Raw genomic sequence first — 144,179 nt, 5'->3', positions numbered from 1 at the left:
TAATAAAACAATAATCATACACTCTAATATTCCTTCAAGCTTGTACCACACTTGGATTTTCAGCGCTTACAGTGGTTATTCTGAATCCTCTGTTACATCTCTTTTGCATTTTGAATCAGCACTTTTTTTTACCAACAGACACAAAGCACAGACTGTAGAATTTATTGGAAGCACACATCACCTATATTCTGGGCCTTCCACTGTGAATGCTGATCTCTGCATCCTGGCTGCTACACTGCTGCCTGCAGCAGGAAATTAGCATTTAGTTTAGCCATAAATTTTACAGTCATTGCTGTGTTTTGAGAACTCATAAATCTTTAACTTCATAATTAAAGATTTACAGCTTCTAAGAAAACAAAACTTTAATACGTTTGAAGATATTTGTATCGGTTTGGGCAACTATTTCATTTGCTTGCAGATAAAGTCCTCAAGAAGTTTCTGATTGCTGTGATCAGTTGCAGGAGAGGAATCAGTTGACAGATAAATGAAAAAGCTACAGCCGGTATATTCTGTAATCCTTTAATAAATCAGCACACTGTGATTGTGCGATAAAGAAATCTCTGCTTTGGATGATTTTCATCCCCCCTAATCTTTCTAATTATCATCACTGTCAGTATACTCATCTCAACTTTAAGGGAACAAACTCAACATAAGCTGTTAATTTTTAATCTGATTCAGATTCTCTGTACACTAGAACTGTGCCTGTTTGGCACATTTCAGAGGCAGCAAGCGCCTAAAGGGGCAGAATTTTAAGGAATTTATGCGCCCTCTAGTGTTAATACTCAAACTGCTTGAAGCACCCTTAAGTGCTCCATACTTACATTTCATCATATGGGGCTTAAATAAGACAAGGCTCGAATATAAAGGTGTTATATCATAATGCAATGCAATATTCTTTTTCTTCATTGTACAAACAGGCCATTTTATAATAATAATAATAATAACACTCAATTTAAGGTTTATCAGATTCATGATTTGAACCACACACACACTCATGCGCAAACTCCCATCTCAGACGTCTCAGTGCTCCGCTGAAGGCTAAAGCAGTCATGTAGGATAGATTGAGTGCATTCACGTCACTCATTTCCACTCGCTCCATGAATATTGCAGTGGTGGAGACAGCTGATGAGGCACATTTGGTTGTCAAGCTGAGAGGCAGGCACATGGTTACATAAGAGCGCTGTGGATGAGGATGTCTGACAAGCCTGCCTTTGAAGAAAGTACTCTATCCCCATCGGCAGCTTCACCCACTGCTCGAGTTAATTGACATCCTCAGGGGGACCTGAATTCATCACCTTGGCAGAGCCCCGCTATAAAGATGATGTGCAGGTATAATGGAAAAAACAGTACGTTAAAGATCTTTCTGGGGCCCCAAGGTTTAATATTGTAAGTGTTGTAACCTGCATGCATTTTACATGTTTATTTTTTATGTAAAGTTTGTGCAGCTTTGCAACAGTTTCAGCCAACTAAAAGATCACATGGTTATTTGCAGCAGTGATTTCCAACCATGGGAGGTCCAAAGGGCTTGGGTAGCTTAGCTCAACTAATCTGAAAATAATAATAATAATAAAAATAAAGAACAGAATTTTGTTTTTCTATTTTGCTCTTTATTCTGATCTTTTCTCCTATTTTCTCTGCCTTTCTCTTTTCTCCCTGCCTGTCAGCTCTGTTATCGCTAAATTGTACATGTGCTCACGTAAATAATAATAGAAATGAATGAAGAAAGAACATTAAAGAAAAAACACTTATATAAGGAGCTACAGAGAGTTTATACGGCTCCTTGTGGAAAAGCAAAGACAGTTGGCACAACAGTGGTTGCATTCAGATGGACAAAAGAGACTAAAAATAAAAAACAACTGAATGGACCTCTGTAAGTTTCAGTAAAACGTTATTGTTAAACACATGAAGCTGTATAAAATGATAAAAACATAATGGATTGATGTGTGATGATACAAGGATGGATGAAAATGTTCAAAACCACTGATTTATGGGAAGATAAAAGTTAACATTGTTGAGATACTGGCTCTTCCTTTAATTTCTGTTTTTGCATTTACATGTCACCCTCTTTTTTCTGATATTTCTACAGCTAATATATGTGCCTTTTCTATATTTAATAGGATTGGTGTGCCCCGAGAAGTGGTCCTGACCGAGGCCGACATGTGCCTCCTTAATCATTTATGAGAGTTAATGCAGAGAGTGAGCGTGAGCAGACCTGCGGGCACAAGGAAATTACAAATCAGCCGTACTATAAACCACGCTGCCAGCAGGGACGAACGGTGGACTGCACCGGCGTGCCTGCCTGCCTGCCTGCTTCCTCTTGTGCGTGCATTAAAGAAATGCTGTTAAACCTTGATAGGCTGAACCTCCTGTTTGTGCGCTAACAGGCCTACAGCGGGCTTTCCAGGTGCTAATGACTTGCATTTCTGATTACAGAACACCGGCTGAAAGTTCTCTGTAAACAACCCGACTTCCCCTTGGAGTTGTTTTTTTATTCCACGTCTCTCAGTGTTACTTTTATTTATGTAAGACGAGTTAAAACAGCAAATAAGTTTCAAGAAGTCCTTCAACATCATTCAGCCAAGTTCATTTTTTTCTCCATATCAGATCACAGTCACACATCCATAACATCCACCTTCACAGTGAAAGTACATCCCTGACAAAACCTGAGCCGCTCTTCCTGGTGAGAGCAGTAGTGGATAATAGGCTCACACTCATATTTAGGTGGTAAATTGTCATATTATCACCCACCATTTTCCTAAAAATCCTTAACTTTGGGGAAAACAGAGGAAGCCCCTTATTCTCCTTTCCCATCTCACATACCTCGCCTCCTGCTCTCGCTCTCTGAGAAGTAATTTAATGCTGCTGCCAGTTTATTCTGCGAATAAAAGAGACGAGGAGGAGGACAGGAAGAGCTCGAGGGGGGCTCATGATTGTGTTAACTTTGTCCTTCCTTTTTATTTTTTAAGCATCTTTTGTGCTACATTACAAAGGCCCAGAGCTATTGAGGACATCGTGATCACAGCTCCGGGTGCTGCCAAACAACAAATCCACATTACTCTTGACCTTCAGCGGCCAAAATGGAACTCATCTCAGAAACCCTTAAAAGATCCTTAAAATTACACCAAATAAAACGGACAGACAAGGACAGAGGATGTAAAACGCTCTGTATCAGTCATCACTCCCTGACCTTAGCCTGAGTCTGTCTGGGGCTGTCTGAACACAGCCTGACAGAAAAGGTAAGTTACTGATTAATGATATTTCTCAGCCTCAGTGGAATATTCATCTGTGTACAATCTTGTGCTTCCATCAGCACTCTCGCCCTGGCTCAGCAATGTCCCCATGACTTTGCAGAACCCTTCCAGACTTCAGGATCATCTATTTTATGGTGCGTTTTGGCTGAGCAAACATTACACACAGTTTCATTGACCTCAAGGAAGAAGGACCAGAGGGAGGTGGAGATATTTTACTGGAGCAGCCGTAGCTTGTGTGCGTTTTTTGTGCATGTGTTTTGCGCATGTGCATGCCCGGTTTACATGCACACTCATTCCAGGCTTTTGTAGTGCAATAAAACACAAGGCTCCTGTGAAATGTCTCCCCTGTATTATCCACAGTTACTGCCAGGGGGAGCTGTGGCTCTCCAATCCAAGACAGTATGAGCAGCATGTGGTACTGTGAGCAGATCAAGCATCAGCATCAACCCTGCAGAGTTACATCCTTTTCTGTGTACTTTACATTCAAGCAACAATCAAGTATTTGATTACAGCATGGATAATTCTCATTTCTTACTGCGTTAATTGGTAGGATGACAGAGAAGTGCATGGAGAGCGAGAGAGAGGAAGCTTCCAAATCAAGTATGTCTCTGTGGGAGAGTTAAATGCCTGAAAAACACCCAGTGGTGCAGCAAAGCCACGGGGCGTCCCTAGAGACCGTTTAACCTGCAGTGTGTGTAGAAGGAAGTTGTCAACATACCTATGAGAACAAAATAAAGTGTTTCACAAATTCATCACGACATCTGTCAGAAAGTTGTTAAAAACTAACATATATATATATATATATACACACATGTGTGTGTGCGTGTGTGTTTGCGTGCGTGCTTGTGTGTGTGTGCGCGCGTGTGTTTATTTGTAAGGCAAATAACAAGCTGGATATGTGTTTTTATACCCACATTTGGGCCGGCACACTGGACTTCTCTGAGTAGTCAGAAATGAATCAGGCATAACATTCAACCACGTCTTTATCAAGAAAAAAAAAACAATGTGCTTTAATTTTTTCTGTTTTTCTGTAAAGCAGTACATTTGAATATTTATGGACAACAAAATGATATTTTAGCATTAAAAATCTAATTTTAATTTTTAAAAAACATAAACATATTGATGGATTAACAATTACAGAAACAGAAAAAATCATCTTGGAAATTTATTTAGAGCAGCTGTGGCATAAACCTCACGCTAGACCGCATGGGTCGTGCTATAAAACCTTTGTAGTTTTACAAAACGATTATGAAAGAAAAAAGAAATGGGAAAATGTTACAAGGTATAATTAATTCCTTGGGGAAATTAAATTTGGGGAAAATTACCAAATAAAAGAGACAACAGATTTTGCATTTTATTTATTTATTTAATTTTTTTCCCTCTTTTCTTTCTTTCTTCTTTTTTTTCCACTACAGTATTTTGTGTACACTAACACAGGGTTGGACATGTTACCATAAAGACTTTTTCCAAATCATCTCCACTCACTAATTAACATGTGTTTTTTAGATGTCTGCATGTGTAAAGGAGACAAGTCCAGCTTTGATTGACAGCGATGTCATCTGCATGGTGGAGGCTTTTATAGCCAGACGTCTTCTGCATGGACAGTTTGTGCACAGCAAAAGACACCAGGGCTGGCTAAAGAAACGCTCCAAAGACTCGGTCAATGCCGACGTCCACTGGTGCATTATCCATCCAAAGCAGTTAGAGAAGTATCCCAGGGATAGACCATGCTGGGAACTGCAGTTCAACAAGCTACCACCCACTGTGAGACGAACCTGTGCCAAACACACCACAGTGCAGCACAGGCAGCCACACAATCACAACCACTGACTTCCAATGGTCTTACTCTTCCAGACTACGTGCTGCGAGACTGAAGCTGCAGAGCCACGTCACAGCTCACAGACAAACCATATAAATGACCGAAAGGAGAACTGCATCCATACGAATGAATAATATTGCATGGTTTTATAGGAGTCAACAGTTTTTCTACACACCCAGTGGATTTCATCAATAATGAATGAGGATGTATTTTGCTCCCTTTCTATAATTTCTTCTACTTCTTGGTTATTATTTCAGATCCTCCACTTCCTGCTCTTTTTTGTTTCCCATCAGTGTCGTTTCTTGCTTAAGGGGTCTCACCATGAAAACATTTATACTGGATCTACACTGAACAAAAATATAAACGCAACACCTTTGTTACTGCTCCCATTCCCCATGGGATGGACGTAGAGACCTAAAATTCATTCCAGATACACAATATAACCATCCCTCCCAAACAGTGGTCACAAATCAGTCCAAATGTGTGGTAGTGGGCACATCTGCTATATTGAGATAATCCATCCCACCTCACAGGTGTGCCACATCAGGATGCTGATCTGACATCATGAGTAGTGCACAGGTGTACCTCAGACTGCCCACAACAAAAGGCCACCCTGGAATGTGCAGTTTTGTCTCACAGCAAAATGCCACAGATGCCACAAGCAATGACGGAGCGTGCAATTGGCATGCTGACAGCAGGAATGTCAACCAGATCTGTCGCCCGTGCATTGAATGTTCATTTCTCAACCATAAGCCGTTTCCACAGGCGTTTCAGAGAATATGGCAGCACATCCAACCGGCCTCACAACCGCAGACCTCGTGTAACCACACCAGCCCAGGACCTCCACATCCAGCAGGTTCACCTCCAAGATCGTCTGAGACCAGCCACCCAGACAGCTGCTGGAACAATTGGTTTGCACAACCAAACAATTTCTGCACAAACTGTCAGAAACCGTCTCAGGGACGCTTGACTGCATGCCCGTCGTCCTCATCGGGGTCTTGACCTGACTCCAGCTCGTCGCCGTAACAGACTTGTGTGGGCAAATGCTCACATTCGATGGCGTCTGGCACGTTGGAGAGGTGTGCGCTTCACGGATGAATCATGGTTCACATTGTTCAGGGCAGATGGCAGCTGAGAATGTCCCAGTTCTTGCATGGCCAGCATACTCACCGGACATGTCACCCATTGAGCATGTTCGGGATGTGCTTGACCGGCGTATACGACAGCGTGTACCAGTTCCCACGAATATCCAACAACCTCGCACAGCCATTGAAGTGGAGTGGACCAACATTCCACAGGCCACAATTGACAGTCTGATAGACTCCATGCGACGATGTGTTGCACTGCATGAGGCAAATGGTGGTCACACCAGATACTGACCGGTTCTGGGTCCCCAGACCCCCAATAGCGCAAAAAACTGCACATTCCAGGGTGGCCTTTTGTTGTGGGCAGTCTGAGGTACACCTGTGCACTACTCATGATGTCAGATCAGCATCCTGATGTGGCACACCTGTGAGGTGGGATGGATTATCTCAATATAGCAGATGTGCCCACTACCACACATTTGGACTGATTTGTGACCACTGTTTGGGAGGGATGGTTATATTGTGTATCTGGAATGAATTTTAGGTCTCTACGTCCATCCCATGGGGAATGGGAGCAAAAACAAAAGTGTTGCGTTTATATTTTTGTTCAGTGTAATAGCATAGCAAGTCATCAAAGATGGCCAGTACCAGAGCTAGCCATGAGCGTCCCTTCGCCCCTCAGGGATGAGTTTGCCACAGTTACTGTAATCTAAGATAGGTCTCAGAGAGATTGTGTGTAAGATGAAGCTGCCTTGATTCTTTTTCTTCTTCTCTTACACCAGAAGACCAAAAATGCACAAAAACACAATGAACCAGAAACATGTGATCCTGTGCAGCTAAGAAATCGTCCTACTACTGTGTGTATTTAGTGCCGGAGCATTTTTGTATCACAAATCGAACGTTCCAGCATCTTTTCCCTTCCTGTGCGCATGACCCTGACCTTTGACTCTGCTGCCTGATGAGCAGTTCACTGAAATCTTTTGCTGCAAACACACTTTGGATTTCTGAATTTGCACCTTGTCTCTGAAATTGTGCATTTGAGTTCTCTGGATGCAGGTTGATGCCCATCTGCTGTATGGTTTTCCAGACATCAACACATGTAGTCCGTGACCACAGGTGGTTGTTACAAAGGGCAGGTGTTGACTAAGAACATCCAACATATTGAAATATGAGTCTGGAAGTACTGCTTGGGATATTAGCTCAGTTACCCATTACCCCAGATTCCTGTCTTTGTGTAATGAGTCTGTTTTCGACAGTTTGGGGTTACAGGCTTAAAAAGATTTGCAGTCCCCAAAGTAGAAACGATTCATATGAATGAGCGTAGATAAAATTATTTATAACTGTATGACACTAAAAGAAGAGTCTTATAGTTATGGGAAGAAGATAAATAAGGCCCCCTGTACACAACTTTTCCACTTTTATACAAGTTTAATGTGTCACACGGTGAGCTTTACAGAAGCTGGCAGGCAGATCAGATCTGTGTGTTTATATTTAGACAGCAACAGAGTGAATAAGCTTATTTCCCAAAATGTAAAATGAGTTTAAAACTGTACTCTCATACAGCAGAAGGACAGATGTATTGCACAGCTGTTGTGTTAGATCACATTACTTGTAGGCAGTAGGAGATTTTCTAGCCTGCACAGCTTTTGGTCAAAGCAGTGTATACGTTTATTAAAGTTTCTGTGGCTCTGAAGCGCAGCACAGATATCTCTTTGGGGATTAAACAGATTCAGCTCCCTTGGCGTGAGCTGCTTTCAGTGTCTGCAGTGGCTCTTGGCATTGATCTGTATGTTCCCCAGCTTTACACGGGGCCGCTCGCGCCTCATAAAAATCCTCCTCACGCTCTCGTAATGTAACCAGCCCACTACGCTGTAGCTCTGTTTTTATGAGCCTGTTAAAGAGAGGGCTTTTACGCCTTCCCTGCACCAGCTCTTCACATTCACTGAAAGACAACAAAGAGCAGATTTTGGAGGGTAAATTGAATCACAGTTTAATGGAAGCATTTTTATTTAAGGTTGAAAACAGCAGGGCAGGAGCTGAGGGAATCAAGAGAGGGTTTGTAGATTGTCAAAAGATTAATGTATTCAAAGCCTGTTTAACATTTCATGTATCACAGATATCTAGTCAAAAATTCAATTTCATATATTCGTAAAAGCATTCTTCCGACAACAGGCATGCATGGCATTCCTGATTACAGATGTCCACAGTTATGTTGGAGATATCGGCAATGTGAGTTGTGCCTTGTTTCAATTCCACTTCCAGATATAATTATTTCCTCACTGCTCAAAATTCCAATTCACAGTATCTTTATTCACCCCAGTTCAAGATTGCATTGCCTATCTGAGACATCTTAAATGAGCTTTAAATAGTCTGAATGTTTTCGATAGCAGCTTATGGCAATTTGTTTTTGCATTTTCACCAATTGGAACATTTCTGTTACATCTGTGTATTAATGTTCAACATTACATCGTATTCACAAAGCAAAACAAACTCAGTTGTAACATTTTTGTAGGTTCCCACGCGGAGAAGAAGTCAAAAACTAAGCTCTCCTTCACCCCAAATTCCTTGATGATGAGCTTTTTCTCAATATTTTGAGGTGAAATTGGGCTATGGAGCCGTCTGCGCACAAAAGAGGGGATCCTGTCGATAACCGGATTACTCACATGTGTTCCTCTTGGTATCAGCTCTATAGTGCAGTGTGAGCAGTGGTTTCAGCAAAGACAGAAGTATACTGGGCATCTGATCTTATCGGGATTCTTTCTTTTTAGGCACCCCTGCAGCAGGCGTTGATCAACAGCTCCAAAAACTTGCCAACAATGCCAGAACTTCTACCAGATGTAAGGGTGACTGCGGCTCAGGATGTAGAGCAGGTCCGCTATTAATCCTCGGCATGCAGAATGGGTTTGAGCATGATACTAAACTTTGAGTTGCTCTTGATGTGTTCAGTGGAGTGTGAATGTGAGACTGTGATATACAAAGCACTTAGACATAAAAAAGTGCTTCTATGAATGTATGTATGAACGGGTGAATGATGTTTAAAGCACGAGTGCTTAAGCAGAAAAGCGCTATATAAGGCCCAGTCCATTTATGGTAAATGGTAAATGGCCTGTATTTATATAGCACTTTACTAGTCCCTAAGGACCCCAAAGCGCTTTACATATCCAGTCATCCACCCATTCACACACACATTCACACACTGGTGATGGCAAGCTACAGTGTAGCCACAGCCACCCTGGGGCGCACTGACAGAGGCGATTACCTCGTTATTACTGTGCTCAGTTGGCCAACCAACTCCTCCAACCTGAACATTGCAGATAATAAACATCCACCCCAAAATACAGATGAGCTGAAGGCCTCCATCAGTAACACCTCTGTGCCGCATTGATGCAGTGATTCATGTCAAACAAGCCCCAACAAACTACTGAGTATATAAGTAATCTGTTTTTAGAAGTGCATCTTTTTTTGAGTGATCTTAAATACTCTAATAATTTAATATACTGAATTTCTTGTTTTCATGAACTATCATAATCACAATTAAAGTAAAACAAAGGCTTGAAAATTTTCACTTCACATACACTAAAAAAAACAAACCAACTGTTCGCCCTTAAAAACAGGAAGCAATCATTTTAAAATGCAACTGGAAAAAAAATTAAAGGTTTATTTATTAAATTATTCATTATTCAAGGAAATGCTGGAAAGAAACAGATCAAATTCTATTAAATATCAAGTTTTACATTGTACTTTTGTAATAAAATTACAGGGAAAATTGACATCAAATTACTTAGATGTAAATAGTTTTTGAGTGTAGAGTAAATACAGAATATACAAATGTTTCCCTTTTGAATTATATTTTTAAAAAAAAACAATTCTTCATCATATTTTATGTTTTTGAGATGCACTAACAGATGCACCAGAACTTTATGGATTTTAGGACTCATTCCTTCAATTGTGTCAGGGTCTGTGTGCGGAGAGGAGGATCCAAACACAGGACTCGAACACTGAATTGTAACTCAAATAACCTCAGCTTTATTTGCTGGCAGAAAACAAACATAAACTGAGCAATGGTACTGAACACGAAAATACTGAACACGAAAACACACAGGCATAATCCGAAGGCACGACGCGACACCGAGCACAGGAAAACACAGGGCTAATATACACAGGGTGGTAATCAGGGAATGGGCAACAGGAGGGAGACACAGCTGGGAGAAATTGGACTAACGAGACAGGGGAGCAGTAGGACTGAACACACTCACATGAGACGCAGACAGAGAGGCAGACAGACTATAACACATGCAACTCAAACAATTCATGAAACAACAAATCCTTAAACACGGATAAACAGAAAGATGAAACTCATCATCATCATCACCACCACCACCACAAGCACTACAAGAGAATAAGAAAACAATCCATAATGCAAAAACACACCAAAATAACTGAAACACAGATTCATCATAAAACCCAACAAAGCACCAGAGAAACATAAAGAACAATCCATCATTCAAAAATAAACCAAAACATAACAACTCAAATACTGGGTCAAACTGACACATGCTGTGCTAAGCTAGTATCAATTATGATATTCATGAGAAATAATTAAAAACCAATCAAGATGTTGTTTATCTGATTTTACCAGGACTGTACGGTGTTTCTCCAACAACAAACCTTGGATTACCCCAGAAATTAAAGCTGTCCTCAAGCAGAAGAGGAGGGCCTTCAAATCCAAAGACAAAGAGGAGTTGAAAAGGGTGCAGAGAGAGTTGAGGGGACTGATAAGGAATGGGAAGGACAGCTACAGGCAGAAGATGGAGAACCAGCTTCAGCAAAACAACGTTGGTGAAGTCTGGAGAGGCCTCAGAACCATCTCAGGCCACAAACAGCAGAACTCTCTGCCTGGGAGGGATGTGAGGTGGGCAAATGAACTGAATCATTTCTTCAACAGATTTGATTCAACCATGAGACAGTCTACAACATCGGCTGCAGACTCACCCACCCCCACTGCTGCTGTTCCACCTCTGACACCTCAGACACTTCACACCTCCTCTATTCACCCTGCTCACTCCCCCCCACCCCCAACAACAGCATCCAATACACACTCAACACAAGGTTCCAGCCTGTCTCTCTCAACCACCCAGGTTAGGAGGGAACTGAGGAGGATTAATGGCAAGAAGGCAGCGGGCCCAGATGGCATCAGCTCGAGGGTCGTCAGGTCCTGCGCGGACCAACTGTGTGGGGTGATGGAGCACCTCTTCAACCTGAGCCTGAGGTTGGGAAGAGTCCCACAGCTCTGGAAAACCTCCTGTGTTGTACCAGTGCCAAAGACTTCACGCCCCAAGGACCTCAACAGCTACAGGCCGGTGGCTCTGACATCCCACCTGATGAAGACCCTGGAGCGGTTGGTCCTGGCTCAGCTTCGGCGCCTAACAAGCTCATCACTGGACCCACTTCAGTTTGCCTACCAGCCTGGCATTGGCGCGGATGATGCCGTCATTCACCTCCTACATCGTTCCCTCGCTCACCTGGAGACCGCTGGAAGCACTGTGAGAATCATGTTCTTTGATTTCTCCAGTGCCTTCAACACCATTCTTCCCTCGGTTCTGAAGGACAAGCTGGAGAACTCTGGAGTGGACCATCACCTCACTACCTGGATTTTGGACTACCTCACCGACCGACCACAGTATGTGAGGACTCAGGGCTGTGTGTCGGACAGGGTCGTCTGCAGTACGGGGGCCCCACAGGGAACGGTTCTGGCTCCGTTCCTCTTCACCATCTACACTGCAGACTTCTCCCACAATTCCACCCAGTGCTTCCTGCAGAAGTTCTCTGATGACTCTGCAATAGTCGGCCTCATCACTGATGGGGACGACAAGGAGTACAGAGGACTGACTCAAGACTTTGTGGACTGGTGCCAGCTGAACTACCTCCAGATCAACGCCAGTAAAACCAAGGAGCTGGTGGTAGACTTCCGCAGGCACAAGCATTCTCCACTGCAACCACTGAACATCCAGGGTATGGACATTGAGACTGTGGACAGCTACAGGTACCTTGGTGTTCATCTGAACAACAGACTGGACTGGACTCATAACTCAGACGCCCTCTACAGGAAAGGGCAGAGCAGGCTGTACCTGCTGCGGAGACTCAGGTCGTTTGGAGTGGAGGGCCCACTCCTGAAGACCTTCTATGACTCTGTGGTGGCTTCTGCTATCTTTTATGGTGTGGTCTGCTGGGGCGGCAGCATCTCTGCTGGGGACAGGAAGAGACTGAACAGGGTGATCCGAAGGGCCAGCTCTGTTCTAGGATTATGCAAACTGTTTTGACTGGTCAAAACTAGATTACAGATATATATAGATATTTAAATAGTCAAAATGATGTTATTATAAATATCCTGAATACAATCTGTGACTGGGCAGAACGTAATTACAGCTGGTGAAAAGGACATTGTTGATATCTATAATGTAAATTACAGATTGACTCATAAACGACTTGCATAAGACAGAGAAGCTGAGCCATTGTAATATTAGGTGGCGAGTTAGTGCAGCCGTGTGTGTCTTGCAGTGGCCTCATGCCAGCCGGCCAGAAAAAGAAACAGTGAGCTCTGCTCTCATCTTCTGTTGTTATGGTTCAGTAATTCTCTGTCGTGCTCCATATGTGCTTGCAGAAGCCTTAAACTATAAATCATGGATGCCTGTACTGCAACTGTTAAAAGGAAAGTGTCTTACGTAATCCATTACAATACAGAAAAACATTTCTCTGCATTAATGTTTTCATGATAAACAGGCATGTGCTCAGATCAGACACCAGCAAATGGGCCCCAAGCTTTGAATGCACTTCAGCTGCTGCGGCTCATATCACAGTCACACTCTGGGCACCTGGGTGGAGTGTAACGTATGAGGTCATCATGGCAGCTTCGGAAAAGTGTCATTTATATCAGAGTGCATGGAAAGCAGACATTAACAGCAAGATTTCTGACTTTGTTTGTCCAAAGTAGATACAGAGGGATTACTCGTGTCATTATTAAGGAATGAGCGATTTGATGAACTGGGAAATATGATAATCCCTTTGCCACCCCAAAGATAGGATAAAATGATTTCCAGCATATTTTTGTCCTCAACATGGTTACATCTATAGAAAAATACAATATGTAGATGGGATGCAGTGTAACTGTTTCAATGTGAACCGAATGAACGGTACTCAAACTGGCGTGAAATCATGAAATGAAAAATGCAGTCCTCCACCAAGGTTAATGCCTAGTCTTTGAATTTTTAAGCCAGTGACCCATGACAATTTCAAGGGGTTCTGCCTTTGACCATGCTTCATTTTTCCACCATGTTTCATGAAATTCATGAAACTAGGCATGGCAGACGGACTGCACTGAACACAAACTTGAAGGGAAGGATTTTTCCTCTGCGATTATTGATTGGAGCTATAAAACATCAGAATCCACTTTAAAACCATTTTATTTATATAACATAGTAGCTATTTCTGATGTTTAAGGGGACCTAATCCACACGAGCCACAAGCTCAGGCTTCAAAGTATTTCTCTTGGATATTTGTATAGTTATACAGAATATAGCCTTAATGTGGTCATTGAAGCCCCACCCACATGCTGTTCAAACAGTCTGTTTATAAGAGAGCAAATCAGAAAAAGCTAAAACATTTAAAAGTTGAGTCCATAATTAAAAATTTGCAGCAGGAACTTCACCAGTTTTCCTTTAGAGACCCTATGAGGGGCATTTACCCCAGACAACATACCCCAGGTTCACTAGAGCACACAAACACCCACGACAGTAAGGTGGTGATTCATGGTGATTCTAAAGTGAGGGGTTTCAGGCATGACCAACTGGGAGCAGACCTCAGGGCAGACTCGGGACATGCTGGTGTCTCTCTGCTTGCTTGGGAACACCTCAGGGTCCCACCAGAAGAGCTGGAGGAGGTGGACGGGGAGGGCAAGGTCTAGACACGTCAGCGTACGTTGTTGTACACGCAGGCAGCTCCAGTGCAGAGAACTGTGACATCTTCAGCTCTGTTTGTGTGAGAGCGAGAGAAGAAGGACAGCAGCACTTGGGGGAAGAGCTCTCGAGCTTATGAGCAAAGTGTCCCAGGAGAAAATTGCTTGTATGTGTAGACATGAGTAGCCCATACAAAATGTTGAAGTTTTGTGGGGTTAAATATTCCTCAGTAGAAGATTACTGAGGCTTAAGGAGAAATACAAGGATTTTGTAGTACAACCGTGACCTTGTGTCTTTGCTAAACGAACTGTTAAAACAGGACTTAATCATTTCAGGGTTTATTTAGAGCAGCTAGCATGCAGGAAAACCCACTTTTTATTTGTACATTACATGCGTTTCCAATAAATATGAAGCCCACGGTGATGCTACAGATTTATAAGGCGGTAGTGGGTGGAGGTGAGAAAACCAATGGAAAATCAGACACAACAGAATGTCCCACAGGTGAGTGGGTTAATTGAACAAGTCTTTTGCAGGCAGCACTGCCTACCAGGATGAGAAAGAAACCTCTAAGTTCTGTTTCAGCAAAGGAGGCAACAAATCCCAGCAAGCCTCAGAGAAAGGTGTCCTTTTTCTTGTAACATTGAACAGTTTGGTTGCTGCAAATATAACAGAAACAAGTATCAAAGCTGAATATATGATCAAACAATACAACCTGCCTCTTTTAAGTTACCAGTAATAGTGGGGAGATTTCAAATGGGATGCTAATTAGGAGGTCGGTAACACTGCAAACCCATGCTCAATAATGATATAAGGCACTAATAAGGTGTGACTAAAAACACTGAACCTGGGAGCCATTCAAGGCTTTTGTCAGTGCAGGGACATATTAGGCGTTCAAAGGAATGTGAAGCAGCTAAATTACTCTATTAGGCAAAGTGATAACAGAGTGTTGTTGGTGGATTCGCTCACTGGACCAATGCCTGCGGGGAGTGAACGCCTTGCTGGGTCTCCACGGTGATGAGAGGAAGAGTTGAGGTATCCATGGGAGACGGCGGGTGTGAAGGGATCCCCGGGGAGTGCGGAGGAGGAGGAGGTGAAGGAGACCTTAATATCTATACTGCTACATTTTCAAAAACCCAAAGGAGAAAACAAAACCATGGGAAGAAAAAAAAACGTCACACCGTTTCTGTTTCACATTTTAATGGAAAGAATACAAACGAGAAATGAATGCTTTGGAGTTCTTCGCAGGCACTGAAAGTCATTAAAACTGTTGAACTTATAATACGTCATGTAAGGTGGCCGTGTCGAGACCTCTGTTGCTTCCCTGAAGCTAAACTTACACATTTGTCTTTTCTGTCAAGCTGAGAGCAACAAATTCAGCGCAAACATTGGAATTTATTTTGGTCCACCTGTAGGAGGTTCAATGAATTGTTAGATCACTCCAATAGCTTACATCATACTATGAAGTTGATATGACCGGAGACCCTGTACAGATAGCCTGGTCACTTCCATTTATTCCACAGGGTCCTCCCCGCCACTAACCTCCTGTGATCAGTGAGATGACTTTGAATGTCCCTCGCAACCGATGTTTCCAAATATTTAATCTGGAAACAAAAATGGGAAAATGCCTTGCATGCTCAGAAGTTAGCAACTTGTCAGTTACCCTAAAGCTTAACATCATTTTAATTCCTATCAGGACCACAGTTTACAAAATGAACTTCATGTTCATGATGTATGTAATCCATTTTCTTCTGCTCATCCAATTCAGGATCACCACAGGATCACAGAACTGTCACGGGCTGAGAGGTGAGGTACTTCCTTGGCAGGTCACCAGCCTGTTACAGGGCTAATGCTGAGAGACAGACAACCATTCAAACTAACATTTCACGTAGGGACAGTTTAGAATCACCAATTAACTTAACATGCATGGATTTGGACAGTTTTAACCCCAAGTACCTGGAGACGACCCACACAGCCACAGGGAGAAAATGCAAACTCTACAAGGCTCCAGCTGGTGGACTCATACCCGGGGCCTTCTTGCTGTGAGGTGGCATTGCTAGTCACCACATGTCTACGCTACCCAACCTCATGCTGTACTCAAGACCATGAACTCATGGTCATAACTCAAAGGAGCCAAGGGCAATTTCCCCTTACATTACCGTTCTTTTACAAACAAAGCACTTCTATCAAACCCAAACCTGCAGTTCCTTGACTGGCCACCTGAGGCTAGTTCCACAAGCAGATCATTTCCCATAGACTCCCATGTTAACTGGCCACATTTACAGCATTAAAAACATATTTACAGGTTGGTACAAAAGTGGTTTTAACATCTGTGGATGGTTTACATGTTCGTAAAAACTTTGAGGGGGGTGAATTTTTTAACCACTCATCTACATCTACAGTATCACCAATGATAAATGAGTTAGGGCTGTGGCTCAACGATCAACAGGTATCTGGACGCAGGAAGCTGGAACTTCTGCTCATCCACATCTTCAAGTCATTAAACTGTCTCAGCTGTCCTACGTCATGCTGGCTATGCCCATGTTCTATACAGAATTGCCCCCTGCTGGCCATTAGAAAGAATCACTTCACTTTTCAGACCAGGATGTAACATCAGTGTTTTATACAGAATCTGTTGCATTAGTAAACTGTTAAAACATTGTCAACATTTTTTGTAATTTCAAATTGGATTTCATTATTTAAGCCTCATTTTGTTCATATCTGCTGTTTAGCACAGGATATGCATTGTGCAGTTTAACAAAGAGTTGTGTTTTGTTTCTAAAAAGCGCTGTCTACAACCTCTTGATGGGAGCAAAGAGAGTAAATGGTAAGGTTTTAGTTAGCTTAATAGACTGAGAGCACTGCAGAGCTTTAAATACTGTCTGTGTTTATTTACATGTTCACATTAAGCTTTATTTATCCTCTGACTCATCACAATACCATCCCTTCTTATAGCACACACACTCATCAGCGGTTTTGTCCCACTCTCCCTTGTAGTCTTGTGTGCGTTGGTAGTGGTTTGGGTATAATTGGCTGCACTGTGTGTTTGTGTGGTTTCTAATGCTCTCCGGAGCACTGAGAGGTCAGCTAAGTCAGGGTTCATTAGTGAAGCAGTGGATCCACCATATTCCCTCAAGCATCTGCAACTTCTACTACTTTGCTCTGTTTCTGTCTTTCCCAGAGTTATTATAGCGTTGTGTTTTTCTTCCACTTTAGTTTTTATTTTGTTGCATTATTTTCATTCGTTTTTTTGATTTTGTAGTTTTGCTTTCAATTGAGTTTGGTTTCATTTGAATATGTTGCCAGAAGTGGGGCTTACTTCAGCTTAGAAGTAATTAACCTTTGAATTCAATCCAGGTCTGGATCCGTGAAGCTTTGTAAGGATTCTTTATCACTGAAAGATACTATAGCACAAAATTCAATTTGAGTCATATCTTCACAAATGCAATACTGTGCAAAAAGCCTTGAGCCAACTCTCAATTCTTTATATTTTCTAGGAAAATGGGAAATAGGTGGAGCTATTCATTGAAATGTGCACATGGAAAAACAGGAAATAAGGCAACAACGGAGGTTTTGCGGTTGTAACAAGCTTGAAAGTCAATATTTGGTATGACCTTTATTGTTCAACACAGCCTGAACTCTGTTGGGCACTTTCTTGTAAAGTCGTCTTTAGGAATAGTTCTCCAGACTCCCTAAAAGATATTCAAAGCTCTTCTTGGGATTTTTCTGCTTTTTGCTTTGTTCCCTGTCAAATTGATCCGATATGAGCTGATCTATGACTGATTGTGTTTTGTTGTGTGCTTTTTTTTATCCAGGTTTGCTTGTAATGTATTGACAGTGTGTTTGGAAAATCAGTTCTCATGTAATTTGGCAAAGCTCAGCAAATTCTCACATTTCCCTTTGTTATTCCCTTTTTTACGACAGCTTATTGACAGTCATCCTTCCATTGAGAACATTTCAGATGAGTCTTCAGCGAACAGTAGATGGATCATCTGAGTTTCCTCACACTCCATAAGGTGTGGATCGAGCCTTGTTTACAGTATTGTAGATTACACACATTCAGATCCAACTGTTTGTGTCCACATTATTCTGACTGGATTCTAAAAACAGTTTCAGTTCGATGTGTGGATTCTGACCTTTTATTAAACCACTTCTGATCCCTTAAACACACCATATCTTGCTCCAGCAGGGCCAAATCAGGGTCATTGCAATTTTTTTCCCCCATCCTACTAAAAGCAGTAAATACTGCTTTCTGTGGTAATGCCCACCTATGTCCTATTACTACTTTCTCATTTTCAGAGATAAGGATGAGATGGAGAGAGTCCCAGAGGCTCCGCTCTTTTCCCACCACCTCTCTGTGATGTGCTCCGGGTGATGGATGAAGTGAGCCTCATCCAAAATCAGAGAAAATGAAGCTTTCATTAGACAACATAACCAAGCAGTTGTGAGCCCTCTCCTGAGTCCTTCTCTCCCAGCCAGCACTCAGACACATTACCTGCACCCAGACAACACAGCCTTTTAGATGAAATCAATGTGTTGTTCTCTCGCAGCCACCTCTGCACTTTCACACACTGAACCTCGACTCAATTTCCAGGACTGTCTGCAAGTGAGAAGGAAGTGACTGTTAAAGTAGCTGCTCACTGGTTTCTCCTGTGAGAGGGGCTTTGATGTCCTTCCGCTGCCTATTTTAGGAAAGAAAAAGATGGAGAGGAGAAAAGACACCAGGGAAATGAAACCTAACTGCATATATGGTCAATGATTATTGATTTATCTCTTGAGATCACTTGAATCAAGAGAAGAATGGGTTGGAGTTTACATAGAAAACAGACACAGCTGGCTGTAAATCTGAAGAGCACAAAAGGCTCAGCTTCTGTGGCTAAAATCTTCTCTCCATGCAGCAATTATGTAACCTGATTTGGAGCATTGGCACAGAAATTTCTGGGGAATCCATCCCCCTGGGCCATTTCTGTAGCTCTGTTTTAGGCACCGACGGTTCCTCTCTTTGAGTCTGAGCAGTTTGGGGTCATGTTGTACCGCCTCCTAACACGTTATAAATGAAATTTTAATGTAATTTTCTTTTGACAGACAGCCACATCGAGCCCTAGTGCGTACATGCCTGCAATCTGTAAGAGCACGGTGAGTTCAAGGTGAATGAAGGGTTGGACTGCATTCCCTAAGAAGTTGGAGGAAAGACCTACCTCTAAATATTGAGTTTACCTCTTTGACGAAGAGAAGAGAAGAAAAGAAAAGAAAAGAAAAGAGGACCCTGAATTGCAGCAGAAGGAAAATTATAGCAGCTTAATTGCTACAGCTGTGATAAAATATTCAGCGTATTATAAAAAGATTGAAACTACATTTAGAGAATCTCGGTACTATTCTGTCTCGCTCGCTCCTCACTCTATCTTCTCACTGCCAGACAGCCAATAAGCCGTGCTTAAATATTGATGGAAATTTTCAGTGATTTTTCCCAGTTTAAAAAACACCTTTGATCTTCATTCATCCGCCCTTTCTTGTGTTTTTCTCTAATTTATTTTTCCTCTAGAGCCCGACATTTCCCAAGCACTCCATCGAAGATGAAGGGTGTATCTCGCTCATGCATGAAAAGCAAAGCATCTGTAGGTCATGATGACATTTTCCACACTTTCCTGTGGGCTATTCTTGTAAAATACTGCTTTGTGTACAGTAGATGTGTGTCTGCATGTGTGTGTGTGTGTTGGGTTAGGTGTTAAATTACGGTGGCTGCTGCAGAAGCAATAAGGCAGTGTGGCCCTCCTGGTTCTTTATGGGTCAAGCCCATTTCAGTCAGCCATTTAATTAGTGGAGACTCACAAGCAAAAACAAATGGAGGAAAGATATCTCACGGCACACTCACTCCACACACAACCGTGGTTTACAACAGCAGGCATGCACAACTGACTCCACAGTCATAAACTTTAGTAGACGCACAGAGAGCAATGCATGCTCCAGTGTAAGGCATCGCACTTAGCAGTAATGAAATTTTTAAAAAAAACAGCCGTAATTCGTGTTTCCGTAATAACGTGTATTTTATGTTGAATTTAGGTCACCTTGTACATGTGCATATAAATGCATCCATTTCAGTAATTGCCTGAGAGAAGATGAAAAACTGGAGGCGGTAAGAAAACACAGACACAGGTGCACTGTTCAAAAAGTGGCTTTGACTGTACCAACATTCAACATATCAAAAAAAGGAATGAAAACAAGACATTTTAAGAGGTAAGTAGGACAATAAAACATGCCAAGAAATATTAAGAAATACTGCTCAACAGATGGGAGATGGAAAACTTAATAAACTGACCCACACAACAAGAATAACTCAGAGCAGACCATTATAAACACATAGGCAGGGAAACCACAATACAGAAAACATTCCCCCTCCTGCTGTCAGTAGATGGTTTGGTCCACCTGTTTAGTCAGGAGTTTTTTACCTAGCTCCACCCTCTGCATCCTCTTCAGTTCAACCAGGAAGGAGCATAGCAGCAAATAGGTAAGCAAAAAAGCCACAGGCATCATCATTTAGAATACATCACAGACAACAACAACACTTTAAAAATACATGAAAAGCACAGTCATTTCGTAATCATTAAAATGTGTTTTAAATGTGCAAACTGATGAGGAGTCATTTCAGAAATCATGACACACTGCTCTCCCTAATATAAGCTGCGTTTATGAGCTAGAAGTGTCGGTATCAGGGCGATAACGCTGCAATAACAACACAGAAGTGTTGCACAGGCTGATTCTGACCAGTCACCAAAGTCTGTTTCACATTGATCAATACCATTTTAAATGTGAGCAAACGCATGGTTCAGAGGTTGCTCGTGGAAAGATGAAGAAACTTTCCTTAACTTTATTTGCAACATACTGCTGTGGATGCCATATGTTGTGACACAGGGAATGACACATTTGATTATAGTGGACACCTGTGCCTTTCTCCTGCTGTTCATGAGACATTTACACCAGAAGTGTCAGTAGAAGTATAAGAAAAAAGAGGGAGAACCTCATTTATCGTGAGAATCGTTAACAAATGGGTCACCTGTAATTAACAGATGTTTTTTCTTGCATTTTTATTTAGGCTTTTAACAAGTTAGTGTGAGGATGAAGTCACTTAATGCAGTCAACAGCTGCCTGGTTTATTTTTCTCTTTGAAAGCACATAGTTTGTCCTGACATAATTTAATTAATCTAAAGCACCGTGCCTCTCGCTCTGCTGGTATGAGTCAATGGACTCACCCCACAGTCTTTCTTTCTCTCATGCCTATAATAGTCTTTGAATAAAATGGTATTTATTTAATTAAACTTTGGATCTTTGTGTTAAATCGGATGGACAGCCTACACTGGTCTTCACAATCCACAGCAAAATAATACTGAGACACTGGGTTTTTGTTTTATACAAAGCCTGTTCTTGTTTGTAACAAATAACAAGTGATAGTATCAAAAACATGAATCCAAAAATAAAAGTTCCACTGGTCCAGCCAAACTGGAAATGCTGGCTCTTCGCCTGCTAAGAAGCAGCAGGTAAACCACTGCTTGCACTTGGGGTGAAGCGTAGCAAAACCTCAGTGGTCATGTGATGTGGGTGTTTTAAAGCACACCGAACTGCCTTCCTATAAGCGTAGACTGTAAAAGATGGCGAAAGCTGCCATGAGATCACCCACTGGTTTCTAAAATCTCATCTTGAAGCCTTGAGATGACAATTTCTATTGTTAAATGAAGTTTTTCATCTACCTTTTACCTTTTCTTTTCTTAGAAGTCTTCTTAGAAGTGTTTTGAAAACCACAGCTAACTTAATTTTTCTCACACAGAAGCTATGTCCATGATGTATACTGTCTCTTGTGGCTGTAGTTGGCTATTGTCTCTGGAAGCAGGATTGATTCTGCTTGACAGTGGGCCTCTGGAAATGTGCATTGTTCTTGCTGACATGTCTGTGTCCAAAACCAACTGTGGGGTTTTTTTTTTATTAGTATTTCGAGTACCCCAGTAGACATTGGCAGTTTACCATGTCACACAGTGCTCAAGTCTTTTAAATCAGCTGTGAACTGAACTCCCATAAGATTAAAAGAAACTAAACCTGGCAAAAAAGCTTTTAATTAACAAAGAAAGTTTTATTAGTGGTTTTGTTAAAAACCTCAAAGGATGAAAAATGATACCACAATAGGAACAACTGTGCCTGTAATGGTTACTTGAGGGTGCTTCCTTAAGAAACCATTAGAGGAACTGAGTTTGAACACAGAATCCTGTGATATTATTAAGAGAGCACTTTAATCACGCTTCAGATCTGGATGAACAAAATGAAAATCTTTATTGACGTGCATGTAACGTGTTCAGAACAAAATGGCGCAACACTGTTCATCAACAATTTCAAAACTGGATTCTCTTAGGCTGATCCATTTTTGTATGGCTCAGTAGTATGTATGGCCACCTTATTGCCTGCATGCACACCCAACAAATTTCATTTTGTGGAGGGGCTGTTCCTGCCCCCGTTTTCATGGCTGACAGGGATCTGGCATATGAAGTCTTTGGGACAGTGCATCAAGTTTTGGATGGTGCTCTGAGTTTTGAATGTCTTCCTACTTTCACAGACTGACAGGCTGTCCCTGAAGGCCTTCATCACACATATCTGAGAGAGAGAGAGAGAGACTGTTAACTCAGATAGACCGTCATGCCCCTAGGTCTTACTTTCAACGGTGTAGATTCAGACATTCAATAGAGACATTGCAGTCAATTGTACCATATCAAGTTTTTGTTTCTGTTTTTGTTTTTTTAATGATCTTGAATATTTTCCATAATGATCAATGATGATGCTGCAGGACCATTAGATCTTCACTATATTTGATGCTGTCTAAAAGAAAATTGCCCTGTGAGGACATAAAAGTCACCTTTTCAGTTCTGACTGTGGACCGAAAAAAGCCCAAACTTAAAGGCCCCCATCACTCACCTAAAATCTGAGGCTAAGGTTTGGACCGTATGTAATATTTAAGACATCCTCACTCTGGATAATAATCCCTGTCCAAAAGGCAACTTGCACCAGTGTAGAAACTTAAAGCTTTGTAAAGTATTCTTAATGAGGTTGTTGAGGGAATTATATTTGAAAAACACGATCGCACACAGATTCATCTTGAAGTCTGAAACTACTGTAAACCTGCACCCTGACATGTCTGATGCCGTAGTACCAGAGCATCTTGCCTGTCTTTGGATCGAGGTCTCCGTGGTCAAGCACACTGTCACTATCGTCACCCTTGTAAGCAAACTTCAGCCATTTAGTGGGGACAGTTGAAACCAAAGGACAAAATTACAGCTATCAGACAACAGCAACACATCGTGTACCTCCACACATCCTTAGCTTGAAGGTGTACTGCGACCACCTGAAGGTTTGTTGTCTTTTGATGATCAGCTGTAAAGAGACCCATGTCATTATTCTTATTTTCCTCAATCAAGTATTTTGGTAGGTATTATTTTCTGATCTGCTGTTCACGGTGTTCTTTATGACTTGCCTGGTTGACTAATAAACCACCGGAAAGCGCAACAAAAGCTATATTTTAGTTTCATAATTTCATATCTCACCTGTGCCCACAGGAGGGTCCCAAAGCCCAAGAGGGTGTGGTTTTCTCTTCAACATTTAAGAGGTTACACTGATCATAAGTCATCTGTCATCTTGCCTGTCTTGAAAAAGATAAAGACTGGAGTCATTTGGCCACTGTTTTCCACTTTACATTAATGATATTGCTTATATTGATATATTCTTTAACCCCATTAATGTATTTTAACATTAGATCGATATCAGTGTAAATGGAGAAATTTATAGGCTATATAATTTATGATCATGTAATTTGTTTTCTTTTGTTGGCAAATCCTTTGAATCTACTATCGAACTCATTGCCAGACAGCAGTAATGGCAGAAACGTTGTCTTCTACTGCTTGGAAACTGTTATCCACACAGCCACAGTGCAGTACAAGACAGCCAATAGGCATAAAGTATTTGTATTAATTTGTCATTTAGAATAAACAAGCCGTACAAAATTCAGAGTGGGTAATGAACTTTACTCTGTTAAAATCCACTGCCATTTTTTGTATTTTATTAAATCCACAAGGAGAGAACTTGATAAATACAAACAGTAACACTTGTTTGTGTAATGCGTTACATATGGCAGTGTTTCCCAACCACTGTGCTGCAGCACATACGTGTGCTGTGGAAGATTATCTGGTTCCACCTGATTAGTACTCTTAGCCAGCGGTCCCCAAACCTTTCTTTCTGTTTACATGAAAACTGCACTTTAGTATGTAGCTGGTTAAATGTACAGCAGCTGTGATTTAAATTTCATACAGACAGTAGAGGCGGTTCTTACCTGGGTGATGCAGGCTCCAGTGAAGGCCACAATGACAGCGACCACGTTGACGGTGAGCTGGAACTGCAAGAATTTAGAGATGCTATCGTAGACGTTTCTGGCCCACATAACAGCCTTGACTATGCTGCTGAAATTGTCATCTGTTAGGATGATGTCAGATGCCTCTTTGGCTACATCTGTGCCTGCGATGCCCTGTACACCATCACATGTAGGTTAGCTTATGAACCTGCCATTATTCTCAGAACTTCTGATGTGCTTAAAATGTTGTAACAAAGTATAAATAATTCCTAATATGCATTTACATCTACTGCAGTTACCATAGCAAAGCCAACATCTGCTTTTTGAGGGCAGGACCATCGTTTGTACCGCGACAACCTGCCTCCACTCAAAAACTGTGCTGTCAGTGATTCCTGGATAGACACGCGATACGTGAGGACCACTAGAAGCTCTAAAATGTCTCCTAAAAGGTACAATTTTAACACCTGAATTTCCGGTGGACCTAATGTTTGGGATGCGTTCAATGTAGGGAGAACTACAACAAGGAAGGATGAGTTCAACTTTTGATGTTTGAGTTCAAAGACCTTTTATAGAACACGTCTTACTCATCTAACGATACCTTGACATCAGACCAGAGCAGCAAGGGATTAAACCACCAAACTACTGATTAGTAGATATCCTGATAATCCTGCTTCCACTCATGTCAGACAAATTAGTCACCAATATATTTGAATTGCCTTGTTGCCTTACAGCAAGAAAGTCCAGAGCAAAGCAGAGAGAAAAATGCGGTATTTACTGGTGCTTTTTAGCTCTTATATCTGAACCTGTCTGTGCTCTACTTTACCAGTGGATCCAGGAGGCAGTGATCAGATAAGTTCTGACCTGCTCTGGCAGTTCTCCAAACTAACCCTACAAATGTTCACCAAGGTCTTTGAATGAATGGCTATTTTTACAGCTCACCATAATCTTAGAGGTGTAGGCACAGTTGACCCCGATGCCCCGGACCAGCAGGTCCAGGATGTTGGCAGGGATATGGTCTGGCTCTGGCACTGCTTTGTAGTGTCTGTTTGCAATGAAGGCTTGCACCACTGTCATACGGTTCATAGTTAGTGTGCCCGTCTTATCGGAGCAGATGGTGGTGGCGCTGCCCATCGTCTCACAGGCGTCCAGATGGTGGACCAAGTTGTTGTCCTTCATCATTTTCTGATCTAAGTGAGAGCGGTGTTACCCAAGTCTTAAGATTTTATTTCATTAACCAAAAACATCAGAGCAGAAATTATGGTTGATCTAATTTTGTTTAACGAGCATCAAAATAGTCTTAGTAGTACTATTTTAGTGGGGGTCATAGTTCCAGCTTAGCAGGAACACAATAAATAAAACTGTAAAAAGCACACCCACACACACTCATGCAGTTTTAAAAATACTAAATAGTGAAAACATTCATCTGGGAGCTTTCAAACATTACACTGCCGTGTAAGTTTCATGTGAAATAAAACATTTAGTCTAACAGACTGAAGAGTTCCCGTTGTCAGACTGTAATGCCACATACAAATACACCTTGACTGAATACGCTAGGGAGATGGTGACTGCCAGAGGGAGACCTTCAGGTACAGCCACCACGAGCATCGTCACACCAATGATGAAGAAGTTGACCAGGAACTGCACATAGATGGGCACACAAGCGTAGGACCAGACAACAACCTGGATCCAGAAGGTATCAATCAGGAAGCGAATGATGAGGATGAAGACGGTGAGAGCCGACATGATCAGACCTGAAGGCAGAGAAAGAGTAGGAAATTCGTCTGTGAACCTGACTGAGGGTACAAAAGGTGTTGTGGGTTTGCTGTGATCTGCACTGGACAAGGTTTAAAACAAACTTATACAGAAGCTATAAAATCCTTCTTACTGAGTCCTATACAGTCATATCTTTGCTATTGCAGATACAGTAGGCAAGTCGAATCCGTGTGTTTGATCAGTTAGTTGGTTAGCGGCTAGTCTTTTTGACCAGTGACTGTGTTTTCACGCCAACAGTTAGGAGTTCACCTCCTAAGGGCAAAACATTTTGTCATCTTAAATAAAAAGTTTAAGAGACAAAAAGGATGAGTTGTTTAGAGAGTCCTCATCCTGCTGTGGTTTGTATATCCCAACTGTGCATCCTTGATTACAGCTCCTCCTGGAGCCTCTTTACTCTCCTCGGTCCTCCACATGAATTTCAGGAATTAAGGCAGACTTCAGCATAGCGTATTAGGTTTGAGTTTTCTCATAGGTAGGAGACAAATCAGACAAAATTACTTGTCTTGTTGTCATCACAGTCATGGTTCGACAGTTCTCTAGTTAGTGTTGCTTATGACTCTGCTGTTCCTGTTTATTTTTCTTCTTGGCCATATTAGTCTTTTTTGTGTGCAACCTTTTTATGTCTTACCTTGTTTTTCTGGTTGAATTAATTATTTAGATTTATTCTGTCCACTGCGTCTGTGTTGCTTCCTGAGTTGTTAGAGTAAGAAGCAAACACAAGAACAAGGGAAGACTGGACCGCGCTCACTCTCCCAATTTGTCCCTCATGTGTATCAGATGTAGACTTTGTGGCTGTTTCAGTTCTATAAAATTTTTAGTTTGGGGTTTTTGTGTGTTTTAAATATTCACAAGCATGATGATGTATAGATGTGTGGTCTATTTCTTAGCAGAGAGGTGGGCCCATGCTCTCATATGCTGTTGACATGTCTGACTCTCAGTCTCCATCATTTATCAAACTCTGGTTGTACCTGCTTGGCCGATGTGCACAGCCAGCCTGGTGAGCTTCCCTTGCAGGATAGATTTCTCTTTTCTCTGTACGGGTTTTTTCTTCTCTGGTTCACTCTCAGTTTCGAGTGGTTGCATCTCCACAGCGGGGCCGTCCTTGTTTTCTGCTACAGTCGACAAAAGAAATGTCAATAAGACATTCAGCTTGTTTGTTTTGTTGTTTTTGTTTTTCCGCGGTTCCTCTTATAAAGGCTCTCCCTTAATTTTTTTTTTTATCCTTGTGTGCCTAAATATACACTGATTCTTGACTTTAAAACCCTACCAGGAAGAGAGATAGGTTGTTACTCTCAGACCCTGAGTTTAACAGAAGTGTTCACTATGATGTGTGTTGACTGACTGCAACCTAAAGATTTTTTTAATCACTGTTAAAGTTTAAATAACTGGTGAGTGAGAACAGCTTGGATGTTAAAGTACTGCTCAGGCATTTTAAGCAAACGAGAATTAAATGACTTATGCTGTGCTTAAAAAAAAATGTGTACATATATATTGCATCATAAAAAACACAAAGCTGTTTTTGGAGGGTGGTGTTTTTGGCTGCTGAATTTTTTTGATGTTGTGCTTTTGCTAAACTTTCAAACATGTGTCTGTTTATCTGAACCAATCATGCTTACATGTGCAATCACTCACTTCTAAGGTCTTATGAGCCAGCCAACTGATATCATGGTTATGTTAAGCTGAGCAACTACATAAATGTTATTAATGCATAATAACATAATCTTAATGTTATTATGCATTTTCTGCATTTTCATGAAATGCAGAAAATGCACTGCACAATGCCACTATTCATTCACTCTCACATTCACACACTGGTGGAGGGAAGCTACAGTTGTAGCCACAGCTGCCCTGGGGCAGACTGACAGAAGCGAGGCTGCCATATCGCACCATCGGCCCCTCTGGCCAACACCAGTAGGCGGTAGGGTAAAGTGTCTTGCCCAAGGACACAACGACCAGGACCGACGGATCAGGAGGATTGAACCGGCGACCTTCCAGTTACAGATGCGCTTCCCAACCCCCTGAACCACGGTCGCCCCAACATGAGGTCTTTGTCAAGTTTCTTCTTGACATGATCCAACTCTCCAGTTATGGAACTCTCGTCGACCTTAAGATCATTGCCCTGGCAATACACCAGACAATTACATCCACGCTCTTTGGTTCTGTCCACCAGTGCAAAAGTTTTGGCGCGAGATATGTGAAGACTTATCAAAGTGTCTGAAATGTAACATTCCAACCTCCCCCTTAGTGTGTTTACTGGGCAGCTTAGATAATGTCACTTCAGAAAAGAATATAGCCCATATGATTTTCACTGCCCTATGCATAGCCAAGAAAACAGTCCTCATGAACTGGAAAAATAAAAATAATCTTAATTCTAACCAATATAGAAATTATCTATTAGATTACATTAGTCTTGATACAGCCTCGGCCACCACATCAGATCAATTGCTCTGGACTCCTTTTATCAGCTCCATCACCTAGTGGGGGTGGGGGGTCATAATTTGGTCCCACCTTCACTGTTGTGATTGGTGTGGGGGTAGGGACAGGCTTAGGGCGTCGGGGGGTTCCCCGGAGGCATCTTCCTTGGGGGGCTCAACCCGGGGTAGCGGTCATGTCCGGTTGGGGGCTCTTTTGGCTCTCGGGTGACTGTTTCCTCGCGGCTGCGTGCAGCGGGGCTAGGGGAGGGTCTGTGCTGACGGACGTGGGTTACTGACCTGGTAGCCTGGCTGGCCCTGGGTGGGTCCGGGATGGGCATGAGGTTCTGGGGGCGCTCCGTCTCTGGGCTGGGGCCCGGGCCGGGCCTCGGGGGCTTGGATCCTGGTTGGTGTGTTGCCGGGGTTGTGGGCGGGTGGGTGCATGGGGGCCCGGCCCTGGAGCAGGGTGCCACCGGTGCGTCGAACCACCTGGGGGGCTCTTCAACTGGTGGGGGAGATGGTCACATCTTGCAGGAGCTTTCCTCTCTTCAGGAACTCTCTCTGCAGGAGGGGGAGATACAGGAGAGGTGGAGGAAGATCTCAGCCTGGGCGTTTACTGTCTTATGTAGTCTGGAAGATGAGTGGATGGTGGGGTGGGTGCAGTTTTCTCTGTGGTGGGGTTGGGTGGACTGTCCCGGGCTCTGTGGGGCCGGGAGGCGCTGCTGCACTGGGCCCCGGTCTGGATGGGCCTGGGCCCCCTTTCCCTGGCGGGTCGCGGAGTGTGGGAGTGCCTACTGGGGTCAGCGGGGGAGCTGGCCCCAGGGAGGGGTTACCTGCCCCTCCCTTCCTTCCCTCCCCATCTCCAGCTGCCTCTCTCTTCCCGCTCCACCACAACCACCCACACATGCAGGGCCTTGGAGTAGGGGTATGTCACCAGGGTGCAGAGGAGGCTACCCCCCCTCTCTGTCCCCTTCTGGCTGCCTCTGCCTCAATTTTATCCCACAACTTAGACATTCACATTATTCACACTCTCATTACACATACATATAGGATCTTGGGGGTGGGCACAATCACGGAGTCCAAATTACCATCAGGGTGTACACCTCACCCCTGGCGTCGTTGCCCACCTCTCAATTTTAAATACACTTAGACATTGAGGGCTATCAGGAGGGACTATGCGCTTACCTGCTGCTCCTTGGCAGGTAGCTCCATGCCCTCCTGGGTTTTAATTGCACCTTAGAACACACATGCATCAACACTACAATGAGCGGGTGGAGGGAGGTTTGGAGTCTTCTCCCACCCCCATTCTCTGCGGCCTGCTGGAGCGGGAGGGCTAGGTGGAGTTGGCCGTCCGACTGCGGTCTGGAGTGTGGGGCCTCCCTGCTGCTACGGAGTCGGGGTGGTCTGCCTCTCCCCACCGCAGGGAAAAGGGTAACACCACCTGGGTCTGGGTGCAGTTCCCCCCTCCAGGGGCAAGGGTACCTAGACCCGGTTTGTAGAGTACGCTTGGGGAGTGTGATCGTGTGTACAGCGTCTCTTTATGTCTGTCTCCACGTTGGTTGAGTGTGGAGTGAGTGCATATGAGAGCATGAGGGGGGGAATGGATGTTTGTGTCTGTGTGTGCCTGTATGTCTGTGTCTATATGTCAGGTTGGGTATCAGACGCCACCTCTCTGGGGACACCTCAGGCCCTCCAAGGTTTGGAGGCCTATCTCCACCTACCACCACTTCCCCTGCCTGTGGCGGACTCCCTCAGGTGTCGGTGCGTTGGTGGTTCTTTGTGTCTGGGGGTGGGCGCCCAGGTACACACCGGCTCACTCCTTGGCGGCCGCTTATCGGGGCCTGGAGCCTGGGGCTCGCTCGGGCCCCTTCGGGGGTAGGGTGCCCCCGGCCTCTCGGCCTGGGGCTCGGTCACTCAGGCACAGCTGGCGGCCGGCGGAGCTCACGGGCGCGTCACTGCAACTCCCCCTGGCTTCTGCTCCGCGGCTGCTGAGTGAACCCTCATCTGAGACTCTCCTCAGCTCTTACTGGAACAGTGGCGCGGCTGCCCCTCTGTTGGTCTTCCATGGTTTCTTGTGTTCTGGGGGCCTCTGGATGTCTGGAGTTTTGATCTCCTCCATACCTGCCTCACACCCTGGAGGACGGGGCTGTGGCCCCCCCACACTCCCTAGCAGATCGTTACATGGAGAAACCTTTGGAATACAAGTGCGCTGATCCACACAGGTATGCACACGGGTGTTCACTGCTCGTAGACCCAAATTACACCTTTCTTGGCTGCTACTTCGAAGCACATCTGTCCTGCGTGCTGCACAACAACATTGAATATTTAGTATTTACTGCTGTTTACACTTAGCTAGATTAATGCGATGGTGTTGTGTTTAGTATGTTGCTTTGTTTCTTTTTTTTTTTTTTTGTCTTTTTTGCTTGTTTTCTATTCTTCTCTCAACAGGTGATCCAGGAGATTTTTTTTTCTCCCCCCCTTTCTCACTGTCCCTCTCCCCTTCTGTTTTTCCTTTCCTTCCTCTTTCTTTCTCCCTTTCCTATCTCTCACTCATGTCTGTCCCGTCTGTAACATCTGAAAATAAAATATAATAAATAATAAAAACAAAGATCGACCAAATGGACCAATACGGCAATGCCACGATGATCCATTTGGCAAAGTAAATCCATTGGGTATCCTTGTTGGTCTTCAGACAACAATTCTGATGGCTAAAGAACCAAATGGGACAGGCGGGAAAGAAAAAAAAAAAAAGATCATTGCCCTGAATCAGGACACCGTCAGCAGGGAGGAGGTCACCTGGAATGCCAACACCTAGAGGTAATAACTGTTTCGCCACGTGATTAACTTTTTGTTTGTTTGGGTTTTGGGTTTTTTTCATTGGTGTCTTTGGCTTGTTTTTTGCCTAAAAAGTTAAAAGGTCCCCATTTGGATCCTGGAAGGAGATATAAATCCCTTCAGGGTTGCATCAGGCACTCGCAGTAAATCAAGCATGAGTTACCCAGGTGAAAACCTCTTGTGAATAAGAAAGCAGCCGAAAGTAGTTTTCTTTGCTGTCTTGCACTTTCTTACATGACATTCTGCACCAACCTAGTCTTTATGATAATGTGTAACCTTTTAGCTGTTATTAATTCAAGCATGAGCAGAATCACTCAGATTGGAGAAATTTAATATAAAGAGATAATTAAATTGCTCAACTAGCTAAGAATCAACCTTCGTCTACAGATGGATGTTAAAACTATCTTGCTGGTACAGACTGACATGTGTTCAAGTAAATAACCTGTAAAAGAGATTTTTATTCTTTCATGTCATATTTTCTGATGGGGTTTGGGGAAATCAAAGTTAATATATATTCTTTAAAGTGAAGCATTAAATAAATAACATCTCTGGTATCATTACTGATGGTCTGATAAGAGAGTGTTGGAGTGAGTGACTCGTAGAAATCATGCTTCGACAACACCAGCTGTGTGAAATCAAATTTCTTACCATATTTGACTTGTGTTATATCACCAACCATGATCTCGGACACTTTGATCTGGATCATCTGCCCCCACCCCCCAGATCACTGTGAACTTCTACGCCTATTCAATGCACTTCTGGAGGCCACGGAACTGCTTTTCCTTACTCCACTCATTGAAGGCCGTCACTAGTGCCACAACCATTACAGACAGGAGAATGGCAGCGCCTTCGATCCATTCAGCCTCTGCTTCACCTTCATTCTCCACAACGGTAGCTCAATGCCACAGTCTGCAGGGTGTATGAATGTGAGAGTGAATGAATAGTGGTATTGTAAAGTGCTTTGGGTGCCTTGAAAAGCGCTATATAAATCCAATCCATTATTATTATTATTATTATTATTATTATTATTATTATTATTATTATTATATACACAGGCTGAAAGTTTACTTTGATGAACAGGCACTTCTGAACACCACACACACACACACACACACACACACCATGAGTGCAGTGTCACACGCCTCTTGCTAAGCCTGCTGGAAAAAACTGCTTTGTGCTTTTCTGTTCGAGACTCTGGCTTACAAAAATCTAAACTCCTTCCTTATTTTGAGTAAATTAAATATACTCACTGTGTCTTTCAGCACTGGGTGGATGGTAAAAAGAAAGGCCAAGCGAAATGATGGCTGCCATAACCAGGATAATGAGAGTGATGTCCTGCAGGGCTGCCCACACCAACTCCAAAAAGTTTTTTTGGCTTCTTAGGGGGGATAACATTTGCTCCAAACATCTCCATCCTCCTTTGTAAGTCTTCTGGGTTTCCATCCAAACCTGCAGCAGGAGTTACAAAAACATTACAACTTCTATTCACTTCTATTCTATTTTCTATCCAGGTATGCTTTTACTGCGTTGGCAGCGTGTTTGGGATCAAACATGCAGCCTGTTTTATTCTTGTCACCATGGGGTATGTTAGTATATCTGAATCAAACTTGTGCAATCTGCATACCTGCCCCCATTTCTCTATTGAAGGAAACCCATTTACCTCCTGGTGACGTGTAGATGCATCTATGGCATCAGTTTCACAATCCTAGATAACTGCCTTATTATCGCATTCACAAACCACACTGCCCACTCGCTCAGCAGGGAATAACAATACCGGAGAGGGATTAAAAAGGTCAAAGCCTCCTTTCTATTCTCATTTGGTATTTTAGTATTTCTTCATCTATTTTTTTTTTGTTTTGTTTTATTGTAATTCTAAGCATTCTGTTGTTCGTATTTATTGTTGTTATACTACTCACATGTCCTGATGTGTAAGTTAAGGAGCAAAGTGCCACATATTTCAGCAACATTTAAAATATGATTGGACTGCTGAAGAATGTAACTCGTGGTTTCAAACAGCCTTTAAATACACACAGTATTTGTAAGGACCTAGTCTCTAAGACTGAGACTGTTTTAAGACAGTGACCTCACATTTTTTTAATCCCCATTAAACAATGATTAAATTAGTCATCAGGAACATCCTGAGAAGTAGACTATTATTTAGAATAAAAATATTTTACTTTCACTAGATTTAAAGAAGTGATCAGACAGATCTGTTGCTTTGTGGGGTTGAGAAATACTTTCTGTTGGTATAAAATATAATATTACAATATTAATTTGTCTAATAAAAAATAGCAGCAACATGGCAGCAGCTAAAAACTACGGTTTCATCTGAAAACAAGTGAGTGATGGATCTGAGGCTATGCTCATCTTTTGTATGCAGCCCATAGTGGAAGTAACATACCTCTGTTAGGTGACGACTTTAGCCTGGCACACAGTACTTTACTACACTCCTGTGTAGTAAAGCCCGCACTTATGTTGTGCTGACTCTACAATACAAAAACTTAGCTGAGTTAAAATACAGCCAATGCTAGAATAAAAACTCTTAAAGCACTTCAGAAGGTCTGGAGAACTGTGGCTTAAAACCACCTGAAAAGAGTTAGGGGGGAAAACAGGTGGCTCCTTGGAACCAAAATATTTTTTAAGGAGTGGTGACTCATTTATTTTCAACCAATTTCAATTTCAATTTTATTTCTATAGCACATTTAAGAGTCACAGGTACAACAAAGTGCTTCACAGACGAGCCATATTTGCAGATTTACAACAAAAGAAAACAGTCAACAACAAAGAAATACAGTTATAGGATGGTAATATTATAACAAGCACGAACCGGGAGGAAATTATACTAAGTAGTTTGAAAGGCGAGCTTAAACAAATGGGTTTTTAACCGTGATTTGAAAGATTGAATAGTTTCCGACGCACGGACATCAACTGGCAAGCTGTTCCAAAGTTTTGGTGCAGCAAAAGCAAAGGCACGATCCCCTTTCGTCTTTAGTCGAGACATTGGTTGCATTAGGAGCCCCTGATTAGAGGATCTGAGTGCCCTTGAGGGGATATATAAATTAAGAAGGTCAATCAGATAACTAGGTGCCAGGTTATTTAAAATTTTAAAAGTGTATAAAAGGATTTTAAAAACAATATGGTATTTGACAGGAAGCCAATGGAGGTTAGCTAGAATAGGAGTGATATGATCCTGTCTTCTAGTGCCGCTTAAAAGGCGTGCAGCGGCATTCTGGACTAATTGTAGGCGTTGGATGAGGGACAGTTGCAGGCCTAGGTAAAGAGAATTACAATAGTCCAGCCTAGAGGTTATAAAAGCATGAATGAGCCTTTCAAGGTCCTTGTGTTGTAAGTAAGGCATTGCCTTCGAAATTTGGCGTAGTTGAAAGAAGCTGGTTTTTACTACTGCAGCCACTTGCTTATCTAATTTGAGGGAACTGTCCAGCACTACTCCAAGATTTCTTACAGTAGACGATAGGTGACTGGCATAAGAACCTAAGGTCTCCGATAGCTGTTTCAACGGCATGTGGCTACCAAAGACTATCATTTCTGTTTTATTTTCGTTGAGGGTGAGCGAATTATGCAGTAGCCAGTCTTTGACGTCACACAGGCAGTTAAGCAACGGCAATAGCGGGGATTGGAGATCCAGGTCTAGAGGGAAGTAGATTTGGATATCATCCGCATAGCAGTGGAAAGAGATATTGTGGTTCCTGAAAATTTTTCCCAGGGGTAACAGATAGAGAGAAAACAGTGTTGGACTTAACACAGACCCCTGGGGCACACCACAGCGGAGAGGTGCAGAGGAAGAAGAGTGATTTCCCATAGAGACAGAGAAAGACCTCTCAGTTAGGTATGATTTAAACCACGAGAGTACTTTGCCTTTAAGACCAACTACATGTTCAAGCCTTGAAAGGAGAATATCATGGTCGACCGTATCAAAAGCAGAGGACAAGTCTAAAAGAACTAAAACCACAGGGCGCCCTGTATGAACAGTTACGAGGAGATCATTAAAAACTCTCAGTAAGGCTGTCTCGGTACTGTGGTGGGGTTTAAAACCAGACTGGAATTTTTCATTGATTCCATTTGCCTCTAAGAAAGATTGCAATTGCTTAAGAACAATTTTCTCTAAAACTTTAGCCATAAAAGGGGAGTTTAGATATCGGCCTATAGTTTGAGAGGACATTTGGGTCAAGATTACTTTTCTTAATAATAGGTTGGATAACTGCATGTTTAAACATAGCGGGGACGCTGCCTGATAGCAGTGATGAATTCATTAAAAGTAAAATCCAGAGTCCTATAGTGTTCAGGGCATTTTTAATAATGCGAGAAGGAAGCACATCATGGCGGGAATTAGAATGTTTCGTTTGGGCTATTATTTCCTTAAGGGTCGAAAAGGAGACAGATTCAAACTGTTCTAGTACCGCCAGGGATTCGAACGTTAAGGATGTGTCTTCAATGGGTAGATATGAGGATCTTAATGCTGTGGTCTTATCTGAAAGATAGTTTAGGAATTTTTTGCATAAAGCTTGGGAGGTCTCGGTCTGGGTGGAGAGTGGATTTATTAACGAGTTAAAAATGCTAAAAAGGACCTGTGGCTTATGGCTATTAATCGCGATGATCTCTGACAGGAAGGAGGCTTTTGCAGTTTTAACAGCCTTCTGATATTTCTTCAGACAATTACGGAGAATGTCAAAGGAGATCTGAAGTTTGTCTTTCTTCCATCTCCTCTCCGCTTGGCGGCATTCACGTCTGAGGGTACGGGTATGATCATTCATCCATGGTTGGCGGGACGGTTTGGGGCGTTTGATCTTTAGGGGAGCTACAGTGTCTAAAATAGAAGTACAGGTGGCGATAAAGGAGTTAGCGAGATCGTTAACCGATGTAGCTGTATCCCAGTTAGCTTCGCAGAAGGCAGAGTCAGTCAGAGCCATAGAAAACTGAATAATAGTCTCCGAATTAATCATGCGTAGGTTTTGCACAGGACCCTCACGTTTCAGCTCCAAATTGCACACATTGACATTAAACAAAACCGGGAAATGGTCCGAAATCCCAGGATTGTAAATGTCTGTGATGCAGATGTCCAGACCGTAGGATAGTACCAGGTCAAGCGTGTGGCCTTTAATGTGGGTTGGTTTGCTGACCCACTGGGTAAGGTTAAAAGCGTCTATGAGGGCTAGAAAGTCCTTGACCAGTGGGTCCGACTCGCAACAAACATGAATATTAAAATCGCCAGTAATGAGAGTATAATCATAGTTAACCAAAAGGTTTCCTAGAAAATCAGCAAACTCGTGGATAAAATCCTTATTGACTTTTGGTGGGCGATATACCACCGCACAGAGGATCGGGGAGGGGCAGATCAGCTCAAGTAACTGCACCTCAAAGCTAGAGAATATGGCAAGGGGAAGCTGTCGCACACGAAATTTGTTTTTAAAAGCCGTGACTAGCCCTCCCCCCCTGCCCGAGGTCCTAGGAGTGCTGACGAAGGTGCATTCTGGTGGGAGAAATTCCGATAGGGGGACAGACTCACCGGGCCGGATCCAGGTTTCTGTCAGGAATAAGAAGTCCCGCTCGGAGGAACGGAAAAAATCATTCAAGATAAAAGATTTGTTCGCCAACGATCTGGTGTTCAGCACAGCCATCTGAATCGTAGTCATCTCATCGTTATTCGGAGCACGCCTCAGCGGACGTAGGTTGCTGTGGTTCACGCCACCACCACGAGCCCGTATCCAGCTTCTAGTGGGGTGGTGGACGACTGGTAGCTCCGGGTTAGCGAGTTGTCCGACTTGGCAGGTCCATCGATGACGGAGTAGTCTGATGGTGTGCTGGTCGTGAGAAGAGAATAAGGGTTGAAGGATATCCGAAATGGTGTGGTAGTTGGTTACACCATGTAGTTTCAAATAGGTTTTGATGCGAGTCCGGATGCCGCTCCGTTTTCCCCGTCGTCTGGGCCGTTTCTTGGCGGGGGGGAAAAAAGGCAAGCAGTGTATGCATGTAGTCGTGTCTTTGGGAGACGGGATGTCGTTTCCCAGCTTCCAATACAGGTATGCTGGTTGATGTTTCAAAGGTCGGAGATCCAGCAGCGTTTGACGATCATAAACAATTAGTGTGGTTCCATCCCGGAAGCATACAAAAAATAGAATAGCTAACAACAGAAAAAGCTCGGAGGAGCGAAGACGGCTTGCCGTACACACTGGTGCCATTTTCCTCCACATATAACCAAATCATGGTCTTTTTCAAAGCCTTTGCCAATATAGCTTTTATACTTATAACTTGTATGTATTAAAGTACATCACCAAAGACAAACTCAGAAATTAAATGTTATGAGTTCGTTTACATTTTAGGACTAATTTGGTTAACATCAGTTGCCAGTGGTAGTTTGTTTAGCTAGCTAGACAGCCTTCAAAAGTCGCTATTGGGTTGTTTTAACTGCACATTTACACTTAAGTCATTTATATTAAACCTATACTTCTGTGTGACAGCTATGTTCTCACTCACCTTAAAATGAATATAATTGCTGTAAACTGAAATAATATGATTATTTCTCTGCCTCGCCAAAAAAAAACTGCATTTACAAACTATGGCAGCAACTGATAAAAGCGAAATGAGAAGCCGTTAGGGTCAATAGATGTGTTTCGGACACAAATTGTCCTTTTTTTCATTTCTTAAAGAAAGGCATTTTTATTTAAAAAAAAAAAAAGTCTTAATAAAGTCAGCAAACATAAAATCCCTCATGACACCTTTTTACGCCTGGGAGCTTTAAGGGTCTCGAAAAATGCCATAAAATTTGAACATGCATACTACACTCTTTGTGGTCATTGAACGCTGCTTTTCCTGCCTTTCGAAGAAAACTACCATGGGTAAAAACTGTAATTTTATTACATTTATTTGGTTTATATGATGTCATTTTTGTAAAATGCTCTTCAGAATCTTCCCTAATTTGACTGGACCTCTGCAGTTATTGAGCAACTAAAGATCTCTAGACTAGAACTATGTGTTGAATGACCCTTTTTTATTTAGTGATGTATACCCAGGTGATATAGGTGAGCATTTCACTCTCCTATGGTGTGGACATCATTTAACTGCAACATAAAATATTTATTTGCAGTTGTCGTAGTGCAATATGTTGCACAGCTCTTGCCTTCTTTCCCTCTGTGAACTTTTGTGTCTGTTAGACGTGCAGCAGCTGGTACAGTGTTAGACTGATGAAAGAAGGGTGACAGCAGGATGGAGGGATGGGAGATGTTACTGGAGTGGAGCGCAAGAGGGTAGGGGGGGAGGTTGTATCAAACACTAGTCTAATGAGCCATCTGTAGTGGCAGCACTGTGGAGGTTACACCTGACCTGCTAACGTCAAACAATGTCACACAAGAAGACACCCATAGGCAGTGTACCATGTTGGATGAGTACATTAAAAACAGCAGGATCAGCTAATGCGAACTTGAATACAGCTCACACATTTGTTTCTAAACAAGAAGTCCAAGCACTTTTACAGTACATTCATACAGCACACACCCCAAAGGAAGCTTGAGGCAGTTTGAGGTTCTTTATTGATATCTTTGATATTCAGCAAAACAATAGACTGATGAGATGTCCACGTGTACGCCAACTTTTGTCCTTTGGCAGCTGGGAGAAGCTTCAGCGCCACACTGCAGAAGAGGATAAATGAATGATCAGGTGTACAGATGCTTGTATGTTACTTAAAATAACGAGGTTCATCTAAACGAACTGATCTTCTTAAGGGCATTCCTCTCTTGATTATGTTTTTCCAAAAAGAAAATTATGTTCTGCATCTTTAAAACAAGCAAAAATAAATAAATAAATAAATAAATAAATAAGGTGGCAGTAATGCCTAAAACAACACTGTCACCTGTAGATAAAATGACCTCCTGTCACTGAGTAATCGTTGTTTGTTATCATTATGACTGAGTGCTCGTTTGGCGAGTGTAACCAATGTTATTTTTAGTACCTGTAACTTACAAATGTCCCCTGAACGCATCACATACAGGCAAAGTTACTGTTACATAACACAGACAGCTGTACAGCGCAGCAGGGATGACATTTTTTCTAAGCATCCCCTGGTCCCCAAGGAATGGAGAAGTAAAAGCCTCAGGCTACAAACAAAACAGAAGTGTTTTTGAGGCATTTAATGGCTTTAAAATTCACAGGACGGGTATTGCGTATTTAAAGCAGCCAAATAAAACTTTAACAAACAAACTGAAATGAGCAAAACCAGCCAGGAAACTAATTGAAGCTTTGATTTGTTTTAAGTATTTTTTTAATCTGTAGAACAACAAATATGACCTTGACGTTTGTGACCTATTAGGTCATCACTGTGTGCAAGTTTCACTAGATTGTTACCTTACTGCAGGAGCATTCTTCTGCAGCACTTTATAAGGAAGCACTCCTTGAATAACGGCGGTTGCACACAGTTTGTTTGTCTACTTAAAATGTAGCTGTGCAGATTGTGCAGAGATCTTCTCATCCAAACAACACGACTGAGTAACATTTGGCTCAGCAAACCAAAAACAGCTAATTACTTGAAAATAAGACGATAAAGGATAGGCTAAAGGTTTGGTGATTAGTTGTGAGAATAACATTTAGGGTTAAGCATGGGAATGCATTAGTGTGGATGGAGACTCCCATTGCGATGGCCAAGAAAACATGCTTGCATATATGTTTGATTTTCCTCACACACACAGTGAAGCAGCCAGCAGTCCCTCTTGAGGAAATGTTGGCAATGGAGACCAAAAACACAAGAACCACTCATCCAATAACTTCAAATTTGGCACTGCACTTATTTGGGTCTTGAGGAATGCATTTGCCAAGTCTGAAATAGATTGAAGAGCTGGTTTTGGAGATGGGTAGAGAACAGACGGAGGGAAATTCAGAGATTTGTTGATCTGCTAGTTGGATTAATTAGGATAATGCACTGATTTCTGTGAGTGTGGTCTCGAATGTTACAATTCTTTTGTTTCTTTGTTAAAGCAAAGCGATACATTGCATTTTGCAGTCAACATGACTTTTCTGTCTAAATTACTTTCATTATTTATCATCATCTCTTCTCCATCTTCTCACTTGGGTCTTCCTACATTATATCCATTATTGTAAACGAAGCTGGGCTGTAAATCACAGCCAAAGCATCACCCCTCCATTAAGGTCCTGCTCATAATCACGCTCCAGAGCATAAACTAACAGAACATGATATAGACGAGTTTTGGGAGTATTGGGAATTGATTCCCAATACACTTCAGGGACTCTCAGAGGTTTCTGATCACCCATAGCAGCATGATCTGCATGATGTGCATCTACATCATTAGTCCATGTGGATGAGGACAATGGGTTAATTCGAAATGGTCCAGTTTGGGCATGAATGATAGAAATACTCTAATGAATGTCCAGAAAATTGGGCAAAGGGAGAAAACCACATAACTGCATTATTTTAGCACTTCACCTCGCATTTCCCAACAAACAAAAGAGGAATCACTGGTGCATCTCCTCAAGTATCCTCTCTGTCGGCTCCACTTTCATGGAAGCATGGTTATCATCCATCCCTGCTGTGCATGTCCACGCAGGCAGAAATAAGCATCTTCTCATGGGGAGATGCAGTGAATTCTGGTAAACTGACGCTGAGGAAGCAAACGCTGGCCTCTGTGCTGATGTGGAGCTAAACACTTAATGGAATTATTGTGCTCGGTGTCCTCAAAGAGCAGCCATCTGCCACATTATCAATGCCTAGGTTAAACAATCCAGTGCTATTTTCTATCCAAAGGCTGAATGCCCCAAAGCCATGGAAATGGGGGCATAATGCGGCACCAAAGGCAGCAGAGTGTTTTCAGCTTTCATGTCGGGCCAGTAACAGAAAGAGAGGGATGAATGGGTGAGCTACAGGCTAAGGAGTCGATTTGTGAACTGGAGCACTGAATAGACGCCTCATCGATTGAAGAATTGTGATGATTACAGGGTTCGCTGCTGTGTAGTAATGCAATAGGCAAAGCCATCACAGCCTGTAGTGTTATCTGGCCAAATGATGTAGACCCTGCCTCGTTAATAGCGGCCATCCATTCTGGGCAAATGGCTGTGAATTTATCTAACGTGGCCCTGCGACGCATGAATAAACAGGAAGATGCACGCGTACACACATCCGTAGGGAAAATACACATGACGGGGGGGGGGGGGGGGGGGGTGTACTCTTTTCCTGAACATCCACTGCAGAGCAGTTCAACCTCTGGGAACATATGAGAGTGAGGACAGAGATAAACAAACCTCTCACACTGTAACTCCATGATTAAGCGCACATCCATTTTTAACAGCCGTCTACAAATGAATTACGCTGGTCGTCAAACACAGTAAGTGCTCCCTGAGGAAAGATGAAGGAGAGAAAAGAGTGGAGGGTGCTCAGAAAATGCCATATTTGCCACATTACTATTCATGTTTTTTTTTTATCCCCCACCCATTAATTATCCTCTAGAGCGGTCCTCAAAAAATGAGCTTGTGTGAAGAGCTTCTTCATGTTTGACAAAAAAGAAAAAAAGTCCTTCTCAGGATAAAAGCATCGACTTACCATGGTCCACAAAGTAATTAAGAGTCAGATGGTAATAACTCTGGTGAGAGAGAGGAATTAATAGAAACACAGAGGATTTCTTTCCCAACTTTTAGAGTGATTATTTAAATTGTTTCATCCCAACTTCTACTTTCAATTCATCTCCCTTTCTTTGTTACTCACTTCCTCCATCATTCTGTAGAACCTTTGAGGAAAGGCCCCAGAACATGCCTGATCAATAATGTGCCAGCAGAAAAAAATAATTTATTCTGTTTTTTCTGTTTTTTGCTTTCAGTTGCTGTTCCTTTCCTCAGATCGATGGATTTCAATTCCAGCAGCAAGGCGTTGTCGTCTGGGCCTGTAACACTCCCGTGAATGGGTGGAAACATGGTGCATGGCTTCAAACGCACTGTACTGTCCAGCATTACTGCAATAAAAGATTAGCTTATAGTTTTGGCGTGAGGGTTAATGACCTAAACTCGGCATCAACACAAATGCCCCCTCATCATTACTAAAGCACCTTTATTGCTGCTGCTGTGATGAGTTTATATCTGTAATAATGCCTGTGGCAGCGCTCTGTTGTTGCTCCTAGAGAACGTGGGAGTCGGTTATTATTTTGGGGAACAGTCAGCTCAGAGTCGTCCCATAACAGGTGCCATTAGCATTCCTGTGCTGATGTTGGCAGTGATTAGAAGCAGGGCGAGAGGGTGGCCGGGGAAAGTGGAAGGGTGGCTCAAAGAGGTAATGGGTGCTGACTTACAGCCAGTGATGAAGGAACGACAACATTAGCTGACAGAAGGTCTGGGACAGAGGCCAGCTCGACCGGATCGGGAACACACATCCCGGTTTTTGCACCAAACACATTTCTGGTTCAGATGAATCAGGCTACGTTTTAAAGAGGGAACTAATTTGACATTATTCTCATTTTAGAATTATAAAATGTATATCCACGTGACCCATACAGAGCCAGAGGGAAAGAAATGGTGTATATGTTGGGATGATGAGTAAGTGGGTCGTTCTCACTATAAAATCTTGCTACTTTATGAATACTAACGGCATCTCACAAAAATTTATAACGTGTCTTTTGGCTTGATTGCAGTGATGGACTGTCCCGCAAAATTGAGTAGACATGGACCTTCCTCATGAAGATTATATCATTGCTGCAGTTTGTTTGAATTATTACTTAAAAGTACATTTTCTAAATGATCCCTCACAGATATTGGTAGGTGCACCTTACTAGTATTGGGTTGGACCCCTTTTGTCTACAGAACTGTCCAATTTCTTTATTGCACATATTCAAACAAGGTGCTGGAGACATTCCTCCGAGACTCTGGTCCATGTTGACATGATAGCATCATACAGGTGCTGCAGATTTCTCAGCCTCAGATCCATGATGTGAATCTCCTGTTGCGTGCTCTTTTGTATTCAGATCTGCTTACTGTGGAGGCTATTTGAGTACAGGGAACTCACTGACATGTCCAAGAAACCAGTTTGAAGTGAAATAAATTTTGTGAATGAGGAGATGAGTACACTGGGATCATAACGGCATGGAAATGGCCAGCAACAATAGGTTAGTGTTTAAACAATGCTCAGTAGGTACTAAGAGGATCAAAGAGTGCCAAGAAAATATATCCCAGAAAGCTGGATGATCCATGCTGGAGTTTCAGTTTGTTGTTCTTAGCTGACACTGAGTGTCACCCAGTGTGGTCTTCGGCTGCTCCACCACATCTGCTTCAAGGTGTGTTGTGCATTCAGAGGTGCTCTTCTACATACTTTGGTAGAAATGAGTGCTTATTTGAGTTACTAATGTCTAATAATTAATCAGATTAAAGCAGACAGCTGCTGCTCATCAGATATGTTCTCTTCGTAAGGTCATTCTTTGTTAATCCTAGAAATGGTTGTGTGTGAAAATCCCAGGATACTCAGAAATACTCAGACCAGCTAGTCTGGCACCAAGTTCCGGTTCTGATGCTTGGTTTGAACTTTAGGAGGTCGTTTTTGACCATTTCAAAATGTGTAAATATAATAATAATTTGGTCGGCTGATTAAATATCTGCATTATCCAGCAGTTAAAGGTGTACATAATGAAGTGGACGGATAAACAAGTGCATGAATACTGAAAGCATGATTTTTAGAGCTGATTAGAAAACATTAAAAAATAAAGCAGCGCTAAGTCACACATCAGGGAAGAGTGGAATGAACAAAAACAGATTTTCCTTTAGGAGAATCTCTGCGGGGTCTTTTCTGTTTAGTTTAAACATTTCAACAACAACTAAAGACTGCATATTGTTCAGTCAATTTAATGACTGCTGCGTGAACATCAATACTGTTTGTGGCTGATAAAGCGCTAAAGCTTCTATAATGCATATTTTTAAATGGATCAGATGACTGAAGGAGATCTTTATCCTGACAACCCTACAGAGAATTCTACTTTTCCACTGACCTTTTGTTTTATAATTCAACAGGAAGCTCATTTCAGCCATCATTAAACAACATACTGACAAAACTAGCAGCTATGGGGTGAACATACTGCAGCATTAGCTACTAAAAGGCCAGCTACATCCCTCAGGAGTTGGAAATGCAAAACAGCCCTATGAGAACGTCGATTATGATCATTTCACTCATTAGGTCACCAGAAACATATTTCATATTTAATGATAACATTGTTCTGTGTATGCTGTGCAAATAGCCTGCTTTAAAAAGGACATCATTTGTAAGATCATTGTTTGTTTTCCATGAGTGTGAGTCACTAAAAGAATCTGTTAGTACATTAATCAGTACATTTTCAGCTCCCCTACACTTTTGAATTGGATTCATCTTCCTATTTCAAGATGATACAGTAAGTTCATCTCTGTGTTAAGAGCATAATTCAGTGAGTGGGATGACTTGCTAATAATCCCCAGCCTCTTTCCCAGGAAATCTTGCTGTGTGGGTAAACAGCTGTTCAGCTGGAAAATTGTTTTAAAATCCGTCCTTTTGGCTTGTGAGAAATGAGATTCCTGGTAGCAAAAACAGCAAAAACAAACGGTAAAAAATAGCATGAACGCTTGAGCTGAGCAACGTTCCTGGTTCAGTGTATGAAAGCCTTCAGTCAGCCCACATGTGTTAAGCTGCTTTTATTCTAGACATTAAATTCTCTCAAACAAAATTAAAGCAAACATTATCTAAGAAGGTGGTGCAGTGTTCAACAGTATGCCCTCAAAGAACGTCCTGAGTTTGACTCCACCAGCCAGCTGGGACCTTTCTGTGTAGAATTTGCATATTCTCCCCATGCATGTATGGATTCACTCCATGCAGTGGATTTTCTATAGCGTGGTATCTACAACTGTAGTGAGACCGTAACCCTTTAAACCTTTGATAACACTGGCCAAGCAGTCCTAAAGTGCAGCCTCCTTTACATTCCAGCAACCGTCACACAGGCATGGAGATCGATTGATAACCACCTGGCAACCACCAGTAAAGAGTAAAAAATGAGTATTCACCACCTGGTTTTGAGTGGTTGCTCCAGTCATGCAGGCCTGGAAACCATGACCCCATGGTAATGACCAGCTGCTAAGGGGAAAAGTGTGTAACTGTGTGGTAGTGAGAGGTTGGTGAAATTGGTTGCAAAGTGGTGTATGGTGCTGCACTGAAAACCTTGTGATTGTTTTAGCTGCTAGACTATTGCTGTGTAGTTTGCAGAGAAGGCACCAACTCATCTACAAACACTCGCCTACTAAGCAGAGGACAACACAAACCAGAAAGAAGTTTGACTTTGAAAGAGAGAAGTCACCTGGTTTGGTTTACATCGCTCTTTTTCAAGTTTCATTACCGCTTTGTGGTTAATTATCAAGTGTTTGCAGACAAATCTGCATCTTCCATGCAAGCTGCAGGCAACCATCAAGCCTGTACAGATTACTCTGATAGTGAACAGTAATTAAGAGATTACAAACAGGTTTTTGATGCAGCATCCTTTTTGCAACTACCTTTACCCAGCAAACCCACACAACCAGGTCAGAGAATACACTTGTTTTTTTCCAGGGTCAGCAACCAGTCCCTTTTCCTCGGAGGTTGAAATAACGAGATACCAAAAAGACATGTCCGTGACGTTAAAGCTCAGGCTTTTTAATGCTCTAAACTCTGTTTTGACAGCTTTTTGTTTGTCTTAGATCTGTATGATGTCAGCAAGAGCTGATTAAAAACAATACCCCGCCCACCAGCTCTCCATAACTTAAACTTGTGAAGGATAGCTGATCAAGAAAAAGTGGCTTTAAGCCCTATTAGCTTAAAGCTTCACTATGTCCCATTATAAGAATTACTTATAGCTTTGTGTGATACTGTAAAACGAACAAAGCTACTCTGGTAAAGTCTGAGAAAGACTATCTGGAGGTTGAAATGATCCATGGCTGAGTTCTTAAAAAAGGACATGCCTTTGCATTTTTTTTAAACAGACATGGTTCATTACATCCAATTTGTCCAGTGCTTCACTGGTTCACAAGATTGCACCGATGATCAATTACTGCTGATTAAATCATGTAAAAATCACCGGAGACACCAAGAATACAGAAGAGTTTTGTTGGGTCTGTGTTTCCACAAGCCCCGCTAATTCTAGAGACTTATTCATCATGAAGAAAACAAGACAGTCGATCGATCGATTATTTGCGCAAGGGAGGCCTCGTCTGTGTCCACCACGAAAATGACCCCCAGATCTGACCTCCTCCTGCTACCATTTATTGAGAGACAGTTCACACAAAACACGTCAGAACAAAGCCACGCCCCCTTGGTTCTAAGACAGACAAAGCATTTTATGTATATGTGTGAACTTCTGTAAGAGTGTGTGTGTGTGTGTGTGTGTGTGTGTGTGTCAGGGTCATAAACCCAGGAAGCTTACATCAAAAGAAACAGATCTTTCAGATAGGATGTATCTACAATAAAACCTCCCCCAGCACAGAGTGGTTGGAGAGGTGGTCAGGATCAAAGGAATGGCTTTGATCCTACTGCTTGAACTAAGACTGTACAAATTTAAGAAACACAATGGCAACATTCAACAATTAGACTTAACCAGTTTAAAGAATAACAGAAACATTTTAAGCATATTAAACACTTTCCTTGAAAACAGAAGCAGTAGAGTGTTTGGTTACTGGTGAGTAGAGCTGGGCGATAGAACGATAACGATATGTATTGCGATATAACTTTTTCTCGATAGAAAAATTGAACTATTGCGATATACCTCGCCGCTCTTGTCCTCTTAAAAAAAAAAAAAAAGTCAGCCAATCCAAATTAAGTAGCGCAGAGCCGAACCAATCACAGCCGCAGCGTCACGTCACGTGACTTGTTACGTACAGCACAAGTGCCAAACCGCACATGTGTATTTGTTTGGGAAGCAGCCAGCCACCGTACCGCCCGGGTAATGGAGGAAATGAGTGTGCCGACTAGAAAAATCAACCGAGCGTGACCGAAGGTTACCGAATAGAAAACAGATGATGGTTCCAATGCCGGAGAGATTGTCGAACAGAAGAGCCACAGAAGTTCCGTAGTGTGAAGGTATTTCGGCTATTTCAAGTCTGACAAAAAACAGAGTAGCGTTCACTGTAAATTGTGCCGAAAGCAAGTCTGGAAATACAATAAACTGGTGCATGCTCAGGCTACGTCCACACGTACCCGGGTATTTTTGAAAACGCAGATTTTTCTATGCGTTTGCACCTTTCGTCCACACGTAAACAGCGTTTTTGGTCACTGAAAACGAAGATTTTTAAAAACTCCGGCCAGAGTGGATATTTTTGAAAACTCTGTTTTTGCATTTACATGTGGACTAGAAAAGCGGAGAAAACGCAGCGTCAAAGGTGTGCGCATTTTTTGACGTCACACTGTGCGCCACGTTATTGTTTCGGTGAAATGAATTTCTACAATACTGTTACTGTTAATTCTACTCTCTGCAGTGTTTAAATGCTTACATATACACACAGTTACTGTCCGTCCACACATACGACTCGGTTCTGCTTCTATGCCCCAGCTTTGTTTACTTTTTCCCACCGAGGCTTCTAGACTTCTGATTGGCCAACATTTCTGCACGGTTAGGAATCTAGCTCCATCTGCTGCTTTGGCATGTTCATAGCAGCGTTTTCCTTCATTTCTGCCTTTATGTGTGGACGGGATTATTTTTTAAAATGAAAACGGAAAATCTCCGTTTTCAAAAATACCCGTGTACGTGTGGACGTAGCCTCAGTCTCTGACTGGAAGCGCTAATTCGTCATTCGGCTTTTGTCAGACTAAAGTAACTGTTAAAAGTGTTTGAAAAGCTCAGCTATACAACAAGGAGAGATTGAGAATTTCCTTTTAGTTCTCAGTTTATTTTATATTGACAAAAGTTAGTCAGTTTTGTCTGTTCTTCTGTAAAACAAACTAAGATTTATTTTTAGAATTAATATTTTGTTTCTAAGTGGAATTGACAATTTAGTCTGTTCCGTTTGTTCTATTTTGAAACTTAAACGCTTTAGCGGCTGCCTTTTGTGTAGTTTGCAATATTTGCCTTTATCTGAAAAAGTCTCATGTTTCTTTAGTACATCTACCCTGTTGAACTTATTATGGGAAATAAATATTTAAATAAAAACAAGCTGCTGATTATTTCACATTTTACTTGTGAGCAACGGCACATTTAAATCTTACAAATATAGTTATTTGGCTTATATCGTGATAGATATCGTTATCGCCTGAAATGAAGAAAACATATCATGATATGAAAAAATCTTATATCGCCCAGCTCTACTGGTGAGTAAAGAGGCTTTTTTCTTCCTGTTTCAACTGAAATCTCACATCAACCCATCATCTAAATGTGTACAGAGAATGACAGCATTACTATTTCCACTCAGTTCCCAAAATAACGTAGCCTGCAGTATATTATGGAGGCTAAAGTGCAAAAGCCTGGTGACTCCATTATATATGAAAGTAGAGATCAGGTGGTATTGAGTACTAAAGGAGGAGGTTGAGTGGATAGCTTAGTGTGTATTGTAGTTACTTTGGGAGACGGCTCTTAAAATCATAACTTGATTAAACACACAAACTAAATGTCAAAATAATAGAAATCATAGAAAAGCAACTTAATTCTTCATGTTGCACATGTATATGTATAAGACGACTAGTACCACGTTATACCGAGAACTCAACCCACAAATAAACAACATCAAAACCCCAACGTTTTTTTGAACACGTTTACATGTTGTAAAAGAAATTGGAAATTATAACACCTCGTTAAAAATGTGACACCCACTTCAATCTTAATCTGACACAACAGAAATGATGCAAAATGCCAACTTTTTATTTTTAATTCAAAAGTTTTCATTACTGTTGTTTTCAAAGTGTAAATATATCTGCTAAAACAGAACAATGTAAAAAGGGGAAAGCTATAAACATATAGGCCAGTGGAAAAAATTAAATTACTTGCTTTGTTTCTCTCCTCTTCCTCTTTTTTCTTCTTTCCTTTTTCACTCCCAGAAGGATTACTCTTCTTCATGTTCGCTGACTTGCCTTCGTTGTTGTCATTTGGTTTGTTTAAACAGAGGCATGAACGGCACGAGGAGGCGTGAGTGAAGTCAGACAGGAAGTCGGGTCTCTCTGTCACTGCAAACTTCGCTCATTACCGCTGCTGTAGTTTCAGATTTGTCAGCCCCTGGGGGGGTCTCACACTGGCCTGGGGCCCAAAGCAGTTGCCTGCCTTTCCTATAATATGCCCAAATGCTGAACTTGTTCTTTAAAATGAGTAAAAAACTATATCATTGTTTTGCATTCAAAAAATTAACAGTGGCAGAGACAATACAATAGCCCCACGGACAAGTTTATTACAGTGCCATTGTTCACTGTAATTAATGTCAGTTTCAGACTTATTCAGACTTTCTGAAGTAGAGGAGAAGTCATTATCTCTTTACAACAGAAGTGAAATAAGGTGCACCTTGATTCAGAATAATGGGATTATAAAGTACCACCACTTGTTTGGTTGCTCATCGATTGTCACTGAACAAATGCAGTTGAATTATTTCTCACAGTAGCACCTTTGTTTATGACTTCCATCAGCAGCATTTTTTTCCTTCAGGCAGTGGCATATTGGCATTGTGTCACCACACCACAGCTTTACTCTGGACTAGGGATGGGTACCGGTATCCGGTGCCATAACGGTAGTAACCAGACCGAAAAGCAGCGCACATTTCGTTGCTTTATTTCCCCTGAGATGTCATACACTTTGAATTCTAGCCAATCATTTTACCTTTCCAAAGATAGTAGGCGGGCCCAGGTACGTACGTTCTTTTAGAGCAGAGCTACAGATTAAAAATGCCCAAGGCGAAGCGGTCAAAAGTCTGGCTGTACTTCACAGTAAAAGATGCAAACTCAGCAGCCTGCAACAAGTGCTTTAAGGTGATACTGTGATACAGTGCAAAGGAGGTAACACCTCGAATCTGATGAAACACCTGGCGACGCATAGCATTTTTTTTTAAAGCTGAGAAATTCACCGTATTTGATAGCTTGCTGCAAGACCTCACACCGAGCACATCTACTGCGGGTGTGGTGCCTGTTATCAGACCCGGAGTTTGCAACATCCCCCAAGAACCCGAAGATTAGAGTCCTGGCCCCTAGCCCTGCCAAGGTAGCAGAAATGATGACTGCGTGAGTAGCTTAACCCTTTAGAGCCGGTCGGAGCGGGCACACTCTGTTTTACGTAACTATTTTTAAATCCCGGTAGCTCTGCAACCACGTAAGCTAGCACAATAATTTTTTTTGCATGTGAAACCGGAGGAGTTGTACTTACATCTTATGCCATCAGCTTGTCCTAGGTCACGGTTTCCTTCCACATAAAGCTTTGCAAAAACTGCATAAAAAGCGCTTGCAGGAACAAAAACATAATATTCCAGAAACACGCTTTGCCGATCCGATCAGCTGTTCATAACACTTCCTACGTTGGAATAGACGTCAGCGCGAACTTTTGCATGTCCGCCATTACCTGCCCGAAACCGGAAGTGACGTCATTTTCGCGGAAATGTAGTCTTTTTTTACCATCAGGGCCTATACTGGTCTTTTTAAAAGTTATGTTTGACTTTATGACTTTCTGTGTCGTTTCTGGGATGCTTAGGACTCATATTGCACTGCTGGAAATAGTTTATTTTGATGCACATGCTGCTTTTTTGCAAATTTGCAGTATAATATTTATTTTCGTTTTTCCTGCAGTGTATAAAAATTGGTGTATTTCAAAAATAAAACTATGAAGACACTCAAAATAAATTTCCTGTGGTAGGAAACTATTTTGTGCAACTTTTTTGTATTTACAGTTTTGAGGGATAAGCCTCTTAAATTTCTCTAACTAGAAATATATGTTAAAAAAGCAAAAACGATTTTCAATTTTTTTGTAGTTTATTGCACTTTTTTGCAATTTATGTAATTACTATGCACTTAATGAATACATATTATTAAAATCTGGGCTATAATTGTTGTATTGATGTATAGCAACTTGAAATGCTCCCAAAAATGGCTCCACACCATGTAAAAATATAATATAAGCTCTGGAGGACTTGGTTTTATGGTAGGTCTTAAAGGGTTAATGTTGTTCGTGTGTAATTTACGTTGAGTAGGCTAACTGTAGCTGTTGCTGTTCTGTGAGTCTATTGTGCAAGTGGTGTGATATGCCCATGTAGAAAGGATGGCACTGCAACGCTGGACTTGCCCTTACTCTGGGCTCCCTCTTTATTCTGGCAACTGGTACAAAGAAAACAGCACACAGTCTTCATTAACAGTGTGCAAAGCAACTGCAACATTCAGTTCTGTTAAAAATAATTTGTAATTGTTCTATCTCATAGAGAAGCATTAGAGCTGAGTGCAAGTCAAAAAGCACCCGACTAGCTAACGAGTATTAGCTTAGCATGCTAACTAAAAATGCTACTCGTGAATAAAGTTACTACCCATGCATCAAAATGCCTGTAACTTTCAGGATACATGCTAATACTGCTTACAATCAAAATACATGTTGACAATTACCACTATAAGAATGTTTTCCTTAATACACATACAAAATTGACAACAGTATCACTCACTAGCACCTACCACCAGCTGGGAGTTTTTTTCCTTTGCTGAGGCATGCGCTGTGCAGCAATTTGGAACCTTAACAGTTGCAGTTGCTGTGTTTGTCCAGCAGGTGGCTCCAACTATTCACAAAGCACATCAATTTTGAGGAAATTCATTAAGCTATTTTCTAACTCTGTTACATAACCACGTTATTACATTAATGCACGTAAGGTGAACTAGCAAACACCATTGTAGTTACATGCGGCTGTCTTCTTGTTTGATGGCAGATACTCTCTTCACCCTGGCCAAAAAGGCTAAAATGACCAAAGAAAAAGTGGAAAAAGCTAAACATGAGAGGTTTTTGGACAAAATTGGTGTTTTCCATTATTTAAGCACTGCTTCCAGCCAAGAGTGATACCATATATCCCCTATAGCTGCAGAAAAGGCTAACATTGTTATCTTTTTACAAAAAACAGCTAAACATAAGAGGTTTTTGGACAAAGTGTGTGTTCTTCATTCTTTAAGCACCGGTTCGAGCACCATTTAAGCACCGGCACCGTTTCAAAAGTACCGGTTTGGTACTGGTATCGGATAAAACCTAAATGACACCCATCCTAACTCTGGACTGCAATGAAATAAAGCTGGGCATGCCGTAGGCCTGATGACATCATCGGACCTGCTCTTCTCTAATTGCTAATGCGTCATTAGCCTCTGCCAGTTAAATGCAGCGGGCATTTCAGCTGGGGCCAGAAAGTCAGTAATGGTTAAACCTGTGAGTATGTGCAAAGCGCAAAATTAGAATTTGCTCATTCATTCACTCATGGCAGCTGATATTTATTCAGATAATGTACATAATAGCCAGCCCTGTGGGTGCCATTTGATTTGTGAAGCCGTACTTTTTCCTCGGCATCGATCCATGAGCCTGACGTGTGGAAACCATCAATAAGAAACCACCCATCAGGACTCCATCTGGCCCAGTGGCCTTTTGACTGGATGAGGAGGAGGCTCGTCTATCAGTGACAAATGTCAGGGAAGAAATGGCACATGTCACTCTTGAGCTTGGGAAACAGGTGGGCTGGTACCACGGGATTAACAAAGCTTCTCTTCTTTTACCTTGCCTGTCCTCATGTGTCAAAGAGCACGAGCGGGGAAATGGGTTGCACCTCAGGTGGACAGCTCTCTTGAGCAAATGCCACTGGAGGCAGCTTTCAGGAGGAATCTGAAGCCTTCTTCTTGCTGTAGTTTTATCCATACTCACGCTGAATTTTCACCTATATCATTTTTATCTTATGTTTAAAGCCTGGCATCCTTTAAAGCACTACAATCAACTACACACCTTCCATCATCTCACTTCTATAAATATGTAGACCATCAACTAAAAACACCAAAGCTGTGAAATGAGGAAGAGAGAGACAGAGTCAGGGAGTAAATGTACAAAATTCCTTCAAAAGCATAAAACACAAATAGCTGCTCATTAGATAGATAAATGTAAATTTAATTTCTGTGTATTGTCCATCAATAGGCACAGAAAAACTGAGTCACCAGCTTTTTGTTCAGGCCCCAAAAGAGCTGAACGAAACGGCAAACGCAGCCTGATGACTCTCTGTTAATGGTGATGAATGGTGGTTAACAAAATAATGACGTTCTTCCAATAAGACAACAAATCAGAGCCATATTAAAAGATATTTTTAGCTCAACAGGGAAAGCTGCAACGGTGTTCATAAATTTTGCAAACGCCAGCTCGTTTGTTCACCACCAGAGCCTCTTTCTAAGGGGATATTACTGAGTTCCCCGACTTCAGAGTATAACCAAATGCTAATCATCATCATCATCTCTCATAACAATTGTTGAGTCTGGCAGCAAAGCCCCTTGTTATCTTCTCCCTACACCCAATCCTACTCTCCCTGCACACCCTCTCTGTCCTTCTCCTCATCATCCTCACTGCTGCCAGCTACCGTCACAGATGTGATTGCCCCAAAAGGCACATTAGCTCATTTGGAAAATACCCAATATGTCAGCATGGCCGCTCCAGCCGAGCCTAGAACTAAACTACTGCTCATTTCTTCTCCTTTACTTTAGCAGTCACCACTCTGGCTCAGACTTTCAGTCAGTATTTTAGTATCCCAACTATCCAATGAAATATCATCACTTTTCTTCTCCTTCCAAAAGATGTGGTGAAATGTAGTGAAATGTCTCACCCGGCTCAAATGTTATCTTCCTCTCAGGATGATTTGTAATGGTGTTAGTGATATCAAAGATCTTTTCCATTAGTACAGCAGTAGGCAATCTTTACTGTCAAAAAAAAAGAATTTTGAGCAATTTTTCACCAAAGGGAGGAAAAAATCCACAAAATACTCATCTGTAACCCCTACAGCACACCTCACTGCTGTCTGCTGTCCTCACACATGTCCTGCCCCTGACATGCCTTCTCCTCTGACGCTCTCACTACATATTCCAGCCTTTTTCTTCCCATAAATCACTTTAAGAATGTGAGAAAGTCTCATCTGCATCACCAAATGATACAGTTCGTGCTGCCTCCTCCATGTAATCCCTCCGGTGAATGGGAACTCGCTAATCCGGCCATTGTGCCGCGAAATGCACGGAGAATCTTCCACATCGTCACATGGGCTGCCCTGTGCTTCTCGCCCTGCTTTTGCTTTCGGTGAAACTGCACCATGCCTCTTATTTCCACAAAGTGCTTTGAGATCTGACACTCCTTGTGGCTTCAGGGCAACTAAGCTGATACACACTTATTAGCCACAACATTAAAACGACTGATAGGTGAAGTAATTAACATTATCTCATTACAGTGCAATGTTCTGCTAAAAAATCTTTGGTGCTGGAATTCATTTCACATTTAAGCAATGTTAGCACGAATGTCTTCAAGCGTCTGTACAGGCTGGATCCACAAGACAAATCGCAGGACTAAAAGGACCCCTGCCAACCTCCCAGTGCCAGACACCCTACATGATGTTGGGCAAATGTTTTTAGTGATGTGGATTGATTCAACTGAATTTTGTATTTTAGAAAAAATGTGGCATTCACATGGATGAGTCGATTCTTCTGGAAATACCTCAGTTAATGGAGGAGAAGGATAGGATTGACAGATCCAAATAATTGTTTGGAAGGTTATCCGGTTTGTCCTTTTCATAGACTTTTCATTTGAGGCAGGTTGCAGTGACGCGCTCGCTGATCTGCAGGTCTCCTTCTCTTTAGCATTCCTGGCTACAGTGCATCATATTTCCCAAGCTCTAAAATGGTTCATTTGCAAGTAAAAAACACTTTAGGAAGCAACTTTTTGTCATTAGCACTTTGGGGGTGGGTGGCTCACCTCTCACTGGGAGCAATTGTGCTGAAAATGCACGCTTTAAAGGTTGTGTGGTGCCATATTATGATCAAACTAAAACTCTCTTCTCTGGGAAAACAGAAGCTTGAACGGAACTGCAAAACAAATGGAAGTTGCTCACGTTGCATTTGCACTAATGTGTCGACACAGACACCCAAATGCAGCTGCTTTTGAGTAAAGAGTCTTGCATTAAAAAATAAGAGTGTGGTTGTTGTTCAAGCGTTACCATCCTACTGCCAAGGTTTCACATTTTTTGAAAGGCACACCCTAAAAAAAAGTTGAAGTTTTGAAATAAGCAAAATTTTATTTTCTAAAAAGTGATTTTTAGAATACAAAACAAAATTAAGGCTTATTAAAGGGTGTGCACCAAAATCATGCTGTCACCTGGAGAACTACATTTCCCAAATATGGTCTAGGCTTTTTAGTATTTCTAGCAGTAGTGAGATATTTAAAGATTTGCTTTGTAATGTCCAACAACCTGAACAAGGCTCTTGCTGTTGTATGCATGTAAATAAGGGGAAATCAGCCAAAACAGTGATCAAGTGGATGAAGTCTGAGTGTATAATAGATAAAGTGCTTAGGCTTAGATAAAAGCATTGTTTAAAAGTGTGTGTCTGTGTGTAAGGATTCGGGGTCACCTGGTCCGGCCCTATCTATAAAACCGGGAGCTGGTTCCATCGAAGAGGGTCCTGGAAGCTGAAGGCTCTGCCTCCCGTTCTTCTTGCAAAATATCCGAGGAACCACCAGAAGTAATCCAGCAGTCTGAGAGTAAAGCACTCTACTGGGGTGATACCCACCCACTGTGCATGTTTGCTGGTCAGAGGCCGTGTGAGCTGCATATTCATATATCCAGGTGTGGCTTATTTCCAATTGGCGTGGATACACTGAGTGCATATCAAGTTGCACGTTCTGCACAGTAGTGGTATTCAGTGTGAGCTTTGTGTTGTTCTGAATCTGGTACAGTGTGTGCTGCTTGGGACTACCAGATGGAGAAAGCCCTGCACCAGTCTGCCTGCTAATGAGAGCAGAGTAGCCAGAAGACCCTGGCAGATGCTAGATGAAGGGGCGCACTTCTAAAAAAGCAGTTTGGGGTATAGACTACATTTGAACCTCCTCTCACAACAGAATAACACTCTGGAAGAAGGTATTTAAAGAGAAGAACGGTTACATAAAAATACAGCTGGTAAAATGATGAGACATTCACCGAGCTGGTGTAGATTCTGATCTGTAATGCATCACACTGTCATGGTAAAGTGTTAATATTCAGCAGACAAAGTCTGTATCTCTTTACATCAGATACTGTTCTCATCTCATTGCTCTATCTGCAATTTGCCAAACTGGCCTCTTACCTCCTGGAATGGAATTGGTGGGTTCCCCCTCCCCGTGCGGGATTAGATTTAGCCTGGCATGTCGCCCCCGCTCATAAATCATTTGCTTTATCATTTCTCCAACCCAGTAAAACTCCTCTAAATGGAAATGCGCCACCATTGTCGCTGGGGCTTACTTTACGAAAATAACCATATAAATCAAGTTTGTTTAAAAATGGAGCCTCATAAAGTTCTGCAGCCTTTAGATGATCAGAGACGCACACTCACGGAGGGAGACAGCTAGTTATCCTGCTCTAACCTGACTGGCTTCCCTCTGGCATGTGTCCATACAAAAGTGAATTATCTACTGGGAGCTCAATCAGAGACGCAACACATGGCTGCAGGGAAAGTCTTACAAGTCTGAGAACATTACTGCATGTGGACAGTGTGTGTGTGTGTGGGGGGGGGGGCAGGAGAAAGGAAGAACAGGAGGGACTATATTTAGACCCACAGTCTGGCATGAGGTGGAGCAGGGTGTGTGTTTGATGGGGTTATATAAATGATTAATGTAGTCGATTATAACATTGAAACTATGCTGTAAGTAATATTCTTCAAGGCCACGTCTCAGTGATTTTTTTCCCTCATATTTAAAGGGAGATACATCCTGTCTGACCACAGTTTCAGAGTAACTCGTTAGTTAAGTGTCTGCTCGTTTTAGGAATCCATATTTATCTGAATCTATGTTTTAAATTGACCGTTACTTCTATCACTTCTCTTGTGCTAAATAAAAGTGACTTTCTCAGGTGATGCAGAGGAGAAAGAGCTGTCTGCAAAAAAAATGTATATTATATATATATACTGCATACATGAAATGAGAGATTGCAAGTGCACCACATGGGCCTCCGAGCACAAAGGAACCAATCAGTTAAAATGAGAGCTTAATACAGTTCTGGCATATGAGAAGAAAGACCTCCCAAAAGGGAGAAATAATTTACCACTTGACCATTTATCACAGAGCTGAATGTTAAAGTGGTCAGATCGCCTTGACCGCTAAGTCCCGTCCTCTGAGTGTGCCCAATATGGAACAAAAGAGCCACTTTCATCAGGGACAGACTTCGTTATTAGTACAAAGAGCCTATGCGCTTGTAGTTTTCTCTCATTTCCCTCTTCCCTCGCTGCCCTCCATCGTCTAGTTCATTAGGTGCTGGGTGTTGATGAAATGACTGATCTGGGCTGAGCCGAGGCTTGGCCTGAACCAGCTGCCGCCAGAGAGGCTGAGGCTTTCAGGGGTTGATTAGGCCAGTGTGGAGGTGGCATCTCCCAGGTCCTCAGAGAAGGACATGCTTCATTAGGGCGATGGAAGCAGATGGCGGAACGGTGATAGGCAGGAAGGACTCAAACGAATCCAAAGCTCCACTTTGTTAGAGGACGTGGCTGATTTGTCTAAATCAAGAGCAGCGTTTTGTTTGCTGTTGCATTTTGTAATGTGTTGGTGAGTCTTCTGTCATCACAGTGGCATGATTTAAAAACACTAACCGATCACATGTGGAGCTTTTACGAGTGAACAACAGTATTCTGTGTTTTTATGATTCAAACACTGTGTTTAGATCTAAAAATATATTTGACCTGGAAAGGCAGCGAATTTTGAAACTGATGACTTCACTTCCCGTGGACCAAACTGGACGCCCTGGTGGGTTTGCTCTGTGCCCTGGGCAACATGTTTGACAGCCCTGCTTCAGATCAAATAAGACAATCAAACCTCTACATAACAGTGGCTTTGATGAGGTTGTGAGAAAACAATGTAACCACACATCAAAAGAAGTGCTTTGTTTTGACAGATATGCTCGTTAAACTCAGCGAGGCACTCAGCCACACGATGCCACCGATCTATTGAAGTTTGGCTTTCCGGTGCTTTAAAGACAACAAAGATGAGCGGGGCGTCGACACTGGCAAGACAACGCTCTGATGTCACAAAGGCGATCATTCCTTGTTCATGATCAGCAGTGCTCAAGAACTCCTTTCGAATGTGTCCTGCACTTGGTTCAATTACAGGAGTGGTCTTTACAGTCGCCAACATTGCTCTCTTTCAGCTTCCAGAGCCAAAAAAAGGAGGTAACACGGGGCTAACCTCATTTGGCTGCCAAGTTCCACTTTGCAATTGGGTTCCTCATCATTCACACAGTAGTCAGAGTGCACCACAGTAAATTTTTATCAGTGACGTTGACAAGCTGACAGCCCGGCACAGTATTTCACCGACGTGCCTTTTAGTCCTCCTCAGTGGTTTGGAATGAATGAAAGATTGATCGCCTGCCTGATAGGTGTCATATCTGTGCTGTACGTTGTTTATGGCTCATAATGGACTAATGTGGTGAGGAACAGCCTTTGTTATCCATCACCTGCTAATGAGCACTTTATTGAGCCTGGATACATTAAATAAGATGTACCTCATATTTGCTCTGAGGAATGTGATCAAACTCAGCACTTTTTCTATTTATTTGCATATTTCTGAAGGAAATGTCTCCACATAATGGAGAAGGTGGGTGGAGATGTTTATGGCTCTTATCAACAGGGTTTAAATATATTGGTGCTGTATTTAGATTAAAGGCTGGCTGCCAAAGATAAAGTTCAATAAGTGAAATAAATTTTAGGGTGAACTGTGCTCCGTGACACCATTTAAAAGTTAAAATGTCTGCAGATATTACTTTTTTCTTCTTCCTCTCATCTCAACTTGGGCTCCATGTGTTGCTTGTCTGTGGAGAGCAAAAGGGTAAACGAGCTGAAAGCAAAAAGAAACACATTAAGATCATATCTGCACGTGTTTATTTATATATACACACAAATGCATTCGCTTGCACATGCACGTACTCATTCCAAACGTAAGAAAGTGAATTTCTGTGTTCCAGTTTATTAAAATATTTCAATTCAAGTTTGAGTATAAGTACTGTTTATCTCTTGGTCTCGTTCAGTACCTGCAACCACAGTCATGGAGAAAAATGCAGACTTTTGCCAGATGACACCTTCATCTTCACTCTGCACAAGAAAGTAGGCCACAGAAGAAAAAGTTGGATGCTTGTGGAGTGCTGTGCAAAAGCACATTAATGGAAAGTTAACTAAAAAAGGAAAAGTGTGGTAGGAAAAGGTCCGGAGGCAACCACCATCAAGCAATTCCTGAACCATCGAAAGTATATTACGTGGAATAAGTAGAAGAAGAACTGGACTGCATGTGTTAAACTCTAGAGAATGAGTGGAAACACAACAGAGCCATGATTTGGGGCACAATGTCACCTGCTGGTGTTGGTGGAGGGTGGCCCGCTATATCAAGTCCACACAGCAACCTACCAGGAGATTTTAGAGCACCTCATGCTTCCATCTGTTCACCAGCTTTATTCAGATGCTGATTTCTTTTTCCAGTGGCACCAAAACTGCTAACAAATGGTCATTTTAATGTGCTTGACCTGAACCCTACAGAGAGAAAGATGTTTCAGGACGAAGATGAGAACGTCTCAAAATCCAGACAAGACGAAGGACACCGTGGAATCACTAACAGCTTTTCGGAAGTTGATGTGTAAATCTGATTTTCATGAGCTACGCACCACAGTCAGTTAAATGAAAACCAAAGGGGCTTGAACTATTTCACTTTACATGTAATGAATATAGAATATATGAAAGTTTACCTTTTAGATTCAGAGGTGAACTTTCTCAGGGAAAAAAGCATTTGATATTCAAATTTCTTTTTTGAGATTCACTAGTATGCAGATGCACTTTCCAACATGTGCGCAGAATTCATGGTTTCATAATGAGGCACATAAAAGTGATCTATTTTAATTTAAAAGGAAACACTAACAGTAAAAGCGAAACTCTCTTCCTCTCAGTAAATGCACCCAGTGACGTGATCTGCTCATCCTGGACATTTTCTTGAAGATTTTTCTATTTATCTGTAGAAAAGGAGGAACATCTCTCACATTCGAGTCAGAAATTAATGGAAGCCTTTCAGCGCTCTCTCTTTTTAGCTTTCGTATCTCTCTTATTAGTCCTTTCAGCGTTGTTCGAGTCGTTGTGTGTTCGTCATACGCAGAACTCACTTCCACTCACCTGACATCTCCGGCTCATCTTACACATTCCGCTCAGTCCTCCTTTTTGTTCGATGCTAGCTCTCATCATCAGTATGTGTCACCTCGAGAACAATTGCCATCCTCTCATTTTTCACTGTCAGCCACCGTCTGTGTGCATCTATCACTGTCTGCGGTCCCTCGTCTGCCGCTGAATGCACGGCTCTCTCCTCCTTTTGGAGAATCAAAATCTGTGTTTGTACCGTTGTCAACTTTCAATCCTTTGTTCTCCGGCCGAGCAAAGAAAATTATTTCGCTTCCATTATTTCTGTTTTTATTCTTCTACACACACACACACACACACACACACACACACACACACACACACACACACACACACACACACACACACACACACACACACACACACACACACACACACACATCATGCTGCTCCAAATATAAAGAGAATTTATTTTGCAAGTGTGCATGTGTGTGCATGGCATAACGTCAGAGAGGAGAGGCTGGAGCAGAGCTCTGTGGCTCTATCAGCACAGAGCAGACAGGTTTTTGTCAGCCTCATGCTGAATAATGTCTAATAGGAATAACCTGGGGGGCACAAAGACAATGGGAGAAAAAGAAAAGGATAGAAAGGGATGGACAAAGGGAAAGAGAGATACAAAGAGAGGATAGTTTGGCCTCACAGTGAACCGGGATGGCATAATTGCATGGCTTAGTTTTTGGGGGGTTTTTTTGGTTTTTACAAACGAGTGTTTATTATGCAATCTGAAAATGTAGTCCAAGATTACTGCCATTAAAAAGTAATCTGTTACACTGAAGTGTTACCTGCAGAGAGATGTAATGCGTTAAGAGTACTTCTGTACTTCTGCATTTAGCCTGCTGGTTATATATCCAGACACGCTGAGGGTTTTGACTTTAACTCGTTTCATACCAAGATTATATTAACAGTAACCCCTCCACCACATAACCATCAAAAAGCTTTGTACTTTTGCTCAGTGCCAGCTTTACTAATAGTTGGCTGCGTTGGTTTCAAATCGGTAGCCCTGTAATATTCTCCTGCCACAGACGGTATACAAGACAAGGAGGGCGTCTATTAAACTGAAGGGTCGTGGTTCAATGCCTGGCTGCTCCAGTCTGCATGCCAAAATATCATTGAGCAAGATACAGTACCCTGCGATGCTCCTAATCTGTTCATTGGTTAAATAGAAGACAAAGTGGAAGAGAATGGAAGGATGAAAGTTACCAAATTTGGTTGATTGTTAATTTATCAGCTAATACTAAGCTTTGTTGCCAAACCGTATCTATCCAGGTTGATTTTGTTCATCTGGACGTAGCGTTTTCAGAGGGAGAAACATTTCGTCACTCATCCTAGTGACTTCTTCAGTCTCAGCTGACTGCAGGTTTCCCCAACTTTATAAACGGTACATTTGCACAATGACTCAAACTAACACATTGAATGAATAATGGGCTGTGAGGTCAGTTCCTGGACACAGACGATCGCTGGTTTAAGGGCGGAGTCAAGGAGGCCGTTTATGTGAAATGGGAAAGACCGTCTCTGAGGAGGGGGCCTAAGGCTACATCTTTCACCATCTTACAATGCTGTGATTGCAGCCATTCCCCAACTCTGTGTGAATGGTACTCATGACCACTGATCATTGATCAGTGGTTGTTGGTCAAAGGTCATGACATTTTGTGTATTAATGATCAAGAAACTGAAACTGAAACCACCAGTTACTGGGGAAAAATGTCAATTCCAATGCATTTGGTGAGTGATTGTAGGAGGTTGCTGTTGCTAGGCGAAAGTGGGTGCAAAAAAAACCAAATGACACTGCACCAGAAACCTCCTCGTCATAGTTTTGGTCACTGGTGGAATGAAATTATCTCCGATAGTTTGCATGAACAAACACATTTGCATGGATAAACACTTACTTGTCTGCAAGCATTCAACAACTGATCGCTACATGGAAAGTCGCACCTGGTTAGTTAGTGTTCCCTGCAAACTGCAGCCGACCACTCAAATCTGCTAGTGACCAAAATAATCACAAAGGTTTTTGATGTAGCACCCTATTTTGGGACTGACAGCAACCTCCAGCAACCACTCACCAACCAGTCAGGGATTACGCAGTTTTCCTCCAGTGACTATGGCGTACCAGTGGGTCGCTGACCAGTTTCTTGTGCTGCAGGACTGGGGCGTAGGTGACCTGACTGATCCAGTTGTAGGGCTGGAGAAGGAAGCATAAAAATATTCCCTGTTCCTTTAGTTGCTCACAGTAAGGATTTCATTGTCTAAGAAAGTAACAGAGAATTACTCAAACTGCAAAGCTAACACATTACATTACGTGACACACCCGAAACTGATTTTAAACAATTTTCCGATGGCAAAGGTACGAAGAACAACAGTGATTTTAGGAAAATTAAGATTGGCTGATAAACTCTGATACTGGCAGAATGAAAGATTTGACACCATGACTAATGATTTTCTGATTGCCTATGAGTGAGTAGTCCTGAAAGTGTTTCCTGTTAATTAATATTAAAAGTAGGACATTATATTAGTCATTATGATAGATGGCAGCATGTTCTTGTCGACTAAAGAAGTTTGTGACAGACGTTTTAGGCAGATACTCATTTTACATTTGCAGAAAAAGAAAGACTGAACATCCTCAAAATCCTGGAATCAGCGAGATCTTACTGGTCTTTATTCAGAGATAATCTGTGATAATCTATATGCTTAGTAACCATGAGAGTGTGCTGTGGCTCAGACTGAAATTCACCTTGCTAATTTCTCTCACTTCTCAGTCACAGTGAGATTTAGATCTGTCGTTAAATTTTAAATCCCTGAACAGCTACACTGCAAACATTTCAAACTGGTTCAGCTTATGAGTTCCACCAATATTAGCGTCACATTCATTATATTCTTTATCTGGGGAGAAACAACAATAAGATAGCTCTGTTTTTATATATGGGAAGTCTGCTGATATTAAGAGTAAAGTCAAGTTTCCGTTCATCACATTCATGGGACAGAAAAAAGTTAAAAGTTAAAGAAATTTTTAAAATTGGTTAATTTGAAAGAGATTAATTTGATCCTGCACATGACAGTGATGGATCTGAATGACAAACTACACACACAAGATAGTGACATCCTAAAGCATAGCCCGATTTGTCTTATGTTTCACTTCAAATGGGACAATGTTTTACAAAATAAACATCATGGATGTACTAAATAAGATATAAAAAGTGTGTTTGAGACCATAAACTCAATAAAAAATGTTACTGAGTGAGATATTAGTTTCATATATTATTTCCATATAATCTGACACCTTTTAAGAAGCACAGCATTCGCCCCTTCTGGCCATAAGATGCAGGCTTAAGGCACTTCCATATTTGCTTTACTTTACTGACTCATAGGATGTAACCAGATCTCTAGCTCTGCCTCCAAGTCTGAAGCCATGATTCTGAGCTGGAAAAAGGTGGAGTTCCAACTTCAAGTTGGGAACAAGTTGCTGCACCAAGAGTTTAAGTTTCAGTTTACTGGAGCGAGGTGGATTGTTGTACAGGTCTGTTATTGTGAAGAGAGCTGAACGTGAAAGCGAAGCTGTCGATTTATAGATCGATCTACGTGACTACCCTCACCTATAGACTCGAGCTCTGAGTAATAACTGAAGGGTGCCTGGACTCGCCCTCAGAGATGGGGTGAGGAGCTCAGTCATTCAGGAGGGATTCAGAGTAGAGCCACTACTCCTCCACGATGGGTGGATGGAGATCCTGTCACCTTGATCTGGGTCCCAACAAGGCGAGGCTACACTGGTGAGGCTCATTTGTGTACAAGGTGCCCCACTGCTGTGAAGAGACACTTTTTATCTCTAAAACAGGGCCGTAAACTCACAGCTTCTTTCTAAAGCAGATATGTGTTCAATGCAGTTTACAATATTTACTGTAGGAAAAGTACATTAAGAAACATTTTACTCTCATATATCTTAATTAAGGACTCCGTGGCACCTAAGTCTGCTGCTACACCTGGTACGAATCAAAGCTATATAATCAAAGATATCTTCCCAATTTGAGTTCAGTTGGATAAACAAGGTACATTTTTCTTATATATTTTCGTCTTCAATTCTGATTTGTACACGAATAGCTCATAGTACTACTACTACTACTGTGCAGCTGTGACCAATTCCAGTTCAATGAAGGATGAACAACAGGCTGTAAAAGAGAGTAGGTGTGTGAAAGTGACCTGTTACATCAGAGGATGGGCTGAGGGGGTGTTCGGAGGCAGAGAGCCTTTCGATTAGAGGCCAGCGTTCAACTCACACTTTGAAGAGAGCACCGGTGCTTTGCCCGCTGCAGCTCCCCAGTGGGATGGCTTCCTTCAGTATCCAAATGCTTCTCCCTCTCTCTGAACACAAAAGCACAAAGACAAACACATGCATGCTGGAGAAGGAAGCTGGAAAGAATGACTAAAATAGATGAGCAGTGTGAGGAAGGGAGAATAAAAGACAGAGGTGCTAATATTAAGAGACAAATTATGCTCAGTCGCTGTGAGGAAGCCATCCAAGATGTGTCATCGGACATGATTTTCATTTCAGCTTCAGCGTGCCTCAGCTCAGCTGTTCGGTTGATTTCACGCAGCTTTAAAGTCCTACTGTTGAAGCCATTGTCACAAATCTGAGTTTTCGCCATGTCCGCCTAAACTGCTCAGTGCTTACACAAGATTGGCCTTTTCTCTGCTTAGACAGCTGAGAAGAGATCAGCGCCGCAAAGGCTTGTAAGTCCGATTTGCTGTTCCGATGTGACAAAAACAAACAATCCAGCCAGCACATATACGTGCATTTGGCATGTGGCTCAGACCTCCAAGTGCACAGCCTCTTTCCTTAAAGAAAATCTCTCCCTGGAGATGAACATCGGTATTTAGTGGTCCATTTAATTGAGAGAGGTACTGAGTGACAGATGAAAAGGATGATGGGGATGCTGCTGCCATAGTACGGTAGGTTTTGTGGCTTTCCAGCACTGCGTAGATGCGCTCAATTTACAGAGCGGGCACAGCTGAAACACAGAGAGGAACGGCAAATGGATATTTAACGGCTGCTTTTCCAGATGCTTTTCTTTGTGGAGTGGGTTTTTTTTTTTTTCATCTGTGAGGATGTTAGCTTTCAGGGTTTCGAATCTCTGAAATGTCATCATGTAAAAACGCCACTTAAATTGCACACTGCAAGTCTGATGAGTGATGTTAAATCTATGTTGTGCATGAAAGTTTGTGTGGAGATCAGAAGCCAGGTAATGTCAGCGTTCGACATTCGTGTGTGTGTGTGTGTGTGTGTGTGTGTGTGTGTGTGTGTGTGTGTGTGTGTGTGTGTGTGTGTGTGTGTGGAGGTCAAATAATGCCACCAGTGAGTGTATTAATGTCCACCATGGGAAAGAGGATGAGGTGAAGTGAAAAGGCCGTCAGAGTGAAAAGGGCGACCGGCAGAACACAGCTGCAGCAGCATCCTCATGGTGTCTTACAGCAATAGGGCACAGAGAGCAGGACACACACACACACACACACACAAAGGGCGTTGCTTTAAGTTCCCAGCCAGCAGAGCAGCTCAGCAGGAAGACCAAGCATGATTTGGAAAGAGGCACTACATAATATAGCAGCCAATGTGCTGTTTCAGGAGGCAAATGAGTGCTGTGGTGTGTCAGTAATTGTGCTCCTCAAACCAGTGAGTCCGCCCCCACAAGCTCAGAGCGACTGAGCTCGGGGAGTGTGTTTCTCTTCTCCTGTTGCTATCATTTGTGTTTATTCCTCCCATGTGAGCCCCTCGGCACTGCTCTGCTAATCCTCGCCTTGTAATATGTGCACATGTGAAGGTGTGGGTGTTCACACACATGTAGGGCTGGAGGGAGCTTTAAAGGAAAATATTATTTCATTATAACTCAGCTCTTATGTTTGTAGTTTAAAGAATTAGCTATTTATCTACATTTTTAAAAATCTAAAGCTATTGCTGAGCCCAAAGCCCGTTTCAGATGGACTCAACCACTTCAGCTTTGTCTTTTGTTCAGGGATTTTATAACAGGGATCCTATTATGTTCATTTCCAACCCCATATTTTCATTCTTGGACTTGAGTAGAGCAGCTTTGCATGAATAACAGTTAATAAATCATCCTTATTTATCTTTTACTTAGCCTCAATGCAGCCCATGAGCTCATCCTCTGTCTAATAAACATTTTTATCTCTGTTTAGTTTTCATTGGTTATGTTTTTGAAGTTTGGACTCTTGTTTAGTTTGTATCAATCAAGTATTGTCTGAAAGAGTGGCTCTGCCTTGTGGGGTACCTCAGGGATCTGTCTTTGATCCGATTCTCCTTTTTTTTGCTTTACATACTCCCTGTAGGCCAAATTATTAAACACTACAATAATATTTCTTATCATCGCTATGCTGATGAAATTCTGCTATTATGTTCTTTCAAAGCCTCTTAGTTATAAATTGTCTTCAATGTCTTCAAATTGCCTCCAAGAAAAAAAGGCAACTAAAGCAACTTCCTCCAGTTAAATACTGATAAAACAGAAACTTTTATTATTGTTTCCAACCATAAGATCTCAGATTCTTAGGCTCTTCTGTTCAATCAAGGCTCAGAAATTTGGGCATAATATTTGACAGTTCAATGTCACTTGAGCATCAACTGTTGTTGTTTTTATCATCGAAGAAACATTTCAGAGTACTGAGGTCAAAGGCTGAGCCTGAGATGATGCTTATTCATTGCTTACTGTTTGGATAATTGTAATTGTCTTTTTCACTTTGGGTCACCATCAGACCGTACACACCAAGATTTTTAACTGGCACCAACAGAAAATCACGTCATTCCAGTTTGGGCCCCTCTTCACTGATTTCCAGTCAATTTTAGGTTCAACTTTAGAGATTTAGCTTTAAATCCTCTCCCACTGTCTTTATGCTGCGCAGACTCCACTGACTCTTTTAAAAAGCAACTGAAGACTTCTTTAAACAGTCAATCTTTGAATGAATTTGTTGTTTTATGATTTAATGTTATTGTTTTACAATGTTCTTTCTGGTTTAATTGGGAAGCACTTTGTAGTTTTTATCTGTGAAAAGTGCTGTTTGTCAGCCAAACTCATCGATTCTTTATCTGTTCCACAGATAAAATTCAGCTGTTAGCCATATTTATAGATAACCATTTCAACTACAAACATCCCTTTTCTGTCATCTTTTGTTTATGTAATGTAATGGTGTCCGATTTTGATAAGGTTTTTGACTTTTATTTTGAAAGTACAATATTTTAAATATCCTCTCTCTGGTGTTTTCATCTTTTTAAGCAGGTTTGTCGAGTTGTTGTTGGGTTAGGACATCATTGTTGCACTGCAGTGCAGCGTGCAACAATTAAAATCTACACTATAGCTATTAGCAGTGGCTCATGGTCAAAGCAGCCATTCATTTTATGTGAATCCTTGAATCTCTCCCTCATCGTCTCCCACCATCTATGTTAATTGCACCTTCCTCCAGCTCTTCACCATGGCTACTGTGGAGCTATTTCTAGTTTCCCTTTCATTTTCTCTCTTAGTTTCTCAGCTTCACGTTATTGCTTTTGTTTGCTCCTTTTTATCAACAACTTCTTCACACTAATCTCTGCTCTCAAGGTGCACGAGTCCACAGGGCAAGTGGGTGAGGAGCAGGTTGCATTAAGAGCGACTGGGCAATCCGGTGTTAGTGTTGAAAATGAACGAATGGGCTGCTCTCTGTGCTTGTAGGGTCGTGCGCAGCTTACACCCTGTATAATTATTTCAACAAAGAAAAAATATACATGTATTATATATAGTCCTAAGAACTGAGGAAGAAAAAAACCTTCCCTTTTTGTGATTTCCTGTGTCTTTGGAGCTACCCAGACACATGAGATATCAATGAAAGGCCCAGGACAGCACTTAGTAGCTCGAATAACTCAAAAGATATAGAGGAGGCGTCAACTCACCAGGCAAATGCCCAGTATGTCAGATTACCAGTCAAGTCCTGACACCTAACATGTGTTGTCCCTTTTCTAATACTTATCCAGTGGCTTTAGTCAGCTGCTAACTACTCTAATGTGTTCTCCACACAGTTGTGAAATTTATTTTCTTTCTTTGAGTTTTTTTGTTTGTTTGTTTGTTTGTTTGTTTTTTAAATTAGTTGAGCTAATCTTTCCATGTATCCCCTGTCTGTTCCAAAGGTACCGCCTGAGGTGCCTTTACCCCTTGTTGGGAATCGCTGATGAGTACTGCAACATTGCACTGGTAAACTCTGTGCAACCCCAACAGGCCTGGCTGCAGCAAATCAAGTCAAACAAAGCAGAACTAATGTTACTGGTCCCAGAGTTGGAGTCACAGCAATGAAACAAGTAAATAAACTGACAACATCAGTGAAGACACAAAGCAACCCCACCACACATTTTTTTCATTATTCATGAGCTGTAAAAGAATAATAATAACAATAATTCTGTTTTAATTTCAGTTTCTTCTACAAAAAGCAGTCATCCAGTCTGCTTCATTTCATATTTTCCCTCCACACCCAACCTGCTGTGACTCTTTATCCCACAGTTTTAGTACTAGTGTAGGAGCAACTACGACTGTGCTGCTTGCTAATTTGTCCTCATAATTAATTTTTTTTAAAAACCACCATTACCATCATCTATTTAAGGAGGATAGCACTGATTTTAACTTTTCTATGTGTTTGGCCGAATTTAATTCAATTAACACACAATTTAAGCTTCTACCACACTAACATAATTTGAACGCACACCACATGGTTTCCTATCTTAGCATAGACTGCACTGATAAATTGCTCTTTTAATTAATTGTTTCTGTGTATGAAGTGCTTACAAGCTTCAACAGTTTCCTTTTAGAGCTGTTGGTTTATCTGTGCGCCAGTTTAGCCTGCTGATTTTATCTCATTTAGAATTCCAGTTAAGCTAACAAACATGTCTTTGGACTCTGGGAGGAAGACTTGAAGAGAACCCTCACAAGTACAAGGCTGCACATGCAGACACACAGAAAGGCCACAGCCAGACAGCAGATGTAAAGCCAGTACCTTCACATCTCCCTACTTGTGCACAATCTTTTCTTTTTCTCAGAAAGAAGGAGTAAATTAAAGATTTTTAATAAAATACAGTAAAACGACTTTCTTTGTGTCTTCGTGCTGGTGGGTGTGCGTGAGCATGTCAGGCGAGAGTCTGTGACGTCAGGAGATGTGACAGCATCAGTGCCGTGGAGGACGCGGTGACCTCCCTCCTGTCACAAACCACCGAGACACTTTCATCACGTCTTCCTCTTTTTTGTATACACTCACAGTCTCGCTCACACATGCACACATCTTTTGATAAAAGACAGCCATGTCCGCCCAATTCTTCGTGACATGTCTGCACTGTCTAACAACCACTACCTTCATCACTCCTCCTGCTTTATTAATATTCATTAAACGGAGGAAGATGATGTCAGCCTTTTCCCCCCCCCTGTTATTCTGCAGCCACAGTCGTTTTCCTGAGTGCTTTCTTGGAGCGGTGGAACTTCAATGACATTGCACATCAAGAGTCAGAGTGGCACAAACCAGATGCAGAAGCAGCTTAGTGGATTTCTCTCAATCAATCTCGCCCGTTTCATCTCAGATGATCTGCTCTCTCTCTCTGAGCTTTTAGAAGTGGTGGATTTTGATGCAGCTTTGATGAAGACTTTTGGGGTGATTGAATTTGCAAATGCCAATTTGTGTTTGAATGTTGGACCACAAGCAGGAGTGCTGGGTGTAAGCAGAACATGGTCTGGCTGACCAAGAAGCCCAGAAAATTAAAGGTTTTGTTCACTGAGGTAGGAACCAGCTTCCCACAGAGAATTATCTAAGCTGCCCTAATTTTCTCTGCTCAACTGATCATTAAGGCCAGCATCTATAACTTTAATTTGTGTACACGACAAAGTTTTACTTCTAAGAGTTATAAAAATCTAAATGTGCATTAAAAAAGGGGGACTCAAGCCACCTGACTGTGTTAAAGACAGTACTTTAACTCATCTGGACTTATGGTGCAGTTAAAATCAATACAAAGTTGAGCACACACCACCGCACAAAGAGAAATGGCTTACTATTCTTGTTTTTCATTCTAATGCACAACAGGCAAGTCATTTCCTTGACTTCACAAAGTAAACATTAACTCGTCCTCATTAAAGATTGCAGTCTTGATGAATAGGTACAGCACTGGAGTCGGAAAGCTTTATTCCAATGAGGCCTGTAACAGCTTCTCATAAAAAATAAAAATAAAAAAAAAACAGCTCGGCAGTTGTGCTCCGTGATGCAAAACGTGGCCAATTAAATTGACTTTTCCACCAAGGAAAGAAATGCTCTCTCTGCACTGTAACTATCCCACCAAATCAAATCACTCAGCCCGGGCTAAACTAAGAGCAGGCATCTGTGACACTCATTTCAACACAAACAGCTTCCACTACACTTTTAACGTCCACTCACAGGGTTAGTTAAAGGCAGAAGTGCTGACCGCAGTGCTGAATGCAATGGCTCCCTCGTTCGCCGGTTGATTCATTGCAGTCGTTATTTGAGGGGAGCACATGATCGCCACCATGAACATCCCTGACCCACAGACCTGCTCTAAATCTCACTGTCTCGTATAGGCAAACACTTAAAGGCCGGGAGATGGTATCAGACAGCCGTTTAAAAAAGATTACAAAACAAAAAATGTAGATTGACTGGAGGGGAAAAGCAGAAGCAGTGCAGAAAACCATTAAACATGACGAAAGGGAATAAAGGAGAGAGCTGAGCTGCAGCAAAAGCCAGGGAGATAAGACATCGTTGTGGTCATGTGGAGAGACTGAATGTCTTTAACGAGCCTGTAATTCCTCAGTCAAACACACAGAAAGTAGAGGTAGAGACAGGAAGGAGACAGACAGGAAGGGAGGTTGTAATTGGATCCCTTACTCGACTTCTTTTATCAGCTCCACAGAGAGCTGGATATGCTCTCTGCTCTCCTTAAGAGATGACTGAGGTCTGCCTCCTACCTTCAGTCATTTTCAGGCTTTCACCTTGTTCAGCCGGCATCTCCCAGAGGAGCGAATCACACAGCAAGTGCATTTACACTTTCTGTATGAAATCTATGCGATAGGGAGTCTTCTTTCAACTATAGAATATTGCAAAAAAAAGGTGATGCATGAGCCAATGCTTTTCTTTGATTTGGTATTTTCACTGTCAGCCTCGCAAAAAGCATCTTCTGGTTTCAGACCTGCTGCTCAGCTGGGGCTTTTCTCTGTGCACTTTGCATTTCCTCCCTGTACCAGTTTGGGTTTCTATTCCCCAGTTCGTTAACCCACCGAGGGGTAGTCAGTAGTCAGTAGTCTTAATTCAAATGTAAAAGACCTCAAATGCCCAAATTTGACATCTAAAAGATCTAAAGACAGTTCAGTCTGTAAAACACCTTTACACACACTTCTGAATGCATCGGCACATGGTTGTTGTTGTTTTTTCTATCATCTTTAGTATGATGTTCTCCCCTCTCATGACTACCCAGCACTGAGTGACTAAACAGACTCAACTGTACCCTGTCCTCTGGTATCGCTCCTCTGATACTTTTTTCCAATTTATTAATAATTAGTTGAGTTTGGAGCTACTCCCAGTCATTTCTGCACGACTGCATGCTGCTTTGCAACCCATTTCCCCTTTGAGCTCTGGGGGCCTTGTCTGCTAAACACAGTCATTTGTACTACAATCTTCTTTTGACTCTGTGGTCCTCACTGAACCATCTGTAAAACTGATTAACACTGTGGTTCCTAAAGCAGTGATTACCAATTATAACAGCAGTTTAAAAATCAGATGAAGGGGTGCTGGGGCTCATCTCAATGTGTTAAAGGATAAATACGGTTTGTTTGAATTTTCCATTCTTGGAATTATCCTTTATTATAGCCTCAGACCTGTTTCACTAGAATATGCTATGATGAGCTACACAATTGCAGATCAGTTAAAACAGATGCTAAAATGAATAGCGTGCACACAGTGGGAATGCCACAGGTCATTATACGCGCATATAATAAATTCAGCCACAGGACTTAATGACACAACCGGAAACAGAAGACAGACTGCACTGCTTCTACTTTTCTGTAAATCCGAAGCCAACGTGCATTCCCACAGCTCAACAAAGCATGTTGACTGATAAATTGGCTTTCAGTTAATAGACTCACTAAGCCAACAAACAAGTAATTTGCTTCAGGAGACACTTTATTTCTTTGCCCGTCAGATGTGGCTTTTCTTTCCTCGACCGTTGAAATTAATTTAGTTAAATTTTCGGTCACTTTAAAAGCTTCATCGGCTGCGTTCTACCATAAGAAGCTTTGAGTTGACAGTCAGCCGCTGTCAGTTCAGATTTACCTCGTTTTCAGACGGGAGCATGTCTTCACACAAAGCTACTGATGAACTGTGAATCTGCAGCAGCGTAATGGGATTATGAGCAGGAAGTCAATCAGCTACAGCTGCAGCCGCTCCACGTGGCTGCAGAACCGATGCATTCGTCTCCCCAGACAGCGCGTGCCAATCACCACTTTTCAAACTAAGACAAAAGAGGGGTCAGGAAAGGTAGAAGCTTTTTTTTAAGCCTATTCCATGTTGGAATTATTTCCCTCTTGGAGTTAAATCGTACCTTCCCCTGCTGTCACAGCTCAGTGTTTGTATCTCCTCTCCTTGGGCTAAAGTCCCAATCCTATCAGGCTGAAACAGGAACAAAGACTGCAGTCCCTCACTTCCTGCCCCCTCTTTCCCTGCTCCCACCCCACACCAATCTCTAAAAAATCCCCTCCTGGTCCTGGTCTGCACCTCTGAGCGACCTGCCAGAGCTCATAATCCAAAATCATATTGAAAGGCAGGAAAGTCACGGTAAGCTCCAGTGTCGTGTCAGAAAATATTGGTGCGTGTAAAATATTCATGGCGCGGTGTCCTGCAGTTGCTGTTTTATTCTGTGTTTAAGAAAAGAAATGCTAAATCAGGGTGTGGATTTTAGCAACTGTTTTGCCTTTTTTTAATAATCCTCCACGGCCGTAATGCCGGGTCAGATGGAGTTCTTACTTCATGACTTCCAGTGATAATCACTGAGTTTCATGCCTCAGCAATTTCAAATGTATGAATTGTCTCAAACATCCGTTGACTAATGCTCCTGGTGTGCAGAATACTCAGGATTGCACATTTAATATTAACTCAAAACTTAATGAATGGACAATTATAGAAGTAATGGATTAAAATAACTTGCTGACACCAAGACATCCAAGATTTTGTCAATCTCAGCCATTCGCTCCAGCTCCTCTTTCACGGTCTTGTTGGCATTCCAGGGTCGGATATCTGAAGCTGTAAAATTTCCTTCCAATCAAAAGTGTCTCAGGCGGAGACGTAAAACTAAAATCATTCAAATAGTTACATCATTGCATTTATTTTTATCTCTTTGTGTTGAAACTTTATCATTTTCTGTAAATAACATTTTAAATTGATAAATAATGATATTCTTTCTATATGTGTTAAATTGTAAGAACCCTGGGAGACGTTACATTGATGTTTACTGAGGAGTGGAAAGATTTTAAAGCTAATGATGATGCTAAATTGTAGCAGAAATGATTATGCTTATCATTCATGAAATAATGGTATTTTTTTTATTCTGGTTATTTATAGTTTTTTAAAACAACAACAACCAAAAAAAACCCAAAAAATGTAATAAATATCAGCTGAAGATGACAATGGCAGTTTTCAGTTTTATATTTTTCACCAACAGTCTTGTCTCCATATGTTTTCTTCAGTCACCGTGTGAAGTTCATGTGTATCAGTCTGGGTCTCACTGTGCGTATTAGTTACTTCCTGTTTTATTTTGATAGTCCCTTGTCTTAATTAGATTCTTTTCAGCTATGATCCCAAGTGTGTGCACTCTGCTCTAATATGGCAGATAAGGGAACCCTTGGTTAACCCACACTCTTCAAGTTTGGCAGAAGGTAATCAACATTTGTGGGATATACAAAATGTTAAGAGTTGCTTTTGACTCAGGTTTGATTCCAAACAGGCATGACTCTAACTTTAAATCATGGATAACTTATGGCCTTAAAACATTCCTCTCTCTTACTCATAGAAACATTGTGCTCAGCTTTGAGACCTTGCGAGACAAACACAACCTGATACAATACAACTTTCACAGATACCTACAGCTGAGATCATATATTGATCATGAGTGCAAATTGACTGACTACAGATGCTAAATCACATTTTTCCCACATCCTGAAAAATGCTCCAACCATGACCCCTGCTAAATCCATTTCCAAACTATACAAAGCTCTCTCTAGTGCCAGTGAGGATAACACTTTATATGTTAAAGATAAATGGGAAAGGGAATCTGGGATTGGTATTTCTGTGGGGGAGTGGGGAAATATTTGGTCCACATCCAGCTCTATGAGCTGGAGAGAACATGGCTGGAAAAATATTATTAGATACTTCAAGACGCCATATCAGGAGAGATAAAAGGTGCTCATATGTCATGCTGGAGACAATGCGGCTCGACTCTTGTTAATCATTTCCATGTCTTTTGGGATCGTCCCAGGTTAAAAGATTTCTGGTCCAGGCCATCTTAAGCGCAGTTTTTAACGCTCAAATACCTCCAGGTTTTAAGGTTCTATACATGGGTCTGGTCCCTTTTCTGGAACGTAGGAGTGAGATTAAGTTGGTTGTTACGGCCCTGGGCCAGCTGTGTACTTTTGTTGTGCTCTGTCTTTAAGACTCCACAGGTCCTTCCCGATTGGAGAGCTGGCGGCGGCTGATTGGTCCCTGATCATGTGGCTCTTTTCAAAATCCCTCACCAGCAGTTGTGCCGGGGCAGCCACTGACAGCAGCAGCAGACCTGGGGTCCGTTCTTCGTACGTCGCTTACTACATCCAAGATCAAATGACACATCCAAGATCAAATGACACATCCAAGACCAAATCATCGCGCTAACTTTGAGCTCGCTATTCCGGTTCTCCGAACACACCTGTTGTTGACGATTAGTATAGCTGGATGAAGTAATGTGAGATCACTGGGTGGCTTAACAGGGGCTACGCATCGATAGTGGAAACATTGATCGGCAACCCTTTGATTGGTCGGCGAAAATGTCGAAGGAGCGCGCTCGGTATTATTCGGCAGCAGAGCAAGAACTCTTGATTGAGGGATTTCAGGAGTTTCAGAGTTTAATTAAAACGCAAGGGAACACTGCAAAGGCTGCAAAAGCAAGGCGAGAGGGCTGGCAGAAAGTTGCTGACAAATTAAACTCGTAAGTAATTTAATAATTATTATTATTATTATTATTATATAATATTATATAATAATATAATATTATATAATAATAATAAAAATAATAATAATAATAATAATAATGGATTGGATTTATATAGCGCTTTTCAAGGCACCCAAAGCGCTTTACAATACCACTATTCATTCACTCTCACATTCACATACTGGTGGAGGCAGCTACGGTTGTAGCCACAGCTGCCCTGCGGCAGACTGACAGAAGCCAGGCTGCCATATCGCGCCATCGGCCCCTCTGGCCAACACCAGTAGGCAGTAGGGTAGATTTATTATATTATATTACATTATATCCTCTTTCACATTAGAGCCACGACAGGGCCCACTAGAACATGGGAACAAGTAAAAGTGAAATATAAGAATATTCTACAGAATGGTAAGATTTATCACTTATATTGCTTTTAGTCTCTTGCAAAGAGACCCTGAAATAATCTGTTTGTTTGTTTATAACAGCAACCAAGAAAAGGGCAGAGCAAAAAAAGACAGGTGGTGGTCCTGCACCCCCTCGTCAACAAGTTGGTTAAGTAAATAATACCCTCACGGGAATATCGATATCTCTCTATGAGCACACTGTCGCGCTGAGCTAAAGGATCCTGTCTATCCCGCAATATACGCGGAATTCTGAAAACTCTCCTTATCAATCTTGCACCTTCCGCAATGGGTGGCTCGCTTATACGGACAGGACATGGCTGCGACAGGCTTCCCAAATCCACCTTCGCTTTTATAGCCGTGGTCTCTCATCAAGATTACACGAAGTAATTTACAATTACTACTCTGAAATATGAATTAAATCTGAAATAATCAAATACATGAAATAGAATGATTAATAGTACATTTCCATTTTTTTAGGAAATGACCTGTATGTATCTGTGTGAAATCAATAAAAGGATCAAGTACTGCATTAACTTTAGTTACATTGATAATATTTATTTATGGTACAACAGTGGTAAAATATCGCTGTTGCTTTCGTATAAATGAAGCGGACATACCTGAGTGGCCGCGATCTAATCCTGTTTACATGAAGTAAACCTGCTCCCGAGCAGGTTTACGCTTACGGATCTGTTGCTATGGCAGCAAGTCCCGGATGAGCTTCGGAGAACCGAACGATCCAAGATCATGCGAAATCGTCAACAATCAAATCCAGCTAACTTACTTAGCGGGGTACGAAGAACGGACCCCTGACCCTGGTCTGCTGCTGTGACATTCGTGCTTGTGATTCTCGTGCCTTACCGAGCTTGTATATAGTGTGTAAATTAGTCTTCACTTGTAAATAGCAAATTGTAAATAGACACTGAGACAAAGGGGGTTATTTACTTTTTTTTCTACTTTTTTTTCCTCCATGACAGCAGCACAGGCAACCCCGAGTTCATGTTTATAGTTCCATATAATGTGTTCTACCTTTATGTAATGTGAGTCCCCTTCTGGAGAACATGTGAAGTTTGTAGAACTTTATTTATCAGGCAGTTCTCCATTAGAGGATAATATGCCGATCACTGTGTTTGTCATTTGCTCTCCTGGACTCTAAAAGCCTGGAAAGACTCTGTTTTCATGTCATTCATATGTTGATGGATTTTTCCTGTCCATTCCAAATAAAGATACAATTTTCTTTTAAAACGTTTACCCTGTCACAGGTATATGTCTTTATGGAAATAACCTTTTCCCCTGACATGCACAAGTATAATTTCAAAGAATATCTGAATAGAGTAGATTTTATACTTTATATATTGTCACCACAGCGACAGTATCAACTAAACAAAATGTTGTGCTGTTTAGTGTTATCATTTTTTTGTTGGTTCATACTAATCCAACTTTTTTCTCACTCTCATAACTTTCTTCTGTACCACATGAAGTACTCTGTCCTTTTTGTTGATGTATTACATTGCTGCATTTTCTCAGATCTTTTCCGTTTTCTTGCTCACCTGCACAGATCATCTGTTTTTACAACTGTTTATTTTTTGCACATATTTCTTTATTGTCGCTGTTTTAGTTTCTGTACGTCTTCCTGTTATGACTTTTCTCTCTCAGAGTTATTCTCTCGTGGATCATTGTTGCCATACTCGTATGTTTTGTTTCAAGTTTACCCGGCCTCACTGGGTTAAACTATAGGCTCAAAATATACAACAACTCAACTCAGCATTTTAAGCAACATGGACACCTGTCCATGGATGGTTAACTGAAATAAAATTTGGAAGCCCTGGTGCTTTATTGTCTGGTGTCACCCTACCACACACCAGGTATCCTCCTCTGTCACACCCACTGTCTGCATAGCCTCCATCCCTACATCCATGAAACTTGTTCTCCACCCATTACAGATCCCAGTGTCATCTGCAGACATCATCATCCACAGAGACTCCAGCCTGACCTCATCTCTCAACCTGTCCATCAGGTGCTCAGAAATATCCCTGAAATAATCCCACCCTCACCCTGCCTCCCTTGCTGCTTTTGGAAAATCTCACAAGTAAGCCTGCAGTCTGAGGGCAAAGTCCATTACTGGGATATTATGGCACTGAACAGAGTCTCTAGATTACAAAAACTGCCACCTAACAGGTCCTCAGCTGACACCTTCATTAAATTGTCCCCATAAAACACCAGCCTGAAGAGTAAAGAGGCCCCTGCAGGGTAGTGGCCTTCAGGGCGGAGTTAGGGTGATGAACCTGCATGCTTGTTGGGTCACTGGTACTGATTTTGAAGTAAATAATGTTCCTCGAGCTTTGAGTGGTCGATAAAACAGGGAAAGTGCCATGTTGCAGTCCTTCGGCCCAATCATTACCCGCTGCATAATTAATGTGTCCGTTGGGACGAATCACTAAACCTCTTCACACGCTTTGCAGTTACCTTTGCAGTCACATAGTTCTCACTAACTTCAGGAAAAAACACTGCTTTTAGTCCCAAGACCCCAACCGCCAGGAACCTTTGATAACTCTTGGTGAGTTTTATTCATGATTACAAACCATTTACTTCACCTGTGCCTGCTTTAAAGAGCCTCTTGCATCTGGATCTTCTATTCTATTCTTAATTATATATGTAGGTACAAAGTTTTGCTCTAATCTCTTTATCGCTTGAATCTTTGGGTCATTTGAAATACTTTACATCACTGTCAGTAAAGTCTAGCTAACTTGTTTGAGACCATTATTTTTATTCTTATATAAGCAGGAGACTCGCGTTAGGCACTGACCATCATAAAATCAGCGTTGGGGGATGGGACACATCAAAGAGCTGGATAAGCTGTGCATAACCTCTATAACTTCATACCAGCGTTCCACTTCATGCCCCCTGCTCTCCATTTTGAAAAATGATTACAGAGACCAAGCAAATCCTTTCCCCCTGACCAAACACAAACACGCACACAGATAAACAACGTCTCCCTCCACTGGGCTGAAGCTCACGGTAGCAAAGATGAACTACAATGTCCATAAAGACGTCAGATTTATTGCTGATTTTCTGCTTGATCTGCGTTTAATGTCGAAGACTGTAAGGTATCAGCGAGGCCAATTTCCAGGAGCAAATTACCCGCCTGGGCTGAGTCCTTTGTGTGTTTGCTGAGTGCTGAATATAAAGACTATTAATGGTTTGTTGGGCCAAGACTTTCAGAGATCCCTGGGAGTTCCCGGGGTTGTGGAAACTGTTGACAGTACAGTCAACGTGCTGCCTGGCCTTCAGATTCATTAAGTCAGTTTGCCTTAGCTGTGTGTGCGTTATGTGTGCTCCATTAAGCAGCACATTTTCTGTCATCAGCCAGAAAGTCATGTTTGTGTGCATTTCACATGCTTGCAGGCTTATATAACCATCCAGTATTATTACACAACGAAGTGCATCAAAGACATGACTCTGGACACCTGAGGCCTGGGGCCCGTTCTTCGTACCTCGCTAAGTAGGTTAGCTGGATTTGATTGTTGACGATTTCGCGTGATCTTGGATCGTTCGGTTCCCCGAAGCTCATCCGGGACTTGCTGTCATAGCAACAGGTTTACTTTATGTAAACAGGATTAGATCGCGGCCACGCAGGTATGTCCGCTTCATTCATACGAAAGCAACAGCGATATTCCACCACTGTTTCACCATAAATAAATAACATCAATGTAACTAAAGACAATGCAGCACCTGATCCATTTATTGATTTCACACAGATACATACAGGTCATTTCCTAAAAAAGGGAAATGAACTATTAACATTCTATCACATGTATGTGATTATTACAGATGTAATTCATATTTCAGAGTAGCAATTGTAAATCACTTCGTGTAATCAAGATGAGAGACCACGGCTATAAAAGCGAAGGTGGATTTGGGAAGCCTGTCGCAGCCATGTCCTGTCCGTATACGCGAGCCACCCATTGCGGAAGGTGCAAGATTGATAAGGAGAGTCCTCAGAACTCAGCGTATATTGCGGGACAGACAGGATCCTTTAGCTCAGCGCGACAGTGTGCTCATAGAGAGATATCGATTTTCCCGTGAGGGTATTATTCACTTAACCAACTTGTTGACGAGGGGGTGCAGGACCACCACCTGTCTTTTTTTCCTCTGCCCTTTTCTTGGTTGCTGTTATAAACAAACAGATTATTCCAGGGTCTCTTTCCAAGAGACTAAAAGCAATATAAGTGATCAATATTACCATTGTGTAGAATATTCTTATATTTCACTTTTACTTGTTCCCATGTTCTAGTGGGTCCTGTTGTGGCTCTAATGTGAAAGGGGATATAATATAACATATTATAATATAATGTAATATAATATTGGATAATATAGTGTAATATAATAAATCTACCCTACCGCCTACTGGTGTTGGCCAGAGGGGCCGATGGCGCGATATGGCAGCCTGGCTTCTGTCAGTCTGCCCCAGGGCAGCTGTGGCTACAACCGTAGCTGCCTCCACCAGTGTGTGAATGTGAGAGTGAATGAATAGTGGCATTGTAAAGCGCTTTGGGTGCCTTGAAAAGCGCTATATCAATCCACTCCATTATTATTGTTATTATTAAATTACTTACTAGTTTAATTTGTCAGCAACTTCCTGCCAGCCCTCGCTCCTTGCTTTTGCAGCCTTTGCAGTGTTCCCTTGCGTTCTGATTAAACTCTGAAACTCCTGAAATCCCTCATTCAAGAGTTCTTGCTCTGCTGCCGAAAAATACCGAGCCGAGCGCGCTCCGTCGACATTTTCGCCGACCAATCAAAGGGTTGCCGATCAATGTTTCTACTATCGATGCGTAGCCCCTTTTAGGACACCCAGTGATGTCACATTACTGCGTCCAGCTGTACTAATCGTCAACAGCAGGTGTGTTCGGAGAACCGGATTAGCGAGCTCACGGTTAGCGCGATGGTTTGATCTTGGATGTAGTGAGCGACGTACGAAGAACGGGCCCCTGTGCTACTACTGAGGTGTCCTATCATTATGGTATAAACAGGTGACCTGTTTTACAGTCTTAACCACCAAATAATTAGCAGAAAATTTACATTATTTGAAAATTTAGTTCTTATTGAACCTTCTGGATCATTTTTGCTACAGTTGACTTTTTTTTTCATTTTATTGTATTTATTTTGCAATTTATTGCTTTAAATTATATTGTGCAATTAATTGGGGTTTTCAGGGAGAAAAAGCAACAGTGATCATGTAGAAAAACATGCATCAAAGATGATGTTAAGGGATATATTAATGCTTACTGAACAATAAAACTGTTTTGGAAAAAAAAAAGGTTTGCAGCCAATATGAGGGGGAAAACTCAGGGAATAGAGTTGTGGCTCATTTGGGAAAAAAACAAAGACTTCACATGCTTCCAACAATGACTGGCTGATCCATCAACAGGTGGTGGTTTTAAACCTGTTGACCTCCAACCTGGAACATTTGCGGTCATCTACCCCAGCAAGAAGTGATCCACCTCTGTAGTACTGAAAACCCGGGATTAAACCTGGAGTTACCTGGATAAGATAAAATCCTGTTTCACAGGACAGGCCTCAAGTGAAAGCCGGCAAACTTTACTCAAACTTCAGGTAAAGCAGAGTTCAGGCCAATTTTGCAAGTAGTGGCAAAAACCAAGATTCTCAACAGAGAGAGGCTCCACCCAGCAATTGGACACAGGTGGAGCAGATTAGGACAGAGCAGGTAATCAGACGGTGGGCTGGACCTGAAAAAGGACATGGGGTGAGTAAACACAAAGAACAAACAACTACACGCAAAAAAACAACTTAAATTGGGTTAGAAATCACTTTAACACAGAAACATCCCAGAAAACATTTCAGCACCAAGTAGCAGTCAGCTGAACCTTTGTTTGTTTGAAAAATTGTTTCAAAATAAAAGTCTGTCTTTGGCATCACCTGGATGACCTTGTTAGACTTGATGGACATGTACATCCATCCATAAGTGGTTCAGTTTTTGCCTTCGTAAAGCAGGAGGTAACGTTGTTGCTTTAGCTATGTTTGCTGGGCTATAATACTTTATAAATAGTACTGTGTCCAGGTGGAAAAATTCACCTGTCATCCAATTTGTGCTTCTGGGTCATAGTGTGTCTTCCTTTCTCCGAGTCCTCTTTCAGTCAGGACATGTCTGTGCCCTGAGGGATCCTTTCACGCTTCAGTTTGACCCCAATTCAGTGGCCTGAGCATGTCTCTGTAAACCCCAAACTTACAGCCAGTGGCCTTTTTGAATCTTACCAACTTTTTCACAATTAAAACAACTGAACACATGTAACTTTGGTGATATTTTATCTTCTAGAAATGAGAAGAACAAGCACAAAACCACCTGACCTGCTTTGTTTCCCCTCTGCTGCTGCTTGCCAAATAAACCATTTCAGGTCATGTGACATATTTGCCACAACAGTGTCTTAATCTGAGTGAGTCTGATGAAAAACTGTTAGAGCAAAATGTTGCTCTGTTAATTTTGATCAATCAGAAGCTGTCAGTGCAGAGTGGTTAATTTTCTGACCTCCAAATGGGAGGACTGGAGCATGTCCAAAACTGGTTCCGGAGGTTGTGAAAAGCTGAAGCCCATTTCTGTTTGCTGCCACCTTATATCTCTGCATTAGAGGAGAAATGACAGCTTTCATTACTGCTTACTTTAGCAGAATGATTGGTATGGGAGCATCCAGATATTGATGGCAACCATAATATATGAAAAAATAAAGTGTAATTAATTCGCAAGCAAAGAGAAAAAGTTCAAGATTATTTTTCTATGCATGCATAATGGGTAGGTTACTATTTTTAGCCCTGATAATAAATGGAAATGTGATATTGTGAGAGCCATGAAACAATTAGTTCCCAGTGATGTACCTTTGCCAGAAGATGGGAACATTCATTATGACCCACAGAAGTGCTTCAGGCTCATCCAGTTGGAGGAGGTCCCAGGTCAGACGCGGTTTAGGGATGTCACAGTGTCTCCCCAGAAGAGCTGAAGGAGGTGCTGAGGAGGAGGTGGTCAGAAATAAGTGACTAAGACCATAAACTCATTAGGAAAGTGTTTACAGAGGTCAGGGCTGAGGGTCATTTTCACTAAGATTTTTAGAGGACCACAAGTCTTTTTGCTGTCACAGGTGTCCTTTAAAAAGAATGCGGCTTTAAAACGCCGGCTTCACTTTTAGGCCCAGAAGCTACATCGGTCTTTTACACCATCTATAGTTCTGCATAATTAATATTTTTACTCTGAATATTGTCACCAGCAACAATACTGAGGGAAAGTCTCCACCAGCTTCTGAGGGGAAAAAAATCTGACTTCTAAACCGCTAAATGAGAACATGCTGTGTTCACAAGCTGTTAGCTGCATCTGTCTGCAGTTAAAGTAGATTTATACCTTTTTTTTTTCCCTTAAAACGCCACTTTTGCATGAAAGCAATGCAAATGCAACACATTCAGACTGAAAAGGAAAAACATCAGGGTGTCAGGGGTGGTGCTCTGCATGGACCCACTACCAAGCTCTACATGGCACAATTAATACCACTTCTAATACTTATGCTGTTAGCAGAGTGTCATTGTTTTCTTCAGTTCCAAACATGACGGCTGCATCTGTCGTAAGGCTGTCTTTCTTTTCTGTTTTTTTGTCTTGACCTGAGGATAATTTCTTGATGTGCATGGTCAAATCTGAAAGCTTGAAGGTGATGAGAGTTAACCAAAACCAAAAGCAGAGTCGCTGCTGACAGCCAAACAGGAGGAATGATTTGATTGATACTTGTGAGCTTTCATATATTAAAGAGCAGTTTTAGTAGCACGTTTAACGCAGTACTTCTACTTGCTCTGGAGTGTTTTCGGTGTATTTGAGAAATGTGAATACCTCTTCCACCACATGCTGTGCAGATACATTATGCTGGTGAGGATGGAGCCTATATTTCCCCTGTCTCCTTACAAACTCTCTTCCTCTCCCTCACTCACATATTAGATGGAGGGGGAGAGCAGTAGCCTACAGGAGTGAAGCATGCATAAAAAGCAGCACAATAACCCCTCCACCTCCACCACCACCAGCAGCAGTGTTGCTGTGAAGCACGTCAGAGGAAGCGGGCTATGAATCGAGGTGCACAGCGGGGTAAAGAAAACATTTCTTGGGGACACAGCTAGGGGACAGTGCCGGTCTCCTGACTCGGGACTGACACTCCCCTCCCCTCCACGCACGCAAACTAACATCCCGGAAAGCTTCAAGTCCACATCGCGCTGCAGGGGAAAACATCTGAGGTAATTATGCAGACTTTTTTCCACTTCTCTGCTCGCTTTGAAACAACGTGAGCCGAATACGGGAGGGAGTGGAGGCGGTGGCGGAGGTAATGGTGGTGAGGATGTCAACTCAGTGGTAAAGTCGAGAGGCACGTGTTTGTTTTTGAAGTGGTGGGGAAAGGATTCAAAGCGGCTCCGCTGAGACTTTGTCTTTGCAACTGTTTGCGTGGGCCAGTGGATGCATATTTAATCGATGAGTGGGCAGCAGTAATTCACAGTACAGGAGTGGGCAACTGAAGCTGTGGATGAGAGAGAGGAGAGGCTTTTGGTGACAAGTCGATCAGCTGTGCTCGCTCTCGGAGGCCTGGGAGAAGTCGGTCTTTAAAGCGTGGTGTTGCTGCTGGGCTCTGAGGCGTGGAGGGTGGGTTACTAGGGGTGGAAGAAGGCGGGTGTTTATTATTTTTAATGTCATAAGGAGGAGAAGCGGTGAGTGAGTGTTACAGAAAAACATCAAAGCTGAACTGTAGTTTTTGGACATTTCTTGACTTTTTCGCTGTTATTGTCGCAGCCGGGGGGTCCTTGGGGGGGGTTGCAGCCTCGCTCTCTCTCGCTGGAGTCAGTGTGGCGGGCAGGGACAGTCCAGGCGCTCATATACAAAGCCAGCACGTTTCACTGTGTCTGCAGCAGCTGAGCGGTGCTGAGCACCACCACCAGCAGCAGCAGCAGAAGCAGATCTGAGAGGATTTGGGAGCACAGTTGGAGGATCGACGACGCATCGATGATGAAGCTCACCTGCTGTTTGCAGGTTGCTGGTCTGAGGTTGGAGGGTGCCGAGTGAGCGGAGGTGTTGCCGAAGCGCTGTCCGAGGTGCTGAAAAGCCCGCGGACAGAGCGCCTTTGTCGCCTTTCCAGTCGAGATGACACGCACGAACTGACGTGAATGCCAAGCAGCACAACGCGGCGGTTAACACGGCTCCCCTGGCCAGAGTGCATGGGACCGCGCGTCCTCTTGGCGTTAGAAACATGGAGAGAATTTTCCTGCTCGTCCTGAGCTGTCTCGGCGTCTCTCTGGTCACAGCGGGTAAGTTTACGATTGTGTGCAATTACAAAGATGTTCCGCGAATTTGAGCGCAGCAGCACCTTCCAGAGTGGCTTTTATCTCTATTTTCTTCCAACTAAACGAACCATGGAATAATTCCTCTATCGGCATCTGTGTGAGAGAAATGCTGCTGGTGCTGGGCTTCAGATTTAATTCAGTGTTGTTGGTGGTGGTGTTGCTATTGTGAGACGCTGCGTAGTCTGGTGTGTTTGTGGGGAAACGCTGTGTTTGCATGCATTTCTGTGCGGTCGTCTAATTAAACATGCTACAGTTAGTGGTGGTGAGGGATCCACATCACCAGACACAGTGGGGCTAAACTATGCTACTGTGTGTGTGTGTGTGTGTGTGTGTGTGTGTGTGTGTGTGTGTGTGTGTGTGTGTGTGTGTGTGTGTGTGTGTGTGATTGATGTGATCCAAGCTGACCTTTGAATCTCATTTCAGGTCAGTACTATAAACTGCTGCATGTCCACACACAGGCAAACTATCCCAGTGTGAAAATTAGACATATGTAGGGACGTTTGTTGACTCCACTGCTCATTACAGACACTTCCCTCTAAGTCTGGCTGTAGTCGACAGCCACTGGCCACTATAAATACATGATTGGACTGCCAGGGCTGTGGAAGTATCCAGCTCACCCTGTGTGTGTGCACATCTCTAAAACAGGCTTTTTAGATCTCAAACTACACACACTTGACCGCTCTCTGTGATGAAGTGCCACACTACACTCCTGCCATCAAAGTGCACCTTTAGTTCACTCAGCACACTCCCACTCCATAGCCTTTCCACTCACGATACATCACTATCCTGCTCCTGTCTCTGCGCGCGCACACACACACACACACACACACACACACACACACACACACACACACACACCCTCAGTCGTGTGTGTTTTTGTCTCCTAAACTTCCAGAAATAGATGTACAGTAAAAGTCAGTTTAGGTCCCTGCAGGCACAGACTACACAAATGTGCCTCTTAGACCTCTGTATTGTCAACAATGTGCACATTTGTAGAGTTTCTTCTTTATTTCTTGGCAACTAAAACAAACCATTTCATGCTTGCAAACCCTCCCAAGTCTTTGGTGTCCGTGTGCCTGGTGGGCTTTTACAAGTGGGTTTCCTCCTGCAGTCCAAAGACAAGTATGTCAGGTTAGTTTGCTTGCTTAAACTGACCACAGGGGGGAATGCATGATGGTTAAAGCTGTGTGAGACAAGCAGGGATCAAAGATCGTGGCTCAAGAGTTGGCAGTTCGTCTTGTAACCGGAAGGTTGCCGATTCGAGCCCCGGCTCGGACAGTCTCGGTTGTTGTGTCCTTGGGCAAGACACTTCACCTACCGCCTACTGGTGTTGGCCAGAGGGGCCGATGGCGCGATATGGCAGCCTCGCTTCTGTCAGTCTGCCCCAGGGTGGCTGTGGCTACAACTGTAGCTGCCTCCACCAGTGTGTGATTGTGAGAGTGAATGAATAGTGGAATTGTAAAGCACTTTGAGGGCCCCGAAAAGCGCTATATAAATGCAATCCATTATTATTATTATTATTATTATAAAACCACTATCTTAATGCCTGTTTCAAAATGCATGAATAAATAAATGGATACCTTGTAAACAATATTATGCTTGAAAAACAAAAAGTGAATTTTTCTATAGTTGCATTAAAGTAGAAAATGCCACCATTGGTTTAAAACTGGTGTAGAAGGATGGAGAATAACAGCAGCACTTAAGATGGAAGCAGCAGCACCTTTAAAGGTGCAATAAGGAACTTTTTTTCCCATCAGTGTGCAGAAATGATGCTGATTGCAGCTTTAACTGCTTTGTTTTATGAGTTTGTTTCTTTGCATTTATATTGGATGAACGTCTGCATTGGCTGATATCAGTCAGTCTGGACTGATATCAGCAGCCAGTGTTGATCTGTTGGGTTGCATCAGTTTTGTGCTAGATGCTGAACGATGATGCGACAAAGAGCCTAAACCCTTCAAACGGTTCAGTGATTATTATTAATATTATTATTATTTTAATGTAGACTTTTATTGTTTCTTTGGCAGAAATAGTGGATGAAAGGAAAATAAAATCTAAATATCAGCCAGAATCGCTCCATCCCTGTTTGTTGTTTCTCTTGTGAAACAGCTATGACTGTTGGATACAATTATTAGTCAAACATGTGCTGGACAGACATTTGATCATAGGTGTGTTTCTCTCTGTGTTAGTCCTCGAATAGACTGAGGCTCTGTAGTCTCTCATCCTGTGACATGTGAAATAGGCTCCAGTCCCTCTGTCACAACTTCACAATGGATGAGCAGTAAAGAAAATGGATGGAAGGACTTCAGCAGAACCTTACTCTGTTATAAAGCCTTTATTAACCCTATAAATACCTCATTCAAAGAGAGACAATTATGCAATTCCAAATGTTATCAAGTGTTTGTTTATGCTTACACCTGTTGTGGGTGCTTCATCACAGCAGTTCAGAGCAGATCTGAGATTTTCATCAGCAATTTTAAACGCACCATTTATCCAACCGGGCATGCAGTGAGGTGGAGGATAGCTGACGCTGGGATGAGGCATCCACCACCGAGCTAACAGAGCTGAAATCACCTTCAGAATTCAGCCAGTAAGATTCTGCTGGATGTTCTTGACGTGCTCTAGAGACACATCGCCTTGTTCCTCTCATTAACTGCCACATACCTGAAACTAGAGATGTCAAGCTCATTTAACATGGCGGGCCACACACAGCTCACTGTGATCTCTGTCAGTGTAACAAAGTTTAACTACACTTCTAACTGAGTCGCCTTAAAATAAGAATAAAATCATTTTAACAGTGTTTTCAATTTTTCTACATGAGAAAGAAATGCTGCTGTCAAAAATAAGAGAAATGTGTCAGCATGATTTAAACATGAAACAAATAAATGTGTCAAATTAGAGAAAAACGTAATTGTTTATCTCTTACTTGATTACTGTGGTGTAGTATGAGGACTTCTTTATCACCAGGGAAAGCTGTAAAACTGAAATACAAGCAAAAAAGACCAAAATTCATGCCTTCCTCATAATTTTCCAAAGCGGTCCAGTGGGCTGGACTGGAGTCTTTGCCGAGCCGATTCTGGCCCACGGGTCTTATGTTTGACACCCGTGCCTCAGATCTTTCACGCACAGTTTTTATAGTGAGTGACAAAGAGATGAAAAATACATAAACTGTCCCGTTTCAGCGGTGGTTAAAAATGGCCAGCTGAGGCAGGGTGTGATTGGCCGTATGCAGGTTCTTCCTCTTTGGATTTAATCTAATGGTTTATGCAAGATCAACATCGCCCACCGGTTTTAGACGCCACATTTTGAAGCTACTAATAAAAGAGCAGACTTTGACTCACCAAAAGTACAAATTACCTGAATGGGCCGCTCCACACAGCAAGCCATGATATTAGTCAGATAATCCATTAAAATGCTTTCAAACGCAGCACCGCAGTTGAGAGCAGACAGTGATTGGCTCTAGCTCCCCGTCACCTGTCAGGGACACCTGTCTATCAATGTGGCCATGCCCCTGACTCCAGCATGCAGATGGACGTAAACAAATTCAACCAACTCAAAGTTACCATGAAGGGGGAAACTATCCATCGAGCCCAACACTGAGTTTAATTTCAGGCTGTAAATAAAGATTTGAACACTTTGATGTTGGGTAGTTTAACACAGGGAGACTGACTCCGTTTTGCAGCCGGCCTCAAGTGGCCACTGGAGGAACTTGAGTTTTTGCCACCTCCCGTAGATTTCTGCTAGTTTTTAACATCTGTCAGCGCCCTCTCCCCTGATCTTATAAAATTGAGTTCATTTAAAATCCTTTTTCCTTTTCAACACTTCTCTGACAACAAAAATAGTTCTTTTCATTTCTGTGTCTCAAAATGTGAGGCACAAAAGCCGATTTTCTATGCAAATGCTAAAAAAATGAGGATTTTTGCATCCTTTCATGAATGAAGACAGAGGTACAAATCCAGCTTGTGCACATGTGCGAGACAGCGTGTAAAACTTACATTCTTTTTATGGCCAGCAGGGGGCAACATAACGACTGTCAGTCGATTCGAGGCCAACCCTCAGCTCCCTCACTCTGTGATCTCTCTCAACACTTGTATATTAAAAGTAATGATTAAGCCCAACAAATAAATAAAGTCTTATTAAAAAGAACATGAAGTTAAATTTGTAAATTCTTGTAATTACAAGAGGAGAATAAATCAGGCCATGCTCGCTGGCTCATGAAGATTCACCTCAGATGATGCTGTTGTTGAAAATGTTTGGCTCAAATCTTCACAATAGCGGCTCTTTCCATCTTTTATATACAGTTAATGGATTGTGATTATTAAAGAGGACCTACAGCTTTATGATTGTGACTCACTGTTTTACTGCAGAGGTTTATGCCTCTGGTCCCTGGACTCAGGCCAGAGTCCTCTGGCCTGAGTCCAGAGGACTGTTGAATCTGTTGAATCTTTCCGCGTCCTTTAAATCCTTTCATCTCCTAAATGTATCTAAAAATAAATAAATAAAAATCCAACAGATCAGGATCATTCAAAATTATGACATCATCACACTCTATTTTTACTTTTTCATATTTGTTTGGCTTACTATTATAAACCTCAGTGAGTCAAAATGCTTGGTGACACTTTTGGATTCCCTCTCCAGCATGAGTCAAGCTTTTGTCTCCCACTTAGTTTAGACATAGTTAGACGCCTGCAGCAGGAAAAGCAGGCCAAACCAGTGCCGAAGCAGAGAGGTGGGTTGGCAGGAGTAAAACTGACACCGTGGTGACGTCTTTAAGGTTGTCTGTGTTTACAGGGACTCATAAACAGTCGGTTGGTCCTGTGAAAGGAAAGGTAATGTTTCCATTTAAAATGTAAATTGACTCTCTTAACACATTCATCTAAATGAGGCCATAAATCCTTGCAGGCAATTTTGCTCACTCCCTAACGGTTCTGTGTTTGAGGAACAAAAAGAAAAGTCAATGAATCAATCAAGAAAGTGAACAGAGATGGAAAAGCTGCAGGCGCTTTTCTGTCTTTGAGGGATGTTTATAATAATGAAAAAGGGAAATCTTTCAAGAGATAACAAGATTTTGATTTTTTTTTTTTTTTTTTTTGAGCTGTAAACCAAAAAGATCCAAGAAAATTATGGCACCCACCTGCCAGGTGATGCATTCTCTGTTAGTACAGTAGATTATGTGTCAGGTGCTAAGCCATTTAGCATCCACAGAGAGGCCAAAGTTTGTAAAAGCCACCCATCTCCCGCGCTCTCTCACACTGTCAAACTCTGAATATTTATGAGACTTCCGATCCATCACAGAAATGCATAAATACTGCAAAATCAAAACAGATGTGACTTTGGAAGAGCTTCTCTGTGCCATTTATCACACGTAGCAGTTTCTCAAATTACAAATGCTTGTTTATGCTTTAAGGGCTGCTCAGCAGACACTGGGCTGCATTATTCATTTAAAAAAGAAAAAACAACCTGCAGCGCTCCGATGTTATTGTTTCAAGACGGCACTTTTTGTCACATGCATGAAATTAGGTGAGTGATTGTACGTGAACAGAGAGGTGGTGTCAGGCTCTCGCGTTCAACAACACGTTTGTAGAAATTAAAATCAGAAGCTGTTTTCTGTAGCTTCAGTCCTGTGGATTCAACCCCTGTGCCCCAATTTTACTCAAATCTGTGTCCCATAGACGTGCTGGGTATCTGGGGCAGCAGGAACCTGATTGGAGGGTTGAATCATCACTGTTCCTTCTGAATAGGCTCATTACGGGGCTTCGGGAAGGATGGCAGGTGTGTGTTTGTGTGTGAGATTCACAGGGGATGTGGATTTTGTCTGTGATTATCTGTTTGTTCGTTAGTCCATTTTACAAGCATGATTAGCTGTTGGCAATTATTCGCTGTTTGCAGCCTTGTTTACAGTTGGAACATTTTCTCTTAAAGCTGCGTTCTTGTTTTGTTTTGTTTTTTCCATACAGTCGCTGCACTTTCTTCTTACAAACATCTTGCATCAGATTTGGGGGCTTGACAGGGATATCTCTTATTATGCTGCAAGTGCATGTAACAGTGGCGTGAATACACAGTGCCAAGCCACCCCTGTTCACCATAAACCTGCATGTGTAGGGAGGAGGCACACCCTGCATCTCACAAAGTGGCAGCTAAATTAAATCCACATTGTATTTCAATGGGGAAACCCAGTGATCACAGCCTCTTTGGAATAAATGAGTTTTTTCTCAACATTACCCGTGAGAAATGCCAGCTCAGTCTGACTGAACATGAACCCAACTTGACAGAAGTTCAGGGGTTCAGCGATCGCATCATGTAACCAGATATATTTCCTGTCGTGCAAACACGACTAAAGAGGAATACTTGGGCGACTGATTTTCCCAAACATGTCTTAGGTTTTCAGATATTAGTTTGCACCAATACAACTTTAAAAGCTTGAGTAATGAGACGTCAGTGCCTCTGAAAGATGGATATAGCCATGCTGAAATCAGCAGCTGCTGAAGTCATGCTTTAGTTTGAATTATACACATCCCTTTTTTTTTTATATTATCTTCTTTATTTTTATTTTTTTTACAATTTCCATGGAAACCATCTTTATGTGTGATGTATGCTGCAATATTAGCACTTCATATAATTTCTTATTGGCAAATAGTTGAGGTGACTTTCCATTGTTTTGTTTCTAGAGTGTGAGTTTGTGTGAAACAGAATATAAAAGATGAAAACGGAACTAATTTATAAGCCTGGTTTGACAGAACTGGTGTATCTCTCCAGCACAGAAGTGAGATAATAGATAATACAATATTTATTTATTTATTAAGGTCCATCCTCCCCTGTTGTGTTACATTTTGTAACTGTCAATAGTCCCCTGATAATCCTTCTTAATCCTTCCTGCGCCCCGTCACATGTTGTCATCTGACAAGGCAAATGAGAGGACGCGTGATGAGAAACCAGTTTCAGAGTGGCAGCACGGCAGAGCGTTTGTATCGACTCCACAATGCTGCTGCTCTTTTCTGCAGCATGGTGTAACCTCCTTAACCCTCTTCTTCCCTTCAAAAAAGCCTGTTTGAGTTCGTCTTTGAGAGCTTGCCTGCAGCTTTGCAAGATGCAGATGAATAGAGTGATGGCCTTGTAGTTAACAGCATACACACTGAAGCTTTTAGAGGTGGCAGCATTTGGAGTGAGACCAAAGGGCAGGAGCTGGAAAACAAATGTCATTTTACTTGGAGGTTTCTCTCAGAGCACATTTGTATTTGTTCAGCACCGTCGCTTTGATCTAATTTATTGAATTACCAGCTTGTGTTTGCTTGCCTTTCAAGTCCACTCATGTCTGTCTGGACTTGTACATATTGTGAAGACTCCCGAGGACATTTAGTACTTTAGGCCGGGAGCAAATTCAGAAATATGGTGACAATCCTTCCGCTCCTGAAACACGGCGTTGAATAGTGAGCATAAAATGTTGTTGCAGTGTTTCTTAGTTTGTTTCTGTGATAATTGAGATCTGCACATGTGAAACCTTGACCCACTAAAATCAGAGCGGGTCTCCCAAGTCATTCTTGTGCCAAATCTGAAGGCTTTGAAGAAAGCTCTTGTTCATGAGAATAGGGTGGACAGTGCCTCCGGCTGTGGCTGCTGCTGGGTCTGAAGTGTAAAACTGAAATGAAACGGGCATCAGAGGACAGATTGGCGCAATCATATGGACCCTGGGCCCGTGGGAGAACAAAGCAGCCGTGCCAAAAAACTGACGCGGCAGTGATAGCTCTCTGACGCAGTCAGTCATCTGCCCAGCATCACGTCTGAATGTGCGCAGGTGGAGGAGGAGGGCTGAACCTGCCATCTGGAGGGAGTTGGTGGCATGAATGTAAAGCTGTGTTACTAACATGTTCACTCGGTGAGCAACGAAGAGATTCATCAGACGTGTATCCATGAAGCTAAACAGAGTAAAAACTTCCATGTCATCTTTGCGCTTTCTTAATCTCTTACCCCATTCTGCTCTTTCTCCGGCTGGTCGCTGTAGGTTTTTTACCCCCTGTAAGTTAAGTTAAGACTCAAAAGCAGAAGAAAATACAGAAGACTTAAAGGGCCAGTTCACCCAAAATCAAACATTTATATTGTTCTGGTCTGTAATGCTGCTGCTGCAGCCACTGTAGTGACTGAATGAATAAATGAATAGAAAAAAGTGAAGAGAAATGTCAGTTTCAGAAATCATGGTTTTAATCTAGGAACTATGTTCTTTCCTACAACCTCTATTACAACAACCTAGATATTTAATATAAGATGTGCTTTGTCTGTCCAAAATATGGAAATATTTCTTAGAGCTATTAAAAATTACAACATGCACAAGTATGTACAGGGAGTGCAGAATTATTAGGCAAGTTGTATTTTTGAGGAATAATTTTATTATTGAACAACAACCATGTTCTCAATGAACCCAAAAAACTCATTAATATCAAAGCTGAATGTTTTTGGAAGTCGTTTTTAGTTTGTTTTTAGTTTTAGCTATTTTAGGGGGATATCTGTGTGTGCAGGTGACTGTTACTGTGCATAATTATTAGGCAACTTAACAAAAAACAAATATATACCCATTTCAATTATTTATTTTTACCAGTGAAACCAATATAACATCTCCACATACACAAATATACATTTCTGACATTCAAAAACAAAAGAAAAACAAATCAGCGACCAATATAGCCACCTTTCTTTGCAAGGACACTCAAAAGCCTGCCATCCATGGATTCTGTCAGTGTTTTGATCTGTTCACCATCAACATTGCGTGCAGCAGCAACCACAGCCTCCCAGACACTGTTCAGAGAGGTGTACTGTTTTCCCTCCTTGTAAATCTCACATTTGATGATGGACCACAGGTTCTCAATGGGGTTCAGATCAGGTGAACAAGGTGGCCATGTCATTAGTTTTTCTTCTTTTATACCCTTTCTTGCCAGCCACGCTGTGGAGTACTTGGACGCGTGTGATGGAGCATTGTCCTGCATGGAAATCATGTTTTTCTTGAAGGATGCAGACTTCTTCCTGTACCACTGCTTGAAGAAGGTGTCTTCCAGAAACTGGCAGTAGGACTGGGAGTTGAGCTTGACTCCATCCTCAACCTGAAAAGGCCCCACAAGCTCATCTTTGATGATACCAGCCCAAACCAGTACTCCACCTCCACCTTGCTGGCGTCTGAGTCGGACTGGAGCCCTTTACCAATCCAGCCACGGGCCCATCCATCTGGCCCATCAAGACTCACTCTCATTTCATCAGTCCATAAAACCTTAGAAAAACCAGTCTTGAGATATTTCTTGGCCCAGTCTTGACGTTTCAGCTTGTGTGTCTTGTTCAGTGGTGGTCGTCTTTCAGCCTTTCTCACCTTGGCCATGTCTCTGAGTATTGCACACCTTGTGCTTTTGGGCACTCCAGTGATGTTGCAGTTCTGAAATATGGCCAAACTGGTGGCAAGTGGCATCTTGGCAGCTGCACGCTTGACTTTTCTCAGTTCATGGGCAGTTATTTTGCACCTTGGTTTTTCCACACGCTTCTTGCGACCCTGTTGACTATTTTGAATGAAACGCTTGATTGTTCGATGATCACGCTTCAGAAGCTTTGCAATTTTGAGACTGCTGCATCCCTCTGTAAGATATCTCACTATTTTTGACTTTTCTGGGCCTGTCAAGTCCTTCTTTTGACCCATTTTGCCAAAGGAAAGGATGTTGCCTAATAATTATGCACAGCTGATATAGGGTGTTGATGTCATTAGACCACACCCCTTCTCATTACAGAGATGCACATCACCTAATATGCTTAATTGGTAGTAGGCTTTCGAGCCTATACAGCTTGGAGTAAGACAACATGCATGAAGAGGACGATGTGGACAAAATACTCATTTGCCTAATAATTCTGCACTCCCTGTAAGAAATATCTTAAATAAGTAGAATGGTGCTTGGTTAATAAAATAGAATATGATTAAATATCTTTATCAATAGGTTTAAATAAGTTTATATTCCTTATTCCCTTTTTAGCATGTACACTATGCGCACTGTGTTACACAGTTCAACCATTTATCTTGTTAATATTTTGAAACCATATCAAAATCTAAAACTTCGTCATCACATTGTGTTGATTTTTAAAATAGTTATTTCCTTGTTCCGAATGAAGACAGACATGCATCCCTTCAGTGATTGCGATGCATAATTTATGCCTACATCCCTGACAGCACATTACGGTCTGTAATCAGTCGCTTAGTACTGTGGTTCCAAATTTCCAATTCAGAACCACAGCGGGACTCGAGCAGCAGAAATCGATCCGCCTGGTTCTGTTTAAATGATGATTTAAGCACAAAACTGCGCGTGGGCCACTTGATTTCTAATTCTCACCCAGCTCTCCTCAGCAGAGCATAAAAATACTATTTTTATTTGCTGCTGTGTTTTGTGGGGAGATTGTTTTTATGTGTGATGGGCCAGATGGTGTATTTTTTACATTTGAATAATCTGAGGCACAGGTGGAACCCACGGGAAGGTACCTGCCCTGCCGTTACCCACACACTTTTGCTCGTTTGTCTGCTGTCCCGAAAGTTTTGCCCCCAGTGTGTCTGACATAAATAAGTCAGGGGATATTTTTGTTCTTTTGCCAGAGTGGCCACAAAGTTTAAGATGCTGTAAATTTCTCAAACTTGAGCAACGAGTCTGGTTCAGGCAGAGGGGGGCCTCGATCCTCCATAAGGCGCCTCAGGGCATGTGCTACTCTTACGGGAATATTTGCGAGAGAGAGAGAAGCACGCACACACGGAGAGTGATGGATGGAAGGAAAGAAAAGGAGTGGATGCAAGAGGGAGATGGCGCTCGAGAGAGAGAAACTCAAAGAGGAACATGGAGAGCGCCAGTGGCAAAGGGAGAGGAACACGGAGGTGCATATTGTTCACGTTGTCTCCACGCCCCCCCGCCCCCTGCACCTGTCTGTGATATGAATCCTCGCAGGCACATACTGTAGCCATTACTTTCCCAGTTGCTTAAAAGGCTGGAAGAAAATCCACAGGGAGAGAGGGGGAGCTACAGTAACTGTGAAGTGAAATACAGAGAAAAGCGGAAAGTATGTTATGAAGCGCTAATATCATATTCATAACGTCGCATCAAGCTGTGAGCCCAGCGTCAGCCCCGTCCCACCGCACGGTTGTTTCACTGCCGGAGGGGTGGCTTGCTCCTGATTTGAGAGTAGATTTCATTAACAGTGGGCTTGTCAAATAATCAGCCTCACGGCACTCCTTTGCCTTTTTGAATCAGCTGCCTGGCTTTCTCTCTGAACACAATGCTGCATTGATTTTCATACGCTGCCTTTTGACATTTAATTAGAGAAATGTGCGTGTTTGCGCACTTAAAGGAAGGAGAGAGATGCAGTTTTACAGCCCACCCTCCCCACCTCCCTGTTCTTGTGGTCCGCTCGGTTGGAAAATTCATTTCCTTGGAGTAAATAACTCATTTCTCTGCAAAGGGACAGAAGGACCCTTAGGTGTGATAATTTGACAGAGCCGCTGTGTACAAATGCAGACTGCACCACGGAGAACGGAGAGGCACACGTGCAGAAAACCCACATGGCCTCGCTTATTGACTGTATATAAAAGACGGACATGGTCTGAAGCCAGTGCTGAAGTGTCTTAACGGCCAGCAAAAAAAAATTAGTCTGCCAGGGAAGAGGAAAACGACCCTCAACTCCACTTCGGCTATGATCTCAGGAAACAATAACAAGTTTATGAGCTTATTTAATAAGACTTTAAAAGAGTTTAAAGTCTTATTAAATAAAACATGATGTTCATTTGCTAAATTGTGGTACCCATCAGTATCCAGTGGGACAACAGAGGAGAATACGCTTTGACAGGTTGGTAGCCTGTAATGTGTATTGTTCCTGTTACATCTGGTTTTAAAAAGGAAAGATGGTGAGAGCAAAAACAGCTCTCAGCCTCACAACGAGGCTCATCGCGGTGCTCAGAACAGGCAGAAACCCTCAGGTTAAAATGAAGCAGTGCCAAAACACAGCAGCCCCTCAAATGATCACATGAAGCTATCCCCGTAGACTCTCATATTAAAATAAATAAAAAGTATATTTACAGCAGGTTTATGACCTGATCTGAAAAGGTTTAAGTCTCTGTAGTTAACTTGTAAAGCTCTAATCTGTGCATTTTTAGGAGCACTGAATACTGAAACTATAGATTGTCACTGCTGTTCAAAACTAGACATCACGATTGTGTTTTGGAGCATTTTTAAAGCTCTTTAATTATATTAATATGCCATTCAAGATGGCTTTGCTTCAGTTTTTTTTAGATTAGCAAGCCTGGTCGCAAATGCAGATTGGCGAGTGGTTGCTAGAGGTGAAAGCTGTGACTGCAGCAATCACCAATAACCAAAGCAATCACGAGTTGTTTTTCTTTGTAGTGCTTTATGCCTCTTTACAACCAGTTTCACGCCAGCAAACCTCCTAGAGCACATTCCCAAGGAACAGGTGTTTACCAGATGGTGACCAATTGGTGTCTAGGCCTGTGTGATGGGGTCTTGGCACTAATTAGCAGGTATTAAGTCACCCTGCATTGTCTCCATAACCTAATTTTGGCTCTTAACAGCCAAGATGGTAACGGCTAACATGCTCAGTTTGAGCCACACAAAGCGGTGGGTTACATCTTACAAACGGGGACGTTTTCCCATGAAGGAAAAACTATACGAGGATTATATTTCACACTGAAAGCTGCTCTTCATTTATAAGCAGCTCATCTGCCTACACAGTAAACCAGCGGATCAGCAGGCAGCGTGTGAGCAGCGTGAGGCTAATCAATAATAGAACAGTGCATGAATGAGTCACAGCAAGGTTACCGTCTCCCCTTTTCACCCACCATCTCCTCTCTGCACCCAGATTCCCACTGAAGTGTTAGTAAGTAGCAGAGAGCTGTACACAGCAGACTATGGAGGAGCTGCCAAAAAGTCCCAATGTAGTAGCTATACAGAAATATGGAGAGGAGCGTTGGAGAGGCAGACAAAAGATAAAAAGAAAGAGACAAAAACACATTGCCGATGCGGGGGTGTGTGTGTGTGAGGGGGAGGCTTAGCGCCAAGTGTCCATTACTGTCAGAAAAATAGGTGTTGAAAGCAAAAGTGAATTAAAGAAGAAATAGAGGAAATGTTTGTGGTGGATTTCCTCTGACACGGAGGTGGTGGATACAGATCCATCAGCGGTGGCAGCTGTTTGAAACAAACGATGGGACAAAGAAGCAGCAGAAAAGAGGAAATCCATAGGGTGAGCTCCTGTTTGTGGCTTACGTAAGATTTAAAGCAGACTTGTGGATGAGAGGTGGATCAGCTGGGAAGCAGCTGTCAGTTATGGAAAAGGAATTATGGCAATCAATTATGAAACGAGAGAGTGTAAAACATGCGTTAGAATAAAGCACTTTTAAATTATTTATCAGCTTCTTCAGCTTCTAAAGGAGACACAGAAACACTTTGTGTTCAGGTCCCTCCACACTCAGTCGCTCTGTTATCCTTCTATAGATGTGTGCATCTGCAAGGACAAGGCCACATGCCAAGGTCTCCTCTGACACATGCAAGGGCAAATTCAAGATCAGCACAAAATCCTGATGGCTCTATCATGGCACATTAAGTATGAATGAGGGCATCGCTGCCAGCTGACCTCTGCGAGCACAGCACGCCTGACGCGCACGCAGCTCGGAGGCCTAATAACACGTTAGCATGGAGGAGCATGCAGCAAGCCACTGCGGCTCCTCCGGTACTGCTGTCAGCTTTGCCCCTGGATAATAAACATGTGCTAATTTAAAACTGTATTATTCTCCTCGCCAAAGTGTTCCTACTGCTTGTTGCACCTTCCATACAAAGTGACTGTTTACATACTATTAGCTGGAAATGAACTAAGTGTTTTAACTTGCTAAATATGAATTAGTAGCAGCGCAGCGAAGCACAAAGTGATTCAAAGAGGAGAACAGGAAGTAAGCAGCACCTGAGGCCTGTACTTGCCTCTTAAGTGCGAGATAACAGTGAAATATGATGTAGCTAACAGGCAGTTTTCATGTTAGTTCAAAAGCATGCAGACTAACTCATTAGCATCCCAGGGAGCAGAACCAGCCCAGAGGCCTAACTCCGAGAGAGGCATTTCTGAGGATTGCAGAGCTGTAATAAGGTGGTACAAATCAATAATATCACACCACAGGGGTGGATGGGAGCTGGAGCACCACCCAGCTTTATGATCTCCCACTCGAAAAAAGCCCCTGCTGTCGGCCCAGGTATCACACTGATGGTGTAGTGCAGAAAGACGGGTTTTACTCATAGACTTCATTTTCAAAGCATGTGTAGAGTACAGGCAGGTCTCACAGCTCATGGTACAGATGTGCTGTATAAAACTAACGATAGGCCTGTGTTGTGATGTGTTGTAATCCTAAAGTCAGCAGATTTTAAACGATTCAGAGATATTAGCCGGTCATTAACCCGTCAGCTCCCTAATGCAAAGTACAAAACAGCTCAACTAACTGTTCAGCGCAAACTTCAGCAGCATCATCAGCAAAAGATGAGATTCAATTAAAAGCATTTTTTCTTTGAAGCAAACTAAAGTATGCAACATTACATAATCTCTACCAGGAGCAGGAGGAGGGAGGATTTTCTTTCTAAGGTCAACAGAGAGACGAGAGTGTTCATTAAGCAATGATGGACTTTATGCATGGAGACTGTGTGTGTGTGTGTGCGTGTTTACACAAGTCTGTGTTGTGAAACAGCAAATTAGCCTCCTCTCTTGACTGTGCGCTCACACATGCACACACATTCTGTCCTGGTGAGTTTTCTAATGAAGGGGGGCATTAAGGAGCTGTCACCCTTTACACTGCACAGTGTGGGGTAGACAACTAGCTGTCACTCTGATCATCATCAGGCTAACAATGACACACACACACACACACACATCCGTCATTGCTCAAAGTCACCCCCATCTCTTGGGGAGATGCAGACTGTGAGCTGCAGAGAGTTTATGAAGACATCTGTCTGGTGTTTCATTAGAGTGGACTCTAATGTCATGTGGATATTTAAGACCTGAAATCACGGCCAGCATCCCCTCTCTTTGTCCCCAAAGTGTAATGCAGTCATATGTGAAAGTGGAGCCAAAGACGGGCACAAAGTGACCAGAAGTTGTGGGATGTGAGGACACTCGAAGAGAGAGTTGAACTTCATGTAGCAGAACTACAAGGACATGTTTTTACCCTTTAATCTTTGGGACTCACGAACAAAGAAGACAGTCTTTTTTTCCCAGACTTGAAACACAATAATTCAAAAATGCAAAGCAACAGTGAGTCATCAGTGTATCCAATAGAAGAGAAAGAAACAAAGTAAGTAAGTCAAGGACATCAATGAAAATGTGCGTTTCATTATTTAAGCTCATCCAGCAGGAAAGACATTCCTGATTTCAAAGGGCTTTGCAGCAGACGGCTTCATTTTAAGGAGCAAGGAGAAAGTTGCTTCACCAAGATCCAAAGTTTAGAGGTTTTATTAAAAACTAATAAGCTCTGTGCGAAATTATATGGTTTAAAAGACATGAGACACCAGGTACAGTTATAGCTTTACAGATCAGACTTTAGTCCGTGATCACTGAGAGGAGACGCAGAGCCACACCAGCCTGATGCTCTTATCACATCTGCAATATTAAATTCTATTCTCTCTACATGATGTTTATTTCACTCCTTTCTTTCTTTTCAGTTATAGTTTTTCCTTTTTAGTAGTCTCTGTCAGCTGACGACTTGTCAGGACTGGCTTCCCCTGAGAAAACAGGAACTGAGACGTGGCTGTATATAAATCATTAACTTTCACCCAGAACACAGTTTGCATCCTGTGTACGGCCATTTTCAACTTTTGTGTCTTTTCGATTGATCTTTGGTTAGGTGTAAGAAAAAACATGACTTCAAACAGACCCTTTTTTTTAAAAAAAAAAAAAAACAGCACTATTAACCACATGTTAGAACGTACGTTTTTCCTCCATTTTTATAACTTCCCATCAGCGACGATAGCAACAGAGAAAATTTCCACCCTGCTCTTTGAAAAATCCCACGTTTAAGTGTGACGATGGGGGTCCTAAGCACATATGTGATGAGCAGCTGCTGTGTTTCTGTCATGTTTAATACTTTCCTCACCCAAGAGTGATTCACTGATGTCCTTGTTCTGATCCTGAGGCGTCATGTAACCCCGTTTTATCGCATGCACACGTGACCTTGCAGGCATTTCAAGGGATCTTTTAAAGACATTTGCCTTGATGAACCAGCCTCACCTGTATTGATTAACAAGAGATAAATGAGTTCCTTTTGCCTCTGATGGCAGGGCTGTGTGACGTCATTCCCAGCTCTTCCAGGGATCCCAGTATTAGTGAAAGAAAAGCAAAAAAACAGGCTTTGTTTTGCTGGGGTCATTCATTCACCCAGTGTAATACCTGTTTTTTGTTTTTGTGGGGGGCGTTTCTGCTTAAACACTAATGCATCTTATTTAGGGAGTCACAAATTTAAGAAGAGACGGGAGAAACACCCTCCAACCGTGTGACGAGTGGGTTGCATAGTTTGTCCACTAGAGGGCACTCTGCAAAGGTCCCAAATGATGAGCTGGTCCGAGCAGTCAGGTAGAGCAGCGGTCCCCAACCTTTTTTGCGCCACGGACCGGTTTATGCCCAGCAATATTTTCACTGACCGGCCTTTAAGGTGTCGCGGATAAATACAATAAAATAAAACTAGTACCGGTACCGAAAAAAAGAAGATTTATTCATAACACACGTGAAAAGACCCAGGAAAACAGAGTTAGCGATAAAAACGATAACAAAATAACGCTGAAAACCGATAAAAACCCTGAAAACCATACATTTCATACCTGAGCCTCAACTCTCGCGGCCCGGTACCAAACGACTCACGGTCCGAGGCCCAGGGGTTGGGGACCGCTGTGGTAGAGCGTAGATGAGTAAAACAGTTTCTACACATAACAAATGTTTGGAGAAAAAACCTTTCAGTTGATACATTAGATGTCAAATTTAAATCACTAAATAACATATCAGAAATATTGATCAGGCTCTTTATTTATTAAACCAGCAATGAGACATGAAAACAGTTTGTGATCATAAAAATATTTTTTGTACATGTTTATCCTTCAAGTGTACCACCTGTGCCACTGTAATATGTTTTATCATCCATCTCAAGTATATGTATGTTTTAATAACCGTTGATTTTATTGTATTTTTCCACTTTAATCACTAAACTGTGATTTTGCAGTGAGCCGTGAGTAACAGACGTACAGTACAGATTTACTGCTGCAGAAGCCTTTGATGCTGATATTTACTGAAGCCCAAAGCGAAGATGAAACCTGCAGATGAGTCGGTTTGTGACTTGGTGCCATTTTGCAAAAAAAAAAAGTGAATGAAAGTAACCAAAACTAATGACATCAGAACAAAGGAAGCAGTGCAGGAATGCAAACTGAGCCTTCAAAGTGTTTCTGTGTAACATAAATTAACCCACTCGGTTATTGTCGTTATAAAATCAGATAATATCGAGTTCTATCTTTTTATATATGATTCTAGATATTTTTGAGCATGTGCAAACAAAGCGATGGTGCACATCACTGAATAAAAGCGGTGTTTTTCTCTCCATTAGGAGCTAAACATTCGTTCACAAGCAGGAGGAGAATACGCGGAAAGATAATGACTTTGATTTGTGATTTCTTCTGTTCCATCAGCCCTCTCAGCCCGTGGCGCCTGTCCCTTAGGCAAACAGCAGACAGTAAACAAAAGCAAATCCACTTCAAACATCCAGGCCCCCCACTCGGATGAAGAGATACAGTGGGTCTCCTTCCTGTCATCTGCTGTTAGTCGGGCTATTTATCAAAACATCGGCTGCAGGCTGAGTGGAAGCAAGTAACCTAGAGGCCTGCTTTGGCTCTGCTTCGCTCTTTCTAAACGTGCAGCGTGTCAGGGTGTAAACAAGTGCCGCAGCAGCTCATCATCCTGTGAGGTTTTCCCGTCGAAGGGCAAGCGAGCGTTAACCTATTCAATAACACGCTGACTGTGTTATTACCTGAATTAGATTTATGTCCCATTAGCCTCACTGACAGGGACCACTTCTCCTCATCCTTATTCACTGGTCCTTGTTACAAATATCAATAAACACCAAAAACGGAGAACAGAGAGGGACAGTGACACACTGCATTAGGTTGTTCACCTTAATATTCAGCAGCTTATTCTCTTATTTGCATAAACAAGAATGTAAACATCCCAAACATGTCACAAATTTAAAAATACTCCCTAATGGGACGCACGGTCGAAAATGCCCTTGTTTTCAGTTTCTGACATTTCTAATAGTTTCCACTTCATCCATTTCAGATAGCTGGACCAGATATGATGCATCATTTAGTTGGAGAATTTGTGATTTAATCTACACTCACTGGAAAATGTACAAGCTCCTTGCTTTTACCGAATTAGACCTCTGTTTAAGTTCTTCCTGGCAGAGTTTCAAGGTGCTGGAAACATTCCTCAGAGATTTTGGTCCGTGTTGATGTGATGGCATCACACCGTTGCTGCAGATTAGAGGGATGCACATCCATGATGACATCTGCTGTTCCACCACATCCCATATGTGCTCTACTGGACTGCGATCTGGTGACTATGGAGGCCATGCTCAAGTAACCGATTTGCTGGATTCTTCAACATCGTCATCCCGCTGGAAGCCGCCATAAGAAGATGGTATCCTGTGGTCATAAAGGGATTGACATGGTGGCATGTTTTAACAATGTTCGGTTGCTACAAGAGGCTCAAAGTATGCCACAAGCAGCAGCCTGAACTGTTGATACAAGGCAGGAGGGATGCATGATGCCATGTTGTGTATGCCGAATTTTGACCCTACCATCTGAATGTCACCACAGAAGTCGAGACTGAACATTTTTCCAATCTTCTACTGTCCAATTTTGATGAGCCTCAGTTTCCTGTACTCAGATGACAGTACTGTGGTGCTTCAGGAAGAAGCTCTTCTTCCTGTGGGAATCCCAGCAGTTACCGAAACACTCGGACCAGACCGTCTGGTATCACCACAGCATGTTCAAAGTCACTTAAATCACTTGCTGCCATGTGATTGGGCGATTAAATTTGCAAGCAGTTGAACATACAGGTATGGACAGGTTATGGTCCTGATGTGGACCAAAATAAAGAGTAAATGGTAAAACTTGGTTGTATAAGGCCTGTTTTTAGATCAACTAAAGATCTCAAGGAATATTAGATTCAGCAGTTCAAACCAGTTCATAAAGCCAACAAACTAGAATAACAGTCAGGCACTAGATGCAGGTGTAACTATAAATCACAGAGTCATAACTGATTGTACTGACATGAATTCCAGTCAGTTATGGATCTGTGGTGCATACTGATCGTGACTTTAGGGCACAGTTGAACTATGACGGTACGAATGTGTGGCGTCTCTGTTTGAGGGGAAAGAAGAATAGAAGGAGTCGTGATCATAAAACAAGAAAGTGAAGAAAAATCCATTTCAGGACAAATCGAATGATGATGTTATTTAATCTCTCGCCTTGATCTTCTGATCTGCACAAACATTCATGTAATACAGCCACCACTGGGTATGTGCTTGTTCAGAACTCGTACAGTAATTACAGTCTCATTCAGCAGCAGGCGGTGGATGCACACACACACGCACACACACACGTACAGCTCACACTTAATTATATAACGAGACAAATTATTATTCTCAAATCTTGTAGCCTGTGACCCCAATTAAACTAGAAGTGTGTTTAGAGCATGAAATATGACACTTAGATGAAAACAAGACTAATACACACACACACACAGACACATTAGCTGCAGTCACAGTTTGCTGATGGGTCCAACAAGCACACAGAAGTAAAAGATGACGCCATAAACCAATCCCTCCAGACCCCAGTCTTCCCACTCAGCAGCCATGTTGGTAGCAACACCTGACTGTAATTTTGAAGTGCTTGTTTAAAGAAATACAGTGTGAAAAAGTTTACAGGTAGATCTACGTTCCCACCCTCACTATGACCATCACCTTCGGTAACTTTGGTAACTGGATGTGACCGTAAAGAATGAAACTGAGAGTCCAAGCGGCAGAAATGAGGGCTGAAAACAAGTCGCTTGTTGCGCATTGCTTTGAAGCTGACGGCGTTTGTAGTCGAGGTTCCAGCTGCCTAGCTAACCTTCTCATATATTGCTAATCTCCTCAGGTCACATCATCAGTATTCACTTCTCTCATTGGTCACGCCCAATTTGTTACAGAATGTCATTCACGTTGTATCGTCTTGGTCACAACGTCATTCCCAGTGTGGATGCAGCTTAAGACCTCAGTCCTGCAGACCAGCTGGTTTGTGAGTGGAAAATTCCAGTCAGTATGCGAGTAGTTGCTAGAGGTTGCCGGGTGTTGCTAGATGTAATTGGTCACAAAGAGTCTGCTGCAGTATACAAAAACTCCATGTTAACTGCTTTGGTCACTAGCATGTACTTAGAATTGTGACCAATTTCATGCAAGCAACTTGCCAACAACCTCCAGCAACCAGTTGGCCAACAGTTGCCACCCAACTCGCCCACCAACTGGAGTTAGCCAAATGGTCGCAAACCTTTAAGCCTTTATGACTGCTGACTTAGACGTTGAGGATCTTTTGGCAGATAGGAGGTGCTAAGAGCCTCTACTCCTCCACATCAAAATGAGCCAGCTGAGGTGGTGCATTCATCCGACCTCCTGGACTGTCACAGGTGAGGTGTTACCAGCCAAACTCGGAACGAACTCCAGAGCAAACACAGTTTCTCTCTTTCATTAATGAACTTTGACCTGCTTGTCAGAGGATTAAGGTCTTAGCAGGTGAGGTTTACTGATGTTAGAAAATTAAATTAAGTAGAATTCATCTGGCAGTGTATGTAATGGAGATTTTTGCAGATGAGGTCACTTATGTCAGAAGAATGTCTGTGAAGTTTGGGAGAGTTTGGACTAGATTTCTTTGAGGTATATCAGTTTCATGTTTCATGGCAAAACATCAAAATTCACCAAGCTGCCGAGGTCACGCCCTCTTATGAAAACTCACTGTTTTGAATGTGACCTAAGACCAACTCCTTCAGGCTTCCATGAACAAATTTGAGGTTGCTGGCATCAAGCGTCTTGAAACTGTAGCCCAAAGTGTAAAACATGACATTTCCTGTTCTCAGTAGGTGGCGCTGTGACCACTGTCAAATATTGCAGTTGAAATGTGTTCGGGGGGTGTAGCTTTATCACGTGTGAGAAGTTTGGTACAGATCGGTCAATGTATGTGGGAATAAGAGCCAATTATAATTTCAAAGCGAATGATTGAAATTCGCTGTGGCGCCACAGAAACGCCCTTAGGTGAAAACTCTAAAGTTCCACTATTTAATATGGCTCAGATCTGTAGTCTAGACTGACGAAATATGGAGCTGATCCGATAAAATCTCTAGGAGGAGTTTGCAACAGTACAACGCCTGGAAATGGCAAAATCTATGCCAAAATGTTACGTTCAATTCAAAATGGTGGTGGTGAGTTGGCACATGGGTCCAATAGACTTTTTGGTATATCTTGGGATGTTACACATGTGTACAAAATTTCATACATTTACGTAAAAGCCCAAGCAGGGGCTCATTTTTCCCCACTTTGTACGGGGCGCTACTGAGCCATTTTGCTGTGCCCAGGTCTCAAACCAGTGAGACCAGTAAATTTTCACCAGGCTTGACGCATGTGCAAAGCTTCATGAGTTTTCAAACATGTTGAAGCCCTCAAAAAGCCAATTCATTTGTCTGGATAATAACAAGAAGAACGGGAGCGATTACAATAGGGCATTCGCACTTTTAGTGCTCAGGCCTAATAATGGATTCAACTGAGCCATTTATTCACGCCACTGAATAAACTTCTGCCATTCTAGTCATTTCACAGAGCTGCTCCTTCGTACTTTAAAACATACAATAACCTTTTCTTCTCTCTCTGTCTTTATCTTTATCTCTGCAGATAGCTTGTCGCCTCCCGTCAATGTGACCATCAGAGAGGTAAAAGCAAACTCTGCTGTGGTGTCATGGGACATCCCCGAGGGAGACCCAGTCATTGGCTTTGCCATCACACAGCAGGTCGGTAACACTCTCTGTCCCCTCTATACCACTGTAACCATTAATGCTAATTACTGTGCTTATAAGCAGTAAAAAATACATATGGAAAAGCATTTAGCAGATTCAGGCAAGTTTTGGAGGGAATAAAATCATCCAAACCTTTTATTTATTGCAACTCATATTACAATTTTACAGCTAAAGATACAACTTTACTAGATACGCCTGTTCAACTCCTCATTAATGCAAAAATCTAAAGTTCAAACTGAGCAGCAGATGGAGTACAGCAGCAGAAGACTACACCGTCTGCCACTCCTGTCAGCCAAGTTCAGGATACTGAGGCTACATTTTACACCACATCACCAAAATTGGACAATAGAAGATTTCAAAAATGTTGCCTGGTCTGATGAGTCTCCTTTTCTGCTGTGACATTTGGGTGAAAGGGCCTGAATTTGGAGTAAAACAACATAAAAGTATGGCTCCATCCTGATTCGTATCAATGGTTCAGGCTCCTGGTGGTGTACCTAATAAAGTGTCCCCTGAGTGTACATGTAAATGTACTATAATGTAGGTACATTCATTAATGCATGTAAAAGATTTCTTGAAGAAACTCCCAAACTAATTCAATTAAGTTGTGGCTTGTCACAGGTTATTGTCTGCCACCTCCTTTCCTGTGTTGCTCCCTCACTCCAAGTCAGAATGCATTATGGGAATCATCAGAGGATACAGCATCCTGTCGGACAGCCTGTCCCCTCGCTGACAGACTATGACAGCTGTGTGACAGGAGAAAAGTCAACATGCAAGCTTAGACACACATCTCTCGCACAACCACGCATTTACGTGGGACAAGTTGCCATCTCGTGGTTGTACAAACACACATATGCACCCGTCCACAGGAGACTGGAGTGACATGTTTGATGGCAGCACTGGAAGCTGGGAAATGTGTGGTTTAAAGCTATAAATAAAAGTTAATAATAAGAAACAATAGCAGAGGACATTCAGCTGCTTTGCAGTTGTTATTGTTCAGGCTGTTCTCATTCACTGGTCATCAAATCCTGCCGTTTTGTCAAAGCTGCTGCAGTCACAGAGATGTATACAATATCAGATGCGGTGTTATTTTAAAGTATGACAAGTTTGAAGCATTCAAAAAGGGTGGCGGTGGTTTTAATCAGTACTGTACAACTTCATCCTCTATCATATAGCAAACTCATCCTCCAAGTCTTGGCAAGAAAGGTAAAAGCATATTCACTCTTTATTTTCTATAACACTAACATGAAATGCACCTGACAATTAAAACTTCAATTCAGAAGTCAAGCACAACTCAAGTGCTCCCAAAAGTCCTTATGGTTCTCCAACGTCTCCCTCCACACAGTTTTGTGTGGTTTTTCCAATGCTAACTGTGCTAGCTGTGGTCGTTGTGTCTGTGATTTTAAAACTGTTCCAGGCATCTCTTAACCAGAAACCAAAACAGTTTGCATCCCATCTTAAATCAGCGTTTAACAATAAATGTCCAAAACACAGATGTTTAAATCCGGAGGTCAAACATAATGAGTAAGGATATCACTTCAGGCTGAAGACAGATCTGAGAAAAAACACAATTTAACAACTTAGAAATGTATTTAAATTTATTTTGTCTGTGTCCACAGGTAATGAATGATCCCCTGTCAAATTTGAATTGTGGTGTCCCTCAAGGCTCTCTCCTTGGCCCTCTTGTTTTATAAGCACACTTCCTCTCAGCGACTGTTTTGCCAACACTCTACTATCAACAACACCAGCAGCGTTGGTAATCTACTTACCCACTTAACGGTGAAAACTAAACTCACCAAAGATAAATCTTAAAATTTACCACCTTGGCCCAAAATAAGCTTTTTTCATTCAGTCTGCTCCCAACCTGGGAGCTGTTTTTGAAACCGATCTCTGTTTCAGCCCCCCTGGTTTAGCGCAACAAGAACAATTTCCAGAATTAGATCATTCTTGTCAGCTGCTGAGTTGCATTTATTTCACCCGCCTTGATTGAGGCTAAATGGACAGATACTTTACTTGGCTTTTATTTGAGCACCGAATGCGCTTTCTTACAACAAGCCTCGTTCAAGTGTGTTATTTTGTGCCTAGCTTTCACACGTACTCTCATGGATGCATTTGGATTTACAGATGCTCAGAAGCAGACTACAGTAGCCGGGGATTGCACCACCAACCTCGAGATTAGTAGACGATCCGCTCCTGAGTCATACCAGTCATCATAACTAAAGCATTTCCTTTGGGATTAATAAAGTTGTCTGATACTGATCCTGATTGTGATAAAAGGAGATAATACCTTTTATAACAGCATCAGTCAGAGCTCACATCACCGGCTCAAGCTGATCCAGAACTCTGCTGCGTGAATTTTAACTGGCACCATGAACACATCACTCCAGTTCTGGCAAATTTACACTGGCTGCCTGTTAAATGCCAAATTGATTTTAAAATCTTACTAATCACTTTTAAAGCACTAAATGGCCTTGCTCCAGAGTACATTAAAGATTTATTTACTTCTTATGTGCCTGGGTGTTAAATTGGTGAATGGTTATTCCAGCATCTTGGCTAGTAATCAAAGAGCTCCCGAGCGGCGGGACCACTGAGATCAGAGTAGCCACGTCTTGATTGTTTTGCTTTTTTTAAGTATTCTCGGGAGGGGGGGGGATTGATGTGCATATGTTTAATTTGTGTGAAAAACTTTGTAATTTTGAGAAAAGTGCTTTAAGAGTAAGTTTTTTGTAATTATAATTACCAACAAGACAGGAAAGACTGATACAGAGGATGGAAAAGTAACAAAGTCGGGAGGTCAAAGGAGGTGACCAGGAATTATAAAACTGTACACGGAAATAAAAAATGAACAGGCAAACCCAGAGCCACGGTCATTAAGTTTAATTTTAGTGAAATAAAGTGTGAGTGTGAACGCCGGTTGCATGTGTCTCTCTGTCACCCTCCAACAGAAGAAAGACGTGCGCATGCTGCGATTCATCCAGGAAGTCAACACCACCACGCGATCCTGTGCATTATGGGACTTGGAGGAAGAGACAGACTACATTGTGCATGTCCAGTCCATCTCCATGTCTGGGACGAGCCCACTGAGCGAACCGCTGCGCTTCCGGACGCCGAAGGAGGCCGAGACTCAGGCCTCTAAGAGTGAAGGTGAAGCGTGACAGCGCCACGCATGCATACGCATCCACACAAATACACTCCTTCACCCAACACGTCCACACTTAAAAGAAAAAAAACCCTGAATCTGTCGGTTTTCCAGACATGACTGCAGCGGGGACTTGGCCTTTTGGCAGCATTGTGACTGATTTTGTCCAAAGACCAATAAAAATCAATAGAAACACAAACCATGAAATGAAATTTCACAAGAAAGTGCTCTTGAAGCTTGCCCCCTCTAACCACAACTCGGGAGTAGAAGAGCTGAGAGGGATGCATACTTCACTGTGTATCGACTTGCCTTCGTGGCCTCACCCAGCACACGCTCTGCACAACTGCACTGTAAACCAAAATGAGGAAAGGCATTTATCAGACGCAGGGAGGAAGCAGTGGGAGCTGTGAGGGGTGGGGAATCGATGCGCTTTTGGCTGAGGCGCTTCTCCAACTATTCTTCCTCTCATTTACACTCATGTCTCATGTGAGCTGCAGCTTCACTCCGATACTTCGCAAAATGTTGAGCCAGAAAGAGTCTGAACTTCTGTTCTGGTGTTGAGCGGGCTGGCAGAGGCATGTAGAACACAAAAACAATCATTGCAGAGCGGTGAGGCGATGCTCTCGCCACCGCCGAGGCCTAATTAGCACGGGATGTGTTGTCTGTGTGTTATTTGTGTAGCTGAGAAGAATTTACAGAAATCAATAACAGCACAGATAAACGTGTGCGCTTTCATAGCAGCCTGTTCTCTTTCTGTCCGTGCACGTGCTCGTTTCTTTGAGGTTTCAGGACGCAGTAGCGGTTTTTGATACGGGCGGCATCACGGACATCGGCAAAAAAAAAATTAATTGCTCGTACTCATGCTGCCCCGACATCAACCAGCGCATATTGGGAATGGCACAGGCACTGATCGGTTTTCTATCGCCCATTTGCTGGGAGTAAGGGCGCCCTCCGTTTGTGAGGTGCGCCTGCTGGAGAGGGCGGGGCGGCGGGGGATTCTCTGACCGGCTGGAGCAGCGTCTAATAACCAACTCGCAAAATAAAACAAAATAAAAACAAAACAACAAACACGAAAACACCAGACATCATGATACAGACTTATAATTTGCACCAATGTTTTTTCGAAATTCTGTACGCGAAAAGTGAGCGCGAGAGCCCTCAGTGCGCCTGCTCGCTGCTGAAGTCAAAGTAAACTTTATTACAGTCCAGTATATAGAGAGACAAGACGATGATGCTCCAGTTACAACAGTGCAAGTAAACAAACAATAAATATAAGAAGAGTAAGAAAATAAATATACACTTTAGGACTAGGGGTAAAGGGATCAATAACAATTTAAAATTTATATTTTATATTTTGATGATTTAATGTCTCACACACAACCCGTGGAAAGGGGTTCATAATGATGTAAATCCAAGCCCATTATGTATTCATGATTTGAATCCTGGGTTGTGTGAAATCCCAGAAATACACGCCAGAGGAAGTGTTTGCCCGGGGCGCCAAACAGGCTAGGACCGCCACTGTCAGGACGTATCTTCTCTCCTGCTGTTTTCAAAACCCTCAAAGGCAGAACAATGACTTCAAAATAAACACAAGTGCTTCGTATCCACAAGTGCACACTCTGAGTTTCACCAGGGGCAGAAAAATGTATTAAATTATAACTAAAAATAAAGCTCGTCAAATTCTGTCAGTCCATAGCTTTTGTTGACACAGCTGCTTTTAATCCATAAACCACAAAAGCTATTAAAGAACTTGAATCACCAGTATCAATCCAGTATATATAGTTTAGGTCATTTTGATTTGTTTATACAAGCTTAATGATCTAAATTATTTAGAATAGGGAAGAAACTTGATTTGGGCGACCCTTAACGTAACGTGGTGGTTGGTGTCCGACAGGCGGGTCTGAGTGTTTCAGAAACTGCTGCTGTGCTGGGATTTTCCCAGACAACCATCTCTAGGGTTTACAGAGAAACATCCCAAGGTAAAATATCTAGAGAACAGCAGTTCTGTGGACAACAGAAAACTGGGAATGTTGCCTGGTTTGATATGTCATTTCCGGATCAAAGGTTAGCATAAACAACATGAAAGCATGGATTCATCTTGCCTTGTAGCAACAGTTTAGGCTTCTGGCACACTTTGGCCCTCTGAGTACCAACCGAGCATTGTCTAAAACACCACACCCTATCAGAGTGTTGTTGCTGACCATATTAATTCCAATCACAGTGTATCCAGCCAGCAAACTGGTAAGTTACATATGGCCTCCACAGTCACCAGATCTCAGTCCAACAGCAGACCTTTGTGATGTGCTAGAATGTGAGATTTGCATCATGGTGCAGCTGACAAATCTCCAACAAGTATTTGAGGCTGTCTGTGAGGAACGTTTTCCCCACCTTTTGAATCTGTGCCATGAAGAATTAAGGCAGTTCCAAAGGCAACAGGAGGTCAGTCCAACCTCCTGATCTGGATGAATCAGTGACATCTAACTTGAAAACGGGTGATAACAAGTGGACTTGCTTTACAATTGTTTTCCTACATGCAGCTGAAAAGCTTGCAAAAAGCATTTTAATTTTAAATGAGGACAAAAAGTGACCCAACTTAACCTCAGGATAGAGAAAGAGCTCCTGTCTTTAAGCCGAGTTAACTTTCTCCTGGTATTTCCTTCACATTAACTTTTGTTGTTGCTCAGACTAATCAGGCGTGATGTAATTAGTAAGCTTTGGAAATAGGTGGATGTGGTTAGATTTTTACACAGAACACAGATAGATGAATCTTTGTATTCGCCGTACAGACAAGAGAATATTAGTAGTGTTCTCGTGTGACTTTCAGTAAGAGAGCAAATTATTTCCCAAAAGGTCAAGAAGCACGGGTCATGTCTGTGTTTCAGAAGGCGACCCCCCGCTTTCTTAAATGAGTCGGGTGCAGGAAGTCTGCCTCATCCAAAAATCTGCAGGTTTTGCACAAACACACACACAGAGCCCCTAATTTGCTGAAAAATGTTGCTTCACACATTTGAAACTATCACAAAGCAAATATCCACAGAGAGCACGTCTGTGATTCATCATCCTTCACTTCTACTCAACAACAGCTTCACGGTTTAGCGCGACGACACACATCCGTCTCTGTCTCATTTGCGCTGCTTGCTCAAGGATGTCTGTTTAATTAGCGTAGCTGTGTTGAAACAATAAAAGCTTTGATGGCAGATGAGAAAGTGTTCTTCAGTCAACATTTTGTAATTTATTAGAAAATTGCGTGGATAGGATTTGGGATCTAGTATCTAGTATGAAGGGTAATTTTAGTTTAGAGAGATCTTCTTAAATCCACCCAGATATGTTTGGCTTTTATGATTAAACACTTTGTCTTTCTCTAACAAGACAAATGGTCGTCATTTACCACTACATCATTTTTCGCTCATAATCCTGCCAATTTCCCTTCAGAAAAAATGGCTAAGCTGTGAGTCCAGACAGTGGGACGAGAGCTGTTCGCTTATTGAGAATGACTGACGGACAAAATGTGCCATGGAGAGAGAGAAGGAGTTTGTCTTTCACTGCAGATAAGTGCACAGGGTACAGAGTGTGGAGGGAGAGCGTCTCAGTGCTTCTCTTAGTCCTTTGTCTCTGTATGACAGGCGAATGTCCCGAGAAGCAGAGAGAGGCTTTCACCATCCTCGCTCAGCTACTCAGCCCTTCTGTTCTGCAGTATCACGTTGATCTCAGTGGAAAGAGCAAAGGATGAGCCTGAAATGCTGGATTATTCCGCATTTCTTCTCGTTTCCTCTTTCACAATGGGTTTAAGCTTCGGGAGATCAAAGGAAGTAAGAGAGAGATGAAGGGAGAGGGGGGGAACTGAACAACCTGTGCACAAAACAGCAGGAAGAGAGGAGGGGAAACAGAGAGTGGCTGACAGAAGCAGCCATGGCAATACAGGAGAGAGAAATCCTGAAAATTAAATTCTGCTGTCAGAAACACACTGTGTGTGTGTGCGTGTGTGTAGGCTTTTTTACATATCTTTGTGAGGACCAAAAATTAAAATGTTACTATACTTGTGGGGACCAGCAGTCACTTGTGAGGACAAAAGAGCCTGTCCCCACGAGTTTGAAGGCATTTTTGAGGGTTAGGGTATGGGCCTAGGGTAAGCATTATGTCAATTAGATGTCCTCACTAAGACATCAAAATGAGAATGTGTGTGTGTGGGGGGGCACAGATGTACCTGTGTAACCTCTCAAGGAAATTTACAGACTCGCAAACATGGAGAATAAAAAGTTCTGGTGAAAAGGTTCATCGTCTCCTCAGATCTAATAAAGGTAGAAACTTCTCTCTCATCTGTCCTAAAAGTCTGGCTTGTTCTTTTATGAGGATCCATCTTGAGTGAAACATTTTCTTTATCTCCATCTCGTGTTTGGATACTGCACAGCAGGAACCTGACAGAGAAACTGAGAGTATCGTGTAATCAGCACAACCCTGGTCCTGGAAACCAGAAAGGGGGGGAAATGATTTTTTTCTTTTAAGCCAAAGCTGAGAAATCTGACTCGTTCTTCATCAAAATGACATCAATCAGAGACAAAATGAGACAAGCAATTCTTTTAATTAAATTAATTTTTAAAAGACCACTTTTCCCATTTTCTGTTTTGTTTGTTTTCCCTGTTTGGAAGTGAAGAGTGAAGAAAGGCAAACAGGTGAGCAGGAGGTGAAAGTAAATATAAAAAAGCTGCTCATGAACACAGCCTTTAAGGAACAACTTATCTTTCATCAGCAGGTGTGAACAATGTTCCCTCTAAGCTGCAGGCGTGCGCAATTGCGCACTGCTGGCACGGTCTCTGCGCACAGAAAATCTGCATTGCACACAAAAAAAATCTAACCTGAATTGAAATGAAAGTAAATAGGTAAACTATTCTGTTTTGCAGTGTTAGTCAGTAAGTGACTGACTGCTCCCATATGGGATTAGAACGATGCCACCTTATCCCATAGTCCAGCCAATGATGCGATTCACATTCGTATATACGCAGCTAATCAACGTGGTTGACAGGCTATGACAGCGTCCTTATGTGCCGACACCGGTGTTTTAGCTAGCAAAACGGGGTGGCTGCTGTGGAGTGAAGCCACGTTAATGACAATGTGTACAACCATTGGAGATGTGAGCAGGACAGACGGAACAATTGAGGGAAAAACTGTGGACTTTATACCAGTTTTTAAATTGTGTTGAGAGGACACGTAAAACCAGAGTTATGATAAAAATATATGCAATTTTTTTCCTGAATACTATCATTGTTTATATTTACTGTGAGAAGAAAAAACAGCGTTTTATAAGCAAAATGCTCAAAAGCCTGTGAGCAAAGACAAAAAAAAACAAAAACCCGCGCTTCCCTATTGGTCGAAAAATGATATGGCAACACGGCATTTAGTTGTTTAGGAAGGGGGGGAAGTTTTAGGAGTGATGGCGGTGTTTTGAGATGTGAGAGATTTGAGACGTTTAGCGCAAATCTTGTGTAGTTAGTGTGTAGTGTAGTTTTGTTGTGTGTGTCAGAACAATGAGGCGACTCCTGAATGTTACAGGTGTTACAGCGGTGATACATCTCCTGTTGTCAGGCCTGCAGGTATCAGGCTGTTGTTCTCCTTTATCTCATAGTGGACAGAAATTATTTTTTGGAGTGGCACAAATCATTTGTGTGGCATCAGATTTGATGCAAAACAGCTGATTGTTCTGTGAATAGTTTGAAATGTTTGTTTAAAAAAACGCCTTGGCTGCATTTGTAGGTAAACAGCTGCAAAAAACTTTGTTGTTTGCAAAACTCAATTACTTTTTTGAAGAAGTAACTATATAATCAATTGTAGAGATGGACCGATCCGATATTACGTATCGGTATCGGTCCGATACTGACCTAAATTACTGGATCGGATATCGGAGAAAAATAAAAAATGTAATCCGATCCATTAAATATCACGAAAGCACCTCACAAAACTTGCAACACGCTGTAACTCACCTCAGAACGTTAGCACGTCGGAGCAGTATGCATCACGTGATAGAGCGGCTGTGGCATGCGGGACCTGTCGGTGGTCTGGATAGCATGTGGAGCTTCGCTAGCAACCCGGCATTTCATCTCCGACAAAGTTATCCCCGAGAGAAGTAAAGCAAGTGTGTAAGTCCATCTCTGAATGTTTGTAAAGCATTCCTGCGTTAAGCTTAACAAGCGATATATGGAGCGACTGCCTCCTCTTGCTGCTACTTCAATCATGAAACTGCTTAACGATCAGCTGATCGGCTTTTCTGTCACAAGTCCATGTCTCTAGTTTGCTTTTGGCCCACTTTGCACCAGAAAGAGGAAACCAGCGGCTGAACAACAGCAGCACGTTTAAGCTTGATCAGCTGTTGTTAGAATTTATTTAATATTACTTTCTACTCCAGGATCTTTTTCTACGTAGCTGATGCTGGTAACTGTGCAGGGGCGGATCTAGCAAAGTTTAGCCAGGGGGGCCGATAGGGCATTAACAGGGAAAAGGGGGCACAAAGACATACTTTTCTTTCTTATTCTCATTTAAAATGTCTAGCTTTAATAAATAATTATCTGACACACAAAGTTTTAATTTGATGTAAAATGAATAGAAGTCAATTATTGTATATAGTAACTATTAAGTCTAATATATATACCCTAGTAAGCTATAGTAGTTTTTCCTTTGGGAAGGTACCATCTGTGCAGTCTGCAATTTTGTTGAAGAAAGATGTTGAATCTATTTAATATTTCTTGAAAAATAATTGATTTCTGTGCATTTTTTTTCACACTGCATCAAATTAAGGTTGATTACGTCGATTAAGCATCATGAGGTGGAGCGTGAGGGGTGGTTCCCTATTTTTTATTTATTTATTTTTGTTGTTGCTGGGAGTTGGAACCCTATTAGTTAGGTTGCTTAATATTTACGCTAAGTACTCTTTAAAATACCAGAATAGGGAGGATGGTGTAGGTTTAAGTTTATTAGATTGATCAGTATTGCTGAACTATGAAATATTTTTTTTTGCATACAGGTATAACAGAATAGCTTTAGTGTAGTTGTTGTTTTAAACTTGAGTATGAACTTATACAAAATGCAGCAAGATATTTAAAAAACAGTTTTGTTGATTAAAAAACACTATATCGGATTCATATCGGTATCGGCAGATATCCAAATTTATGATATCGGTATCGGACATAAAAAAGTGGTATCGTGCCATCTCTAATCAATTGCCCAGCATTGGTCATTATATACTGTATTTTGCAGACAGAGAGTTACAGACTCTCTCCCAGACCACAGACTCATAATACAAGTCAGAGCTTTATTAAAAAAAGAAAAGAAAGTTGTGTTTTCAAAATTGGAGTTCAAGTTATTTTTACTTCCAATAGTGTTAACATGCTACACAGATCATGAACAAGATTTTTTTTTAATTTTCATTGTAAGTGGGCTAAAGCAGTTAATTAAAAGTAGTCTAACATAAATGTAAATGCTGTAATTTGATTATTTTAATAAACCATGTGACTTGGATGGATTCGATGCTGGCGTGACCATACTGCACACGTCTGCTGTTGCTCACAGTGGTCCAAGGGACGCTCAGGGAGTTTGCTCAGACACGTGAGAAATTAGAGGGAAGATTGAGTGTGAGATATTATTTAGTTACATAATGTGAATTGATAATCAAAGGCTGCATGTTTCCTAAGTTGTGCCAAAAAAGAGCAGCAGCAGTCCGGACATATCAACAAATAATTAATCATTGTTTGACAAAATAAGACTGGATGGTGGAGGAAGTAATTACATCCTTTAGGCTAACCACATTTTATTATTTATTAAAGCCACATGTTAAAAATGTAGCTTAAGCTGCAGTCACACAAGGCAAAAGAGTTGTTGGAGACGCTGGCACAAACAAAATTATAGCAAGCATGTTTAATGAATCTGCAGTCTTTGGTTGCTTTGAAGACGGGAGCCAGGTTTGCAACCACTGGGACTTAACTTTGGTGTGTGGGATGGACCGAGCAGCGAAGGAAACTCAGGCACAGGTTCAAGTCCAAAAAAAAGTTTTTTTTTATTTAATCCCAAAACATAGTTGGTTAAATCATACAAAAAATAAAAAAAAATCAAACTCTTGGCCCATAAAAGAGGTCAAAATAACAGAACTCTACTCAAAGTTAACAACAAACAATACTGATAACTCAAACTTACTTACCTAAGGAGGCAAAGGGGAAACTTAAATATTTGTGAGCTGATCAGCCCACAAAAACACAAAACAGGGGTAAAACACACAAAACCTAACTGAGACTAACATAACGAACTCCAATTCCCCCCCATGATCTCAAGTTATGGAATGAGCCAATTTGCAGTTTTCCATCTAGGCTTGCTCCGCCCCTTTTCCACCTCTTGGCTCCTCAATGAAGAGACTGGAGCAGCTGCAACTAAGGTAACTCAGAAAACAAAGAGATTCAATCATAAATAACAGTGTAAACTAAAATGTGCACAATTATTTTAGAACAGTGTTATGCAAATTAATTCTGAACCAGAACCAGTTATTTATTATCCTTTAAATTAAATCTTATATCTAAAGAAAGAAAATGTGAATGCAGTGTCCTTGTTGTTGTTGGTAATATTAGGTGGATATTACCACAGTGTGGCTGTAACTGCAGCCATCACAGTGTGTTACAATGGCAATAAAACAAGTCATTCTGCTATTAGTCTTTAAATAGGGTCGAGTTGGCACTTACATGTAATCTGCTTGTGCTAACATAACAATCAAGTATAAGTCAGGGAAATTTGCAAACATGTTTTGATCAGCATAAACACAAACTCACATAAACTTTTTAGCTTCAGAGTCCAGCCAGAACCTCGAAGATGTGGAACAGAAATTAAGGAATTGCTCCACAAATAATGATGCAGTTGTTGCATGATGGCAATTTAACTGCAAAATTACACAGCGTCTTGGCAACTTTGCTTTGATATGGGAACATAACAACAATGCAATCAACTGGTAAGAAGCTGAGTCGAGTCCCAAGTGTAATCTTATGACAATCTCTCTGCATTTCTAAATTTGGCAACAATTATTTGGAAAACTTTGATAATCTTTCCGAGACTGCACTCAGTCTGAGTCAGACTGCAACTGTTTGGAGGCAAGTTGCCTCCCACGAGAACGAAAACTGGCAACTATCTTGCAATTAAAAATAATTAGCCCAAACAACTTCTATAATCAGTTGCTGGACAAATTCAGTACTATTGCCAGGTAACCACTGATTTTTTTTTACCACGGAGCTCGCTGTCCTATAGCGTGGTCGTCCTGCTTTCTGCCTATGTCAACAAGCCTCAGTAGACATAAAGCACCCATCCTTGGTTCTTCTACTCGTTAGTCCCTCTCACCTGACAGAGATGTGAGTGGAGAACAGTCGATGCAACAGGCACTGATCAGAATGAGACGTGCTGGCCTCAGAGCTGTTACTTTAGTGATGTGAATAAAATGTTTGACGTGTCTGCATCATAAATAGTTTTGTTACAGCTGGATTTTATGAGCTCAGGTGGAAGAGTGTTTATACTTCATGCCGCTTTTAATTAAATTCACGGCATGCCAAGATGTGACAGGATATAATGTTTTTAATCACACAGAGACAGTGAAAAGGAGAAAGTCTGATCATCTTAAATAACTAAGAAAGAAAAAGTTTTCATTTTTTTAAAACCATGATTGATCTGTCCCAGCTGTGCACTGCACCTCTTTTATGCACTGAAGGTAAAAACACTTCTGCAAAGGATGCACCTGTGTGTCCTCAATTACATCTCCTCCTACAGACTCCCCTCTCATCTGTCCTCCAGATGCATTTAAAAAACCGAGAGATCCTTCATCACAGCGTAATGAGACCGATTTCTGGGTTAGAGACATGAGGATGGACATTTAGACCTCAATAAAATAAAAAATAAATCAGTCTCCTTTTAAATGAATGCTATTCATTAGTTTCCAAAATGCTCTTTCCACGGGAGACGACTTTTAAAAGGCCAACAAGGCTAAAATATTAAAACTAAGTGGAACTTATTGATGGCTGTAACAGATAAAACCCGCCTGGTGTCTGAATCTTGGTCAGAAAGCATCAGAGGTGTTTTAGAGCAATGCAGTGAGCCCCAGTGAGGCCAGCTTGCAACAGTGTCAGGTGCCCAGGGCTGCTGGACTTTGATTATTTAATACAAGGCAACAGAGGCCGATCGATCAGCAGAAATGCTTGATGCTAAAAGCTACTGGAGCGTGGGGTTCCTGCCACACCGGGCCCTCCAAATGTCACACACTGCATCTAATAAGAGTGCTCTCCACGCTGCAGTGAACTTTATATCAAGCCTGTGACTTCCCCAGCACTCAGCATTGAGGAAGAGTTGTTTGTGCTGTTGTTTTGCTCAGTGGATGTCTGCAGGCACCCACAGGCAGACTTTTCTGTTGATGGTCATGACTTCAAAGATGGAATTTCATTAAGGCTGGTGTAATTAAAGAAGACCTATTGTGTTCATTTCCAGCTCCATATTTCTATTCTTGGATTAGAGTAGCCTTTAATGTTTCACAGTCCAGTGGGACTATGTTGAGCCTCTTAGTTTATCCTCTGTAAAACAGGCCATTTTAGTTCCTTTTCCCATCTCTTTTAGCCAACTTTCTAAAGCCAAGATCAGAGGAAAACTGTCTGAAACAGTGTTTGGTGAGAGCAGGGTCAAGTCTGACCTCAATTGTACATATTCATTATATGTAGCTGCAACTGCAGCAGCTATCCGGAAGCAGCTGGATAGCGTAGCGGTAAGACTACACACCTTTGGCGCAGGAGTCACAAGTTTGATTCCTGCTTGGGTGAGTCTGTATCCAGTGAGCAGTGAGGGTTACATTCCATTCCTGTGCAATCTTCCACAACACACATGCTACGGCAAGGGGGAGCCAGGACGCCAGGTCAGGGGGAGGCTGTGCTGACTCCCAAGCTAGGAGAGAGACCAGCTGTATATTTTTATAATACTTACTTTATATGTGTATAAGTAAGTATAAGTATTCATTTGTATCTTTATTCATCATGAATACTAATAAGATACTAGTCTTAGATATAAAGATACTAGTAGATATTAGTAGATACTAGTACTCTTAGATATTATATCTAAGAGTACTAGTATCTTTATTTAGATACTAAATAGAATAATTTTAGTGTATATATATTTATTTATTTTATCTTTATTTAGTAAAGATACTAAATAGTATTTAGTAAAATAAAGATACTATTTAGTATCTTTATTTAAAGAATAAAGTATCTTAGTATCTTAGATATTAGTATCTTTATATCTAAGTATCTTACTAGTTTATTCATTCATGATGAATAAAGATACAAATGAATGATGAAGAATGATAATACTTACTTATACACATATAAAGTAAGTATTATAAAAAATATACAAATATATAAATATATAAATGTATAATATATAAAAATTTAATTTGAGAATCTTTTTCAGTTCTAAGAGCTACTGGTGGAGAAAAGGGACATGGACCCTGAGCCAAGGTGTGAAAATGGCTACATGGCAACATTAATACAAGATGTGATATATATATATATATTGATGTTCATGTTGATATCAGCTGGATAGTGTAGTGGTAAGACTCTAAGCCTTTGGGGTGGGAGTCACAAGTTCAAGTCCTCTTCAAGTCCAGTGCTTATCTCTCATGGTGATGAGGTACAACACATGTGCTACGGCAAGGAGGAGTCAGGACGCCAAGACAGGGGGGATATCGTCCTCCCCGAGGTTGGCAACGTCAGGAAGAAGCAACATGAGTCTTTTCAGCTTAGAATGTTGGTTTGTTGAGAGAGAGATCAAGAATATTGAGAGCACAATGAGAGTCCAAGAGTACTGAACTGGTGGCATCCTTCAAAGGCTATGTGGTGCTAGGAGACATTACTCAAAAGCAACAGCAGGCTAAGATAATCAAATTACCTGTGTAGGATGTTAACACATGGAAGTAGAAAAAAAAGTATTTATTTAGAATCAAGAACCTATTTTTTACTCTGTCGTGTCTCAAAAAAGTAATCCAGCCTGCTGTTGAGCATCTTGAGTAATAGTTCTCCTAACACCACGTAGCCTTTGAGAATTATGGCCACCAGTTCAGTACTCTTAGAACTCTCATTGTGCTCTCAGTATTCTTGATCTCTCTCTCTCTCAACTAAACCTCACATTCTTAGCTAAAACACTCATGTTGCTTCTTCCTGACGTTGCCGACCTCAGGAAGGACGATATACCCCCTGTCTTAGCATCCTGGCTCCCCCTTGCCGTAGCATGTGTGTTGTGGACGATTGCATAGGAATGGAATCCTCACTGCTTACTGGATACAGACGCACCCAAGCAAGAATCGAACTTGTGACTCCTGTTCCAAAGGCATGTAGCTTTACCGCTACGCTATCCAGCTGCTTTCGGATAGCTGCTGCAGTTGCAGCTACATATAATGAATATGTACAATTGAGGTCAGACTTGACCCTGCTCTCACCAAACACTGTTTCAGACAGTTTTCCTCTGATCTTGGCTTTAGAAAGTTGGCTAAAAGAGATGGGAAAAGGAACTAAAATGGCCTGTTTTACAGAGGATAAACTTACCAATAGAGGATAGAGATAAAGATACCAATATCTTACCAATATCTACCAAAATCTAAGATACTAGTAAGATATTACTTTATTATAGCTAACTAACTAGTATCTTAGATATTAGTATCTTTATTATAGATACTAGTATCTTTATATATTAGTATCTTTATTCATCATGAATAAAAGATTCTTGAACTTTTTTTTCTCATTTGTGTTTTTTTTTTTAAATTACATGTGCACTTAGGTAGACATCACCAGGGTATGGAGTGACACATCAGTGTGTCTAATGTTGTGGTTTATGTGCAAGTATACCATCAACACTGACAGAAATACTTTGCAATAGCTGTCCTATGTTGTGACCACTATGCATGAAGGGCATGGTCCCTCGCTATAACGTAGTTCACTCCTGTACAGAATTCATTCAGCTTTTCAAATTTACATAAATCTTCGATCGCTAGCAGTGTGACTCTGAAGTGCTGTACTGTATGTTTGTACGTTTTCTCCCCAACAAACACAGAAATGTCAAAAAAAACACCTGCAGGTGTCTTTGGTTTCATTCTATAATACTGGACTTATTTTCTACAAAGGTTTGAACTCTGAGTGTTTAAACAAGAGAGAACAGTGTGAAAATGTTCATGCCTGTCTGAGAAAAGTGTAAAAAGTGTGTAGTGAGGGGTTTTAAAGCCTTAAAACATCTATAATATAATAAAAAATAAAGTTGGCTACTTCGCAGATTTTATCTATTGCGGATAAATGAGATACCACTGTAATATATATTCTCTATAATGTTAGTTTTTTAATATAGGCTAATTTCCTGTTTCCTCTAAAATCTTTTTTAGACGAAGTAACAATGGAGGAAGTGGGACAGACGACCCAGCTGAGGGCTGGGGAGCTCATCATCATCGTGGTGGTACTCATCATGTGGGCAGGTGAGGACAAACCTGTTCAGTAAACCAGGATCAGACGGCCTTTGTGTGGATTACACTCGATTTTCCCAATTTTCTGTAAATACAACACAAAATCCAGCTTTTAATGTTTAGACGATAACAATACCCAGATTTGTCCGATCATGAATGCGAACCATCTCTCCCCCAGGTGTGATCGCCCTCTTCTGTCGCCAGTATGACATAATCAAAGACAACGAGCCGAACAACAACAAGGACAAAGCCAAAAACTCCTCAGAGTGCAGCACTCCCGAGCATCCGACGGGGGGGCTGTTGCGCAGTAAGGTATAACCCACCCCCCTCCCCTCCTCTCCCCGGGTGTCTCCCCCTCAGCGGCGCCGGGCAGGTGAATGGTCCCGGCCACTTCTAGACTTTTTTCCACTGACACTTCATACGCTCCCATGGTGTCATCTGAGCGTCAGGCTAAAGCTGAACATTGCTCCAACATGGCGCCATTACGTGCATGACTACGCAGCATCAGCTCGCAGCAGCCCTCGAGTCATGGCTTCCAATAAGTTCTAATTGATCAATGCACAGAGCCCATTTCATAACCATGTATCGTGTGCTGACAGCACAAGTCCAGAACTAATCTTTATTCCTTTCACTCTCCTGCAAACATCAATAAAGCATCCAAGTAGCAGCAGAGGCATCCTCATACTCATTGAATTTTATTGTGCAACTCCTAAGTCCTGCGGTCGTCTCATACCTGTCGTCTTCTTCTCTCCTCCCACAGTTCCCCAAGAACAACAACAACAACAATAGGATGCCATCTGTCAACATCATTGAGGTGTGACTGCCAGGACGTCTTCTCTTTACCTAAAAGACTTTGTGTTCTCACAAACAAGCAGGCCCCTTTTAAGCCCATCTGCTTGTCAGGATGACGCTGGGACTCTGGGCCCCTCGGCAGCGCCTTCTCTCCTTCGGGCCTGGCGCCAGAGCGAGGCCGCAGGACTCTGGGTGTCGAGCATGCTCCCTCCGCCTGCGCCGGTGTGAAAAGCAGCGGCTGCTCCGTGCTCAGTGACTACTGCACTGTGGGGCGGCAGCGATTAGAGCCGAATGGCTCTGGTGTTGGAGAGACTGCAGATAAACAGGCCCCAGGGACCAAAGCTGATAAACAGAGCCAGAGACCTTTTCATTCTCTCTGTCACCTTCTTCTCAGCGTCTTGCAGTGTGTTATCAGTGACCGCAAAACCTGGGCATTTCCCTTTTCTGGTTTGAAATCGTCTCCTCTGCTTTAATCTTTTATATCCACGCATAACTTCATCATTACATGTTGCATTCTGTACTCTTAAATGGGCTGTTAGGGTGTAGTTGTTTAAATTTTTACAAGGTGCCACCAGTACAGTTTTGTTGTTCTGGTATTTTTGTTTCATTGATCCTCTCTCGGGCAGAAGCTCTTTGCAATCTTGTGGATTCACTTGTTTTTTTTTCCGCCCCCTCAGGGAATCCAGACTCTACCACCTGGCTAATTTATGAGATGTTTCTAAAATGTGTTGTGACAACGTCAGAGCAGCTTTTGAGAGGGCTGCTACCAAAGCTGAATCACCAGGACTCGATCAACAAGATAAAAACACTTAAAAGGAACCTCTGATCTGAACAAATATTCACAATAGAGTTCATGAGAGGCCAGGTTTCATCCTACTTCTTGTCCCTCATGCTTTTATTCTGAAATGTTACATTCCATGTCCAGAATGAGCCCTTTAGTATTCCCTCGTGTCTTTCTCTCTGAGGGGGATGAATCTCAAAGCATTCTGGAGAGGAGCAGAACTGCCATAATGGAGTGCATTCATCTAATTAACGAACTCTAAAAGGGGCTGGACTCTCGGAAGAAGTGGTCTTTCCTCTTCAGAGACACACAGGAGATCTCTTATATCAGCAATAACAGCCCTCAGAGGAAGTGCAGAATCGAGGACTCAAACGCCGCAGCCTCTTTGAATAAAATCCCGACCTCTCAGCATGTTGTAATGTTCAGGCAGACAAATGAACTGCACGTCCAGTTTGGAGGGAATTAACTCCGAGCCCCAAACGTCCTTAAGCGCTGTTGTAAAAACTTTGGTTTCCAGTGGTTAGCATGGGATTTTAAAAATAAACTAAAAAAAATAAACTAAAAAAAAAAAATCTTTTTTTTTGTTAAATGGGGCCCAACTTGCAACCCTACGATTTCTTTGTCACCAGACAGAAGGGCTTCTATTCAGACTTTTTCACCAGTTTAAAGTCAACATCTGTGCTGAAACATAATGGTATATGGCACATCTGGGAGCAAAATGACGCATTCGAGGGCTGATTCAAACTCAGTAGTACTGCCTTAAAAATAAATCACACCATATGATTTATCTAATAAGATGGAAGCCCCTGTATCTCACACCGTGATATTTATCTTCCACCCAGTATTTAAATGTGTGTGCAAAGAAAAAGGGAAACATTACAGATCGATGCCGTGTTGTCTGAAAAGCTGGAAGAGGTGGCTGGCCTTTAATGTGTAAATACATTTAAAATTCCACTCTTGTTTGGTAGCATCAGTCTAAAGAGCTTTTAATGAAATATGACAAGACTAAATGGAAGATATATAGTCTCGTATTGTAAGAGGGTACCGCTACTGCTAGTGAATTTTTTTTGTTTAGACACGGCTGTTAAAGTCCTGTTATTGAATGCGTTTTTCATGGCACTCCTCTACCGTTATGTGCTTCTATTATGTCATTATGCTGTTTATGTGCATTAAAAAGAAGAGTGTTTTCGATGAGGGACACAGCCCTGGATATTTCACATAATCACCCAGGCGTGGTGTTCGAGGGCCATTCAAGCTGCTGGGAATCCGTATCGACGGGCAGCTTCTCATTCTGTGATGCACCGACTCGTCTTTTACTGCGAACGCAACAGGTCCCGGCTCCTCAGCCTTGAATGCAGTGGAAAAGGGAGGCAGTTAAGAGAAAAAGCAATGAACAGAATGAGTAGACTGATAACTAATGCAATGGCAGGTTTCTATCACTCACGAGCAGCGAGCCCTGCTATTTGCTGCACACCATTTCCCCGGTCTCCTTTCCCAATTTCTTCCTCTTCACCGCAACTGTCACATGAAGGTTTAAAATGTGAGTCTGTCTAATGTAAAGGTCTCTCCTGACTAACACTTCTGTCTAGCCAGGACAAACTTTGGGAAATTTTCTGTGAAGTGATCACCACTTTACTTAAAACACTTCACTCAGCTGAAGGCTGAATCCGTTTTATCCCCCCGGAACATTTTCCCCGGTGGCAGACTCTCCGATCAATAGGCATCCGTCCACACAGTGAAGGATAATGACGAGAATCGTCTCCAATGATTTCTTTGAACATCCAACAACATATTTATCCCCTGCATTCCCCGAAACAGTGAAAGTCCTTTGCTCCTCTTTGGTATCGAGTCAGCTAGCAACGTATGAAGTTCATTTTAAAAGTTGTGATGATGGTACGCGTGTTGACACTGTAAATACTGTATTCCTTATTAAAGATTTAAATGTAGGGCTATCGTGGCAGGTTGTCAAACTTTACCAATAAATAGTTTGACATTTTGGGAATTTGCAGTTACACGAGAAGATCGACACTTCTCTTAGCAGCTGGTTAAATTACAGCCAACACATTCTCAAAGTAAGGCATCGAATGCCAGCACGTTGCTATCCTGGGGTAGAAAATAATCCTGTTTTGTCAGATGCTACAAGATGTCCTATGGTGCTGTTACCTTAATGCACCAGCCACAGCCACCACAACACAACAGTCCAGTTTTAAAGACCCGCAAAGTGAACATTAGGAAGTTGGAAGTTTGGGTCGTCTGCTGTTCCCGTTGGGAGCTTTCTGTTTAACTCTTCAGTCGCTCTTCAGCTGTGTAATGAAAGCTGGAGCTTCTTGGGTTAGAGTTCGCACTGGGTCACTCCACTTCACTTTCCTGTCTAATGTTTGATCCGCAGCTGTCCCAAAGTGAATGCAAAACCAAGGGGTCCTATGCTAGTGTCCAAATTTCATGATTACAATTAATTTCCGTCTCACTAACCTCATAAGTCCCAAAGAACAACTGTGTGCATCTGTGAGAAACCAGCAGTTTTAACAAAACAGCAGTATTTGCCCCCTGGGAATGAGAATGGGTTGCTGGCTCGAGCAACAGTACAAACGCGGAAGCGCAGTCAGTCTCTTCATCTAACTAATGGCTGAGAAAGCCATCAAGTGGATGTCTGAAAGTGCCAACCCTTTCCCTTAAGGGTTGCAGCTTCAGCAGCTGAGCACTAGGTGAGCTCTCCAACTTAATACATGAAAATTATTTATTTGGTTTTACACACAAGTGTTTGACCATGTTTAACAGCTACACAGTGGCATAACATGTCTAATTAAGTGGAAGGCATCTGGGTATCTAATTAGAGTCCACTCATTACAGACAGTGGACAGTGCAGTTCGCTTAGCCCATCGCTGCTGCTACTGAAAAACTGATTACTGGGATTTAAGTTGGCTGAAGGCAACACCCTGCTGCTACCACTCTGACTGGAACAGGTTAAGCAAACGGTGGCCAGATGAAAAATCTTTCCTTAATCGCACTCGACAACCGGTGACGACAGCACGAACTCAACATTCCACGTGAGCCCTGTGGCGTCAAACCACTCATTAAAAAAGGCCCGAAACCTTTTCGCCTGCTACCGTTTGTGCTAAATCAATGCCTGAGAAAAAAAGAGGGGGGGGGAGACGATGCTCTGTTGCAGTGACGGACCGTTTCGCAACAATCGCTGGATTTTAACAACACATCATGTGTTTTGTTTTAGAGTAGAAACATGCCTGGAAATACATGAAGTTTGACCGTTTCATTATGGGATTCTTGAAATTTAGGAATGAGGATGACGAAGAAGCATGGTTTAGTAAAAATTAACTGCTTTACTAGTGCTATCATGTTTATATTCATTGTATGGAGTGTACAGCAGTCATTGCTTAAAGAGGGCTAGCATGGTTTAACTATTATGCACAAGGTTACACAACTTCAATTATGAAGAATATGGTGTATGCTTACTTGTGTATGCTTAAATAAAATATCTAATATTTTCAAAATAGAGGTGTGTGTTTCACGGTTGCTGTGTGTTACGTTTCGGTGTTGTCAGTGTTTTGTTTTTGCGTGACTGTCATGTGTTTCCTGTTTTACTTTGAAGGTCTGTTGTTATCTTAGTGTGTTCAGTTTACGTTTCCTTGTCTCGTCAGGTCTAATTTGCCCCAGCTGTGTTTCCCTCCTGTGGTCCATTCCCTGATTGCTCCTTCTATGTATTTAAGCCCTGTGTGTCAGTTGGTCATGGTTGCGATCTCCCCCGTGTTGTAAATAGATTTGTCGATACTTTAGTTTTGGGATTTTGGTGGAGAGCTGTAGTTTTTTTTTTCTTATTTTTATTTTCATACGTTGCACGCCGGTTGCCTAGGCCGGGGTGTAACACTGTGGAGGAATCAAAGTTTGACAAAGAGATGTGTCCTGCTGAAAAATGCAGCCGTCAACGTGGTTTTGGGCGAATGCATTTGCCGTCCAGTCAGCAGCTAAGAAAACGTGCATGAATTCGTAATGGCTCAGAAATCAATGAGGCTTTAGCAGCGAAACGACAAATCACTCGAAGCCTACTCGAGTCCAACATTAGACTGCATTTGCTTTCGCATGTATCAATACGAGAGCGACCGCCGGCTCGACTGTTTGGCTGAGCAGGCGAAACGAGGCGGTGGGATTTTATAGCTGACTCGTTATTTGTAGTCTGTTTTGACAATTCCCAACACAGCTGCAGGAAAACTGAGGCACGTCAGGTAAACACAAAGCTGTGTTACTGCCTCCGAAGGAAAGAGGAGGGGAGGGAAAGTATAACACACAAAATAAAACACAGCTGGAAGGTGTGGATCAGCGCGCCAAGTGCCCTGCAGTCTGCAGTTTCACGAGGCCTATGCTGACACACACCTACATACCTTCTGGCTGGCCGGGCGGGGACAGGCTGCCCTACTAGCTGCACAGACGGGATTACTTTAACCGCATGCATTATTCGTGGAAAAGACCCCTGCTCCGTGCTTCTGGGCCGCCTGTGTTCACCTGGGCTGTCAGAATAAAACTGACAAAATGCAGCATTATTCACCAAACATTAACACGGGAAGACAACTGTACTGGGAGCTGAGCATTATTATGATGACTCTCTGACTCTAGGGAGTGGGTTCTCTGCTAAGAGCCGGTGGCACTTACACTTTTCATGCAAGGTTTAATGAGAGCACAGTGCATTGAATCCACCGAGCAGCAAAGAGTACAAAGAGGTCGCTGCTGCTTTACAATAAAAACAACAACAATTTAAACGAATATCTATAATTTAAACACCTTCCTGTTTAACCCCAAGTTGTAGTGTGTGGCCAAAGAGGTAATTTGATTAGCAGTTCAAAAGAAAAGGTATGAAATCTCCACCATCAGGAAGATCCCTCAAACCTCAGGAGAGGTAAACGCTGCTCTATATGAATTAATACAGTACTGCACAAAAGTCTTGAGCCACCATCACTTCTTTGTTTTGATTCCAAGCAGTCAGACTTCCTAAGAGTTTTTTTAAGGTGGCTTTGAGGAATAGTTCTCCAGCTTTCTGCAGGTCTTTCAAAGTGTTTCTTTGGACACTGGCTGCTTTTTCAACCATTTTCAGTCCAGACCCTGTACCTGAGCATTTTCAAATGATTATTTGTTTGTTTGTTAAGCTGCTTAAAACTAAACTATGACTCACTCAAGGGAAAAAAAAGAAGGGTAACGTAAGAGACTATTTTTAATTGTATCTTTAGGCACCTTGGTAGTAGCAGTCTGTTGCAGAAACTTGTCATTTGTTCCCACCACAATACCATCTGGAAAGCATTTGATTGGCAAAGCTTCATGTTTCCAACATGATAACGATCCCAAACACTTCCAGTCCAGTAAAAGCAGACCTGGACAGAAAAATACACAATGAAACACTACCAGTCAACAACTGGCCTGCCCAGAGCCTGGACCTCAACATCACTGAAGCAGTGTGGGATCCTCGAAACACAGCCAACATCCAAAGGAGAGCTCTGAATGTCCTCAGAGAAGCCTGGAGAACCATTCCTGAAGACTACTCAATGAAATTATAAGAAAGCTGCCGAGATGAGTTCAGACTGTGTTGAATAAAAAGGTGGTGATACCAAATAGTGACTTTCAAGCTTGTTAGAGTTGTACAGACCTGCTTTGCATGCTGCATTTCTATGTTTGCTCATCTGTCAATACATTGCTGTACCTCTTTCCCATTTTCATAGCAAATATAAAAATAGAAATACACAAATTTTGTTTTGTTTTTAAATGAGGGGTGGCTCAAGACTTTTGCACAATAGTGCATCTGATCCTAAACAGTCAATGAGACATTTGTCCTTTTTGCCTTTATATCAAATTTGCACAGTAGACCAAGCTTACGTTTGAGTTCTATTTTTACATTATTTTCTTACTCTCACACTGTTGAACAGCCGGTGCTCCAGCTGAAGGATTGAAAATTAAAACTGTCTTACGCACATCTAAACACTAATTTAATGAAACCCGACTCCGACATGCTGCGATACTGAGAGGTCCGTTACCTTACACACTGCAGGCTTTTCTCCACAGCTTCAAACTTAATAAAATTACAACTTTATCAATTCAGACGTACTTTTCCAGTCTTCCTGCTAACGCACTTTTAGGTGAATATGCTTGGAGTTGGATTAACAAACCCCAGGTTGAGCTGAAAAGCTCACCCTGATTGCTGATGTTTAAGTAAGTGAAGTCAGACATGGAAGAGATATGCTGGATATCCTGAGCTTGTGTCACAGTGCAGGAAAAAACCCCAAACATCACTTTCAGCTGATGCCTTTAAAAGAAAGCACAAAGGACATTTGTTTAGGCTACAATCCTAATAAACAGGCACGATTATGAAAAAAGAAATTGCACTGAGAACTGTTTTATTCCCAGAGAGAGTATTATAATTCAGGACACAATCAGACACATTTACACCACCGGTAATGTTGGACGAAGATGAAACAGCTGGTATGTGGGTGAACTGACCTGGCAGGTATGACATAACAGCCTGCCTCCATATCAAACTCAAAAGTGCGTCAGTAAGTGTGCCGCAAACAGCTGCTTGCAAATCCTGATGATAGCGAGCACATGTTTCAACACATTACAGAGTTTTCAACCATTTAAAAAGACATTTCACGTGCCTGAAAAGTTTTCCTGCTTCTTCCCCATATCAAAATATGACAAATCCCTGATAACCTGTGATGTACTGATCCAACTTTCTCAGTCAGATAGATACCTTGGCTGGGAGTATCTGTTAGCCATCAGCATTTCTCACTGTGACGATGAGGCTTGAACATCGTTTTCAAAATTGTAGATGACTGTGGAATTGCCATTAGCCACGCTTTTCAGACGTCAAAACAAATCAACACTTAATTAAAAATAACCAACAATCTAGAAAAAAAGAACTTGTTAGCGTATCAAGCAGGATATTATGTGACAGCTCGTAGGATAGTGAAGAATTTAGCAGGACAGATGGGCCCGATGTCACTTGGAAGGATGCAAGTACTGGATCGGCACACACCACATTGAAACATGCACCAATTTTTAAATAAAAGACAAACGTAGAATCTAAAGAAAGAAAGAAAAAGCAAAAGTGCAACAACAAAACAGACAAACCAGGCAACCAAATACAAATTCACCCAAGAAACAGAAAAAGTGCAAATATTTGACACAAGGAAAAACGAGCCCCTTCCAGACACACACCTTCCTCCTCAGTAACCCCACTGCCCGATCCACACAGATGCACTGTACCAGAGGCCCTGCACTTGTATGAATACAGTAATTACCAATAACACGTACATATTTTCTTTTCAGTTATTAAAACATTATTTTTATCGAGAGGAGGGGTCTCTTTGTGTGTGAGGGGCGGAGTACAGCTCTCTCAGCAGCACTCTGCACCTTCTTATCGACATCAGTGGAGAGAGCTAAATATTTAAAGCGTGGCTACACTTCACTACAGCGCTTGTGCGTGCTGTGCCTCTCTCCATGACGTCTGAATGTTGCCAGCAGCGAGGTTATGCATGTCTGAAAAGGGCCGTATTACACCATAACAGTAAAGGGTTTTTTCACACAGTGTTTCTTGCTCAGACATTTTAGAGTCGAGGACAGTGGTATCTTTCAAACAGTTTAGGAACTTTTGAAAAGCGTTCGTGTGAGCCATAGTTCTTGCGTTGCCATTCTCGGAGCGTCATCTCTGGCTTTGTACCAAAGCGACTCTGGTAATTTCTGAAATTAAGCAGATTCAGATGGAGATTATTACAACTTTAAATAAAGCTAAACTAAAACTAGATATAAAACATGACATTATGTGCTGGTAAAACTAAATTTAGAGGATATTTTCATTTAATCTTTGACAAATCTGACAAAACAGTCAGGAAGCATTTGATGAACTTCACTAAGATAGTCTGAGACGACTGAACAAAGCCAGACAACTAAAACTAAACTTGATTTTTTACAAAAAGACAAATAAAACTCAGACTCGTTTATTCTGAATCCACAAAAAAAAAAAAAAAATCAAAAAAGGTGGCGTACCGGCGGGTGAAGTCGGAGGGATGCTGCCACCGTTTCCCATCCTTGCCCGCTTTCTCACCAGCAACACGGTTCAGCACACTCAGCAGCTCAGACATGACACCTGAAGGAGGCACAGATGTTAGAACATCAAAACTGAAGGTCATACGTGACTGAAGGGAAGAGTCATGACACAGAGGGGGGAAATAAAACCCCACAACACAAGCTTCCAAGTGAGAGACGTTTACACGTTAACTTACATCTATAAAATAATTACTTTTACTGTCATTACTTACAGTAAAAGTAACTGTATTACTTAGTTATTACTTTCTGTACCACTAACTGCTTATTTAATCAATTAAAAGTCACCAAAGCTCTCTGGACTCAGTAGCCGTGGAGCTCTAAAACTCCATTGCCATTAACATCAGCACTAAAACTGTGCACCGCGAGCTCCATGGCATCGGTTTCCATGGCCGAGCAGCTCCTGTAGGTGTAACGTGTAGGTGGCCCAGTACTTAGTAATAATTTCACAGATTTATTTATTCTAACTAAAGCTTTGAAATAAATCATACCGGTAACACTACATGCTGGTTGGATTTAAGACAGACCCCTGCATGCAGTAGCTGACAATCGACCTGCAGCAAAGTTTACACACACAAAAAAAAAAAAAAAAAAAACGCCACCAAGCTTAAAGGTCAAGACAGTTTTTTTTATTTCTGTGTGGAGGCGGACAGAATCACTTTCCTTCACCTTTAAGTTTGTTTATCGTGTGATCTGATAAAGCACTCTTACTGGCATTTTACCTGCAAAGGTTTGGATAGATTACAGAAACAACCGTGGCTGCTGTCAACTGTAGAAAAATGTTTTCTTTCTCTTCGGCGCGCTGTGTGTGGAGTCAGAGAGGCTCCGCCATAAACAACTACAGCGCCATCCTCGCTGCTGCTGCGTTATCAACTTTCATGTCGGCTAAAAGTGAAGCTGCTCAGGCTGAATCTCAGAATCACTTTTTACAGCCAACATACGTCTACATTTTAGTCGCAAACTCGAGGTAAATGTTAAATGCGTCCTTTACTGTGAAAACATAATCCTTACTTCAGCTAGTTTTCTTCACATGTGACTCAGTAATGGTAGAAACTTCATCTCTGGCTCGTAAGGGCTGACCAATCAGCTTGCCTGACATACGTCTTTGTTGCATTTTCATTACTAGCCATCAGTGCAACATCCTGCAATTACCAGAACCCTGCACACATATTCTTGGCCTATCAATCAAATTCCTTTCACTTCGCTATGTGGCAAACTGAAACGATTTCATGAGAGTAGCATTTAATGTTTAAATGGATCCAGGTTAAAGTTTTAGTTCTAATGTACAGCCATCAGCTGAGGAAAACAACAGCACTGAGAGCGCACTCAATAATAAAATAATTAACTAGAATTTAAAAAAAAAAAAAAAAGATCATTTCCTGCTCTGTGCATCACATCACCATATTAACGATGTACTGCAGCATTCATCTCCGGTGCTTTTTACAAGAATGTTGCCTTTTACTTTTTACTTTTGAAGCCTTCGTAGATTTTTAACAACCATCTGATAACATTTCTGGAGTAGGTGGCACTCGCAGGGATCGTTTTTTTGTAGAATAAGTCATGATCTGTGAAACACCAAAGATGTGACATTCATGTCGAGTATGTAGACGGAGATTCGTAATTCGAGGCCCAGGCCAAGTCCGATCCAGGTTAAAGGTTACTTTGTCAGAAAGCGAAACAATGTTTTCAATTTGTACCTTATCCTTGAATTCATGAGCACATACTCACAGCACAGCACACGTAAAGCATCAGCTACAATCAGGCTCAGAGGACTACTGAAAAATCATTTCAGGGAGTCATTGCCATGATGTCTGCCACCATTTCACGCATGTTTCCATAAATATCATAGTAAAAAACATTAACTGTCAGTTTCCTCTGAGGTAAAACATCAAAATAAATATTTAAAATAGGAGAAGAAGAAAAGAAATATGGGAGAAAAGAACAACAGGTTCTTACCATTATGTGCTCCTTGTTTCTCTTGCATGTGTCTCATTACTGAATGGACATAGAGTCTCTTTTTCTTCTCCCAGTCTGACCTCCTGCTGAAGATCACAGGCCTGAAAAGATACAAGCACATGGCCCCACAAATCTGTAAATATGAGGCTTCTAGAGAACAGGCCGAGCGCCTCTAAAAACCAGAGCGAGGCTAGTGTGGTCCCACTGCTCCCCCTAGAGGTAACAGTACCTTTGAGTCCCGGAGCACTTGGCAGTCCGAGCACGCGACTCTTCCTCTGGTTTTGTGGTTTGCTGGCATGGAACAACAACTTTTGATTTCACCTTGAGGAAGCACAGAATATTTGTGTATGATTGCTGGGTTATCACAGTTTTTTTAGCTTTACAAATATCATTAATTTGAGAAAAACTTTTAGAGCATTTTCTTTGAACTCTTAATATGACACAAAACACAAACAAATATATTTTAGTTAATAAAAATTCAGGTAGAGCTGATGGGCTACACGGGCCACAGGAATCATGCTGACCTAAGGGAGTATTCTGCCTTGCAATGTTATCCTCACAACCAGAGGAAGGTGGGTAACAAACCCTGACACCAAACCAGGGAGAGACCCTCAGTGAGACAAAGGAGAGCTCGCCAATGTCAATCAGCTTAGAAAATATCTGTGTCGATCCACTATAGCTCAACATTTACCTCTCCAGAAATGCCCTCGAACACGACTGTGATCAAACTGATTGGTAACAATATGCTGTGTAAAGAGCTCAATCATGGCAAACACATGGATTTATGCAGAGATATTCCTCCAAGTGCACCACAATCTGCTCAGTTCAGCTAACATACCCCTGGATTAGCGAGGGTCATGATTTCCAAGTGTTACAAATGACAGACGTTACTTTTGTCTTAAAATATACGTTTTCCCTTGTTTTTAAACCGCAAAAATGGGCCTAGGTGCTATGACGTCACCATTATTTTCATCTTGGGTAACTTTATATTATGAATCACGTTGTGATGAGTGAAGGGTGGATTCTCAGTGAAACCACAGTCGATGAGCATACCCTCGATAACCCGCCTTTTATGCCTCTCAAAATGATCAAAATGTATAAAATGTACTTAATGTTTTACTCAACATGACATAAAACGATCAGCAAAGTGTTAACAGAGTTCACAGCTGCGGACTGATTTACAGTCTTTTTTTCACAGTCGCAGCTATCGCCCCCTTGACGGCAGGTTTAAGGCACTTCTGTGTAAGCTTCATCTTTCATATCCAGAAGACGCATCAATATTTTATAATTCAATACTGGCTTTTCAGACAAAGAGGTTACATGGGGTTAAGTCTGTTTAGGCTACGATACCAACTTGATTGTTTGTTAAGATTTCAATTAACACACATCTTCCAAATTGTCTGAGATGCACCACTGCACACGTCCCTAGTAAAGCATGCTGCATTAGAATGGAGTTCAAAAGCATCACAAACTCACTGAAGTAATTTGCTTCCTGATAGAGAGATTTGGGACAATTGGGGCCAATTCTCTGCACTATTTTGGCTCTTACGGCTCAGTTATGGCACTGGGCAATGTGAGGTGGACCCGTGGCTGAGATAGGAGCCAAAATTAGGCCAAACATTCATTGCTATCTGGGTCAGGACAAAACTTTGTCTGATTTATTTGGATGTTCTTGTGTGTTCTTGCAAAAAAAAAAAAAAAAAGAAAAAAAAAAGAAAACATATACAGAGCACTGCTGTAAAGAACAGGAGCAAAGTGTACCTGTACTTGAAGAGGTAAGGTATTTTCCCAGGCGTCCTCCAGATTGGTGTCTTCTGTACTGTGTCCAGATGACTCTGATACCAGACGTCTGTCACTAGCAGTGTTTGGCCTGACTTTGCCATACGGAGAGGATTCAAGCGTGGGAGGACCGATATCCCACACCCCCTCAGTCTCACCTTCTAAACTCTCCACAACGGAGGTCATCAGCTCCATGAAAGGCCCACTGACAGCAGGACTCAAGTCGTCCACTGCAACAGTAAAGCCTCCAGAGGTCACAGTTTGTTTATTATATTGTGGCTTGGGTGATCTTTGAGGATGACAGCCATTCTCAACCACCCTGAGATGGGGATTTGAGTTACCAGTGAGCTGTTTAGAGTTCAATAACTCATCTCCTTTATGGTCATTTATGGAGGAGAGAGATACATAGCCTCTATCATCACTGACTCCCAAACTCTCTCGTCCAACTCTTCTTTCCATCTCTTCTAAGTGTTGAACAGCAGGAACAGCAGGAAATTGTTTCTCTGGAAACGTGTTGCAATGTGGAGCTGTGCAGCTTTCTGCAGGATCCAAATTACCTGCTGCAGTGCAGGTATTAATGGGATTGAGGTAACATATTGTATTTACATCATAGTCAAACACAGGGGAAAATTTTAAAAGGATATTCTCAGATGTAATATGTTTTTGTACGATCTCCTCTTCACCTCCTGGATCTGTGGAGGATCCACACTGCTTGATGTGCTCCGAGTGTAGCCAAGAGTTCACAGGCTGTTTTACTGCACTCCCAACATTTTGCTTTTTAGGTAAAGGTTCAGGATAAGACAATGTTGATTGCTGTCTCACAAAAGGGCTGTAATAGTCCGTAAAACACTCGAGATCAGGGGACAAAGCCTGTGGACTAAGGGGCTTTTTTAACAGACTAACATACCCTTCATCAGGACTGGAATAGTACGGTTTCCTTTTATTTATCCAGTTATTACGGACCTCAATTTCTAAATGATTAAATGTAGAAAACCTTCTCGATTGCTGCAGATCAGCCTTTCTGTTACAGGTCATCCTTGAATACATGGAAAGAGGTTTCAAACTTTCGCATATGGGTGGTTTCAGACAGCAGACCATCACGTTATTTCTTGCTTTTTTATCCATACCTGTTGAGGGTGAAGAAAATTCAACATTATCAGTTATTTTCTTCCCAGCACACGCGATTTCTGGGCTGACCACTCAAACCTTATGCCATTTATTTGTTCCCCCATTTTTGTTTAGAAAACAAAAACCTCCAATATAACAAAAGTTTTCCAACTTTAAACATTTAGCCAGCACAACACCAACACAAATATTAATCACAACCTCCATGAATGTCCTCCTAGTTGCTCAAACTAACCAATACACTGTCGTATCCCACAGTAAAACTTAATTAACACAAAGGTCACTTGTCTTGTTGTGTTGTTATGAGATCATGCAGTCCACACAACCCATAAGCTGTGAGTTTTAAAATCAATTTTGCACTTACTCACCCAGGACTTTATGAGCCATCTCCACCTGCTTTGTCCTTTTGGCTACCTATTGTTGCTGTCAAAGCCAAACACAAAGCACAGTGTCATCTTCAAACTTTTCTTAAAGGTTATTATGCAAAGTTTTTACCAGTGGCTCCATAGTGTAATGGTTTACACATTCACCTAACAGGATACCTGGTCTGATCCCAGGACAAGGCACCAGGCTTGTGCCCCCCGAGTTCTGGCGTAAAAAGCTGCAGATCAAACCTGCAGAGTTACCTGCTCTGACGACCACCTGTAAATAAGCAAGCAGCCAAAAGTAGCTTTGGAATTAAAAATAATAATAAAATAAATATTCACGGTAGAATAAAAGCAAAAAGGAAAATACAAAACTGCAAAGCAACTCTAACCTAACTCAAGTAATCTCCAAACTAACAAAAACTCCAAACACTAACATGCACAAACAACTCTAATATCACCCCAGGGAGGGTTTGAGCTTCCCCCAATTTTTTAAAAAGTGGATTTACATTTAAATCAACAACAACAAAAACTTTTTCTTTATGTAAATCCAGAAATTCAATCACCACATTACAAGTCACTGATTTGAACTGTGCGGTTTTGTTTTGATCTTTTTTTGTCTTTGAGTTCGATTTCGGGGGGCAGCAGCCTGCTGTTCAACGCGTGAGCCAATTAAAAAATAATTTTCCCATTTATATTGTTAGTTAACGTAACTTAAATTATGTTGAAAATTAAATATAATGCTATGGGTTTGGGGAACTTTGTACATTCTCTAAAAAAACAAAAGCAAACTATATCACCACTAAAAACACTTGCGTGCATTTCACTTTAGTTTTTTTACGTTTCGGTTTATTAGCTTAGAGTTAGCCAAATGGTTAGCCAAACAGCCGAAATCAGTTTAGTTGAGCCCAAACGTTCCTCCGCACTTGGTTAAAGACAAACTTTTTGTTGGCCTTAGGCCTGGAGACTCTAGCACCGCGTTATTTTTTATATTACCTAACTTACTTCGCACCTGCTCGGTCCTCAAAAACACACGTCCTTGCGCACGCTCAGGGCTAACATTAGCTTTTAGCTTGTTACCTTCATCGATATTTTGGATATGCTACAGCTATAAGACCACACAAATAACATGAAATAAAACTCACCTCTTTCTTGGAAATTAATCTGCTAGACACGCAGACGCTTTCCTCTCTCGGTAGCGCGCACAGGTGTTTAAACACACGACGCACATAAAGGTTAAATGAGCAGGCGACACCGCAAAGGTGAACAAACTGACATGAAAACTCTCACATGTTGTTTACATCTGTGCTAACGCTTCTGATTGGCCAGAGGCTTAAAGTACATTTAAAAAGATTAGTCTATATAGTTATTTGTGTCTCTTCAGTTTAGGCCCACACACTGGAGTAAGGTTACGGTTTACATGTTAAATGTCACTGCCCTTTTATTGACTTTATTTTAATTGATGTGTCATCTGGCTTTATCGATAAATCCAGGGATCATCTGCAAATCAACTAATAATCTTAAATATTGATAATAAAAATGTATTATCTCCAATTTAATACTTTTTTGGATAACCTTTTCCTTTCATAAATGAAATAATTTACTTGTATTTACTTGTATTACCTAAACTTTTATGATGTGAAACAAATGACAAATATGCAAAACACAAAGTCATCAGAATGAGGGTGAATACTTCATATAATTCCCGTGTGCAACACGGTGCATTCATGCCCCAGGTTGACTTTGTTCAGGTAATAGGTCTGTAAACTGGGGAAGCCTCAAGTTCATCTAGATGTCAAATTCTTCCCAGGCCAGCTCCTCCTCCAGGGATGGATACAATATCACTTATTAGATGATTGTGTGCAATACCTTCGTTGTAATCATCCTCAGTCTAGAACTATAAGAGCTCTACTTTTCAATATAAAGCACCTTGAGATAATTGTTGTTGCAAAATAGCAAATTCACTGAAGAAATTAACTAAATTTCTCACTTTATACACAATATCCTTTTTCTTAGTATGTCACTGTCACCGTCTCTAAAAATTAAAAATTAATGTGCAGGGGCAAAACCTGCAGACTGATTTATTCTATTCAATTAGTGTTATATGAATATTTTAAGCGAGAGTGCACCATTATGGATCGATAAATCTCAACCACCCAATACAAAGCTGCATGTGAAAAAGGAAAAAGGAAAAGCAAAATTATAACCCCTAAAAAAACTATTTTAAATGATGAACCAGTGCAAATTATCAAAAATGATGGAAGCAATTTTAACTACTATTATAATTTACATCTACTGGTACAAATCAGATTCTTTCTGCGGGGGGGGGGGGGGGGGGGGGGGATCTGAGGAAAGCTCCAACTGATCAACTGATGCTTAATTTTATAACTGTAAGTGTATATTCTGGATTTAAATATAATTAGAGTCCCTTTTATTGAAGCCAAATAAGCCTCCGACTGAATGCTCCTCTTATAGGGGAATTGGTCTTATGGGATGTGATACAAAGATTTTGTGTAAAGCACTCTCTGGGAGACCAGATGAATGTGTGCCTAATTTGATAATAGATGGTCAACAAGGTTTTGTTAAAACGAGACAAGGCTATAATAACATAATGTACTTTATGAGAAAAACAATAGTAAGACACTGTGCTGTTATCACTGGATCCATGCAACCATCTCTTACAGGTGCTCCACAAATATGGACTGGGTGAAACATTTCTGAAATGGATCCAGTTATTGTATACAAACCCGAAAGCACAAGTTTTAACTAATAATAAAATATCAAAACCCTTTAATCTACAGCAGTCAACCAGGTAGGGCTGCCCTCTGTCACCAATTCATTTTGTGTTCGCAATAGAACCTCTGGCCATCGCTGTGAGAGCAAATACAGGAATATCATTTATCAGGAGGAGGAGGAAGAGACCATTTAATTTCTTTATTTGCAGATAATATTATATTTTTTGACTAATCTGAAAGATGGTATCCCTAATTTAGTAACGTTGATTAAAAAAAATGGAGAATTTTCAGGATACAAAATTAAAAATTCTAAATCAGAGTTAATGTTTCTTAATGAGGAAGAAAGAAGAAGGCCTGTTGTGGCCATTTAAAACAACTAAAGCAGGCTTTAAATATTTAGGCACTAGGATCACCTCAAGCCTCAAGGACATCCCCTTGTGGGACTAATAAAGGTATATCAAAGAACCTCAAATTATGTTCCCCTTGTAGAAAAGGTCACGGAAACGCTAAACCATTGGTTAGAGTTTCCGTGCCCAACTAACATCAGCCACCAATTATTTTTGCCCAACAACACCTCCCAGCCTGGGTTGACATTGAGCAAGAATCTGTTTCAGATCTTCCCTTACACACTTTTCTACATCCTTCAGACACTAAGACGTTAAAAAAAGAATACAAAGAACCCTTTCTTGAAAAATACAATTATAATTTGGCATGCAGCACATAAACATGTGGATGATCCTCCATCGCTTTTGCAATTCACCCCTATTAGGGGAAATGAAACATTTACTCCTGGTAAAAATGGAGGATTTAAAATATGGAAAAATAAAGGAATTCAAAAAGTTAAAGACTTATATGCAGATAGCAGGTTGCTCACATTTGATCAGTTATGTAAGAAGTATTTAATAATACGCCCAAAGCACTTTTTTAAATATTTACAATTGAAAAATTATTTGTCATCAAAACTGCAAAAGATTGCTGAACTTCCACCATTAACAAAAACAGAAGAGGCATGCTTTAAGAATACAAAAGGGAAAGGTTTCCTCTCTATATATATTATCATTTATTGATAATATATATAGATAATATATATATATCATTTATTGATGCTTTCCTCCACAGACTCAGCAGCAGATAACCTGGATGCTTGGAGACTTAAGATCCAGGAGGACGGATGAAAATGACTAGAACCAGGCTTGCTTAAAAGCACAAAAACAAACAATAAACACACACTTTAAACTCCTGCAATATAAAGGGCTCACGAGAACCTATATAACACCCGCCAAGTTCCATCATGTGTCCAATGATATTCCAGACATCTTTACTAAATGTTTAGTTGAAAAAGGAACTCTTCTCCTTTGTCTATGGGAATGTCCTAAAATCCAGGAATTTTGGAAAGATATCAAATGTCTGTCTGAAGTGTTTAAGGTAAAAATCCCTTTCAAGGGTAAACTCTGTGTACTTGGAATATATCCAAGGGAATTTAAACAACCGAAAAAAACCCGACAAAATTACTGGACTATGGACTACTTCAAGCCACAAAAGCCATTGCACTGTTGGGGGAGTATGGATGCTCCCTCCATGGGACTCTGGAAGAAGGAAATACTCTCTAGGCCTGGAAAGACTAACATATACTGCCATGGGCAAACAGTGGCACTTTGTGAATATGTGGAAGCCATATATGGATATTTTAGGGAGGTGAAGGATGTTTATGAGAAAGAAGGAAAAGAGGGGAGAACCTTGTTTATCCAAATTCCTCGTATTACTGTGAGAACTATGCTTATTTGTACATTTGAATATGATGTAGGCAGGTTTGATGTATGGATGGGTGTGTGAATGTGAGGGTGTTCAAATGTATGTTTGTATTGTAAAACACAACTTTTTAATTAAAAATATATGGGGGAAAAATACAATTAGAGTCCTGACACTGGACTGTATTTAAATTTGTCTGATTATGATTATTATAT

At 41.8% G+C, this 144,179-nt stretch overlaps 2 protein-coding genes and 1 pseudogene across 7 annotated transcripts; 1 reads left to right on the top strand and 2 right to left on the bottom strand.

Annotated features, from left to right (window-relative positions):
- Positions 1–22,694: 22,694 nt before the first annotated feature.
- On the bottom strand, positions 22,695–35,024 carry LOC113012664 (plasma membrane calcium-transporting ATPase 1-like; annotated as a pseudogene).
- A 46,451-nt stretch (positions 35,025–81,475) lies between these two features.
- Positions 81,476–126,241, top strand: fndc5a (fibronectin type III domain containing 5a). 2 transcript variants are annotated; one of them, XR_003270652.1, is made up of 9 exons: positions 81,476–81,490; positions 81,889–82,224; positions 84,448–84,737; positions 85,522–85,796; positions 107,830–107,945; positions 110,894–111,092; positions 124,508–124,597; positions 124,764–124,958; positions 125,346–125,411. XR_003270652.1 is itself a non-coding variant. In XM_026152139.1 (8 exons), exons 3-8 carry the CDS (start codon positions 85,739–85,741, stop codon positions 125,403–125,405), a joined length of 657 nt encoding a protein of 218 aa, XP_026007924.1. In that variant the 5' UTR covers positions 81,862–82,224; positions 84,448–84,737; positions 85,522–85,738; the 3' UTR covers positions 125,406–126,241. The 2 variants fall into 2 exon arrangements, 1 of the variants encoding a protein (XP_026007924.1); XM_026152139.1 differs by lacking the exon at positions 81,476–81,490 and having other exon boundaries at positions 81,862–82,224; positions 124,764–124,897; positions 125,346–126,241.
- Positions 126,242–133,252: 7,011 nt separating this feature from the next.
- On the bottom strand, positions 133,253–140,919 carry LOC113012729 (S100P-binding protein-like). 5 transcript variants are annotated; one of them, XM_026153035.1, is made up of 9 exons: positions 140,626–140,919; positions 139,658–139,757; positions 139,484–139,538; positions 138,674–139,117; positions 137,973–138,550; positions 136,441–136,532; positions 136,212–136,312; positions 134,199–134,298; positions 133,253–133,892 (listed from the first exon to the last, which is right to left on the bottom strand). In XM_026153035.1, the coding sequence occupies exons 3-9, from the start codon at positions 139,500–139,502 to the stop codon at positions 133,760–133,762; spliced, it is 1,467 nt and encodes a 488-aa protein (XP_026008820.1). In that variant the 5' UTR covers positions 139,503–139,538; positions 139,658–139,757; positions 140,626–140,919; the 3' UTR covers positions 133,253–133,759. The 5 variants fall into 5 exon arrangements, with proteins under 5 accessions (XP_026008820.1, XP_026008817.1, XP_026008816.1 ...); XM_026153032.1 differs by having other exon boundaries at positions 137,973–139,117; positions 139,646–139,757; XM_026153031.1 differs by having other exon boundaries at positions 137,973–139,117.
- Positions 140,920–144,179: the final 3,260 nt, after the last annotated feature.

Source organism: Astatotilapia calliptera, chromosome 19 (genome assembly GCF_900246225.1).
Source record: "Astatotilapia calliptera chromosome 19, fAstCal1.2, whole genome shotgun sequence".
In the NCBI taxonomy this organism is placed as follows: domain Eukaryota; kingdom Metazoa; phylum Chordata; class Actinopteri; order Cichliformes; family Cichlidae; genus Astatotilapia; species Astatotilapia calliptera.
Note: the sequence above shows the minus strand (reverse complement) of the source record. Positions and strands in the feature narration are given on the sequence as shown.

Coding starts and splice junctions, on each gene's coding strand:
- LOC113012729 (XM_026153032.1), bottom strand. Junction 136,313..136,440: donor AAGTGCTCCGGGACTCAAAG/GTACTGTTACCT, acceptor GTATCTTTTCAG/GCCTGTGATCTTCAGCAGGA. Junction 134,299..136,211: donor GAAACAAGGAGCACATAATG/GTAAGAACCTGT, acceptor TGCCTCCTTCAG/GTGTCATGTCTGAGCTGCTG.
- fndc5a (XM_026152139.1), top strand. CDS start 85,739: ATGGAGAGAATTTTCCTGCTCGTCCTGAGCTGTCTCGGCGTCTCTCTG. Junction 111,093..124,507: donor TCAGGCCTCTAAGAGTGAAG/GTGAAGCGTGAC, acceptor AATCTTTTTTAG/ACGAAGTAACAATGGAGGAA. Junction 124,598..124,763: donor GGTACTCATCATGTGGGCAG/GTGAGGACAAAC, acceptor TCTCTCCCCCAG/GTGTGATCGCCCTCTTCTGT.